At 39.8% G+C, this 123,175-nt stretch overlaps 3 protein-coding genes across 8 annotated transcripts; all 3 read right to left on the bottom strand.

The window, feature by feature from the left end:
• Window positions 1–9,223: 9,223 nt before the first annotated feature.
• LOC142401011 (high choriolytic enzyme 1-like) lies at window positions 9,224–10,048 on the bottom strand. 2 transcript variants are annotated; one of them, XM_075486243.1, is made up of 2 exons: window positions 9,973–10,048; window positions 9,224–9,927 (listed from the first exon to the last, which is right to left on the bottom strand). In XM_075486243.1, exons 1-2 carry the CDS (start codon window positions 10,046–10,048, stop codon window positions 9,224–9,226), a joined length of 780 nt encoding a protein of 259 aa, XP_075342358.1. The 2 variants fall into 2 exon arrangements, with proteins under 2 accessions (XP_075342358.1, XP_075342357.1); XM_075486242.1 differs by having other exon boundaries at window positions 9,224–10,048.
• An 18,984-nt stretch (window positions 10,049–29,032) lies between these two features.
• On the bottom strand, window positions 29,033–29,857 carry LOC142401010 (high choriolytic enzyme 1-like). 2 transcript variants are annotated; one of them, XM_075486241.1, is made up of 2 exons: window positions 29,782–29,857; window positions 29,033–29,736 (listed from the first exon to the last, which is right to left on the bottom strand). In XM_075486241.1, the coding sequence occupies exons 1-2, from the start codon at window positions 29,855–29,857 to the stop codon at window positions 29,033–29,035; spliced, it is 780 nt and encodes a 259-aa protein (XP_075342356.1). The 2 variants fall into 2 exon arrangements, with proteins under 2 accessions (XP_075342356.1, XP_075342355.1); XM_075486240.1 differs by having other exon boundaries at window positions 29,033–29,857.
• Window positions 29,858–46,226: 16,369 nt separating this feature from the next.
• LOC142400234 (calcium-activated potassium channel subunit beta-2-like) lies at window positions 46,227–87,629 on the bottom strand. Of its 4 annotated transcripts, none has more exons than XM_075484981.1 (6): window positions 87,543–87,629; window positions 81,214–81,406; window positions 52,443–52,550; window positions 52,115–52,285; window positions 51,786–51,981; window positions 46,228–49,883 (listed from the first exon to the last, which is right to left on the bottom strand). In XM_075484981.1, exons 3-6 carry the CDS (start codon window positions 52,490–52,492, stop codon window positions 49,599–49,601), a joined length of 702 nt encoding a protein of 233 aa, XP_075341096.1. In that variant the 5' UTR covers window positions 52,493–52,550; window positions 81,214–81,406; window positions 87,543–87,629; the 3' UTR covers window positions 46,228–49,598. The 4 variants fall into 4 exon arrangements, with proteins under 4 accessions (XP_075341098.1, XP_075341100.1, XP_075341096.1 ...); XM_075484982.1 differs by lacking the exon at window positions 87,543–87,629 and adding an exon at window positions 81,468–86,129; XM_075484983.1 differs by lacking the exon at window positions 81,214–81,406 and having other exon boundaries at window positions 46,227–49,883.
• Between the last annotated feature and the right edge of the window lie 35,546 nt (window positions 87,630–123,175).

Raw genomic sequence — 123,175 nt, 5'->3', positions numbered from 1 at the left:
GCATTTGAGGTTTATTTTGTGACAGATTCAAGCTATTCCAGTCTACAGCTAATCTGGTTATTGTGCCTTTAAGAGAATCTAGTGATTTTGAGTTTATTGTTAATCCTACACTGCCTTCTAGTGGCGTATGTTGGAAGCAAGAAGTGCGCTAAGTGGGAGCCAGAAAGGGCAGCAGAGTCCCCAAAACACGTCGCTCCTCGGTCGAGTCTGCCGTTTTCCTCACCTTTTGCGCTTGTCAAAGGCATAATCTGTAAGTTAAGTCATATATGCTTAATTAGGAATGTTTACTAGCTCTTTCATGTTGCGTTTGTGTTACTGAAGGCGGTACGCTCTTCACTCAGTAAAGCTAATGTTAGCATTTACCATTGTGGCTGCTATTCAAAGTGCGATGTATTGCTAATGTTAAGACCTCAGGTTGGTTATTGTACACACAGAAGTAAGTGTGAATGTATGTTTTTGCACTGAAACTGAACGTTGTTTATTGTGTTTCTTTTGTCACAGTTTTACAAGTAAAATGGATCAGTAAACTAAGAAATGCTCCACGAGTGGTTACTGAAGCCATATGTTTAGCTCGCTGCATAGGCTAAAGCTCTTAGCTGAGGGCAGAAGAGTAAAAAGATTGTCTACACATCAAGTGCATCGTCGGGGTGCTGAGACTCTCCACGCCAGTGAAAGCAGACATGTCTAACCACGGAGACACCCCACCGCTCTCCCAGCTAGAAGTCAGATCAAAGTGCAGCTCAGCTTCATCACGCCGGTCATCAGCCAGCCTTGCTGCAGCAAAAGCACGAGCCGACGCCGAAGCCGCCAGCACCAGAGCAGAGTACGCCAAGCGCCAAATAGACATGGAGGTCGAAACGGCAAGCATTGAGATGGAAAAGACTCGGCTGGTAGCTACTATGAACGCCCTGAAGCAAGAGGGAGAGGCTAAAGCAGCGCTCGCAGCAGCAAGGGTCCTTGAGGCTGCAGTTTCGGACCAAATCGAGTTGGAAGAGCCGCCAGAGGTTCCTGCTACAACAGCCATGGCTGCCAGCCGCACTCACGAATATGTAAACACTCACTTTCATAATGTTGCTAGTATGGAAGATGAGACAAAGCCTGATAAAGAACAAAAGTGGGACATAAATAACACCAACAATGTCGAGCCAAGCGGGCCAACAGTTGCATGTGAGTACACGCCCAGCTATCAACCTATCAGACAACCCAAGCCACCGCCATTCCATTCCCCCAGCTACATTGGAGCATATACTGTCCCATCTCCATCTTTGCGCCAACAAACTGATGTATCAGACCTCGCTGTGCTCCTCTCACGTCGTGACCTCCTGACAGCAGGACTCACAGTGTTTGATAACAAGCCAGAGACCTATGTAGCATGGAAATCAATGTTTCACAACGCCACTGTAGATTTGAACTTGAAGTGCTACGAAGAGCTTGATTTACTTACCAAATGGCTGAGTGGTGAGTCCCTCCAACGTGCTCTAAGGATTAGAGCCGTTCATGTTAGCAACCCCAGAGCAGGTCTTGAATGTTTATGGCAAAGGCTCGACAGAAATTATGGTTCACCAGAAGCGATCGAGGCTTCGCTGTTCAGTCGCCTGGAAAGTTTTCCCAAAGTTGGCTATAAAGACAGTCACCTCCTGCAAGAGCTTGCAGACCTTCTCCAAGAGCTTGAGTCTGCAAAAGATGAAGGGTATCTACCAGGCCTCAGCTTTCTCGATACTTCAAGAGGAATAAACCCTATTGTGGAAAAGCTCCCTGGTGGCCTGCAGGAGGCTTGGGTCAAAGTGGGATCAAGATATAAAAAAGATCACAAAGCTCACTATCCACCTTTCTCCTATTTTGTCCAGTTTGTCAACAACCACGCTGAAATGAGAACAGACCCCAGCTTCATCCTGCAAAGCTGCGGCCCTGCACACATGAAAGCAGAAAGGACACTAGTGAGACCAACACGGTTCAAAGTTCCCGTCACAACGAACAAAACACAGGTTGGCGCAGCCAACAATGAACCAAAAGCTCCCCCTCTCGACCCCAATAAACAGTGTCCAGTACACAAGAAACCACATTCTCTCGCCAAATGTAGAGGATTCAGAATGAAGACATTGGCTGAGAGGAGAGGTCTGCTTAAGGAGCTGTCAATCTGCTACAAGTGTCTGTCATCAACAGAACACAGGGCTAAAAACTGTAAATCTGTTATTCACTGTGTGGAGTGCAACAGTGATTCACACACTTCCGCCATGCATGCTGGGCCCCCCCCATGGACAGATATAGGCCCTGACACCCTACCATTGGCCCATGGCGGGGAGCCAGATACCCCAAGCCTCACAGTGACCACATCTAGCTGCACTGAGGTATGTGGACAAGGACTACAGGGAAAGTCATGTTCTAAAATTTGCCTGGTGAATGTGTACCCCTGCTCAGCCCCCAATGAGAAAAGGAAAATGTACGCGATCTTAGATGATCAGATTAATGTGTCATTAGCTCGGTCCCCCTTTTTTGACATGTTCAACCTGCATGGTGAGGCCCTCCCATACACAATGAAAACATGCTCAGGAACAGTGAACACACAAGGGCGCAGAGCCCATGGCTTTGCCATCGAGGGCATAAACAGAAAAGTGTCAATAACACTACCTATACTCACTGAATGTAACCAGATCCCAGACAACAGAAGTGAGATACCCACCCCTGAAGCTGCAGCCGCACAGCCTCACCTCTCTCACGTAGCCACACAAATACCGCCAATTGATCCATCAGCTGACATTCTTCTCCTGCTGGGCAGAGATGTGATTCAGGCTCACAAGGTTCGCCGCCAGATAAACGGCACAAACGAGGCTCCTTACGCCCAACAGCTTGATCTTGGGTGGGTAATTATTGGAGATGTCTGCCTCTAAGGAGCCCACAGACCCACAGTGAACTCTTACAAGACAAACATACTTGATAACGGCCGGCCCAGTTTCCTCTCTCCCTGTGAAAACAGAATCTACACAAAGGTAAAGTTCACAGAAGACAACCCCCTTTTCGAGAGCATGCAATCCAAAGATGAGCTGGGCAAACACATCTTTAAACAAACAGCAGATGATGACAAACTGGCACTCTCTGCAGAAGATGACTCGTTCCTGAATGTTATGCACCATGGCTTTGTTAAAGATGAGGCAAATAACTGGGTGGCTCCCCTCCCGTTTCGTCATCCCCGACTCCGCTTGCCTAACAATAGAGAGCAGGCACTCACCCGCCTCATGTCTCTACGTAAAACACTCAAGAGAAAGCCGGAAATGAAAGAACATTTTGTGGAGTTTATGAAAAGGACATTCAGCAAAGGACACACAGAAAAGGCCCCTCCTCTTAAACCCCACCAAGAATGTTGGTATCTCCTAAGCTTTGGCATTTACCACCCACAAAAGCCAGGTAAAATCAGAATTGTATTCGATTCAAGTGCCCAGTGTGGAAATGTGTCTCTTAATCAAGTGCTGCTTAAAGGCCCAGATCTTAACAACAGTCTTGTAGGTGCACTTCTCCGTTTCAGAGGTGAACCATACGCTGTGATGGCTGATGTGGAGCAGATGTTTCACAACTTTATGGTCAGGGAGGACCATCGTGATTACCTGCGCTTTCTCTGGTTCCGAAACCACGACCTGGATGGAGAAGTGGAAGAGTTTTGAATGACAGTTCACGTGTTTGGAAACTGTCCATCTCCCTCAGTCGCCATTTATGGACTCAAGAGAACCGCTATGGAGGGAGAGAGTGAGTACGGCAGTGATGTGAGGAAATTCATTGAGCACCATTTTTATGTAGATGACGGGCTAAAGTCATTCGCCTCTGAGGACGAGGCAATCGACATCCTCATCAGAGCACAAAAAATGCTGGCTCAGTCCAACATCCGTCTCCACAAGATATCGTCCAACAGTCCTGTAGTCACCAGTGCCTTCCCTGGTGAGGATCTCGCCACAGGTCTGCAGGGACTTGAGCTTGGACAGCATGCCCCGCCCATGCAACACAGCCTCGGACTGGGCTGGAACTTGTCCACAGACCAATTCTCCTTTCGAGTGGAGATCAATGATAAGCCCTTCACCAAGCGTGGCGTGTTATCAGTTATCAACAGTTTGTACGACCCGCTTGGGTTCGCTGTGCCAGTCAGCATTGAAGGACGCTCCATCTTGAGAGAGATCTCCAAAGACATCAGTGAATGGGATACTCCACTGCCTAAGGAGCAACAGGACAAGTGGCAGAAATGGAAAGACTCCCTAAAGCATCTGGGTCAGCTCAAGATCTCCCGTATGTATACATCCATCTCACTGTCCAAAGCACAGAGAAAGGGAATGCATGTGTTTTGTGATGCATCCACAAAGGCAGTCGGGGCTGTCGCCTACCTGAAACTCACCACTGCTGATGGACATAGTGACAGGGGCTTTATCCTCGGCAAAGCCAGGCTAGCTCAAAAACCAGACATCACCATTCCCAGGTTAGAGCTGTGTGCCGCAGTGCTGGCTGTCGAAGTAGCAGACATGGTCCAAGAAGAGCTCGACTTTACATTCGATGAAGTAAACTTCTACACAGATTCTAAAGTAGTGCTGGGCTACATTTTCAATGACAAGAGACGCTTTTATGTGTATGTACATAATCATGTAGAACGCATCAGGCGCTCCACTCAGGCCCACCAATGGCATTATGTGCCCACACATTTAAACCCAGCTGACCACGCCACACGTGGACTGCCTGCTGAGCATCTTTCCCACTCTACATGGCTCAGCGGGCCTCCCTTCCTGACTGACTCAAGCCAAGGTCAGACACAGGAAGTGCCCTTTGACCTCATTAATCCTGAACATGACACTGAACTGCGTCCAGAGGTTGTATCCTGTGCTACCTCCCTGTCAAAAGGCACGCTCGGAGCTGCAAGGTTTGAAAGATTCTCCAGCTGGAGTCGTCTGTTAAATACCATTGCCAGGCTGCTCCACATCGTCGCATGTTTTAAGGCTGCCACTGGGAGCAGATGCCATGGATGGCACAAGTGTGACAAGAACATCACTAAAGAACAGCTCCAGCAGGCCAAAGCCATCATCATTCGTGCAGTGCAAAGTGACGTGTATGCAGATGACATCAGACACGTGGAACGCGGTGAGTCTGTCCTCAAGCAAAGCCCACTTAGCAAACTGAACCCAGTCATGGACACTAACATGGTCCTCCGTGTTGGAGGTCGGCTGACAAAGGCTCAACTCACAGCAGACGAAACACACCCCATACTCCTCCCCAGTAAACACCACGTCACTCAGCTCATAATCAGACACTTTCATTCACAAGTACGCCACCAGGGCAGACACTTCTCTGAAGGTGCCATCAGAGCTGCGGGTTTCTGGATAGTGGGCGGGAAAAGAGCCGTAAGCAGTGTTGTCTTTAACTGTGTTACATGTCGCAGATTAAGAGGCAAACAACAAGAACAAATCATGTCAGACCTGCCAGAAGACAGAATGTGCACAGACCCTCCTTTTACATGTGTCGGCCTAGATGTTTTTGGCCCTTGGCCCGTCACAGTCAGGAAAACATGTGCAGGTCAGGCAAAAGCCAAGAGATGGGCGGTAATCTTCACATGCATGAGTACTCGTGCCATCCACATTGAAGTAATAGAGTCAATGGACACTTCGTCATTCATTAATGCACTGCGACGTTTCTTTGCCATCAGAGGTGCTGCCAAGCTGCTCAGATCAGACTGTGGTACAAATTTTGTGAGTGCTTGCAGAGAACTTCAAATTGACAAAAGAGGCTGTCACAACCAGGGGCGTCAGCTGACCCAATACTATACAGGGGCACAGAAATATGATGCGCGCGAGCAAAAATTTTTTTGCAGTTATTTCTTTGGAGGTCGGACAGCCGTTCTTGCCCACACTGGTTTCTAAGCCTGGTTTTCACAATCTTGAGCTTTGAGAAGGACCTCTCAACTTAAGGAGGCAGCTAAATTAGCTGCCTCCTTAAGTTGTCTCTCCCTCTTTTCCGTGGGCATTTCGAATTGTCTGCATTTTAACACAACATGCAGGTGAATAATTCGAATTGTGCTTTATTTCCATCATTCATCTTGCTTGATAAAACGAAATGTCATCAGCTGCCTGTAACTTAGTTTGGTAGCCTACCACAAAACAACCTGAGCCATGTAAAACGTTGACTGCAAGCTAGCTGGCTGTCGGTGTTTTTTTTGCTACCTAAACATTAGCTGACTGTCAGATTATTTATGGTCACTAAACGTCCTAAACTCGACATTGGATTCGAGTTGATTGTGATCATGTATTGTAGCCTAGGCACTGTGTACACATTTCAAGCTCACCTTTCCAGGCAATCAGGGCAGTCGCTCTACTCCCACAGTGTCTCTGTCGCCCGGTCGCGTGCGCGCTTGTTTTTTTTTTTTTCTAGTGAAGCGTGCTGCTTGCCCCCCGCAACGCCCGCGCCCCTCCCTTTTGCCTAAATCTCCAGGTGTCTGGTGAATCTGAATGATTGACTCTGAAGACTTTATTTTTGGAAACTTCAATCAAAATGACGAATTATACAGAAAATCATGTTGAAATATGAAATCATATTTGCCTATATTATTTTTTTCTCCTGTGCACGTCACTGATACCGGGGCACCTCAGATCTACAGGGGGGCACGTGCCCCCGTGAAAAGGGTCTCGCGACGCCAATGGTCACAACAGCAAAATCAACACTTATCTTGGAAATAGTGGTTGCGAGTAGCACTTTAATCCCCCACACGCCTCCCACATGGCTGGATCATGGGAGCGCATGATCGGCGTCAGTCGGCGGATTCTAGATGCAATGCTGCTGCAGCATGGAAAGGCCAAGCTCACACATGAAGTGCTGGTGACATTCATGTCGGAAGTGACTGCTATTGTTAATGCAAGGCCGCTTACAGCAGTTTCCACTGACCCGGAGCATCCTGAGATTCTCACTCCTGCCATGCTGCTCATGCAGAAAGCAGCCACACCTCCAGTCATCCCAGGCCACTTTGATGACCGTGACCTGTTCAGAGCACAATGGAGACGTGTACAGTATCTGGCCAATGTCTTCTGGGGGCGATGGAAGAGGGAATTCCTCAGTGGACTACAACATCGTCGCAAGTGGAGAACACCTAAACCCAACCTACAAGTAGCAGATGTCATCCTGCTCAAGGAGGGGCAAGAGCACAGGAACGACTGGCCTCTTGGTGTTGTTGCAAAGACCTTTCCTTGCCAGGATGAAAGGGTAAGGAAGATCCAGGTCAAGATAACCCGCAGCGGCCAACAGAGACTGTATTTGAGACCTATCAGTGAGGTCATCCTGCTCGTGCCGAGGAATCACGCCTAAAAGACTCCTCATATCCTTTGAAAACAGTGGGTGTGGGTTAGTATGACATCCTGCTGATGTCAGACGGGGAGTATTCTGTCTCTCAGTTTTGTTTTATTTGTTTATTATGCATTTGAGGTTTATTTTGTGACAGATTCAAGCTATTCCAGTCTACAGCTAATCTGGTTATTGTGCCTTTAAGAGAATCTAGTGATTTTGAGTTTATTGTTAATCCTACACTGCCCTCTAGTGGCGTATGTTGGAAGCAAGAAGTGCGCTAAGTGGGAGCCAGAAAGGGCAGCAGAGTCCCCAAAACACGTCGCTCCTCGGTCGAGTCTGCCGTTTTCCTCACCTTTTGTCAAAGGCATAATCTGTAAGTTAAGTCATATATGCTTAATTAGGAATGTTTACTAGCTCTTTCATGTTGCGTTTGTGTTACTGAAGGCGGTACGCTCTTCACTCAGTAAAGCTAATGTTAGCATTTACCATTGTGGCTGCTATTCAAAGTGCGATGTATTGCTAATGTTAAGACCTCAGGTTGGTTATTGTACACACAGAAGTAAGTGTGAATGTATGTTTTTGCACTGAAACTGAACGTTGTTTATTGTGTTTCTTTTGTCACAGTTTTACAAGTAAAATGGATCAGTAAACTAAGAAATGCTCCACGAGTGGTTACTGAAGCCATATGTTTAGCTCGCTCCATAGGCTAAAGCTCTTAGCTGAGGGCAGAAGAGTCCAAGTCTTTTTTTGATTTGGTCAAGCAAGTCTCAAGTCATCAAAATCGGGACTCGAGTCCAACTCAAGTCTCAAGTCTCGAGTCCAAGTCCCCACCTCTGCTGAGCACCTGTTTCATTGTGGAGCTAAAAACAGGCTGGTTCCTATGTCGCCCTAACAAAATTTACATCTCTTTACAAAACCAAATACAATGATAGAAACCAGTTCTGTTTCTTCTGGTTTACAGCATGAATGCGCATGCAAATAATTTTCAACTGGCACTAAAGACAATTAAAATTAGCTTTGCTGAAGACATTTCAGAATTGAGTAGATTACTGTATCATTTCTTTGATTTGAATATACTCTGCATATTGAACAATTACGAGGTTGACAGAAGCAAGGACATATTTCAATAAAACAATTTTATTTCATTACATATTTATTCATTTATTGCATCATTCGTTTTGGCTTCAATTCAATAAGGCAGTCTTTATATGACCGTGTTAATGTTTAAGGGATCGTTCGAATGTTCTTGGCTGGTATCAGATACATACTTTGCTCGGTATTAAAAGGAGTAAACCTTTATTTACCAAAACTTTTTTCATTTCATTTCTCAACTTTTCTCTAAAAAATGTGAAAAATATAACTACAGTCTCAAAGGAGTAGAGTTCCTGGGAGGTTAGATAATCAGACACTTGGTGAACACCAGTTTGCACCTTTCATGGCTCATCATTACATCTGTGTCACTGAAAAATTAAAGTGATCTTTCCAAGTGAGGAGGTCATTTAGAGATGAATCGGGAGAGGAGTGATGATAAAACCCAATCTGCTTGTAGGACGGTCATACAGTGAAACAGTAGCAGCAACATCTTCAGATGATGTTCTGACATCTTAAAAAAAAGGAATCAGATTCACAGCCATGCTTATCACCAAGAGACCTTTCTTGATTCAGTAGTGTAGCCCTTTTTTCAGAGAGATATAGTATGAGCTTGAGGTCTATTTCTAATCAAACTGTCTATTGGAGGGAACTTAGTTGAAGTACAGTTTTTCCTGGTAAACACATAAATAGAGAAGAATAACCAGACAGCTGTCAGTTTTGCATCATCTTTATTTTAGATATTTTAGGCCAGAGGGGTCATATCTTCTGTTGTCTGAGCATCTGAAGTAATATCATTCGATTCTGATATTTTTATCTGATTCCAACATTGTTGTTAGCAACTGTAGAGCAGGTTGATCCTTTTGATGTCCCAGTTGGACATACTTTCCCTTTGGCCGATGGGGACGTTGGGGTTGGGGATGGGGGTGATGGTCTCCTTTCCGTTCCCAATGGAGAAGGCCGTTTTTCCATAATGCATGATAGAGGAGTAGTCGTAGGGGGTGTTCAGATTGTTGGTGTCATGCTTTTGGAAGTTGTAGGCACTTTCCTGGATGATGTTCCCCCAGTTGATCCTGACGTAGTTGTCGCGGTCGCTCCTGGTCTGCTCGTGCTGGAAGCCCAGAGCGTGGATGAGCTCGTGCTGGATGATTCCGCCATACATGCAGCCTCCCCTGTTCAGAGAGAGCTCCTGTGTGCCTCCCTGTCTGCCCAAAGCAGAGTAACATCCTTGTTTGTTCTCAATGGTGATGAAGTCGTTCTCTCTCGTACGAGGGATGAATTTGATGCAGGTACGGCCTTCAAAGCCCTTCATGGCATTCTCGATCTTCTGCTTCTCGTGGCTGGGGAACTGAGGGCTCACCACATAGGGGATCATCACCTTGCCGTTGGAGGCTTTTGTCCACAGGCAGCTGTTGGACCAGCATTTCATGGCATTTCGTGTGGTTGGAGCCACCAGGTCTCCTTCCCACAGGAACCCGTCAGTGCCGTTATTGGTTGTCAGAATCCTGGTGGTGATGTCGACATCGTCTTGGGCTTCTTCTTGGTCTTCGTCTTGGGCTTCTTCTTGGGTTATTTCTTCCTGGCCAATTTCTTCCTTGAGAGGTTGAGCCTTGGAGAGGCCGAGCAGGAGCAGCAGCAGCAGGCCGGCAGAGGGAGTCATCTTCAGGGTCAGTGTGGAGCTTCTCTGGAGAGAATCCTTGAAGTTTGATGTCTGACTCAGTGAGTCCAGGGTCTTTATACTCTCCTGTGCAGGTGTGTCTGCAAGAGGATTATGGGTTGGGGTCCACTCTACAAGCTTTAGAATAAACCTCTGATGGGAGGATTCCACAGACAAACCTACTTTTTAAATATGGCTTGTTGTCTTTGTTCACTAAAAAGACAAACATAGCTTTACTGGCAGGGTGTTGATGAACTAAACACATAATAGTGTCTTCAACCGAAAACATTTTATGTACAAGTGATTCTGTATATTTACAATTTCAGGAATTTATTCTGTATTATTTGGATACATTCAACTTTCCTTCGATTATTCCCACAAAATAGTTAAACACTACCAGTACACTTATTTTATCATTATTACAAACATGATATTACCATGATGCTTTTTAAGAAAACAGTTGGGAAAATGCAATTCAAATTTAAATATGTCATTTGTTAATCCATTTAAACTTTTATTTAACCGACAAAAGTCCCAAAAAATGATATCAATGACTGGCTTCATCGTTTTGAAAAAAAATAGGAACGAAATCTGAAATTTGTTGCATGTTTACCATGGTGTTACATCATCCTTCCTTTTAATTACTGCTTGTATTCATCTGGGAACTGATCATACTGATTTATTTTATTACTGTTTACTGTTTATAAATTGCAAATTCTTTATTTCCACAATTGCATTCTTTTAGGTTTTTCTTTTACTCTGTACAGCATCTTCTGTCGCAACATCAGAATTTATATAATTGAAACATTTTTATTCTGTATCAAACAAAAATTAATTATTGTTATTGTATATGTTATTTTTTTGCAAGAGGAGACTTTGTCCATTCTTGCCAATTACTAGTGTTGTGACGTTCCCGAACGAGCCGGTTCTTTTGAACGGCTCTTTGATATGAATGCAGCACCCAGGGGACATCTAGTTGCGGATTCCCCCCACATAGAACAACTACGAGTATGGGGGGGTAGGGCGCAGGGAGCTTGCACGTGCCCTTCACATGAGCAGTGAGTGTCTGAGTGAGCACTGACACTTCTGTATGGGGGGAGGCCTTCGTGGCGCGAAAATAAGCGCCTCAGCGGCGCCACGCCGACAGCGCACACATAGAACGTGAGGGAAAAGTAATATAGGAATCTAGTCAGACAGTCAGTTACTCATTGCTCGCAGAAAGGGACAGAAAGGGAAGCAGCCAAATTTGTTTCCAAATGAGCCAGAGAAAGAGGAGCAATATTGGGACCACTTTTCAGCTGAGGGGGATACCAAAGCTAAATGTAACTTATGCATCTTATGTATGATTTCTGCCGCATTCCCAAATGTGTGCAGGACTTTGCGTTTGTGGAGTAACCAGAGACGGTCAAATAAGACTAAGAAAATCTTTTGAGTAACCATACGAGCGGACATGGCGGAAATTGATTATAAGCCTAAAATACTTAAAAAAAAAAAAAAAAAAAGAGCCAAACGAGACAGTTTTTTGAACGGCTCTTTGAAAGGAACGAGCCATAAAGAGCCGGATCAATGGAACCACTTATTTTTCACCCTTCGCAGATTTGGTTTTAAAGAAGAGTTCGTCGCTTGGGTCAAATTGCTTTATTCCTCCCCTCTAGCATCGGTAATTACTAATAATATACATTCTGCTTATTTTCCTCTTGGAAGGGGGACAAGACAGGGGTGTCCTCTGTCCCACCTCCTTTTTGCAATTTCAATTGAACCTCTAGCAATAGCACTGCGACTCTGCAGGAGTTTCAAAGGCATACAGCGGGACGGCTTAGAATTCAAAGTATCTTTATACGCCGATGACTTACTTCTATACGTCTCTGAACCACCCTCATCACTTCCCTCCATTCTAAACATTCTGAAACAATTTCGAAGATTCTCAGGATACAAGTTGAATTTGCAAAAGAGTGAAATGTTTTCCTTAATAGCTGAAACAGATGCTCCTCTCTCTAGCCCTCCCCCCTTTAAAATTACCAAAAATGGCTTTAAATACTTGGGAATTGAGATTACCCGCACTTTATCTACTACTTTTACAAAGAATTTCACTGCTCTCCTTAACAGTTGTAAACAGGACATGAATAGATGGACCTCTCTACCACTATCAATAGCTGGATGTGTTAACCTTATCAAAATGATAGTATTGCCTAAAATTCTATATCTCTTCCAAAACATCCCGATTTTGATCAAAAAATCTTTCTTTAAAACGCTTGATAAAATCATTATCTCTTTCATATGGGGTAGTAAACCCAGTCGTATCAGCAAGATCCACCTCCAAAGACCAAAACACTCAAGAGGGCTAGCATTACCAAATTTCCTTTTTTATTATTGGGCATGCAACTTTCAAAAATTAATCTACTGGATTGAAGATGAACCAATCACAGGAAGGGTGGACTGGGTGCAATTGGAACTCTCATCATACCGATATCACTTAGGTTCAGTAATTTGCGCAGCCTTGCCCCTCATCTGTAATAATTTGACTTCAAATACAATAGTTAACCATTCTATAAAAATTTGGGCTCAATTTATACAACATTTTCTATCCTCTAGGCCCTTCTATCCTCTCCCCTATTAAGTTGAACCACATGTTTACTCCCTCTTATACAGACCCTACATTTATCCAATTTTTCGATAAAGGGATCAAATCAATCTGTAACTTATACATAGAGGATACATTTGCATCTTTTTCGCAAATATCCCAAGCCTACAATCTACCTAAAAACGATTTCTTCCGTTATTTACAGGTTAGAAGCTTCGTACAAAAGATGTTCCACTCATTTCCAAATAAACCCATAAAATCCCATACAGACTGTATTCTAGGACTGAAATCAGACAGTAGAGGACTGATCGCCCAGATCTATGACCTCATTCAGAAAATTGACCCACACTCGACGGAAAACCTAAGGAAGGTCTGGGATTCTGACCTTGGAGTAGTTTTCAGAGATGATCAGTGGAAGTCCGTCTTAAATCTGATACATACATCATCTACATCTGCTAAACACGGCCTAATCCAACTGAAAGTCGTACTCAGAGTTCACTTTACCAGGGCTAGGTTGGCAAGGATTTATCCGAACCTTGACTCATTATGCCCTCGATGTAGGGGTCAACCTGCAGATTTAATGCACATGTTCTGGCTATGTCCGAACCTTTCTACCTTTTGGACAAGTATTTTTAAAGCCCTCAGTGAGATGTTTGGAACCCGATTAGATCCCGACCCGATTTGTGCCCTCTTTGGTGTAACATCTGAGGAATCTAGAGCTGCCCTACCGACTAAAGCTTGTGTTGTCATAGCTTTCACTACACTCCTTGCAAGACGCTTGATTCTTTTCAAATGGAAGCAACACACACCTCCATCCTTTTCTCACTGGGTCAAAGATACCATGTACTTCTTAAAGTTAGAAAAAATCAAGTACACACTTAAAGGATCTTCCCAATCATTTCTCAAGGTATGGAGGCCCTTTCTTGATTATTATGACTCATTACAAGAACCCCTTGATAATGAGTAGACTTGAACATATACATGACCTTTTGCATTGGTGGAATTTCCCCCCTTCTATTATTTCAAGTTTCTATGTATTTATTTCCCTTTTTTTCCCCTCCTGGTTGTCTTCTTTTATTTTTCTAGTTTTCATTTGGTTGCTTAAGTAAATTGAGTGTATTTAGGAACCTGTAGCCCTATGGGTGGGGGGTGGGGGTGGGAAGGTGGGGTATGAAGGACAGGGTGAACTCCAATGTAACTGATGAACATTGTACCCTGTGTTTTAGAAATGACTGTAAATGGATAGAACATGTGCATGTGCTGTATTCTTGTGGGTAAAAATTTCCAGATAAATCAATAAAACATATTCACAAAAAAAAAAAAAAAAAAAACAATCAATTCTTTGAAGCCTTGAATTGAAAAATATTTTCGGAACTTATTTATTCTTCTCTGACTGAGTTTGGCACAGAGTAGGAAGCTACAACTTATCCAGGCCTGTAAAGTTTGAATCTTTGGAGAATGCTCCTTTTATATCCAATCCAGGCACCCTCACCTGTCACTAATTCATCTGCTGATTGTAGGATCTTCCAGAACGCTGTTACTTTTATATTTTTTATTTATTGAAGAAAAATGTATATTGGTCAAGAGTAGGATACCTGGAGTTGTTGACAGGTAGACAAAGTTTATAACATGTTCCCATGTTTTCAGCTCACAGACAGTTTGAACAACAGGCAAAGCTGTCATTGTCATGTCTATGGGGTTTTCCCCATTTTTTTGAGTTCTTAGTTTTGTGTTTTATCATGTTTTAGTTTATTTCATGCCTTAGTTTTCTTAGTTCAGGTCTTGTATTTAGTTTTGCCATTGTTTTCCCCACAGTTTCTGTTTTCTCAGTCCCCATGTTCAGGTCATTAGTTCATTCACTTCGCCTGAAGCCACGCTGAAGCCACGCTGTTGGAAGTCATGCGATCACAGAGACTGTCCTGCTGAAATAACCACTTACCACCAAGGAAAAGATGGTCCTTTGATGGCATCATATGTCTCCTCAGAACTCCAAAATGCAACAATTGCTACCTACACACATGATAGGTCATTAAAGCCATGGACACTGATGCACCAGCATGCCATTGTCTGGCTTTTGTACTTTTTGTTGAAAACACTCTGGATCTTTCTCATCTTTGGCATGTAGAGCCATACAACTTTTTTTCTTTTCTTAAAAAGCAATTGAAAAGTGCACTTATTTAACCATATTAACGTTTCAGGTGTTGTTCTGGTCATGTTAGATGAGTTCCTTCTCACAGCATTTATGAATATTTGATATTTGTCTTCCTCCTTGAGTAATACAGTTTCAGGTCACGTGTCTTGGTTGCAGTGTTGCACCGTGTTTAGTGAAAATGGCTTTTCAAGGTATTCCTGAGCCCTTGTGGTTATAGTAATTACGATGGTAAGATATTTTGTCACGCAGTGCTCTCTGAGGGCTCTAAGATTACGTGCAGTCACCAGAATTTTCTGTCTTTGACCTTGACTCTCTAAGGTTCGTCCACACTCCCTGAATCCCATAAAGCACCCTAAACCATAAAACTAATCAATTCTTTGAAGCCTTGAATTGAAAAATATTTTACTTATTTATTCTTCTCTGACGGAGTTTGGCACAGAGTGGGAAGCTACAACTTATCCAGGCCTGTAAAGTTTGAATCTTTGGAGAATGCTCCTTTTATATCCAATCCAGGCACCCTCACCTGTCACTAATTCATCTGCTGATTGTAGGATCTTCCAGAACGCTGTTACTTTTATAATTTTTATTTATTGAAGAAAAATGTATATTGGTCAAGAGTAGGATACCTGGAGTTGTTGACAGGTAGACAAAGTTTATAACATGTTCCCATGTTTTCAGCTCACAGACAGTTTGAACAACAGGCAAAGCTGTCATTGTCATGTCTATGGGGTTTTCCCCATTTTTTTTGAGTTCTTAGTTTTGTGTTTTATCATGTTTTAGTTTATTTCATGCCTTAGTTTTCTTAGTTCAGGTCTTGTATTTAGTTTTGCCATTGTTTTCCCCACAGTTTCTGTTTTCTCAGTCCCCATGTTCAGGTCATTAGTTCATTCACTTCGCCTGTCCATTCTTCTTGCTGCATCCATTTACTCATCACTTCCCACAGTATTTAGTCTCTTTGGTTTCTCATAGTCATTGGGAGATCCTTGCACCTTCACCGTTCACCGCCTTCACGGCCTTCAAGTGATACTCCGGAGTAGATTCAACCTGGGGTCATTTGAACCGTGATATCCAGCCAAGTAGCCCACCCGCAGTTTTTTCGATATTGGCTGAACATCAGCTGAGTTACTGAGTTATCCCGAATAGCTTCGTACAAGGGTTAATGGATCCTGGTCCGTATCTCCAAAATTACCACACTAAAATCACATGCCATGACACCAAACTTCTACAGTAGTACAAATATGGTCTGTACTCACCAAACGATGCATTTGGAAGTTTGAAAATAGTCCAGGAGTTTATTATTATCAACACAAGCCTGATAGCTTCTCTGCAGCTAAAGCTGCGTCGACGTCACTTCAGAGAGCTGGGAGCTTCAAAGTAAGATGAGGGTTGATCTACTACTGTAGACAACAAAGTATATGCTATATTCTACATGTTTTTTTATGAATTTTTATGTTGTAGAGTTGTGAAGTTATTTTATCAATGGAGAAACTGAGCAGCCTTGCTTTGTTGTCTACAGTAGTAGATCAACCCTCATCTTATTTTGAAGCTCCCAGCTCTCTGAAGTGACGTCGACGCAGCTTTAGCTGCAGAGAAGCTATCAGGCTTGTGTTGATAATAATAAACTCCTGGACTATTTTCAAACTTCCAAATGCATCGTTTGGTGAGTACAGACCATATTTGTACTCCTGTAGAAGTTTGGTGTCATGGCATGTGATTTTAGTGTGGTAATTTTGGAGATACGGACCAGGATCCATTAACCCTTGTACGAAGCTATTCGGGATAACTCAGTAACTCAGCTGATATTCAGTCAATATCGAAAAAACTGCGGGTGGGCTACTTGGCTGGATGTCACGGTTCAAATGACCCCAGGTTGAATCTACTCCGGAGTATCACTTTCACGGCCTTCACGCCACGCCGAGCAAAGCCAAGCCAAGTTGAGTTAAGTCAAGTCTTTTGTTTTTCCGTGGACATGTTTTGTTTTACCACAGTTTAGTCTTGTTATCCGGCTCAGCAACGTTTTGCTTTAACCTTGTTTTTGACTAATTAATCAAGTCTTGTGTTTTTCGAAAGTCCGCATTCGTGTCCTTCCATGCCTCGCAACCCACGAATCGTAACAGTCATCGGTTATTTTACTTTGTACTTATTTCTTAAGTCTTTTGTTTTGTTCATTCTTTTATATCTTTCAGCCTACAATTGTTGGAAATCATTCAATCTGAGAAGATAAAATCATATTCAATTTAGAAAGCCGTTAGATCATAATAGATACATTACTTTAAATATTAGAATCAACAATGTCTTATAGATTGTCATTATTGTTATGCACAAGCTTTTCTCATGGACCACCGCTGTCACCTGACCTCAGCATAACTGAAAATAAAGAGCAGTACATGCAAGACGGCCAAAGAAATTAGGAGTGACTACTCAGTTTTACATACAACACTTTCCTCCATGATTAGTTTGGATTTTTTATGGCATTTATCTGTCTTAGATGTGGAGTTATAAACAGCCTTGTCTGATGTTGCGAGAAGCGATAGTTAGCAGGCAGACAGCTGAGGGGAGAGAAAACAGATGGGATGAACATGCAAAGTCTTCTTCTCACTGGGGTAAGTAAAGGGAAAGAATTAGCTCACAGCTCAAACAAGGTCCTTGAACCAAACAAAAACCTAAAGTCTGCATGTCATAAAAGGATGATATCCCAGGTTATATATGCCTTATATGTGAAACAGATATTTGTTGTCACTCACTCTAAAGCCGCAGATGAAGCCCCTCACCCTGCACCCTCACATCACACCCCCACTGGGCTACAGGATCTGAGCACCAGAGGTGGGAGAAAGTGTCAGCCAAAAGCCTTTTTTCAGTAATCTTTTGGACTTCAGTAAATGCCCAGGACACAGAAGAATCACAGGAATAGGTTTAAAATATATAACAATTTTATTAGGTAGATAAAAGTATAAATTGTCCTCTAAAATAGCCTAAGCTAATAAGAAAATGAAATAAAAGAAATTAAAACAGTCCAGTTTGTGGCGCGAGTGGCCTTCCGTAGGCACGCTAGTCGTGGAGGAGTGGGGAAGCCCGGCTGGTGACGTCCGCTCCGCCGGCCGAAGGCTGAGGTAATCCCTGATGACGTCAGTGGCTCGTCCAGGAAGCGGCCCAACCTCGGACAACAGAAGCAAGCGTCAGCCCGGAGCCAGCATACAGTGCAACCACGATAACAGAGGCAACAATAAAGGAGGTGTCTTACGTCCCTTTTTGTGGTTGTTAGCGAGCGTTGTATGGAAGACAGGTCGGCGTCGGGTCCTCCAGGTCTGGTCAAGGCTCCAGTTGGAAGTCAGCCGTGTCAGCCGCGTTGTACCACTGGTGCAGGCCACGGTCCTTCGGGCTCGCTCCTTCTGGTTTGGCTCGTTTCGTTTAGTTTCGTCCGGTCTCGTCCTGCTCTCCAGGTCTACCAGAGTCGGCTCGCCTCCGCCGTCCGATCCCCGCTGCCTTTTTTTTCCGTAGTAAGTCTGCAAACATCCCTTTTTACACCAAACCCTCTCAATGTTCAAGCAACTGGATAGGTGGAGTCCTAATTGTCTGTGTAGCAGATCAGGTGTTGGCAATCGAGTCATTAGTGAGCCGCAGAGGAGACGGTATGTGGGTGGCAGTCAATTCAGAACATACGGTGCACTCATCACACAGCAAACAGTAACACAGCAACCAGTATATAAAAACACAGCAAACAGTGAATAAACCAGCAAACAAAATACCCCACCTCCAGCAGGCTGACAATTCCCCCCCGCCTTGAGTATAGTCGACCCGACTATCACGGACAGAATCGTACTGGTTTTTTACCTTGGGTCGAGCGTGAAGAACGCCGCAGGGGCAACTGGTCCCCATTACCTTGAGGAGCAGGCGGGACTGGGGGGGTAGGCGACCCAGGCACACTGCTCACTGGCGGACCTTGCTCAGGACCATCCGTCTGGGTGGAGGGTCGTCCTGCGCCAGTTCTTGGGGGCCTTGACGGTGCATTCCTTCGAGCATAGAAGGTCCGGGGCCAGTAGGCCCTCCCTGGGCCTGGTAGGCCATGGTCCACATCCCGGTCCTGGTCTGGGGGCGATGGTTCAGCTGACTGGGTAGGTTCCTGAGGGAAGGTTACAGGGCATAGTCGCAGATTATTGCGGTGGGCAGTTCTCGTGGGGCCCTCTCTTCCCTCTGGCTGGATGACATACACTGGTCTGTCTGGGTGAATCTTCTCTACCACTGAGAATGGTGTAGGGAACCAGCGGGTTGCCTGTTTGCCCTGTGCCCTTCGGCGGAAGTGTCTAAGCAAAACACGCTCACCTGGGAGAAGATCAGTTGCTCTGGTCTGTCTATCATACCTCTTCTTGTCTCTTCCTTGCTGTTCCTGGGTATGCCTCTCAGCCAGCTGGTAGGCTCTCTGCAAGACCTGGTGCTGGTGACGAACCCAGCCATTGCTGATGTGGGCCTCTCCCTGCAGGGTCACTCCGTGGATCCAATCTACTGGCAAGCGGGCATGGCGACCGAAAACCAGGAACTGAGGGGTCAAGCCAGTTGTTCTGTGAGCTGTATTGTTGTAGACCTGGAGCAAGGCGGGCAACTTGGCCTGCCACTGTGCCTTTTCCTCTTCAAGAAGGGTCCCCAGCAAGCCCAAGAGCGTTTGGTTGAAGCATTCGCAGGCCCCATTGCCTTGGGGGTGGTAGGGCGTCGTCCGAATCCGCCGGCATCCATACAGCTTGCATAATTCTGCGAACAAAGCAGACTCAAAGGCACTGCCACGATCTGAGAGGATCTGTTCAGGGCAGCTAAAAACTTGAAACAGATGGGACCACACGGCCCGTGCAGTTGTGGTGGCTGACTGGTCCTTAGTAGGGACTGCTAGGGCATACTTTGAAAACAGGTCAGTCATGACTAGAATGTAGGAAGGACCATCTTCTGGTTGTCCTAGCGACAAGTAGTCTATGCCTACAATCTGAAAAGGGTATGTTGTCTTTATAGGCACCAGAGGTGCCTTTACCTCAGGTCCTGGTTTGTTGGTGATGCATTGGGGGCAGGCTCGATCCCAGTCCACTCCGTCTTTGGCCATACCTGGCCAGAAGTAGCGTTGGCGTAAGAGAGCTGTGGTCTTATCCGGGTTGGCGTGGCCTGCCTGACGATGGTATTCTTCCCACAGGGTTTGGGCCTCCTGTCGTGGCACCAGGATCTGCTGGCTGGGTTCGCCAGTTTCTTGAGGGACTCTTTTCCGGACCAACACGCCATTCCTGTCCTCCAGCTTGGACCACTCTCGTAACCAGCTTTGTAGGGCTGTGCTGAGGTCACTTTGCTCCGCACCTGTTGGGGGTGCCCCCCTTTCAATGAAGTCTGCCTATCGACCAAGGTCTGGATCTTGCCGTTCCGTCCAATCGTCCTCTTCTGTCTGAGCTCTACCATCAGCTTCAAGGATTCCCACGGCAGCTGTCTGTTCCCCTGGCAAACGGGACAGGACATCAGCATTCTGGTTGACCCTTCCAGGCCGATACTTGAGGGTGTAGTTGTAGTTGGCCAACTGGGAGACCCACCGCTGCTCTACAGCACCAAGCCGGGCCGAGTGCAAGTGGACAAGAGGATTGTTATCCGTAAACGCCTCAACAGTAGCACCCCAGAGGTAGTCCTTAAATTTTTCCGTGACGGCCCACTTCAAGGCTAGGAGCTCCAGCTTAAAGGAGCTGTAGTTCTGGTCGTTCTTTTCGGTGGGGTGTAGGCTGCGGCTTGCATATGCGATCACTCGCTCCTGGCCATCTTGGATCTGGGACAGGACAGCCCCTAGCCCCTCCAGACTAGCGTCGGTGTACAGACGGAAGGGGAGCTGGAAATCTGCATATGCCAGCACAGGCGCACGCACCAGAGAGCTCTTGAGCTGTTGGAAGGCTCGTTCGCAGTCTGCATTCCACACCACTGGGGTGTTCTTGCTGGCGTTCTTACCTCCCTGCAGGAGGCGGTGTAAGGGGGACGCAATCTTCGCGAAACCCTGAACAAACCGGCGGTAGTAGCTAGCGAATCCTAGGAAGGACCGCAGCTGGTGGATAGTCTTCGGCACCTCCTACTGCTCCACCACTGCGGTCTTGGCTGGATCCGTTGCCGCCCCTTCCTGGCTCACCACGTGACCAAGGTAAGTCACCTGCTTCTGGAAGAAACTGCACTTCTTTGGCTGCAGCTTCAGACCCATCTCCTGTAGTCGTTGGAACACACGTTCCAGGTCGTTCAGGTGGCTCTCAAAGTCGGGGGAGTAGACCACAACATCGTCCAAATAAATAAGTAGCGACTCATGAAGCATTCCACCCAGGCATCGTTGCATAAGCCGTTGGAATGTGGCTGGAGCGTTGCAAAGTCCAAACGGCATTCGATCAAACTCATACAACCCTATCGGTGTTGTGAAGGCAGTCTTCTCTCGGTCTGGTGGGGCAATCTCGACTTGCCAATATCCACAGGCTAGATCCAAGGTCGAGTACCAGGCAGCCTTCCGCAAGCAGGTCAGTGATTCTTCTATGCGGGGTAGAGGATACGCATCTTTATGGGTTGCCGAGTTCAGTTTCCTGTAATCCACGCAGAAACGCCAGGAGCCATCCTTCTTCTTCACAAGGACAATGGGTGCTGCCCATGGGCTAGCGCTCTCCCGTATCACCCCACTCTCCAGCATGCCCTTCAACAAGCTGCGAAGCTCTGGGTACAGGCTGGGCGATACTGGCCGGTACCGTTCTCGGCTAGGTGGTGCGGTCCCCGTCGGGATTTGGTGCTGGATGACTCCGGTGCGCCCAAAGTCCTCTTCGTGCCTGGCGAAAACTTCAGCCCATTTGTCCATCAAAGCAGCTGCCCGCTGCCGTTGGTCTGCGGATAGCTCCTCTCCTAGGGCAGGGGGAGGAAGGGTAGAGTTAAGTTGGGTGCAGTCAACACTGTTAACAGCAACTTCAACGGTACCGGTCCCTCCATCATGCAAGCGAAGCACTTGGTGAGCCTGGATGTCCTCTGCTGTCACCTCCTGGAGCCCCGCGTCGATGGTCCTGGGGGTAATATCAAGAGGGTAAGGATGAGGGTTGCATAAACGTACCAGTACATAGCCACCCCTAGTAGTCACTACAGCCCTGCCCACTTTCCATTCAACCTCAGGCTGGGGCAGCGGCTCCACCAGCAGGGTGCGACCAGAGGATGGAGCACTTTCACTCGTCCGCCCCCACACCAACATTTCGGACTCAGGTGGGATGGTTACAGTGTCTGCTTTTGGAAGTTGCACATGACCTTGATATTGGGGAGTGGGCTCCATACCGGTCTGTCGGCAAACAGCAAAGGCCTTCCCCCACTCTCGCTCGGCCCGTGGTGGCAGCTGGGACCGGAAAGCGGTCTCACCAGGATGGAGGCCGTGCATCAGTTCTTTCCAGCAGTCAGTAATGACATTCATCCCCAGGATAGCCCGTTCTGCTCCAAAACATTCATCCTTGACAATAAACACCCCTTTGTTAGGCAGTTGCACCCCACCCACTTTAAAGTCTAACAAAACATACCCAATGTAGGGAATTTTGAGTCCATTTGCAGCTTTCAACGTCAACCAGCGAGACCCCTCCCCAGATTCTAGGCCCACAGTTCCCAAATGTTGATGAAAGAGACTCTGGCTCAGTGTTACTTGCGAGCCAGTGTCTAAAAGGCAAGGTATGGTTTGGCCGTTGACTTCCACCTCTACACCCGGACAGTCGCCGATCAAAGCAGGCCGTAGGGAAGAATCAGAGGAGTCCTTCACCACCCCCACCGGCCGGCCCTCTGCGGTGGGGGGTTGTGAAAACCCCTTGCTGGTCGCCGTCGCATGGGGCAGTTCCTCTGTACGTGGCCTGCCTCTCCACAGTCCAGGCAGATGGGTCGGCCCTGTGAGTCCCACTGAAATCGGTTTGCAGGGCTGGGGTTTGCTGGAGCAGGGGGGTTTGAAGGAGATGATAGTGATGGTGCTCTGGAACTGTCCCTTGGTTGGCTCGTTGGGGTCAGTCGTCCCTGCAACTGTTCTACTAGCTGTGTGCCGAGGGTTTGCAATTGCTCCAACAACTCTTTCTTCAGCTCTTGGCGCAGCTCCTCTTTCCACTCTTCCATCTCTCTGCGAGGCCGCCCAGCTGTCTCCTCCACCTCTCTCTGGGGCCTGGCATGAGTCTCCTCAGTCCCCCTCCGGCCCCGGCCAGTAGTCTCTTCCGTCTCTCTCCTGGGCCAACCAGCTGCCTCGTCCTCCCTGTGTGCAGTGCGGGTGGGTCTTGCCCTCACGGCGCTGGCTATGGCCTCTGAGTCATCATCGTGTCCCAATTCCTCTTCTGTCGTCAGGTCTTGGAACCTCTGTCGTGGCTGTCGACGTAGGTGGCGTTGCAATTCAGTTCTGACAGGGCCCGTCTTCAACCCCAGGACAAACTGGTCTAAGAGTGCCTCGTCGTCTTCTCCAGCTTCTGCAGCCACGTCATCGAATTCACGCCATTTGGCATGGCACTCTCGCAACCGGAGGATGAAGTCTCCCACCTTCTCGTTCTGGCCTTGACGACACTTGAAGAAAGCAGAGCGTGCTTGGGCAGTGTTGATGGTTTCCCCATTTAGGTCTTTTAAGGCGTGCAATATTTTATTTCCGGTGTTGCGTCTTGTTTCATCTAACAGGGCCACTTCGCGTCGGGCGTCTCCTTCTAGGGCACTGAAGACAAAGTCTGCTTGCTGATCACCTGAGAGAGGTTGTGCGCGCAGCATAGCCTGCACCTGGGTCCGCCATTCCCCAAATCGCCGCCGCTCCCCGTTGAACTTTGGCAGCCATGGGGCACTATAAAACCAAGGCATGAACAAGGGTGAGGCTGGGGCATTAGATACATTAAGCCTACTTTTATCACCAACAGCATTTTGACTAGCATGGGTTTCTTCTGTGTCACTGGGCATCCTGCCGACAACGCCAGTTAGATGTCAGCCAAAAGCCTTTTTTCAGTAATCTTTTGGACTTCAGTAAATGCCCAGGACACAGAAGAATCACAGGAATAGGTTTAAAATATATAACAATTTTATTAGGTAGATAAAAGTATAAATTGTCCTCTAAAATAGCCTAAGCTAATAAGAAAATGAAATAAAAGAAATTAAAACAGTCCAGTTTGTGGCGCGAGTGGCCTTCCGTAGGCACGCTAGTCGTGGAGGAGTGGGGAAGCCCGGCTGGTGACGTCCGCTCCGCCGGCCAAAGGCTGAGGGAATCCCTGATGACGTCAGTGGCTCGTCCAGGAAGCGGCCCAACCTCGGACAACAGAAGCAAGCGTCAGCCCGGAGCCAGCATACAGTGCAACCACGATAACAGAGGCAACAATAAAGGAGGTGTCTTACGTCCCTTTTTGTGGTTGTTAGCAAGCGTTGTATGGCAGACAGGTCGGCATCGGGTCCTCCAGGTCTGGTCAAGGCTCCAGTTGGAAGTCAGCCGTGTCAGCCGCGTTGTACCACTCTGGTGCAGGCCACAGTCCTTCGGGCTCGCTCCTTCTGGTTTGGCTCGTTTCGTTTCGTTTCATTTCGTTTGGTTTGGTTTCGTTTCGTTTGGTTTCGTCCGGTCTTGTCCTGCTCTCCAGGTCTACCAGAGTCGGCTCGCCTCCGCCGTCCGATCCCCGCTGCCTTTTTTTCCGTAGTAAGTCTGCAAACATCCCTTTTTACACCAAACCCTCTCAATGTTCAAGCAACAGGATAGGTGGAGTCCTAATTGTCTGTGTAGCAGATCAGGTGTTGGCAATCGAGTCATTAGTGAGCCGCAGAGGAGACGGTATGTGGGTGGCAGTCAATTCAGAACATACGGTGCACTCATCACACAGCAAACAGTAACACAGCAACCAGTATATAAAAACACAGCAAACAGTGAATAAACCAGCAAACAAAATACCCCACCTCCAGCAGGCTGACAAAAGTCCCTATGTTGCAAGTCCAAGTAGAGTCTCAAGTCTTTGCTCTCAAGTCCAAGTCAAGTCCAAGTCCTAGGATTTTTGTTTTCGAGTCCCAACCAAGTCGTAACAAATTGATTATAATTAATGATACGGATCATGACCACGCCTCCATTAAGTTGTTTCTATTTTATTGTAAATGTTCTGCCACTTATTCATTTGTTTATTTTTATTAAAGGGATACAAGGCAGTTTAGCGGCAGTATAGCGATCTCTATTGGTCAAACTGAAATTCTACACTGTCGTAAAAATGCCCACCTGTACACACCCACTAACTAAACATCGTGGCGAATGCTGCCGTTGTGTTATTTAGTCAGTGCAGTTAGGTCATCTGATTCACAAGTGTAGACTGCCCACGTAAGATACTATTATCAGAGATTTTCTGAAGAGCGAACTCAAGATAATATGCTATAATACTGTTGCTAGAGGAAGTGGCCGCGGGGACAGCTCGTCTGGGTTTCTCTGCTCAGGCTGCTGCCCCCGCGACCCGATCCCCGGACAAGCGGAAGATAATGGATGTATGGATGGACTGTTGCTGATCTTGAATGGGATTCTTCCCTCATCATGGTGTATTCGTGGAGTGATTCGTTTGTATTAGCAGACACTTACAAAAGTTACATCTTAGACAGATGTGCGTAGGCACTACCAACATACACGCCGCAATAAACGCAGACTAGCTCTACACTATTCCGATTACAATCACAAATTAATCCATTTTCATTTGGAGATAACAATTCTTGTTCGGATCAAAACGCTATTCTTATTATAATCAGGTCAGTCCGTGTATTTCTGAAGCTAGGCTACGTCTCGAACTCAGGAGGAATTTGAGCACTGTCATCACCTGTCTCTTTGCGATCTAAAACGCAGGTCACTATGGTCAGTGTTCGAATTATCCACCGGGCTTCGGGGGGGTCGGACTATTTGCGGATCAATTGATGACGTCACCCCCCCCCCCCTCAAAAAAAAAAAAAAAAAAACTGTGAGTGCTACCGCTGCACAGTGGTGAATTTAGCTCAACTCGGCACACAGCACTGTCAAGTTCAACCACCTGGCCAAAGTTAACTGTCACACAGGTTGCTGCAAAAGAAATGTTTCCGCTTTCCAGTTAGCAACTGCACAACCAACACATGCAGAATGATACATAAATATTAAACCTAGCAACGACCCAACTTCAAACAGCTGTATGGCTTACCAAAAGCCCACTAGCAAACTAGCAACTAGCGTACATTATGTAGTGCCCACGAAACGCAATCAAGAAACGTCAAACAGCAAAGTGAACCCATTGACGCATACAGAATCAAGCTGTAAATGATCAGACTACAATTGCCAAATTCAACATAGCTTGTAATGTCCGCTGTAAACAGTGTGCGCTTTTCTTGAGATTGAAAAGTGCTATCAGACAGCCCCGTGGTGCTAGTCATGGTATACTGCTAGCTGCTATATGAAATAGCTTCAAACACAGTCAAAATTATAATTAATCCTATATTTGTCAAGGCGGACATATGTAAAGGAATCCCATTTTTCCTACCTACCTCTTTGTGGCCATGCTATCCTTTTTGCCTTCTTGCTAGACACAGCGATCCTTGCTTCTTGCTTGGTGGAGTCACCGTCACACACTGTCCATTTGCCTTCTTCTTACTTAGTTAAATGCTATTATTCCAATTGTGCTTTAAACACATGACAAGCCTTGTACTTTATTTTCTGACATCAAGTATGTTGGTTGGTGTATTCTGGATTAGAGCAGTCCGCCTCTGTCTTTGAACTGAGACTACTTGTGCATGTTGACTCGATGGAAATCTGATGTAGGCTATCTTTTTTTCTCATGGGAGAAAGGGAAGGGTGGTCGTCTTGAGTGTTTGTAAGTTCAGTGCTTTAAAGTTGAAATAATATTAGTTTGATTTGTTAGTTTCATTTAACAAATCACGGGAAACCTCCACCTTGACACCTTAAATCCACTCACTCACAGCTCAAACACATAACTTCAATGGGCATCAACAGCCTGCATCTCAGTGCTACCAATGTTTTGGACTATGCGCGAGCTGCCTGCGAAGATGCGAAACGTCCGCTGGTGGTACAGTCCATTGAAGGGGTGTTCCAAAACGCATTTTATTTGGTTATTCATAGTACACGTTGAAAAATACTAAGTAACAAGACATTTTCAACACATGATTTTAATAATAGATCATTTTTTCAGTACCCCCCAAAAGTGTAATTTAGTCCCATTTGGGGGGTATCAAGTCTCAATCGGGGGGGTCAGACCCCCCCGGTACCCCCCGTAATTCGAACACTGACTATGGTAGATGAACAAGATCACGCTTGGAGAAATTTCACAAAGATGGGAAGTGCCAATATCGAACGTTTCATATTCAGTCTGTGAAAGGCAGAATATGAAACGCTTGGTGTTGACTCTTCAACGCAAGCAAACACATAGCCTACAACTACAGCTAGCATACAGTACCTACCTAAGTGCCGTAAACACAAACGACTCTTCTCGCGCATCACGACACTTCAGAAGCGGGTCGCTCCTGCCGAAGTTACATATGGGATTTTCAGTATACTGACGCCTGTTGGGAGCGAGACAGGCTTCATTCGCTTACCATTGACTTGTTTAACCTTCGTTAAACTCCTGAAGGCTATAATTTTAGGTGAAAATGCTACCTAGTGCCCCTTTAATATTGTGTTTTAGATGCTTTGTCAACATAAGCACTGCCTTCTAGTGCCAATAAAACTATTTGAAATTGAAAAAATCGGGCGATATCCTTAGCATCTTTTTTTTTGTGTGTATTGGCATTAATTATCCAGCCAAGACTGATAACAGGAGTGCATTTGTAAATGAATAGACAATAGACTTTGGGAGGTATTTCTCCTTTTATTTCTACACAAACTTGCTGAAACTTGCACATAAAAACTTCAGGCGGCGTTCAGGTGTCACTGACAGCTGGGATTTCTGGCTAGTTGCTACAGTATTGATGCTTTTAAAAACTTTAAAAAAAATACTTTAAACAAAACACTTTTAAAAAATATTTTAATATTTGTGCTTGCTGCATGTGACTTAACTCGAGTGCAGAGGGTTAAGTCCAAGTAGAGTCTCAAGTCTTTGCTCTCAAGTCCAAGTAAAGTCCAAGTCTTTTTTTGATTTGGTCAAGCAAGTCTAAAGTCATCAAAATCGGGACTCGAGTCCAACTCAAGTCTCAAGTCTCGAGTCCAAGTCCCCACCTCTGCTGAGCACCTGTTTCATTGTGGAGCTAAAAACAGGCTGGTTCCTATGTCGCCCTAACAAAATTTACATCTCTTTACAAAACCAAATACAATGATAGAAACCAGTTCTGTTTCTTCTGGTTTACAGCATGAATGTGCATGCAAATAATTTTCAACTGGCACTAAAGACAATTAAAATTAGCTTTGCTGAAGACATTTCAGAATTGAGTAGATTACTGTATCATTTCTTTGATTTGAATATACTCTGCATATTGAACAATTACGAGGTTGACAGAAGCAAGGACATATTTCAATAAAAGAATTTTATTTCATTACATATTTATTCATTTATTGCATCATTCGTTTTGGCTTCAATTCAATAAGGCAGTCTTTATATGACCGTGTTAATGTTTAAGGGATCGTTCGAATGTTCTTGGCTGGTATCAGATACATACTTTGCTCGGTATTAAAAGGAGTAAACCTTTATTTACCAAAACCTTTTTCATTTCATTTCTCAACTTTTCTCTAAAAAATGTGAAAAATATAACTACAGTCTCAAAGGAGTAGAGTTCCTGGGAGATTAGATAATCAGACACTTGGTGAACACCAGTTTTCACCTTTCATGGCTCATCATTACATCTGCGTCACTGAAAAATTAAAGTGATCTTTCCAAGTGAGGAGGTCATTTAAAGATGAATCGGGAGAGGAGCGATGATAAAACCCAATCTGCTTGTAGGACGGTCATACAGTGAAACAGTAGCAGCAACATCTTCAGATGATGTTCTGACATCTTAAAAAAAGGAATCAGATTTACAGCCATGCTTATCACCAAGAGACCTTTCTTGATTCAGTAGTGTAGCCCTTTTTTCAGAGAGATATAGTATGGGCTTGAGGTCTATTTCTAATCAAACTGTCTATTGGAGGGAACTTAGTTGAAGTACAGTTTTTCCTGGTAAATGCATAAATAGAGAAGAATAACCAGACAGCTGTCAGTTTTGCATCATCTTTATTTTAGATATTTTAGGCCAGAGGGGTCATATCTTCTGTTGTCTGAGCATCTGAAGTAATATTATTCGATTCTGATATTTTTATCTGATTCCAACATTGTTGTTAGCAACTGTAGAGCAGGTTGATCCTTTTGATGTCCCAGTTGGACATTCTTTCCCTTTGGCCGATGGGGACGTTGGGGTTGGGGATGGGGGTGATGGTCTCCTTTCCGTTCCCAATGGAGAAGGCCGTTTTTCCATAATGCATGATAGAGGAGTAGTCGTAGGGGGTGTTCAAATTGTTGGTGTCATGCTTTTGGAAGTTGTAGGCACTTTCCTGGATGATGTTCCCCCAGTTGATCCTGACGTAGTTGTCGCGGTCGCTCCTGGTCTGCTCGTGCTGGAAGCCCAGAGCGTGGATGAGCTCGTGCTGGATGATTCCGCCATACATGCAGCCTCCCCTGTTCAGAGACAGCTCCTGTCTGCCTCCTTGTCTGCCCAAAGCAGAGTAACATCCTTGTTTGTTCTCAATGGTGATGAAGTCGTTCTCTCTCGTACGAGGGATGAATTTGATGCAGGTACGGCCTTCGAAGCCCTTCATGGCATTCTCGATCTTCTGCTTCTCGTGGCTGGGGAACTGAGGGCTCACCACATAGGGGATCATCACCTTGCCGTTGGAGGCTTTTGTCCACAGGCAGCTGTTGGACCAGCATTTCATGGCATTTCGTGTGGTTGGAGCCACCAGGTCTCCTTCCCACAGGAACCCGTCAGTGCCGTTATTGGTTGTCAGAATCCTGGTGGTGATGTCGACATCGTCTTGGTCTTCTTCTTCGTCTTCGTCTTGGGCTTCTTCTTGGGTTATTTCTTCCTGGCCAATTTCTTCCTTGAGAGGTTGAGCCTTGGAGAGGCCGAGCAGGAGCAGCAGCAGCAGGCCGGCAGAGGGAGTCATCTTCAGGGTCAGTGTGGAGCTTCTCTGGAGAGAATCCTTGAAGTTTGATGTCTGACTCAGTGAGTCCAGGGTCTTTATACTCTCCTGTGCAGGTGTGTCTGCAAGAGGATTATGGGTTGGGGTCCACTCTACAAGCTTTAGAATAAACCTCTGATGGGAGGATTCCACAGACAAACCTACTTTTTAAATATGGCTTGTTGTCTTTGTTCACTAAAAAGACAAACATAGCTTTACTGGCAGGGTGTTGATGAACTAAACACATAATAGTGTCTTCAACCGAAAACATTTTATGTACAAGTGATTCTGTATATTTACAATTTCAGGAATTTATTCTGTATTATTTGGATACATTCAACTTTCCTTCGATTATTCCCACAAAATAGTTAAACACTACCAGTACACTTATTTTATCATTATTACAAACATGATATCACCATGATGCTTTTTAAGAAAACAGTTGGGAAAATGCAATTCAAATTTAAATATGTCATTTGTTAATCCATTTAAACTTTTATTTAACCAACAAAAGTCCCAAAAATGATATTAGTGACTGGCTTCATCGTTTTGAAAAAAATAGGAACAAAATCTGAAATTTTTTGCATGTTTACCGTGGTGTTACATCATCCTTCCTTTTAATTACTGCTTGTATTCATCTGGGAACTGATCATACTGATTTCTTTTATTACTGTTTACCAGGGGCGGAGCTACAGGGGTGGCTACGGGGGCATTTGACCCCCTTGAAATCTGATTGGCTACCCCAAGTGCCCCCCCCCGATGATTGACATGTTACCGCACAGAAGGTTATGATAAACCTGACGGAGCGCTTCCATTTTCACCGGCGCAGCTTTTGCAGTCTTTACGGTAGCAGTTCAGCTGCTGTGATTAAACCTGACGAAGCGCTTCCATTTTCACCGGTGCAGCTTTTGCAGTCTTTACGGTAGCAGTTCAGCTGCTGTGATCAAACCTGACGGAGCGCTTCCATTTTCACCGGCGCAGCTTTTGTAGTCTTTACGGTAGCAGTTCAGCTGCTATGGAAACGCACAGACCAATCCCACGTGATACTACTCAGACAATCAAGTCTGTGCATTACAGGCGGTAAACATTGCGAATCTACAGTGCAGACAGAAAAGAGATTGGCCCTCATTTATCAAGCCGTCGTAGAAAGCATCGTAGATGTGAGCGGAGAACTCGTCGTACGCAGAGGCTCAAGTGAGATTTACAGAACATGCGTACCACACCAATCCCATCGTAACACCGATCGGCTGTTGATAAATCCGGCGGCTGAAATCCATCGTAATGATCCTAACCACGCCTTCTACAAAAGGGGGCTGAGAGGCCGCACCTCTAGAGTTTGCGACACTGGGAGGGCTGTCAATCACTGGGAGGGCTGTCAATCGCAGACCGGACAGGTCTGCGATTGACAGCCCTCCCAGCTGTCAACGCTGTTGGCAGCGTTTCTTTGCCGCCTTTCGTCTATCCGTGTCGCAAACTCTAGAGGTGCGGCCTCTCAGCCCCCTTTTGTAGAAGGCGTGGTTAGGATCATTACGATGGATTTCAGCCGCCGGATTTATCAACAGCCTGATGGGAGCTACGTCCTCATCAGGCGTGCCAGGGAAACTTGACACTGATGCGCCCATGCTAGAGCTCGAGAATGGTAAGAATGACTGCACACCCAAGACGTTTAAATAACACAGTTGCTTTAATTTTCAACACAAATGAGGTTCCTAATCAAACTAATATTTTTCATTCACAGATGAATCCGAAGTGGCATCCGGGCAACCTGACCCGCGCGACGAATACGCGGCCCCGTCAACATCCGAAGCGTCTGCCTCTGCCTCTGCCCCCCCGGTCTGCAGCATCACACCGGCCAGCCGTGTTAACCACAGAGGTCCTAGAAAGACAAACAGAGATCGTGAAGTGGATGATGGCTTTAACACACACCATGCAATCTATCGACAGTACATTGAAAGACATAAATGAAACACTGAAGTCACAGAATAAATGCTGAAAGAAATCGTTGTTCTCCTTTCTTTTTTCCTTGAATAACAGAATGCTTACCAAAAGTCAGAATCGCTGAATACGTTCCTCTCTCCTCCTGAGCGCTCTTGGCTGTGCAGGCTGGTGGTAGGGATCTCTGGGTACGGGGTCCTCTGGATGTACATCTGGAAATGGCACTCCATTTTTTTGGGCAATGTTATGGAGATCCCCGCATGCAATAATAATATTGCATACCTTTTCGGGCGTATAGGGTTCCCCCCGCAGCCGAGAGACAGATCCAGCTTTAGGAGCCCTATACACCTCTCCACAGTGGCATGCATGCGCGTATGCGCAGTGTTAAAGCGCCTCTCCTGTTCGGTGTGACGTTTGAATAATGAGCCATCACTCTTCCAATTACGGAGTTGTACTTGTTTAATTTATTTAATTTGCGTTTATGTTTATATTTATGTTGAAGTCAAATAAAACATGGACCTTCTTTGAAGAGATAAGTCTGTAATTTTAACCAATGGGTTTGTTGCGACTCCTGAGCACGCACTAGTGACGCTGCTGTATTGCAGTCACCGCAAGTCAAAATGGAAAAGTGCGTACACGGCCTCAGACCTGTCGTGGCGATTTCATCTTTGCTGCGTTCACGATGGATTTGATAAATGCCAACCTTTGCGCAGAAAAGAACGTACACACGTCCTACGCACGTTTGATAAATGAGGGCCATTGAGTCAAGTCACACATGAAAAGACGATAGATAGCATACAGTTAGAGAAAACAAAGGGAGATATACAGACGACTGACTTGAAGAAAGTTGAGAAACAGGAGTGAGACGGACAAAGGGAGAGGAACGGACGACGGAGCCAGAGAAAGGTAGAGAATTAAGGAACAAATGGCACTCTCCAAAAAAAGAAAAGTGGACAGCGAAAATAGAGCATTTAATCCGGAATGGACAGACTCGTTTCTGTTCATACTTCCCACTGGGAGCATTAAAACTAAAATTAAAGTGTGTCTCATATGTTCAGAGACTGTGGCACTTATAAAAGGTGCCAATGTGAAACGCCATGAGACAAAACATAAAGGTTTTGAACAAACATACCCACTCAAATCTGAAGTGAGATCACAGAAAATAAGTGGTCTCAGAGCCCAATATGACCAGTCCAGAAAGCGTTCTGTGAAGACCTGTTAGGTGTCACTCCCCTTCAGACCACTACAAGAGGAGAAGACATCTACCTGGCCATAAAGGAGATGTTAACAAAGAGAAGAATAGAGCCAAAACAAGTGGTTTCAATAACCACAGATGGAGCCCCTGCTATGATCGAGAACATTATACTTATCTGCAGTCATACATACATGTTCAGTTCTATGTTATGTGACAATAAATATTGTCAAAAAGTTTTTCAATTGTACTGAATTCATTTGATTTAACCGTCAGGTATTGATTACATGCAGATGTTGATACAACTACTTGGCTACTTAAATATATATCACACTAAATAGTTAGACATTATGATCTTCCGGACCTTTGCTTCGAGAAATTTTCTCTAACTGGACCTCTTTAAATTTTAGTTGAATACCCCTGCCATAGAAGGTAGAAGATCTATGCTTTGTTGAAGCTAAGATGGGTATTGTTTGTCTCTGGTTATGGCCATGCTCTGCACTGTGTCCTACTGACCTGTGTAGTATGTTTTGCTTAGTTAAAACCTTGTCAGTCTTTGTATGTCATGTCAAATTGTTGTCAGTTTACTTTTTTGTTTTTGCTTTGGGTTTTTTGTTTGTTTTTTTGCTGACAATTGAGGGACTGCTGACTGTGTGAACAACTGACTACCTGTGTGTGAGAGTAACTGTGTAACAGATCCAGTGTCTGAGTAACTGTGTGACTCAGTTATTATGTGCATTTTAGTTTCTGTCAATGGTATCAGGGTGTTGGTAAATGCACCATATTCATTTTGTACATAAATAAACTAAAAATTGCACTTAAAATGGCATCTTCTGTCTGCTTAATACGTGGCTACTTAAACATTATTGCAAATTGAAATTACTGTTTATAGGTTTATATAAGAAAGATCAATACACATTAATTAACTTGTAAAGGCACCAGAAATAATCACTTCACATCTTTCATCTGTAGTCCCTGGTAATTGTGTGTGTGTGTATTTATGTATATATATATATATATATATATAGTATAAGACAAAAATGATCACAACTCATGACATATCAAAGAAGAACACAAGACAAGAGAACAACATGCGTAAGTCCATATAGGAATAAATAATAATAATACAATAATAATAAACAGATATACATTACTCAATTACTAACAGATGGTTTGATGTTCTTCTGGTGCCACATCACTGTTAGCATATAAACTTATTTGTGTGTGGTGTAAACCATTGACCCCCTGAAAAACACTTGGCCACCCCATTGCTACCCCAAGAAAATAAGCCTAGTTCCGCCACTGCTGTTTACTGTTTATAAATTGCAAATTCTTTATTTCCAAAATTAAATTCGTTTAGGTTTTTCTTTTACTCTGTACAACATCTTCTGTCGCAACATCAGAATTTATATAATTGAAACATTTTTATTCTGTATCAAACAAAAATTAATTATTGTTATTGTATATGTTATTTTTTTGCAAGAGGAGTCTTTGTCCATTCTTGCCAATTACAAGATTTCAGTTCCTCAACAGTTAGTCTCATTGTCTGATTATCCTCTTTATCCGCTCCTGAAGCCACGCTGTTGGAAGTCATGCGATCTCAGAGACTGTCTTGCTGAAATAACCACTTACCACCAAGGAAAAGAAGGTCCTTTGATGGCATCATATGTCTCCTCAGAACTCCAAAATGCAACAATTGCTACCTACACACATGATAAGTCATTAAAGCCATGGACACTGATGCACCAGCATGCCATTGTCTGGCTTTTGTCCTTTTTGTTGAAAACACTCTGGATCTTTCTCATCTTTGGCATGTAGAGCCATACAACTTTTTTTCTTTTCTTAAAAAGCAATTGAAAAGTGCACTTATTTAACCATATTAACGTTTCAGGTGTTGTTCTGGTCATGTTAGATGAGTTCCTTCTCACAGCATTTATGAATATTTGATATTTGTCTTCCTCCTTGAGTAATACAGTTTCAGGTCACGTGTCTTGGTTGCAGTGTTGCACCGTGTTTAGTGAAAATGGCTTTTCAAGGTATTCCTGAGCCCTTGTGGTTATAGTAATTACGATGGTAAGATATTTTGTCACGCAGTGCTCTCTGAGGGCTCTAAGATTACGTGCAGTCACCAGAATTTTCTGTCTTTGACCTTGACTCTCTAAGGTTCGTCCACACTCCCTGAATCCCATAAAGCACCCTAAACCATAAAACTAATCAATTCTTTGAAGCCTTGAATTGAAAAATATTTTACTTATTTATTCTTCTCTGACGGAGTTTGAACTCACGCGCGGAGTCCATTGTAGTCCATATAATTGTAGTTCAACCGCAGCGGAAATGAACATGGCGACGGAAGAACGCTAGAACCAAACGATAAGCAAAAATATCGGTTATAGTGAAAAACGTTTCCATGTAACCAGGCCCTTAGTTAAACTGGAAAAAACATATTTGAACAGAGGAGGTGGACTCAGGTATCATCTTCCCAGGCAGTTTTACATCCATTCACACCTTGGATCCTTTGACCCTTTCGGGCAGGTAGACAATTCCATCCATCCATTATCTATACCGCTGAATCCGTCGGTCGGGTCACGGGGGGGGGGCTGGAGCCTATCCCAGCAGTCAATGGGCGAGAGGCGGGGTACACCCTGGACAGGCCACCAGTCCATCACAGGGCCACATAGAGACATACGAGACAAACAACCATGCACGCTCACACTCACTCCTAAGGACAATTTAGAGACACCAAGACCAGAAATGTTTATAAAATTCAACTGGGGATCCATCAGGTCCAGGTGATTGGTTATTTGACATTTTGTCTGGTGCTTTGTGGAGCTCACTATTAGTGAGTGGAGCATCGAACACTACTGCTTGTCCTTTTGTCTATGTGGGAGGGTCTTTTTTTTTTCTGATTGAACTTGATTATAATTAGATTAGTATAGTTCGATGTAGAAGGTTTTGAATATATAATTGATTTCTTGTGAGTTGTGAACAGTTTCTCCTGGGAAATTAAGAATTGAAAGGATAATTACTCTGATTTGCCAGATGTTTACCTGTTATATTGCAGTATTGGAAATGCTCAAATGTGAGTTGTTGAATAAGAAATTATGTCCTTTTATTATTCTTTCAAGTTTCAGTTTTTCAGTTTTCAGTTTATTTATATAGCGCCAAAAGTCCAGTGAAAACAACTTTCTTTCATACGAAGAAACAGAAACAGTCTTAATTCACTGGAACATTATTTGTCTCTTACAGATGCATATTTCAATAACTATATACTGTAAAGTTATATAAATTTTAAAGAATCAGGTTTTTTACTTTTGGCTAGTCTTTAGCGTTGTTATCGCATCGATAGTGCTCACTTAAATGCGCCATTTAGATATATATATTTATATATATATATATATATATATATATATATATATATATATATATATATTGTTTTACTTATTACAACATTATTTGTTTCTTACAGATCTATATTTCAATAACAACCGCCGGCACTACGCCCAAAATCGAACGCTGCACATCATGTTGCAAACTGTTTCACTGCCCTCTGTGCCTACAATTTAAACCAGCAAAATTGTCCAAGCTGCAGAGCCACTTAGAGGCACACACAAAAGATGGCATTTTATTTAAAGGTAAGCATAATGTATTCGTCTGTTTGTTTGTACTCATAAGTATTAGCCAACGCTACTAACTTCTGGCAGGTTGTGGTTTGGTTTGTAAAAGGGTGAAAGGAAAATGAAGGGAATGTAGGTTGCAGTGAAGAACATCTGACACCTCACTTTCTGTCTTTTAGAAACCTATACCAGTCACTAAATCCTGGCAACTGGACAGAGAAAACTGGACTACAAATTCAGGTAAGAGTATAAAGTATGTATTCAAATTTCAATTCAAATTCAAAAATACTTTAGTTATCCCAGAGGGAAATTAAATGTTGATGTAGCTCAATTAAATCAAGGAGTTATTATAGATGCTGATAGCTGTGGGCAGGAAAGATTTCCTGTAGCGGTCCGTTTTGCATCCAAACTGAAGAAGCCTTTGACTGAAGAGACTCTGTTTTCCGATTACAGTCTCATGGAGAGGATGTTCAGGGTTGTCCATAATTCTCTTGATTTTATGCAAAATCCTTCTTTGCATTATTATTAATAGTTGAGTACTTTAATACTGTGAAATAATAATTACATAACTGACTTCTTTCTGATATCTAGGGCTTTCCACGACAACCATATGAGATTGACTGTGGCTTCTTCATGCTGATGGTAGTAGACATCATTTGTTATTAATTATTTGTGTAATTCTGTTTGCATTAAAGATTTCAGCATTAAAATTAAAATAATTGTGCTTTATTCTTAGAATGCCCTTTACACCACACTGGATGCTCCCTATGACTTTTCTGTTGTAAGTTGATTCATGCAATCAAAGTAAGCTCAACATTACAACAACAAAACATTTATTATGACATAGTGTAAGGTTTTTTTTTGTTTTTTTTTTTGATAATTTTCCAGATGGACATGCCACTTTTACGACAGTGGTGGTGTATCATCCTCATGGAAAATTTTGACCTCGGAAGGTGAGACTGCAAAGATTTTGTTATTTGACTTGAAGTTGACAAGACGTTTTTATTTATTTATATTGTTTAATCATTTTTTGAGCTATGGAAAGCTGTTCGCCCACTAGACAGATGGATCAAATGCCCTTCTGCGAGGTTAGGTGCCACCAGTGTTTAGGCTGAAAAGGACGATTGGCTACATTACTGAGGTCAGATTGTTTTTTTTTTTTGGTTGAGTTCTGTCTGAATTTTTCTTTTGTTTCTGGTCAGAAACAATATTTTTTTGTACTGATATTGTGGGGTCACTAAAGAATATGCCATTCACAAGATAAGGTCAGACCTGGTGTCTGCAATTTATAAATAAAGTGTCTATTTAATGCGTGATTGGATTTTACATTTGTTGTGCTCTCCAATGGTTCTAGGTAGACCTATTAGAGGAGGGCAATGATGGGATCTTCACTCTTTTTCTTTTTTTTGTAGCTTGTGTTTTTAATATTAAAACTTATCATTTTGCTTATCTATATTTTCAGGAAGAAGAGCAGCAGGCAGAGGTCTCCAAGAGAGCCAGACTTGCTGATGTGGACACACCAGTGGAAGGCATAAGCTTTTGCACAGTATCTATTGGTCAGATACTGTTGGTGTTGCAGCTATAGTACAGACATCTTTCTTTCTGTCTTTTCCATAGGACTCGGTTGAAGATCGCATTCTTCAAAATTGCAGACATGCAGCAGAGTGGGCTGAGGCCAACAAATCACTGTTGTCTGCCAGAGTGGACCTGCCTGACGTTCTGGGCATGGGGGAAGAGGAACAGGCAGAGGCTGCTCTACAATATGGGAGGTTGTGGAACGAAGAACTGGACGAGGATGAAAGAGAAGCCATCCTGGAGCCTTTCAAAATGATAATTACAATATTAAAGCTGCAGTCTGCAGGATTTGTTGTTGTCATACGTAAAGTCCTAATTTTTGGCATTTTAAGAGTTTACATGATCTATCAGAACGCTTGAAGTTGAAAACGGTGACCTCCGTAGTCGCAAAAATGCGAGAAATGCTTATTTTTTAACCGAAAAATAAAGTTATTCAACTTCCTGTCCCGCCCCATCAAAACACATGAGAACTCGTGCACGTCTACGTGCACGCCAGATGCGCTTACACGACTCCTCATTCATCAACTCACCTGTCATTTGCGATCATGGAAGACACAGTAAGTAGACTAGCCCGTAATGAAGTTCAATAGTCCAGATAAATAAGCGTGGGGACGAGCCTACCTTGTATCGCGCGTGCACAATCGGTGATTGACAGGCAGCAGAGCCCAGCTCGTAAACTTGATTGGTTACCTTTTACCGGTCCGGTCTGCAATTTTGTAAACAAACCTGCTGGCTTTGGAGGGACCTAGCGGGACATATAGGGGACCTAGAGAACTCTTTTTTTTTTTTTTATTGGGGTATTTAATGTACTACTTTCAGAATCCCCGGACAGTTCCAGGCATTATGCTTGAAAAAGAGTTGCAGACTGCAGCTTTTACGACATGTTGATATTTTGTGAACAGGTAGTCGACAAAAACAAAGATTTTTTGTCATATTGTGAATGTTTGACTGAATAAACACTACAGAACATTTGATCATGTTGTGACTTCGTGTGTTTTTTATGTTTTCTCATTGATCCCTTAATAATTTGACTAAGATTATACTGTAGATATCAAGCGTTAGGGTACTATTTAGTGGTACTAAGGTGTTCCAGTAGCACAAGAACATAATTGGCATAGACATAGAACCAAACATGAAATTTATGGTGGTTAAGGATAAAAATACAGAATAATACAACAGAAAAACTAATTTAAACAAATATATACATATAAAGAGCAGTGCGATAAAGTCAAAATGAAATGATAATGAAATAGCAGTGACTTACTCTATAGTACACAATAAAATGTACAGTATAGGCCCATGGCATCTTATGAGATGTTGGCTTATGAATATGAGCCTAAGAGAAAATGTGTGCACTGACCAAACAAAAGTTTACAATAGAAATAAAAACAATATACAATAGACCGGGAATTGATAGATTTTATGTCGTACTGTTTACTAATTAATTTATTTGTGAGGAAAACGATTAAACCGGAAGTTCATTCGTGATTTTATTTTGAAATGTACGCCGTGCATTTCCGGGCCTGACAGTGGAGATGGGGACCTGACAGTGGAGGTCTGCAGCCAGGACCTCTTGAAAAATATAGCGTTTAAAAAGTTTAAAAATATGTGCTTCCGATACACACGCTTTTATTTTGAAAGGCTTCGGATCAACTTCCGGTCCTCGCAGTGCAGGTGACGGTCTGCAACGAAGGGTCCTGACAGTGCAGGTCTGGGTCCTGACAGTGCAGGTCTGGGTCCTGAGGGTCCCGACAGTGCAGGTCTGGGTCCTGACAGTGCAGGTCTGGGGTCCTGACAGTGCAGGTCTGGGTCCCGACAGTGCAGGTCTGGGTCCTGAGGGTCCCGACAGTGCAGGTCTGGGTCCTGACAGTGCAGGTCTGGGTCCTGACAGTGCAGGTCTGGGTCCCGACAGTGCAGGTCTGCAGCCAGACTCTCTTGGACATACTGGTTCAATGACTTAATATAATTTAAGGTATTGTATTTTATATCGTACTATTTCAATCTTAAAGTTTAAATATCTTTCTATCTTTAAGGTCATAACATGTAAAAATCAAAATGAAGGTGTTGTGAATGCTAGGATGCTTATGTACTTGTCCTTGAGGCAGGGAGGGGATTTCTTTTAAATATATCTTTATTCAAGAAAATGAGTAAAAATAATATGAATTAACTATCAATAAAGCGACCATGAGGACGATTTAAAATGTCTCTATTCACCTACCTGTGTATGTTCCTGGTGTAGTCCTATTTGTGGCCTCATTTTCATGCCTGGCTCTGTAATGCCTCAGCATTGAAGAGGGCTTTTATTAATGTAGGACAGTTCTGTCGAACCTTACCTTATTTGCCAATATAAGGTCAAAATGGTCCCACATGGCGGAAACTTATTTTTCTTTCTGGCTGCATTATGGCTTGTAGATAAGATGTCAGTTTGAAATGATTAATTATTTTTTTGGCAGAGATGCATCCTGTTGACACATTCGCCTCCTTTTAAATACAGTTTGACGCGCCGCGTGTCCAGCGTTACTTCAACTGTATTGGTCACGTGACTTTCTTGAACCGATACGCGCACCAACACAGGGTTTTACTCTTTGAGCTCGACACGTGCTGTAACCAGAATTAAAGAATTAATTCCATCATCCTTTTCTTCACTGCCATGTGCAAATATGACAGAGGACAGCTACCTAAACTTTACTCCAGCAACACTTGACTCTCTTGTTGACAGCACTATAGTTTCAATGCGTACAGCACTGGACAATGTTGCCCCTCTGAAAAGGAAGGTAATCAGTCAGAAGAGGTTGGCTCCTTGGTATAATTCACAGCTGCTTTAAAGCTGGAGAGACAGTGGCGTTCCTCTAATTTAGAAGAGTCTCAATAAGTCTGAAAAGATAGTTTAATAACGTATAAGAAAGCCCTTCGTAAAGCTAGAACTGCTTAATATTCATCATTGATAGAAGAGAATAAGAACAATCCCAGGTTTCTCTTCAGCACTGTAGCCAGTCTGACTAAGAGTCCGAGCTCTGCTGAGCCAGGTATTCCTTTAACTCTCAGCAGTGATTATTTCATGAGCTTCTTTATCAATAAAATTACTTCTATTAGAGAGAACATTGATGGAGTCCTTCCCACTATTATCAGTGATATATTGTCAAGTCCAGCAGCTTTAGAAGTATCTTTAGAACCTGATTTGTATTCAGACGGCTTCTGCCCAGTTGATCTCTCTGAGCTAACGACAGCAATAGTCTCTTCTAAACCATCAACTTGTATTTTAGACCCAATCCCAACCAGACTGTTCAAGGAGGTTTTCACCTTGATTGACATTTCCATATTGGATTTGATCAATCTGTCTTTTTTGACAGGATATGTACCTCAGCCTTTTAAGGTTGCTGTAATTAAACCTTTACTTTCTGGACTGCTCGTGCCACAAACCCAGAGCGTGCAGGAACTCATGCTCTACTGTTCCCAGGCGATCACAGTTTTTAATAACAATGGACAGACGCTGCTTCCCCATATGCTGGTTGCCAACTGATGAGAAGCATCTTCAGAGACGTAAATGAAGATCCACATAGGTCTGAATTATCTGAGCTGAAGCACTGAACACCCTGCTGCATTCTGCCGGCCTCAAGTAGTATTTCTCGTCTGCAGCGTTTATCTGTTAGTGTAGCTTTAAAATGGGTTTGGTTAAGTGTTACTTATATTCATATCATTAGCCATCACCAAGCCTAACTCCACTTAAAAGGAGCTTGACTCAGCCACTGCCTTTGAACACAGAGATGTAGTTCTGCTCTCCTTTCCACAGCGTGAAGTCAATGCAGGTCTTCAGTCAAATGCCTTCAGGATCACTCCTGACATGTGGACATGTGGACACTCCCTTGGCATTCATGTCCACATGTTTCAGAGGATATGATGACAAAATTCATGAAAAAGAAGCTTGATTTGTTAAACCTCCACGGTTATTGCTATCACTGCGAGTTCCATATCGTCTTACCCAGATTGTCCTCAGGGTAGTAGGGGAAAATAGTTGTTGGCCAGCGATACTCATCACCTTTGATGGAGTTTCTGTCGAGCACCTGATGGGAATGTGGATCACTGTTATGTTGTAGATAAAGAAATTGTTTGTTTGTATGTTATTTATTCTATTGTGATGGCAAGCGACACACGGTAAGAACCACACCCTTCCACAATTTGGTTTCTTTAACTTACTTTGTAATTATTACTTTGAATATTCTTTGATTATGTAATGTGTTGTAGTTTGTTACTTTATTGCCTTGCAGGGTTTGTATGGAGTGCACCCACTCCATATACACTGCAAGGTAAATTCAGTTTTAGGTTGTATTAATACTTTCTTTCTTTGTTTGAGTTACCTGGGTTTGGTGTTTGGGTTCCCCTTAACGATGGGCAAAAGGCGTGGCTACAGGCTGAGATGCATGAAGTACTGCTGATGGCCTGATTGGACTGAACCAATGCTTCATGTCAAGTGGGGGGGGACTGAAGGGGGTTGTGTTAGTATTTATGTGGCAGCCTTTTTGTTTTCCCTTATTGTGTGTGTGAATGGTTTAGTTGGATAGTATTTAAGGGCCCCTATGTGTCATTTCATTTGGTCAGTTTGTCTGTCTTTCTGAGTCCTGTCAGTGATGTTTCTTGACTTAGTATCTTGATTTGACCTCTTTTATTGGCATGCCGGTTCAGTTGTTTATTTTGTTAATCTTTTTTCATGTTTTGGGTAAATAAAAACCCACTTTTGAACTCAACACGTGTGTCCTCCCCTCTACTGTTTGGTATCCTGCACACTATGCAATGTATTGTTTTTTTTATCTTGGACTTTGAGTCTCTAATTAGGTTTTGAATGAACTGAAATGCATAGTTAGAGCTGTATATTGCGAACAAAACAGTTTGACATAGCTGTATATGAAATTCTTAACAGTTTTAATAATACAATAACACTAACAGTAAACTACATATATTCAACTAATAAAACTCATCCATCCCTCCATTTTCTATACCTGCTTAATCCAATTCAGGGTCACGGGGGGGCTGGAGCCTATCCCAGCGGTCATTGGGCGAGAGGCGGGGTACACCCTGGACAGGTTGCCAGTCCATCACAGGGCCACACAGAGTCAAACGAGACAAACAACCACACATGCTCACATTCACTCCTAGGGACAATTTAGAGTCAACAATGAACCTAACATACATGCTTTCAGATGGTGGGAGGAAGTCAGAGTACCTGGAAAGAAATCATGCATACACGGGGAGAACATGCAGACTCCACACAGAAAGGCACTAATAAAACCCTGAAAACAATACTATTATTTTGTATTCTCTAAACACCATCGTAGCATACCTTTTGATGGTGAAATATACAGTAGTTACCAAAATCACCTTCCCTAACAATGAACAACATATTTGTTGTATTTGTTATCTCCCTGGGTTAATGTTGCAGTTGTACTTCTCTAGGATACATGAAAATGAAGCACCTAAAGTGTTTTTCTTGCACAAAAAACAAACACACACACATATACACACATCTCAAAATGTACCACTGTACACACGTAGAAAGTGATCTAAAAAGAGACCTACTAGTGTCTGCACACGCTAACTTACGTTGTCTTGTTTGATGTCTCCTTCCTGCAGGTCCAGTCCTGCAGCTTCACACAATTGTTTTTTGTTCATGAATGCCTTTAAAACACACTCAATACAGAAAAGTGAAGCTAAAATACTGATGCCAACCAACCCTCATTGATGTTAAAGATGTCCTGACATCAGTCTCTGCAGGTGAAGAGTCAATGATAATGAGATGAATGTACTGTAAACTTTGATAACAGAATCTGAGGGAGAAATTATTTCACTTCACTACGTTTTGGGTGAATTCTAAAAATGATTTGTTTATCTGCATTACAGGTTTGTTCATACTAATATTACATCTCTTATATTCTGGAACATACAACCTGAGCAAAGGGTTCATGGAAAGCTCAGATTGGCTTTTTATGAGTCTGGTGATACACAAAAGAGGTCACCCTCATGGATAATAAGCTCAGTGCTATCTCTCAAGTAAATTGAGATAAAATTTAAAGTGAACTATGGGTTCTTTCCATTGGCTTAACAAATAAACTTTACATATAAAGGCAATTACTTTACATATAAAGTCAATGGAAAGAACCAAATAAAGGAACTTTTTCACCGTGTAAGATGGGTGGGTGTGAATACGTATCAATTTGTGCCAATAATTCCAGTGACACTTTGTCACGATAGCCTATCAGCACAGAGATAGTTCTGCGGTCAGTGGGAGTTCATAGATTAACTTATGCATTATCAAGCGTGATCTACTTAACAATGAAGGACAGCTTTAATGTAGCTGTTTTTGGAATCCCGAAGCCCTATGAATGCAGCTGTTGTCTACCAAGATAGGTTTGGTTGCAGGCAGCAGTACATATGACACTGAGTTATTGTAGACTGTCCTGTGGGCTGTATGTTTGCCTACTGAATAATGCTAATGATTCTTTTTATTTTGACAAATAGAGTTTAATTAGTTAAGATTAGTTAGTTAAGATTTAGTAACAAGATTAGTTTTAAAGCGATGTAATTATTAGTACAAGAGTAATAAGTTTAAAAAAGGGAATCAGCGCAAGTAAACATTTCATTAAAAAACACAGGTGTATGAAAAACCCTTTCCTAAGCCTTTGCTCTCTAAAAAAATTTTTTTGTCATAATTATCATTATTTTGCTTCCTACATTAATTGCTACAAATACCCAATTCAAGTTCAGCTGCATGTACCTTAACTACCGCAAGCAAATAACAACGAGCAGAAACTTATAACACAACTTCCTTACAAGGTGAGGCTGTTCTTGGTTCCTGCCTCAGTCTGAAAAGTTTTTTTTTTTTGTAATTTGTTTAGATCTGTATTACTGTTAGAAAAAAATCTCAAAGTGTATTATGTGACAGGTACAAGGCAGCTCGTTGTTAATAGTGGGGGAAAAAAACGTGGCTAAGGTACACAGAATCTGTGAGATAACCACCCTCCTTTCTGAGAGGCAAATATTAGCAAAGAGAAAAGCTGCAAAAACACTCCAGCAGCTGGACTCAATATGACTGCACCCCCCATGATAATGATAGTTACAGTAAAAAAAAGGGTTTTTAGGTAATTCTGTCACTGTTTGGCATTTAATCACTTTAATCTGTCCATCCCCTATTAATGAACATCAGGTGATTTTTTTTAAAGTAAAATACAGTGTAATGAGTTGTTATCAGTTGATCTTCCCTATAATAACTAGTCTGGTTAGTGGTTTGGGAGGTTTTCCAACATGATGCTGGGTTGCACTTAACTTTGATGTGACATAATTCCCAAACGTAAAAGGTGTGAAGAATAAAAGAGTACCCGAAACGAAAGAACAGAGCCTGAAGACTTGATTGCAACTTTAATGTTGAAAAAAAAGCGAAACAATTTGACCCACCTGTTTCACCTGTTAGCTTTGCTGCTCTCTGTAAAGTACATTAGAAAAGCACAGAAATAATTTTTAAATAAGGGTTCAATTTAATGGACATACATCCTGTCGACTTTGAGTCAATCGACACTGAAGATATAATGCTAAAGGTACCGCTTAGCAATCCCAGGCCAAAGAGCAGAATGATCCACCTGAGCGCCGTGGCTCAAGCTACAGACTGACACTCGCTGCAGACCTGCAGCTCAAGAAAAGTTGTTGCTTTTAATTTGGCCAGCAAAAGCGATCTATGACTCAGGGTCACAGAGATTACATAGTTATCATGGTAATTATTAATTCATTACCTGTGATTAGCTCTCTCAGTATAGTAGCCAAGCTACTAAAGATAAACTACAGTTCAAGCTCATGCATGTAGGCAGAGCTTAGGACTCAGATCTGTGAGCATTGTTACAGAAATTTAATCAAACTCAGGGGAGATAAAGTTGGACTGAAAATCCAACACTTGCATTCTGTGCATTTATTCAGACATGAAAGGACCTAATAACCTGCCCATTCGAGCTGTGAGGGGATGAGAAGTTAAAGACATGATAAAGATGTCACGGCTAGTGGACTAGCTGTCAAGAAAACAGAAACTGTACACGAGGGGTAAAGGTGAGATAAGAATTTATTGACAGGAACGCAAGTGGAGGGTCGAGAGCTGAATTCAGAAGGGCATGGAACTCTGTGGGGGGGGGTGCTGGCTGTGGTGTAAGCAGGCAGGCAGAGGAGCAGGCAGACGAACGGAATCAAACCAAGGATGATGATACAGGTACAAGGAAACAGGTACGAGTCGGCCGAAGTGAGACAATCTGACGAAGACCGGTTCCTCCTGCAGCTCCTATAAGGACTTCCTGATGAGGACCGATAGGAAGCAGGTGTGATAGCAGCAGCAAACCAGAGTCGGCTCAGGGCTCCCGGGAAGTCTGCCCAGCCCACCTAAGACTCAGAAACCAAAACAACAGCACAGCAAAGCATGATTGTGACTAAAGACAGTTTTATTAACCTTATTTATGAAATGCCTGGACATCACTAGAGCTTGTGACATGGTTTCCTTGGTTTCAGACAGTACAGAATCCATAACAAGATACAAAAGGAGGCAATATTAAAGGGGAGGTTCGTTTATTTTAAACCTGGACCTTATTTCTGGCATAAAATGTGTTCATCTACTCACCGATAACAGTTTGGTGAAAGTCGGCGTCCTTCGGAAGATATTTAGATCACTGGAGATCGGCGTATATCCATATAACGGGAGAGAACAGGGCAGAGACAACACAGCCTCTGAATAAGGCATTATCTGTCTTTATTTCACCAGTACTTTAAGATGAATGAATAATTGAACGTGGAACTATTGCACTGTTAGTTCAGAGCTGCCGTGTTGTTGTTATTGGGGGCTATCGGGGGGGCTTTCTACACATGCGTCTAGTGGTGTGGCGCGCCGATGACGTCATCCCACTAGACTAAAAAAACAAACTTCCCCTTTAAGATACGGTCAACTATTTGAGAGGCAAACAATACAACATAAATTTGAATGAAACATATCTGGAAGCACATTAAAATTTCAGATCTGATCAACATGAATATGATTTAAAATCACATCAGTCACATGCACAGTATGTGACTTTTCATAGTTGTTCATAGGACAGTGACATACAGAGACATAAAAACAAACAGACAAAAAGCTGACCAAAGCCTTTGTAGAACTCAAATGGCAACTTGTGAGCTTTGATGGCTTAGTCATAATACTAACTGAATACCAGAATAAGCACTGTTAGGACTTGACTGGCATTTTTTAGAATTTATTTAAAAATAATCAAAGCACATAACAGTCCTTCATGCAGACTATGATTCCGTCCATCCACCCTGACATGTAAATGAACACATTTTTTAAGCTGAGGTGTCTGCTAATAATTATGTGTCTGCTAAAACTGGTAAAATACACTTTTATTCCTTTTTATTTTATTAATTCATTTATTTTATCAGACTTTCGGGTAGCATTGACACAATTGTTTTCCTGCTGGGTGGTACTTACTACTTCAGCTGAAGATTGATTTTGTAGGTTTTCCAAGGAAAAACCTCCCATACCTTTCTCATGCCTTTTTGGGATATGCCGACATCTCCACCTGGAGCTAACACTGGCTTTTCCTGTTTCTGCTAAGCAATGACGATTTCTAATGCTCAAGTAATTTAGCCATACATTTATGTAGCCATTGTGTTATTTTTGTATGTTCAAAACAACCATTTAGAAATACAGAAAAGAAATTCAGCCTTAAACCAGACAGCAATTCCCTCCATTGTGGGATCAATAAAGTTTATCTTTATCTTTATCTTATATTAATGGTAATTAGCTTTCTATACTTTCAGCAACTGAGGTGCTGCAGGCTCCAGGAGATGGACTAACTCAGGGCTGGTAGCTATCCATGCACTCCCAGTGGAAGTTCCTGGGATTAGCTGCAGGAGTGCTCTGGGAGTGCTACTTTAGCCTGGGAACCAGGAAAGCTCGGCCGGGGAAAGCAAGCTTCTGGACAGCCCATAAAGTGCAGCAGCTTCTAGCTTGGCCTAGCTTTTGCTGTGTTTGTTCAACTCCTCAGTAAGCAAAAAAGGTAGCTACTGGCAGTCCTAAAAGTCGCTAAATGATGTCATCACCTAATTTGCATAATTTTCCATATGCATTTAAAAAAAATTACATTTACAGTTTAAGTGGGATCAACCAGCGGCGGCCTCACACATTCTTGATTAATTTGTAGTCTGGACACAAAGGGGTGACGATCTCCTGCTCTATCTGCAGCTGGGGGGTGCTGCTGCGCAAGGACTGGGCTGCCTGTGAGTACCTTGGGATGGTGGAGGGACCACGGCAGCACCTACTCCTCGTTGAGTATACATGACGCATGCTTTCAGTGACATCAGTGTCTCCAAAAGTCTAATAACACCACAAAAAAAGTGCTAGTTTTGTCGCTTGATTGCAAGTAAGCTTCTCGCTTGCTTCTCTATGATTTCTCTCTCGACCTTGCTTATCCTGTGTTTTCCATGTAGCCTTTACCAACTTGTCCTCAGCCTGCTAGTTTCTCATTTCAGCAAATTAGCTATACAGCCCCACCCCACAAGTGGTCAGGATTGGTTGGCACTGCTTCCACCAAATAGTCTATTTTGCACTTACAGACTGTTTGACCTCTCTGAGACTTTGGTTGGTGCTTTGAGGATTCAAAGTTATCTGAATTTGGATGTGATTTTTGTCCAGTCTGCTCTGATTTATTTTTTAGATTTAATCAGAGCAGTCTTGAAATGCTTTGATAGTGAATGCAATATAATACATATATTGTTAATGGATGTTTTCTCAGTCATAACTTCAGACTTTTTTGGGGATCTAACAAAAGAAACTAAAGAATGTAAATGAGCATTACTGGTAATTTGGCTGTATCAATAAACAGCATACTGAACACAGAAAAAAGGAGAGAAACAAATAGATAGTGTACACAAAGCAGAATGGAAATGCAAAGTAATGATGCCCACCCCCCCAAAATGTGCTAAAATGAAGTAAAAATTTGACAGCGCTGCATCTAATTCCCTGAATATGGTAAATAATGATGTAGTTAGTGTTTCCTTAAAAAAACAAGCAGCTTTGTAAATCCCTCGAAAAGCAAGAATAAATACTTCAAATAAGTAGGTGATACTTGTTCAAATCTTAAGAAGTTAATCAATTTAAGGATTGTTAGTAAGCTTAAACCACCAGCGGATCCTTTGGTAATTGAATGGATAATAAATTCAGATATTCTTCAAATGTTGTTTTTTTTGTGGTTGCTTTCATATTTTCGGTATGTCCTTGAGTCTCAAAGACCACATCTCAGCTGCCAGGCCTCTTTGTCTGCTTCTTGGCCCCACAAAACTTTTTCAGTTGTCCATGTAAACAACAGGTGATCCATTTGGCACATGGCCTTGCAACCCTTCACTTTTTGATACGGCTCAGTCTATCACTCATGATGGACAGGTACTGGGTAAGTTTCACCATGGCAATGATAATTGATCCGCCAATCAAAGTGCAGGTCGGCCACAGCAGGGAATGGAAGACAGCAACTTGACCATAAACCTGGGTTAGGATGGCACTGTGCATTCTATCTGTAGGGTCGATAAAACACTGAACAGTGTGCTGAGACCTGAGGCGCTCAGAAATGTTCTGAACCATGGCGTGTGTAGCAGCATAGTCCTTTCGACACTTTGGGATGTAGAAACACTAAAGAGGAGGACAGAAAAAAGAAAAAGTGAAAGTTTTTGTGTTTTTTTTTCCCGAGAATATTCAGTTTATATAGACCTTGTGGGTGTTGTAATAAGCACAGTATGGACATTATTAAGTTTTAAGTGTCCAACCTTACTTGGATTTAAGGCATTTTGACATTCGTGGTTATGAAAGTTCCTAAACACCTGCACATGACTTTATCAAGGCCTGATGTTACAGAATGATGAGAGTGCTATAATTAATTAAATCAAATACTTTTTCCCAAAGGGAAATAACATAGCCATAGACTATAAAGGAACATATATAAATATAATATGTAAATATTTCAGGAAATATTAAGAAGAATATAAAAAAAAAAACATAATCAAAAAATAATAAAATAGCATTTAAAAAAACACACACTGTAAACAAGTTCGACTTGGTGCCAAGAATGCGGACACAGCTCTTGCTTTGGTTATACAGGGACCGGATAGCTCATAAAAGCTCCGGTACCCCATACTCCCTCAGCACCCACCACAGAATCCCTCGGGGAAAGCCTTGTAAGCCTTATCCAAGTCTACAAAAGACATGTAGACTGGATGCTCAAACTCCCATCATCCTCTCAGTAACTCTGTAAGGGTAAAGATCTGGTCCACTGTTCCACGACCTCAGCGAAAGCCACACTGCTTCTCCTGAACCTGAGGTTTACCAATCGGCCGGAACTTCCTCTCCAACACCCTGGAGTAAACTTCCAGGGAGGCTGAGTAGTGCGATCCCCCTGTAGTTGGAACATACTCTCTTATTAAAAATGGCAACCACCATGGTGGTGATCTGTTGACAGCTCTGCTCCTTTCTTCAACCGAGTGTGCAAGACAAACGGCCACAGGTCTGATGACATGATTACAAAGTTGATCATCGATCTTTGGCCTTAGGTGGCCTGGTACCAAATACACTTATGAACCACCTTATGCTCAAACATGGTGTTTGTGATGGACAAACCATGGCTTGCACAGAAGTCCAAAAACAAGACACCACTTGGATTCAGATCAGGGAAGCCAACATGGGCATTGAAGTCTGCCAGAAGAACAATGGTATCCCCAGGTGACACCCTCTCCAGGACGCCACCCAGAGACTCCAAGAAGGCCGGGTCATCTGTACTGCTGTTTGGTGCATAGGCACAAACAACAGTCAGAACCTTCCTTCCTGCGACTTGCAGCCGCAATAAGACGACCCTCTCACTCACCGGGGAGAACTCTAACATGGTGGCGCCCAACCGGGGGCTTATGAGTATCCTCACACCCGCCTGACGCCTCTCTCCATGGGAAACTCCAGAGTACGAGAGAGTCCGGCCGTTCTCCAGGCGTTTGGTTCCAGACCCAACGCTGTCTGTGGAGGTAAGCCCAACTATATCTCATTGGTACCGCTCCACCTCACACACCAGCTCAGGCTCTTTCCCCACCAGCGAGGTGACATTCCATGTCCCTAGAGCCAGGGAGATGCCCTGGTGTCCAGTCTCCGGGTAGCCAATTTCCTCTGGTGCCACTCCATGGAGTTTTTTCGAATTACTCTTCGTCTGAGACCAATTTGCCATGGGAGACCCTACAAGGGGCTAATGCCCTCGACAACACAGCTCTCAAGATCATGGGAATACCCCTCCACCACGTTATGGTGACGATTATACGGAGGGATGTGAATTCCTTCTATGTACAAATTTTACATAAAAAGAGACATGTTTTAGATGTTTGCAGCTTACATGTAATACCCATTATTGGAACATTTTCAATAATAACAGTAATATACAACTGTATGAAACACTGGATCTGGTAAATTGCCCAAAACCAGAAAAATAGATATTTGTCACTCCAATCAAACCAAAGTTAAAATAAACTAAAGGAAGTAAAATCATTTGTGGTTAAGTACTTCAGAGTTGCTCTCCTGCGTGTCCTCGTTGTGCAGCAGTCGCACCACTTTTCCTGATGAGTTGAGGCTGACATAGACCTGGAGACATGGGTAACGGGATTTCTTCCAACACTCTGCTCCACAGCTGTATGAACAGTGTACATCCCAGATTATGGTGGCATTCACAATCGTGCAGGTATCCTCAAGAGTCCACATACTGTGCAGAAAGATAGCAATTTCCACTTGATGTGAGGATAGCTTTTTGTTATAGACTACTTTTTCAAGGTTATCTGCTTACAATTTTTGCATTTTACATTAAAATGTTGCAAGCGCGTGTGAGTGGTTATTACCTGTCAGAGTACGAGCGTAGTATGGTGATGCCCAGGACAAAATACATCATTACAGAGAGGATGACCATGCTGACACCCAGTAGGATGGCTCTATCCTCTCCCGCTCTCAGAGCTGTCACTGTCTTCCTTCGGTCCAGGACCTCATAGTCTCGGATCCTCTGATAAATGGATCTGAAAAAGGTCAACATGGAAGCTGCATCTTAGATTCTCCACAAAATGTTTTTTGGGGCCAAAATTATCAACACCGACAAAAATCGTTGGAATCAAATAACATTTTATCACATTAATGGCAAATCGATAACAGAAGCTAAACAAGATTAAATCTTACATGCGGTCACTTCTTCCATCCGTGGCTTTACTTCCAGCCCACAGAAACATTGCCTCAGAGGAATGAAGATAAAGTAGTATGCAGTTGCGGACAGAAGAGTTGCCCCACCTGCAAAAGATATAAAAAAAACACCTTTGAAGTGCCTTGAGATGCCATCTGTTGTAATTTGGCACTTTATCAATAAAATTGGATTGAATTGAATTCCAAAATCACAGATAACATGGGTGTGAATCATTATTTGGTGTGAATTTATTCTCCTAAACATGATAGCAAAGTCTGTCCTGACAGATTAACAAGATATTCAAAAATGTTTGACTATGATAAGAGTTTAAAATAAAATTACTCTGAAAACAGCCCCAAATCAGAAGGATTAAATGACAGAAGTTGATGACTTCGAATATTGGTCAAATGTTCATGTGAATCTTCTTTTCAAATCTGGACAATCTGATTTCAAGTATTTCTTTCTTTTTCGTGCAATAAGTTCCAAAGTCAAAATAAGTAGCTGAAATTGATAAAGGATAGAATAGAATAAATAATACTTTATTCATCCCTCATTGGGTGAAATTCAAAAATTGATGATTCACGATGATGCACCTGGTTACCAATTTCTCTAAATAATGCTTGACAATCCATGTGGTATTTTATAGCAGGCTCCAAAAACAACATTTTGATATGATAAAATACTGATTCTACCATAAATAACTAAACTCATTCTTAGCAGCTGAATTCCTGACTGGGTTTTATATTTTTCAGACCTCGTCTCAAACACCAGCACCGAATATATCAGCTGATGAACAGACTGCAGGTAACATCAAGAGGGGAAAGCCGCCCCAGTTGGTGTTTCGGATATTCTGCATGTTCATATGTCAACACAGAGCTGACCCACCATACCTCACTCTTTTTTACAACCTAAGCTTAACAAGTCTCTTTCATCAGTCATCACTAGGAGTTCTGTCTTCACCCTGAAAGGTTACCCAGTTGTGTATTCTGTGTTGTGCTGTGATATGCAGCTTTAAAGCTGCAACGTTTTTAGATGGTAAATTAGATAAAAAAGACAACTTCACTGATCAAGAGTTCCTTTCACCTGGAAATGTGTGGAGGAATTTACACCTTTTAAATACTTCATATCTTAGACTTAAACTTTCTTTTATTGTCATTGCACAAAAAACACAAGTGAGTTTTGACAACGAAATGTCGTTCCTCGACTACCGGTCAACGTCGCTAGATATCCAAGCTATACAGACTGTACAATATAAAACGGTGTGGAAGTGCTGTGTGCCAGCACTCAGAATAAAGAATATAAAAAATATATAGAAATAAATAAAATGCACTTAGTGCAAAAGTGTTACTAAAATATTGCACTCAGCCTAAGGGAAATTGCACAGACAGAAGTGTGTAAAGTAAAGTGCGAGTAATTGTCCATGTCAATTGGGGGGGACGGGTTGTTGTTATGTGGGGGAGATGGATGGATGTGCGTTGAGCAGTCTTATGGCCAGGGGGAAGATGCCGTTATCGAGCTGTGCTTTAGATTTTTATATATTCATTCTGGAGCTTCTTCTTTCATGTCTATTTGACAAATGAGTTAAATTTATGGAGGCAGTACGGATACAGCTGATTATTTTTTTCAGAATTACGTCTGTATTCTAACCAAATCTTTGACAGAATTGCAACAAATGTCTGTTGGAAAATTGGCTACATTGAGTGGTGAGAAAAGCAGTTCTTCAGTTTTGGCTGCATTTCAGTCTGAAAAGGCCATTTAAAGTGTCTCAATTACTGGAAGCAACTGTCTACACTCAGCTAATTTGATAATGATTTTATATTTACGACAAGAGTAACTTACAAATGAAACGATAAAGTTCAAAGGACACTTTGATCCTGCAAACGCTCAGCCATTTACAGCGACTCAGTGTATGTGTTCTATGGCATAGTTTTACTTGTATGTTAGGTTGAATTGTTCATGAAAGAGGAGGCAACAAAAAACAATCTTGCTTGAGGGATGGTATAGAGTTTAGTATAAATTATATCACACACACATATACAGCAACCTGCTACATTACAGGCTGCAGGTCCTTAACAACTTATGCACTACAGAACTTTGGACTTGGAGTGATATCAGAACTCCTCACAAGAACATTGAGTTTTGCTGGTATAGTATTTGAAATACATAAGAGTTTGTCAACACAGTATCTTTCTGTAAAAAAGAAGACACTTCCTAAATGCACGATTGTGTTACATGAATGCTGGTTCTATGGTTAGCATTTATCCAGTGAATTCTGAATGGCAGACTCACTCAGAAAGGATGGTGGACACTGGTGGATTGGTAAATTGGACATATTTTGTTGGATTTAAGAATGTGTTGCTTCTGTTTGTGCTTATATCAAAGCATAAAAACCTTTTTTGACTTTCTTCAACCTTGCTGCCTGGCAATAAAGTTGATAATGGTTTCTTTATGCAAAACCTATAATTACATGCAGCTATAATGTTTTCAATTTTTCCCATTCTGTAAAATGTGCAGGTGACATTAGACATAAACCAAGAGGTGTGAATTCATCCAGTGCAAGGATAGCCTTTTGTGCGCGAGCTTGCTCCTTTGGTTTTTAGCTAACTCTGCCTCTGGGGAATCATGTTGAGTGTGACAGCCTTCCATGCAGTCCACAACCTTTTTAATGTGGAAAAACATGCAACCTAAAATAAGTGTGGTGCTGACACTCTGAGAGAAGACTCATGCACACACACACACACACACACACGCACACAGAGTACATGTTGGTTTGATGAATGTATGAGTGTGTTGACTACATGCCTACAAAGACATGTCTTGGATGGTCTAAAGATGGTTATCTTTTGAACGAATGGAAAAAACTCCAATGACACATTCATGAGGTGGCATGTGGACATGCTGTCCACAGCTCATTGCTGTGATTCCTTTACAGTTAAAGATCAAATGGAAACCCCACTGTGTCATTAAAGCTGATGTTGTGAAGATCAATGAAACTAACTGCAACCAGGAAGGAAAGTAACCTAATGCTAAATACAGTGTTGTCTTGTGAAGTTATACTCCTGTATGAATATATAATTGAATGAATCATTGAACACAAGTATGTTAAGCTGTAAGTAACCAATTTCATAGAGCTAAGTTAAAACGAATATTTTCTTAGACACGGTAAAACTTGTTTCCAGTGTTAACCAGGCTCAGAACTTTTCCTTATTTAAACCTTGCTCGAATATTCAACTTTCAAATATTCTAGCTTTCAAACTCAGAACTTTTTTATAGAGAATGACTCAATTTTACTGACATAATCTTTAAAATAACTCGGCCGAAATAGTCAAGTTGCTAAGAGATTCTCTTTATGCATATCAGGTTGCTGCCATCCCGAGTTCAAGTGATTTATTTATGTTGCGCCAAATGTCATATCAAGGCACTTGAAACATTTGAAGTTAACAGATTTTAAAAACAAAGTCTTATTTGAAACATTAGATACGTTTCTGGGTGGTTTCGTGGCGTTTCGGACTTTCACATACTGAAAAACAGAGATCTGCTGCAGATCTTAGTAAAGAAGTTAGGAAGTGTTGCTTCTCCTGGCCCAGTGTATAATGCATGTGTGTGTGTGTGTGTGTTTGTTAGGTAGCCAAGTCAATTGAAACAGAAAAAAGCTGCTAGGGCACTAAAGTGACACGTAAACTGTTCCATACTTGGAACTGTGAAAATTAAAAGACAACAGTCTTTGTGCTGTGCTGCATTTTGGTAGAGGGGAACCTCAGAGAAGGGAAAGAACCTTAGGTCTGTTCTAAGAGAGAGATTCTGTAAGGGAGTTTGGAGGAGTCAGGGAGAAAACCTGCGTCTTCAAATGACAGGACCGAGGACAGGAGAAGATTGAATGATGATGAAAAAGGATTGAAACAACAGAGTCTGCCTCAATTATTAGTCTTGAAAATGTTTCTGTTTATTGGGAAAAATATTCTGAAAAATATTCTGAAAAAACGATATAGCTATAGTTGGGTTATGCTCCTTATTTGAGCAAGGGCAATTATCCAAGTATATGTGGCGGTGAGTAAATGGAATCATTGGCCCAAAGCGTGTCATACCCCGGTACGATAGGTGGCGCTGTACCCATTTCAACTGTTGCTAATAGAGCCACTTCCTGTTGACGTCTTCACCACCAACAACAACAACAAACTCAGGCATTGGAGAAAGATGGCGAATGAAGAGCAAGATGAAGCTACGTCCCTCTACATTTGGTCTGTGATGAGCTGCTTGTTGCACAAACGCGATGCACAACGGAGCATTCTCCATCGCGTTGTTTGTTTCTTTCTGACGGCGACAACAACAGTAATATCGTCTCCCTTGACTTCCGGGTCACGACCCCGGGAAGAAAATCTCGAGCATGTGCAGAACACAAAGTCTAATTCACCACGTGCTTCAGCGTCTACAAGCAGGTTTAGTGTGACTTTCAACCCAGTTATCTCGGGGTCTTAATCCGACTGCGAGTAACCCGATCAAGTCCAATTTTTAGTCAAATTAAGGTGTATACATGAACTTAATAACTCAGTCTTATTGTAATTTAGCCATTAATTTGATTATTTCAGTGCCATGTAACCTCACTGACTTATTCACTTCAACTATGTCCATCTTGTTTTTGCCACACAATCGATATCCAAGCGCCAAGTGTCAGCTTTATTATGAAGGTGTTAAGTTTTAAGAACTGTGGTTAGAATTTAATTCTTTTAAAGCTGCAGTCGGCAAGTTTTCAAAATTGCGAGTCTAAAGTCGGAAAATTCGAACTGATACAACTCTCAGGTCCCTCCCCCAACCTCTAACAAGCTCCGAATCGCCCCCCAAACCCCTCCCCCTCTGTGGACGAGGTTGTGCACGTGAGTTCACACCAGTGTGAGCGCACACAAGCTGGGGCAGACTCACGCTTAGCAGCGTGTGCTCAAGCTGTGATTGACAGGTAGGATTCCTCCACCCTAACTTGATTGGTTAAAAACAGCCGGGAGCGCTCGGTTTTTGCAAGCATGATTGCAGGCTTCAGAGGGAGCTACAGATTTCGTTATTTTTCCTAAACAGCCTATTTAATATTCTACTTCCAGAATAACCATGACAGTTCAAGTTAATATGACTAAAAAAAAGTTGCCGACTGCCGCTTTAACATATGGTGTTCAGAGTTCATTGAGAGCTTTCACTGTCATTGAAACTGGCTTTCCTGGCAGTATGAGCAGAAGTTAAGTAATTAGCCAAATAAAAGATCATAAACAAGCTAGAAAAGAGCAAACATCCGGAGTGGTCTCCTGTCAATGACCAAGATAAAACATTATGACAAAAGTCTCAGAAGATTCCCCACAGGATGCAGTGTTCTGGTAAGCCACAAAGGCATGCATCAATTATTATTATTTTTTTTTAAACTAATTGAGTTCTGGACTGAAGTTTTGTGATTTGAGAATACAAAAATGAAGCTCTATCATGATCCAAGGCCCCTTAACTCATATATTGCTATATTTGAATTGCAAAACGGACCGCTACAGGAAATCTTTCCTGCCCACAGCCATCAGCATCTATAATAACTCCTTGATTTAATTGAGTTACATCAACATTTAATTTCCCTCTGGGATAAATAAAGTATTTTTGAATTGAATTGAATTTGAATATCAAACATATGGGAGTTTCTCCTGTGGTTTTGGCATATGTAGCTGTCAGTGGAACAGTCACTCTGGCATTTTTAAATGAATTTACTGCTCACTGAGGCAGTGGTATGCAGAAGAGTTCTGCATGCTCACATTCAGCCTAATGCATCAACACTCACTGTATGACATGACAGTCAGCAGGACAATGTTCCTAAACATATGGCCGCCACAGCCAAAAGTTTTGTAGGGTGAAGAGGTGGAATATCATGAATGGCAGAGTAAGTCAGCTGATCCAAATTCAACTGAGCTGCATTCCACCCTCTTATGTTCAGCCAGGCCAAAGGCAAAGAGATAATAAAGGCAAGATATGGATGTTGCTGCACTGCAAGCGGGCAGAGCTTCACTATGGAGGATACCAAACATCTACTGAAGTCTGTTGGTCCAATACTTTAAGAGGCCCACACACACGCTCACACTCACTCCTAGACCAATTAACCTAACATGCATGTTTTTGAACTCCCGGCTGGGGCCTTTCTTTGTGGAGTTTGCAAAATTGTCCTTAGGAGTGAGTGTGAGCGTGTGTGTGATTGTTTGTCTCGTTTGTCTCTGTGTGGCCCTGGACAGGCCCTGGACTGTTGGCCTGTCCAGGGTGCACCCCGCCTCTCGCCCGACGACCGCTGGGATAGGCTCCAGCCCCCCCGTGACCCGACTGACGGATTAGGCGGGTATAGAAAATGGATGGATGCAAGTTTTTGGACAGTACCTGGAGAGAACCCACGCATACACGGGGAGAACATGCAAACTCCACACAGAAAGGCCCCAGCTGGGAGTTGAACCTAGAACCCTCTTGCTGTGAGGTGACAGTGCTAACCACCACACCACCGTGCACTTTAAGAGGCCTTGGGATGCAAAGAATTTCCCACCGAATATCAGATATGATGTTTTGTTTGACTAATGCAATATTTTTGCCATTTTATAGTTGTATATTTGATTTCAGATTGAATGTTTGAAATCACAGAGGATAATTAACCTTGTCTCGAGCTGACACTTTGCGGTAAGACGTATTGCTTCCCTTCCTGTTACTTTGTTAGTGTACTGTGGAATTTTGCTCCTCTTGGACTACTGATAATCACTTTATTTCTCCCTATAACAATATGCTGTGTAGACCGTGCAGACCGAAGTGCAGACCGAGCAGTCCCCTGCTTTCGAGCAGCAAACACCGTAACAGGTGCGGCTGTCGGCAGGCGGCAGCACGTAGTGATACGAAGGGAGAGAAAATAGCACCAAGCGATTGAGAGGTCTGACTTTTTCCTGGAGAACGATTTTGAGACGCAAATGTCTTACTCTTTTGAACTCATATTGTTTTGAGAAGCAAAACGCTTTATTTTTGTGGCTCCAGCCAACTAGCCGGACTACTTTCGTCAACGCCCGAACTCAGCTGGAACTCGGCACACAGGACGCAGCAGGGGGTAAGAAAATGTTCATAAATGATATTGCTAGTATGGGATGTCATACAGCTTCATGTGAAAAGAGCCGAACTATCCCTTTAACTCTCAGCAGTGATGATTTCATGAGATTGCTTCCTGTCTCTCTCCAACTGTCCTAACATTAAAGGCATAAAAAGCCCAAAAAATACTTAAAAAAAAAATACCTACTCTTGATTCAGAAGTGTTAGTTAATTATAGACCTATATCCAATTACCCTTTTTTTTCTATGGTTCTTGAAAAAATTGTTGCAGCTCAACTTTGTGATCATTTCCACAGCAATAATCTGTTTGAAGAGTTTCAGTCAGGATTCAGAGTGCATCATAGCACAGAAACAGCACTGCTGAAAGTTACCAATGATCTCCTCTTAGCCTCTGATAGCGGACTTGTGTCTGTGCTTGTCCTGTTGGATCTCAGTGCTGCATTTGATACGGTCGATCACAGTATCTTATTACAGAGACTTGAACATGTTATTGGGATTAAAGGAACTGCATTAGGCTGGTTTAAGTCATATTTATCTGAAAGATTTCAGTTTGTTCTTGTAAATGAAGAATCTTCCTCACACACCAGAGTAAGTCATGGGGTTCCTCAGGGTTCTGTGCTTGGACCCATTCTTTTCACTTTATGCATGCTTCCATTAGGTAACATTATTAGACAGCATAGCATAAATTTCCATTGCTATGCTGATGATACTCAGCTGTACTTATCTATAAAACCAGATGAACCCAATAGGTTGGTCAGACTACAAGCATGTCTTAACCCATTGAGGCCGGGAAAGCATTGCCGCATTTCTACTTTTAAAGCCGGGGGCGCTGTTGCGTTATTCTACCTTTAAGGCCGGGAAAGCGTACACGTCTTTTTTCATGTATAAGGTTGTTTTGCACCAATTATTGACCTCTGCGCCAATTAAATGCATTATAATAGACACGTGAGAGTGTCGTCATGTTCCTCGTGTCATTGTTTTGAAGTTAAGTTACATCGGAAAAAAAAAAAAAGTTAAGTTTCATCGAACGGAGGACTTTCAGTGGGAAGACATTTCAGACGGTAGCGATTGTGAGGAGTTTCTTGGCTTTGATGATGCTGAAGAACGTGCTGACCCAATTGATGAAGATTTATGGCTAGCACATATGTTTGAAGATGATTTTGAAGGGTTTGAATGTGAGTGGAAGACTGACAATTACCACCGTAATCGACGGAGAGATTTCAACCGCACACCAGGGGTGAAAGTAGGTTTACCTGCAGATGCCACACCATTGCAGGCATTTTAATCATATTTTTAGTGAGGAGCTTTGGGCGCATCTCGTTTCCGAGACGAATAGATACAGTGACCAGGTACTTCAGACTCCAGCTCGAGCAAAGATGGCAAGGTGGTCACACGTAACTGTGCCGGAGATGAAAACGTTTATTGGAATGTGTATGGGCATGGGGCTCCTTGTGCTGCCAGTACGAAGAGATTACTGGCGATAAAATTAATAGATAAATAAATAATTAAAATATAAAATTACATTTTATTTTATTACTGTTCTCTAATTGAAAATAGCGCTGTTCCTGCACTTGACTTTTTATTTTATTTCTGTTTTGTTTATTGAAAATAGTGCTGTTCCTGCACTTTACTTTTTACATTTTCTATTTTCGTGAAGGTGTATCTAAATAAACTCAATTTCCAAAGAAAGCCACAGGTGTTAGCTCTCAAATACTTTTTGAATTTTGTTTCTATCTGCTACAGAGGCTGAGAAATCAATCATTTAGTGGGTGTTGACACAATTGCTGAATTTCCAGAAAAACTTCAGGTTTTAGGGGGTCTTTCTGAAATCGCCCATAGGTTTTACAGGCATTCTTTTCCAGGCGTCTCAGGCCTAAATGGGTTAAAGACATAAAGACCTGGATGACTCAGAACTTTCTGCTTCCAAACTCAGACAAACTGAAGTTGTTATCTTTGGACCTGAGCGCTTCAGGGAGAAATTATCTATCTACATAGTTACTCCAGATGGTATTTCCTTGGCTTCTAGTCCTACAGTGAGGAACCTTGCAGAATTGAATTTGACTCGCATATAAAACAGGTTTCTAGGACTGCCTTCATTCACCTTCGTAATATTGTTCAAATCAGGAACATCCTGTCTCAGAGTGATGCAGAAAAGCTGCTCCATGCATTTGTTACTTCAAGATTGGACTGCTGTAATTCTTTATTATTGGGCTGTCCCACATATTCTCTGAAAAGCCTCCAGCCGATCCTAAATGCTGCAGCCAGAGTTCTGATGAGAACTAACAGCAGAGATCATATTTCTCCAGTTTTAGCTTCTCTTTGCTCCCAAACTGCAGGTTTACTTAAGGTTCCCAGAGTTTCTAAAAGTAGAATGGGAGGCAGAGCCTTCAGTTATCAGGCCCCTCTCTTGTGGAATAAGCTGCCAGTAAATGTCCGGGAAGCAGACACCCTTTCCACTTTTAAGACCAGGCTTAAAACTTTCCTTTTTGATAAAGCTTATAGTTAGGGATGGCTCAGGTGATCCTGAAACATCCCATAGTTAAGCTGCTATAGGCCCAGACTGCTGGGGGGCCTCATCTGTCACACCTTTCCTCACTTTACTCTCTTTTTCCCCCGTTTAATTTCTCAAATGACATTACATACATGTAATTTGGCACTTTATAAATAAACTGAATTGAAGAGAAAGAGCTTGCAACTATCCAAAATAAGTCTGGAGAGTAAATCAGTGGGTGTTTGACATTCAAAAAAATGCAAATAAACAGATCAACATCTTGAAGAAACTATTACCAGGCTACTAACACAGAGGCACTCAGCATGACAGCACTAAATATTGACTGAAAGCATACTTCCTGGCATATACATACACACAGAACCACAAAGTTTGTTCCATAAAATTAACAGGGCCATGCATGACCACTTGATGGGTGCCTGAGTCAATATTTACATATCCTGTATGTAGAAGCTGGTTGGCTGGTTCATGTGAACACTGTTTCAGAGCAGCCTTTTGACACAGCAGAGCTCTTAGCTGCAGCTTAGCAATAATTCAAGCTGACTGAAATCTACACCGCTGATAAGACAGTCGATGGTGGGAAATGTTAACACAAGTGGCAAGCAGTCACACTTTATAATTGAAATGTAAACCCTCTCTCCAACCAGGCTGATGTTTGAGGTGCCCCATTTTGTTCCCATTTGAACACTGATGCAAAACATTCTCAAAATGACGTGAAACACCTAATGCAATAAGGTGTGGCAACACTTTCTTGGCTTTATGGTGTAAAAATTGCAAAATACAGCATTCACTTGAACAACTAGTACATGTTTAAGGCTTGTAACGGTTTGGGCCATAGCTTGGATCAAAGAATCAGGATATTTCTTTATAGATAAGCTCCATAGAAAATTGCAAATAATTGCAAATCAATTTTTAAGTGCTAATTTGTGGGCCTAAGATTTAATTTAGAATGAAAGCTGTACTCAGGACCAGATAACTGATTTTGCATTGCTTATGATTAATATTTTTCACTGCCACTGATCCCAGCTCTCTGGGATGTGCGCTGGTTTGTATGCAAGTGTGAGGTCAGTACATTCAACAACCAAAGACACAAAGAACTATTAGATAGCAGTATATGTGTCCCAAGTTATACAACTTTAAGAGTGAATTCTATAATTGCTGTTACTTTCACTTTATATAAACTAAACAGAATAATCAACCATGGCTCTATTTAATCATAAATGGATATAAAACAAAACTGAGATTTTATAGATATCTCTTGCATTTTGTAAGCCAAATGAGAGCAGTGATGATGGAACAAAACTCACCTTAATTCTGATAGTGGTGTCGGATAAAGATCAACTGTTAGACTGCCATACTATTTGTCCCCTGACATGGCACCCTGCGCTTAAAAACACCCCCACCCATGGGCATGTTACTTAGCTTTACAAAATGATCGCTGCCCTTTAATGCACTTAGTGAAAGTGATTGCTGTTAAAGACAAAAGCTCTGCAGTCCTCCGTTTTCCTGGTAAACACAGAAGAAACTTGTGTTGACAGTTTCAATAAGTTCATAAGATAATCTGCCAGTGGATTCTTCCTAGCAGAAAAATGAGAGAAAACAAGAAATTTTCAATAATGATCCATCATCTCCCAATTTCTAACCAACACGTCTTTGTGACTGGGGTGAACCAAGCCTTGTGGCTCTGCTTTGACTGCTGGTCTGTCTGAAGTATCAGGTGTCTTTAACTGAGTTTACGTCAGCCTCATCCGTGTCTGTTAATGGTGATGTGGGAGGCGACTGGGTTGTGGAGGGTTGGGCTGTAGTTGAAGGTGAAGAGGAGGATTATATAAATTGAGCAAATACATTCTGCAGCTTTCTCAGCTCCAAAAGTCAGATGGTAAGATTTCCCTGCTAAAAAGAAGTAAGAAGTATATTTCACCTGAAACAGAGGTCGGCTACAGAACCAGCATTTTTTAAACTGACTTCTCTCCTCTGGATTAATAGGACAACTACAGTGTGGTTTAACATATAGAAAACATAGTAGTTATGGCATACAAGTTAGGAACAAGTCATTAAGTCTGATGGCATTAATACACATCCCAACAAGTCCCACAAAATTACCAAAGTGAGCATTTGTTTGATTAAATAAATTAGATTAAATAATGAATGAAAAATACTATATTTATATTATTTATACTATATACAGGCCCGCCGATAGGGGAGGACAAACGGGCCCAGGAATGGGGGGGGCCCAAAAAAAAAAAAAAAAAGGAATATGCGCATTAGTCCGCAAATATGTCCAAATGTTTCAGGCACGCACGCCAATCAGGCTGAATTGATTTGAGAATCAGTCAGCTGAATGACAGCCAGTGTAACGCGGCTCTGGTTAAACCTTATAAGCTGAATTAGTTATTGGACACAAAGTACAAGCTGTGCAAGACAGATGTCTCCCTGTGGATCTATAATCATTAGGACATGACATTTCATCTAATAATAATAATAATGCATTTTATTTACAGGCGCCTTTCATGGCACTCAAGGTCACATTACAAAAACAACAGCCAAAATAATTAAAATCACTAAGAGCAAAGACAGTCAGAGGGAGTAGACCTGTTTAAAAAGGTGGGTTTTGAGATGGGATTTGAAAGTGGAGAATGAGTCAATGTTCCTGATGCTGGGGGAGGGAGTTCCAGAGACGGGGGGGAGCGGCTAAAGGCTCTGGCCGTCATGGTGGTCAAACGGGCAAGAAGGCCAATGAGGCTGATAGAAGAGGTTGACCTAAGTGTCCGGGAAGGGGTGCTGATATGGAGGAGGTCAGAGAGGTATGAGGGAAAAAGGTTATGGATGGTCTTGAAGGTGTGGAGCAGAATTTTAAAGACCAGGCAGAATTTGACCGGAAGCCAGTGAAGCTGTTGGAGAACAGGTGTAATGTGATTGATGGATGGAATCCTGATGATGATGCGGGAGAGGCAGAGTTCTGGATCAATTGGAGCTTATGGATTGGCTCGTGGGGGAGACCAAACTTGTGGGTGAGACCAAAACCAGAGTGTGTACCAGGATGGCAGTGGAGTTGGGAGTAAGGGATGGACGGAGAAGGTTGATGTTGCGTAGATGGTAATAGGCTGACCGGGTAATGTTATTGATGTGGGTATGAAATGAGGGAGTACTGTCAAGAGACAACACCCAGACTCTTAAAGAATAAGACCGTTTTTTTTTACATTGGGCCCTTGATTTCACATTATAACATGATGTTCTACTCACTCCTGCTTGTTGTTGAACATTTGGAGCTGTTCCGAAGATATTCGAGAGGCGTCTGGCTGCTCTCTTGAGATATTCGGCCATGAAACGGTTTCCTATGGGCAAGCTTATACAGGCACAAACTATGCTGTTTATAATTTATTAATTACTCTACACTAGCACTGATAACGTGGAGGTGCGTCACTTACTTAAAAAAATCCGGGTTACTTATTTTGAATTTTAGCCGAATGAATAAATAGGCAGCAGGTCTGTGGGCTGTCTGTGGTAATAGCACCACAGGACGTCAGTAACACCCACTTTACGACAAAACAATCTAAATTACAGAAACCCGGATTTTTTTAAGTAAGGGTTACGAAAATGGTAACGGTACGGTACGGATCGGTATGCTTTCGTGGTAGTGGAAACACTGAAATAAGCGAACCGTTCCGACCCGACCCGTACCGGACTGCATAGTGGAAACACGCCTTAAGAGAGGATTTAGAACCAATGAAGAGAACCTCTGTTTTATCACTGTTGAGTGTCAGAAAATTAGAAGAGAACCAGGTTTTGATTTCTTGTAAGCAGTCACAGAGGGAGGAGGGTGGGAAAGTGGAGCTGGGTTTGGTAGAAAGGTAGAGCTGGGTGGCGTCCACGTAACAATGGAAGTGGATGTTGAATTTGCGGGAAAATCTTACCAAGGGGAAGGAGATAGATGATGAACAGGATAGGGTCGAGTACCGAGCCTTGGGGAACACCAGAGGAGAGGAGAGATGGTAGGGATTTGAAGGTTTTCAACTGGATGAACTGAGTGCGGCCAGAGGGATAAGATTTAAACCAGTCCAGGGGTGTGTTGGAAATGCCAATAGATGCTAATCTGTCAAGAAGGGTGGTATGGGAGATGGTGTCAAAGGCCGCACTCAGGTCGAGGAGGATGAGGATGGATAATAGTCCGGAGACAGGTGCCATCAGGAGGTCATTAGTGATTTTGAGGAGGGCTGTTTCTGTGCTGTGACATGGGCAGAATCCAGACTAGAACTGTTCGTAAAGGTTATTGTTATGAAGATGTGCGTGTACCTGTGAAGCCACTGCTTTTTCCAGAATCTTGGGAGAAATGGTAGGTTAGAGATTGGTCGTAGGTTGTTGAAGTCACTGGGGTCTGAACAAGGTTTCTTGAGTATAGGTGTAACAGCGGCAGATTTAAGAGTGGATGGTACAGAACCAGAGGTGAGAGAGGAGTGAATCATGGCAGTTATCAGGGGTAACAAGGAGGGGAGACAGGCCGTGACTAAGGGAGAAGGCAGGGGGTCAAGCTGACAGGTAGATGGTTTAGATTTCTGGATGAGGTCCGAGATGTCAGCAGCAGAGGGTAGTTCTCTCAAGCTAGAGACGCTTGAGAGAAGGGGGCATGGAAAACTGGAGGGGATAGAATGCAGAGGGTCTGCGGGGTCAGTTGCTGGTGAATCCTGAGTATTTTATCATAGAAGAATGACATTAGGGAATTGCAGTGATCTATGGAGTAGAAATGTGGAGGAAGTGAGGTCGGAGGGCGCTGTGTGTTGTTGAGCACTGAGTACAGGGCTCAAGTGTTTCCATCACCAGCCCTGATTAGACCTGCATAATATTGTGATTTAACTGAGGAGAGTGTGTCTTTGTAGAGAAGGATGTGGGTATGATACAATTGTTTGTGAACAGAGTCCGGTTTTTTTTGAAGAGCGCTAGATGGAATGCAGGGGCTCTAGTTGACAACAGGAGCAAGTGAATTCAACAGGAATGGAGGCCATTGTTGTAGTGGGTAACCAGTTGATCAGGAGTGGACGAGTAACTGAGACTGGGGAGGCTGTTAATGCCTGTGGTGAGAGCTGCTAAATTATTATTTTTGATGTTGCGAAAAGAAATGAGCCGTGATTGTTTGACTTTCTAAAGTGTTAAGCTGGCATTGAATGATATTTACATGTGATCAGACTTTAACATGAGTATTGACGCTTTCTGTAACTACTGGCTGCACAAAAATATAATAGATATTCTAAATAACCTCCTCTATTGCAAGGGAACTCAATGGTTTCTGCATGTCCTGATATTTTACTGCATGCACAGCTATTTCTAACTGTTCTTGTAGCTGTTGACAAGGTCATATTCAGCATGGTTGTGAAAACCACAAGATGATTGTTCTGTGATGTTGTCAAACAGTCTGTTGCATGCACATACTCTCACATACCTCCAAATTCCACACGCTACCCCCTAATGCATCCTTAGACGCCTGCACAGCCACATACCACCTTAACACACGCATTCCCTCACATACTTGTGCAGCTTCATCTTGAGCAGATCATGAGCAGAGCCACTCAGATCTTTCTAACACGTTAACCACACTGCATGCTTGGAAGGCAGGACCGTCAGGTGGCACGGTGTTGGCATAGTTGCTGCTGCTCTCTGTGACAAGGTTGGGCTCACAGACATACAGGCGTGCCTTTACAACAAGTCACAAACACTTAGTTTACCCTGACCCTACTGTTTGCCTATCCTTTACCTAACGTACCCCTAAAATATCATGATTTATGCTTTAAGGACTTTGATGACATTTCTATTTTTGTGAAAAACACGTAACAAAACATAACTGACTCACATAGACACGCAGTTAGGGTGCGTCTGAGCAGTGATGTCATGTTTCTGTTTCTGGAAGGTTATTTGGATGGCATTTGTTTTGTGTGTGTAGTGTGCAGTTGTATCCTTCTGACTGCTGACCACACAGTAAGAGTCTGATGCAGCTGCTGGGCTTTGTCTAGAATAAAAGTGCTGTAGTGCAGCTTATAAAATGAAGATAAAGATGCACGCACAGTGGTGAAGTGGTTAGCAGCGTCACCTCACAACAAAAGGGTTTCTTGTTCAAATCCCAGCTGTGGAGTTTGTATGTTCTCCCCCTGTATGTGTGGGTTCTCTCTGTTCCATTCAAAAACATGCATGTTAGGTTAATAGCTGCCTCCAATTTGAGTGTGAGCGTGCATGGTTCTTTGTCTCTGTGTGACCCTTTGAGGGTGTATCCTTCCTCTCGTCCAATGACAGCTGGGATAGGCTTGGCCCTAGTTTTTAAACGTGTAAATTTTTCCATTAATATGAAAATATGTCAGTTCGAAAAGTCAGATAATTGTGCTGTGTGTATTCATTTGAATAATTTATACATTTAATTTCATGAGGTTTGTCAGGCATTTTCCTTCTTGATAACCAAAGACTGGTCAAGGCTTTTAACTGCACAGTCAAGCGATGGTCCTGCAGTTACTACAGTACCCAAACACATTGCATTCTACATTTGGTAAAGGTCATGATTACCAACCAAGTGTGGCTGGGAAGTATTTTGCCTTTTTCACACTAGAAAAAAAAACTGCAAACACCTGTTAACATCTGGCCCTTGATTGTTTAATCAGCATTTAGACCCACGCCGAATGACTCTGCAATAGACAGGTTTTACTCGGCTCCAGCTGGGCTTATCTTCAATGGGATCACAAGATCTGGTTGCACATGCCATTGTTCGTGTAAGATCTATTTTATTCTCAAGGCTTTTCACGTATGCCTTTTCAAGCTGGGACTGATGCTCCTTTCTTACATTGTGTCATGTGTGAAAGTGTCTTTATACACATTATTGAGAAAATTATGATTCTATTGTATCACACGTATTGATTTTGTAGTATAGAATGTCAGTGAGTACTAATGGAAGAGAAGTGGAGACAGTTGGTATTAACAATAACAACCAGGTAATATTAATATAATAATCCAGAGTGCTCAGAAGTCATTCTTACACATGTAATTAGATTATCAGTGGAGCTGTAGTTTATAGTAGCTCTAGGTTAATTTAATCCAAATATTAATATTATTTCCAGATTGTGAAAAAGACAAAAAAAACTTCTATCTTTAAATTGCATCAATCTGAAAAATGTTTTTCTCTAGCACTATTAAATAATTACTTTACACAACAAAATGATTAATAATATAAACATAAACACATCCTTCTTTTCTTACCTACATGGTGTACCACCAACAAAATAATAATTCTCTAGTCTTAAAGTTATGTTATTATGTTAATACTTCAAATGACAGTTAAGCATTATATTTATCTGAAAACTACATTTACCAAATGCAAAGTGTAGAATTAATCAAATTGCGTACATGACAATATTTTTGAGGAATTTCTCCTCTTTTATAATACTACTCCACCACTCGGAAAAATACTGCACCTGAATCAACTACATTCACCTGGATATATGCAGTAGTTCCAAAATAATGTGTGTTGCTGGCATCACATTGAAACTGCTCATATTCTCATTTTTTATGTTCTGGTGATTTCAACATGGCAGTTATGCCTGTGTAAAACTGAATGTAATCCCACAGTTGTGTGCTCTGCAGACAAAGTAATAATGAGACACCAGTTTCTGTGACACCCCAATGCCACTGATGGTTTCAGCCTGGCCGCTCCTAAAAATTTTTAGGCCAGTTATTGATCGCATTCTGACCAAATGCAATGACTGGACAGCCTGCCAGCTTCTTTTACAGCTCTTCCTCCTTTTACCTCCCCCCTACCTCCAGTATACAGTTACACATCACCTGAGTCTACAGATCACTGCGTGGACAGGGGGTTAGAGCAGCTTGTAGACAACACCTTAATGGCAGAGAAAGTACAGCAACTCAAACGTTCCACATCAAGCAGTGCTCCAGGAGGCAAGAAAAAGAAGACTGCATTAGAAAAGACCACAACTAAAAAAACTTTTGGCTAAAGAAAGGGGTCAAAACAGGGTCAACAAGAGAATAGGTTTTCCAAGATGGTGAAGGCCCCTGCTACTACAGGCCAACAAACTGACTTCATGGTTGCTGTTTTTCTGCAGAACGTAGTGATTTGGTTTGTGGGGGATTTGTTGACAATATAGCTAGTGCAGCTATGTAGCTACACTTGGTGTTAGACAATGACTGTATTTACTGTATCACCATTTTTGGTGTTAGCCTTAGACTAAGGCTTGTGTATACTTCGCAGCAGTGTGTCGCAGTGAGCTTGTCGCAGACACGACGCAGTTATTTTTGATTTATGCCTTGAAGCGCTGTCTGCGCTATGTTAATCCCACGCCACAACGCAAGAGGGACAATCACGAACAAGCTAGGATTGTGGGTGTTACGGTTACGGAGGTCATTCAACAACAATGGCGACTGGACGAATGCGCACTTTGATTGAGATGCAGCTGATCGATCTAGAAATAGAAGAAATATTGCTACTACTGGAGCTGGCAGAGAGGCGAAAGAATCGTCACGGTTAGCACGGTTAGCGTCAGCCGGTTAGCAAACCGGAAATACGCATAGTGTAGAGCGGATGTAGAGTTGACCAATCAGAGGCCTCCTTTCTCTCCTCCCTGCGGCGATGTCTGCGGCACTGTCTGCGGTGAGTTACAGTTTTGAGGAGGTGCACCAGAGTGTCTGCGTAGTGTCTGCGTAGGGGGCGGGGGCATGTCTGCGTTAACTGCGACACACACGCAGACGACCTGGTTTCCGACCATAAATCAGGCTTAAAGCTGCAGTCGGCAGGTTTTCAAAATTGCGAGTCTAAAGTCGGAAAATTCGAACTGATACAACTTTCAGGTCCCTCCCCCAACCTCTAACAAGCTCCGAATTGCCCCCCAAACCCCTCCCCCTCTGTGGACGAGGTTGCGCACGTGAGTTCACACCAGTGTGAGCGCACACAAGCTGGGGCAGACTCACGCTCAGCAGCGTGTGCACAAGCTGTGATTGACAGGTAGGATTCCTCCACCCTTTATCTTCCCAGTCATTTGAGTGTAAGCAATTCATGCTTGCCTTACTGTGTACTTTTTGAGGAGCGACGTCGCCATCTAGTGGTCTCATGCAGATCGTTTTTCAATGTCTGCTTTCTTTCCCTGCAACTATGTTTATTTCTATATCCATTATTTTACTGGTTGTTCAAGGTATAATACCAATTTAATTCAGGGGCAGGTTTAATACTACATGATAAATCGGTTGTATGTTTACTATTTCTGGCTACTCGCCGCTCAGGCGGACGAGCATCAGATTTATTTTTTTGACTGTTATGCTTACTGTTGGAATTTTGGGGGTTTGTGGGTGGGGGGTGGGGGGTGGGGGGTAGGGTGAGGGTGGGTTTTTCCTTAGGCCAATTGTCTCTTTTTTGTCTAGTTGTCCAATTCTATTTGTTTTTCTGTTTTATTTTTTTCATTTTCCTCTTCATTTGTGTCACAGCCCTTCATTTAGTTTTAGAGTGTCCCAGGTATAGCTCCCATATGATTCACTTAGAAACTCATGATTTCAAAGTCCTGATATAGATGACAACTCCCTCTACAATGCAAGGTGGATCGAATAGGCACCCTGTTAAAATTGTAACCTGGAATGTACGTGGTTTAGGTGGGCCAATTAAACGGTGTAAAGTCCTCTCACACTTAAAGAGCCTCTCAACGGACATAGCGTTTTTACAGGAGACTCACTTACGAAGATCATGTGAGATTACGCAAACCATGGGTTGGTCAGATCTTCCACTCCAATTTTAATAGTAAATCCAGAGGCGTGGCTATTTTAATTCATAAAAGAATCCGTTTTTCTCCTGATCAGACATACTCTGATCCTTGTGGCCGCTATATTATAGTTTCTGGCTTGCTCTTTGGAATTCTGAGTGCGGCACCAAATTGGGATAGCCCAAATTTCATGTCCAATGTTTTCTCTCATTTACCAAATTTGGATACTCACAAATTAATTCTAGGTGGAGACCTTAATTTTGTCACTAACCCTGCTATTGACCGTTCTCAATCTAAAACGGTGATGCCATCAGCTATGTCCAAGACGTTAACAACCTTCATGGAACAAATTGGCTGTGTTGACCCCTGGCGTTTTTTACATCCTAGTGCTAAGGATTTCTCCTACTATTCTGCTGTCCATAAGGTCTAGTCACGTATTGATTACTTTTTTATTGATAAGACTTTTCTACCCTTTGTTCGCTCCACACAATACTCTGCTATTGTCATTTCTGACCACGCCCCCCACATATTAGACGTCTCTTTACCATCAAATTCCCACAGGCATCAAGGTGGATGGCGGCTTAACTCTAGCCTGCTTGCTAATTCAGATTTTTGTGATTATGTTTCCACAAACATTAAGGTTTTCTTAGAAATAAATAGATCTGAACAAGTATCTCCATCTCTCTTATGGGAAACATTAAAAGCATTTATTAGAGGTTGTATTATATCTTTTAGTACACACTTGGCTAAAAGTAGAAGATTGAAGCAACAAGAATTAACAGATGCCATTCTTAAAATAGATAGGCAACAGGCGGTGGCAATTCATCCTGATTTAGCTGCCAAACGCTTACAATTACAGACAGAGTTTGACTTATTATCCACTGGGAAAGCAGAATACTTATTGCAGCGTACAAGAGCAACGTATTATGAGCATGGGGATAGGGCTGGCCGCCTTTTAGCCTCACAGTTGAGACACCAATCTGCTTCACGTTTTATTTCACAAATTTATGATGCTTCCCATAACCTGACTACAGACCCCGCCTCCATAAATTCAGCATTTTCCTCCTTTTCTTCTACTTTATATCAATCAGAACCTCCTTCTGATAGTTTGTCCATGGACTCCTTTTTAGACAACTTAGAATTTCCAACTTTAAGTGAAGACATGTCAGGAAGTTTAGATGAACCCCTTAAGCTAGAAGAAATCACCTTCTGTATTTCCCAAATGCGGAGTCACAAAGCCCCTGGCCCAGACGGCTATCCAGTAGAGTTCTTTAAGAAGTTTTTTACTCAGCTAACCCCCTTACTACTGGATGTTTATAATGATTCATTGGAGCAGGGTGTTTTACCTCCAACTCTCAATCAGGCTTTGATTTCCCTTATATTAAAGAAAGACAAGGACCCAAATTTATGTGGCAGTTATAGACCCATCAGTCTACTTAACAATGATGTTAAAATTCTAGCAAAGGTGCTTGCACATAGACTTGAGACCTGTCTCCCCCAAATCATATCAGAAGACCAAACAGGTTTTATCCTTGGCCACCAACTATCATCCAGTGTACGTCGACTCTTGAATGTGGTTTTATCTCCTTCTGCCTCTCCAACTCCAGAGATGGTCATCTCCCTAGACGCAGAACGGGCGTTTGACCGTGTAGAATTTAAGTACTTATTTTCTGTATTGCATAAGTTTGGGTTTGGAACTAAATTGATTTCTTGGATTCGTCTTTTGTACTCTGCTCCCATGGCTAGTGTTAAAACTAACTCTGATACATCTCCTCCCTTCCCTTTGGCACGTGGAACTCGTCAGGGGTGCCCCTTGTCCCCATTATTATTCGCATTAGCCATAGAACCCCTTTCTATAGCCTTGAAAACTTCCCCACAATTCTCTGGTATAATTAGAGGAGGCCTTGAACATAGAGTCTCACTATATGCTGACGATTTATTGTTATATGTGCTTGACCCTCTAAACTCTGTTGATAAAATTGTAGATTTACTTAAGGTATTTGGAACTTTTTCAGGATATAAATTAAATATTGCTGAGAGTCTTTGTTTTCCTATCAATCAGTCTGCTAAATTAATCCCTCCAGGTACACTACCCTTTCAGTTTTCCCCCAATGGCTTTAAATATTTAGGCGTTAATGTCTCCCATTCACTCAGCTCTCTTCATAAAAACAATTTTATGAACCTTGTTGAGAATATAAAAGCAGACCTTCAGAGATGGCATGCTCTACCCCTCTCACTTGTTGGCCGAATTGAGACAATTAAAATGAACGAATTACCCCGTATCTTATTCCTGTTTCAGACACTCCCTATTTTTATACCTAAATCTTTTTTTAAATCATTGGATACCATTATATCCTCTTTCATTTGGACTGCCAAGATTCCTAGGATTCAGAAAAGAATGCTGGAAAGACCCAAGCTGGTGGGGGGTTTTGCTCTACCAAATATGTTGTTATACTACTGGGCAGCAAACATTCAAATGCTTAAAAAATGGTATCATGACCCAGACATCAACTGGTGTGTAATTGAAGCTAACTCTTGCATTACATCCTCCCTCCCTGCCTTACTTTTTGCTCCTTTCTCTACACGCCCTTCTCAACATACTAATAATCCTGTGGTTCTTTCCTCCCTAAAATTCTGGAAGCAGTTTAGGCATCACTTTGGTCTCAAATCTCCATCTGTTCTCCTTCCAATCTGCAACAATCACTTATTTTTACCTTCCAGCATAGATCAGACCTTTATGCTATGGAGAAGTGTGGGCTTGGTCTCTTTCAATGACCTTTATTCAGGTAACTCTTTTGTAAGCTTTGCTGACCTGGTCAAAGAAATTTGGTGTTTCAAATCATGGTCTTTTCAGATATTTTCAATTAAGAAACTTTGCTAAAGCTCAGTTCACTTCCTTTCCAACATTGCCGGAAAAAACTTTGATAGAAGACATAATGAGCTCCTCAGTTTTCAACACTCGCATTTCATCAATACACAATCTCCTCCTCTCATCCCAGTTGACTCCCCTTCTGGGACTTAAGGATACTTGGGAAAAGGAACTTGGTCTTTCGTTAGAGGAATTCTGGTGGATGGATGTTTTGGCCAGGATTAACACCACCTGCATATGTGTACGATTGAGTCTTATTCAGTTCAAAGTGGTTTTCAGACTTCATTATACTAGGGCCAGGCTGAAAAAACTGTTCCCTGATGCGGATGACCTCTGCATCAGGTGCTCTCACTCTCCAGCAGACCATACACATACTTTCTTCACCTGTTCCAAACTACATGCTTTCTGGTCATCTTTCTTCACCACTCTTTCTGATGTCCTGAATATTCCTATCTCCCCATCCCCTTTAATTGCAATTTTTGGTGTGTCCCCTGTTATAGGGAAATATAACAGTTACCAAGCGAATGTTATTGCATTTGCTGCACTGATAGCCAAACGCCAAATACTTCTTCACTGGAAGAGCCCTAAACCACCTGGTTCTTGTTCCTGGTTTGGAGAGCTTATGTCCTTCCTACACCTAGAGAAAATTAAGCATACAGTTAGAGGATCCTTGAAAACATTCTATAAAACTTGGGACCCCCTTCTTTCCTATAATCCACAAAATATCAACCAACAATCGGACACTGAAGATTAGTGACACTCCCCCCTTTTATAGATATAATTAAAATGTGTTTATGTATTTAATTTATTTTGTGTTTTATGTTTATTTAATTTTGTTTTTAATTGTATGCCGTTTCTTTTCAATATTTGTGTATATATCTTAATATGTTGTAATGTACCTGTATGTATTTTGTGTAGGCCGTCTTTATGAGGTGCCACCAGGGACATAAATCAGAATTAACTTCCATATACACATGTGAAATTAAACTCATCCACATACTATACTCAAAACCTTGCACAAACACTAGTGAAAAGCTCTCACATAAACTAGTGAAAACATTTACCTCTTATATAACCTACTCAAAAGCTTTCATATATACTAGTGAAAAGCTTTACCTTTCATATATACTAGTAAAAACCTCTCATACACATATGTCAAACCTCTCATACACATGTCAAACCTCTCATATACATATGTCAAACCTCTCATACACATGTCAAACCTCTCATACACATATGTCAAACCTCTCATACACATATGTCAAACCTCTCATACTCATATGTCAAACCTCTCATACACATATGTCAAACCTCTCATATACATATGTCAAACCTCTCATACACATATGTCAAACCTCTCATACTCATATGTCAAACCTCTCATACACATATGTCAAACCTCTCATACAAATATGTCAAACCTCTCATATACATATGTCAAACCTCTCATATACATATGTCAAACCTCTCATACACATATGTCAAACCTCTCATACAAATATGTCAAACCTCTCATATACATATGTCAAACCTCTCATACACATATGTCAAACCTCTCATACACATATGTCAAACCTCTCATACACATGTCAAACCTCTCATACACATATGTCAAACCTCTCATATACATATGTCAAACCTCTCATACACATATGTCAAACCTCTCATACACATATGTCAAACCTCTCATACACATATGTCAAACCTCTCAGACACATATGTCAAACCTCTCATACACATATGTCAAACCTCTCATACACATATGTCAAACCTCTCATACACATATGTCAAACCTCTCATACAAATATGTCAAACCTCTCATATACATATGTCAAACCTCTCATATACATATGTCAAACCTCTCATACACATATGTCAAACCTCTCATACAAATATGTCAAACCTCTCATATACATATGTCAAACCTCTCATACACATATGTCAAACCTCTCATACACATATGTCAAACCTCTCATACACATATGTCAAACCTCTCATACAAATATGTCAAACCTCTCATATACATATGTCAAACCTCTCATATACATATGTCAAACCTCTCATACACATATGTCAAACCTCTCATACAAATATGTCAAACCTCTCATATACATATGTCAAACCTCTCATACACATATGTCAAACCTCTCATACACATGTCAAACCTCTCATACACATATGTCAAACCTCTCATACACATATGTCAAACCTCTCATATACATATGTCAAACCTCTCATACACATATGTCAAACCTCTCATACACATATGTCAAACCTCTCAGACACATATGTCAAACCTCTCATACACATATGTCAAACCTCTCATACACATATGTCAAACCTCTCATACACATATGTCAAACCTCTCATACAAATATGTCAAACCTCTCATATACATATGTCAAACCTCTCATATACATATGTCAAACCTCTCATACACATATGTCAAACCTCTCATACAAATATGTCAAACCTCTCATATACATATGTCAAACCTCTCATACACATATGTCAAACCTCTCATACACATGTCAAACCTCTCATACACATATGTCAAACCTCTCATACACATATGTCAAACCTCTCATACACATATGTCAAACCTCTCATACACATATGTCAAACCTCTCATACACATATGTCAAACCTCTCAGACACATATGTCAAACCTCTCATACACATATGTCAAACCTCTCATACACATATGTCAAACCTCTCATACAAATATGTCAAACCTCTCATATACATATGTCAAACCTCTCATATACATATGTCAAACCTCTCATACACATATGTCAAACCTCTCATACAAATATGTCAAACCTCTCATATACATATGTCAAACCTCTCATACACATATGTCAAACCTCTCATACACATATGTCAAACCTCTCATACACATGTCAAACCTCTCATACACATATGTCAAACCTCTCATATACATATGTCAAACCTCTCATACACATATGTCAAACCTCTCATACACATATGTCAAACCTCTCATATACATATGTCAAACCACTCATACACATGTCAAACCTCTCATACTCATATGTCAAACCTCTCATACACATATGTCAAACCTCTCATACACATATGTCAAACCTCTCATACACATATGTCAAACCTCTCATAGACATATGTCAAACTCTCATACACATATGTCAAACCTCTCATACACACATGTCAAATATTTGTGGATTTCAGTTGAAACGGAAGGCATTTCAGTTGAAACGGAAGGCATTTCAGTTGAAACGGAAGGCATTTCAGTGAAACAGGAAGGTGTTTTATTAAACCGGGAGTTGTAGTTTTAAACAGAAGTCATTCTGGTTAGCTTCGTGCATTTTGTGCAATCTCCTGCCGGTATTTTATGAAATAAAATAAACGACAATTGCTCAGCCACCCGCTGAATACCTCACACAAACAGCGGCATTACTCAACTTTATTTTGGCTTCAACGGAGACCCTGCAGCTGGCAAAGGCATGCTGCACTGGCAGGACGGAAAAAGAGATGCTAAGCGACTATCCACCGAGTCCGGAGCTGGAGTTGAAGTGATCAGTTGCTGCCCAAGCCTTGTAGCATTTGACAGGGTCCTGATCGTCTCCGTTGTAGCATTTGACAGGGTCCTGATCGTCTCCGTTGTAGCATTTGACAGGGTCCTGATCGTCTCCGTTGTAGCATTTGACAGGGTCCTGATCGTCTCCGTTGTAGCATTTGACAGGGTCCTGATCGTCTCCGTTGAAGCTAAAATATTGTTGAGTAATGCCACTGCTTGTGTGAGGTGTACAGCGGACTGCGGTCACGCCATCTGCGCTTCGGAAAGGCACGGTCGTGCTATCTACACTTGAAAATCGAGCGCGCGTCTACAGTATTTTAGCTTCAACGGAGACGATCAGGACCCTGTCAAATGCTACAAGGCTTGGGCAGCAACTGATCACTTCAACTCCAGCTCCGGACTCGGTGGATAGCCACTTAGCATCTCTTTTTCCGTCCTGCCAGCGCAGCATGCCTTTGCCAGCTGCAGGGTCTCCGTTGAATCCAAAATAAAGTTGAGTAATGCCGCTGTTTGTGTGAGGTATTCAGCGGGTGGCTGAGCAATTGTCGTTTATTTTATTTCATAAAATACCGGCAGGAGATTGCACAAAATGCACGAAGCTGAATGACTTCTGTTCAAAACTACAACTCCCGGTTTAATAAAACACCTTCCTGTTTCACTGAAATGCCTTCCGTTTCAACTGAAATGCCTTCCGTTTCAACTGAAATCCACAAATATTTGACATATATATATGAGAGGTTTGACATATGTGTATGAGAGGTTTGACATATGTGTATGAGAGGTTTGACATATGTCTATGAGAGGTTTGACATATGTGTATGAGAGGTTTGACATATGAGTATGAGAGGTTTGACATGTGTATGAGTGGTTTGACATATGTATATGAGAGGTTTGACATATGTGTATGAGAGGTTTGACATATGAGTATGAGAGGTTTGACATATGAGTATGAGAGGTTTGACACGTGTGTATGAGAGGTTTGACATATGTATATGAGAGGTTTGACATATGTGTATGAGAGGTTTGACATATGTGTATGAGAGGTTTGACATGTGTATGAGTGGTTTGACATATGTATATGAGAGGTTTGACATATGAGTATGAGAGGTTTGACACGTGTGTATGAGAGGTTTGACATATGTATATGAGAGGTTTGACATATGTGTATGAGAGGTTTGACATATGTATATGAGAGGTTTTTACTAGTATATATGAAAGGTAAAGCTTTTCACTAGTATATATGAAAGCTTTTCAGTAGTGTGTATGAGAGCTTTTGAGTAGGTTATATAAGAGGTAAATGTGTTCACTAGTTTATGTGAGAGCTTTTCACTAGTGTTTGTGCAAGGTTTTGAGTATAGTATGTGGAAGAGTTTAATTGCACATGTGTATATGGAAGTTAATTCTGATTTATGTCTTTGGTGGCACCTCATACGTCTTGCCCTTCCCATATATTATATATTATAAAGTTACTTTCATGTCATGGGTGGAGTTGGGGTGGGGAGGGTGGGTGTTTTGGGTGTGTGGGTTAAGTTGTTTGGCAAAAAAAAAAAAAAACTATGGCTTGTAAATGTGTTATATATGTGACTTCTACTTTTGTGATTTGCCTAATAAACATATTATAAAAAAAAAAAAGGATTCCTCCACCCTAACTTGATTGGTTAAAAACAGCCGGGAGCGCTCGGTTTTTGTAAGCATGATTACAGGCTTCAGAGGGAGCTACAGATTTCGTTATTTTTCCTAAACAGCCTATTTAATATTCTACTTCCAGAATCCCATGACAGTTCAAGCTAATATGACTAAAAAAAAGTTGCCTACCGCAGCTTTAACCTGAGCAGGTAACTGTGTGGTGCGTCAGCACAGGTAATAGGGAAAATCAGTTGTTGATGTCCCATTATGGCTCAAGCTAAATTCAGCCAGTCAGCATTGCTGTTAGCTTTTTGGGGGAATGCATGTCTTTCCATCTGTGCTGAAAAACCTCTTCTGTTGTTCACTGAGACCAACAAAGATACTTCCATGCAAGTTCTAGACTTAACTAGAAACATAAACAAGCCGGAGTAATTTCAAACCCAACCACGTTAGAGAAAGGTTGAATGGGGCATTAATCCTTGTTCTGTGATGTGATATGTAGCCCAAAAAAATTGGTTGGGTCTGTAATGGCTCAGAACCTCCATGAAAGGCTCTCTGAAACAGCTATGCTACTATGCTGGATTTTGTTCAGAATCAGAATCAGAATTCGTTTTATTGCCATTGTTAGTGAACAGTGTTCACTAACTAGGAATTTGCTGCGGCGTAAGGTGCGAACATGTAACATAGGATATAATAATAAAAAAGAATAAAAATATATGAATATAAAATGTACAAGGTGTGTACAACAATACACAGTATCCAATATACAGAGCAACAACAGTGCAGCTTCATTAGTGCAATTTTAATGACGGTAAAGTGACTGGGGCAGGTTATGAGGTGATTATGAAGTGTTCATAAGTCCAACTGCAAGGGGGAAAAAACTGTTTTTGTGACGGGAGGTTCTGGTCAGCTGTGATCCGACCTGCTCGCCCCATAGTCCTGGAGACGTGCAGGTCATGGAAAGATGGGAGGCTGCAGCCGATCACCTTCTCAGCGGAGCGCACAGCTCGCTGCAGTCTGTCTGTCCCTGTCGGAACTGACCCTCTACTGAGCATTAAATTCCGACTGAAGCCTGCTCGGAATCGTGCAAGGTTTGTGAAACTGTACTCCGTGAAATGCGCAGAGCAAAGGAAAAGTCGGCGGTTGTATGTACTGGGGATGCTGTTAAAAATAAATAAAAGCCATTGATCGCGAACATTGCTTTCCTGTCATGGCTTAGCCCAAATGCAGAACACACACACACACAAGACCGATATAAATACTAAATGTTTATTGCAAATAAGACTGGATGGTCGGCAACTGAAGATCCTGGAACTGGATGAGCACTGTACAAGTGGATATTATCAGAGAGTTGTTTAAGGATACTGAAGGTGAAGTGGATGACGGCTTACTGGTGAGTGAACGAAATCCGCCAGGGAGGAGTAGTGAGGTTCTTGGAGAATCCGGAGATGGGCTGCGTTGGAGGGTGAACAGCGTTTGGTCAGATAAGCTTTCCAGAGGGTTGGCAGAAGGTTTCATGGATGGGGGTAATACTCTCAACTGAGTTCCTTGGCTTGATCCAAAAGCGAGAAGTTCTGGAAACACCTGGACAAGATACATGAGCAAGATTTGAGCATAGACTTGGTCGGGGTGGTAACAAACATACCATACATGTGGACACTCCAACAAGGAACTGCAGACAAGGTGGTTCCTTTAAGCCTCTCCTGATGAGTGGATAACAGGTTGCACCTGTTGCTGGTGCCTCCTGAAGTCAGACGCCACCTCCTGGAACAGAGCTGTAAGCAGCAGCCAAACACAACCAAGCCTCCAGAACCTGACATTTCCGGAAGAATATGTAACGACCCTAGTCCGCTTTCACAGCCTTGGAAGCCACACCTGTTCCTGTTTCTCGCCGAAGGGGCATGTCTGAAAGGGGGTGGCTGTGGATTTGGGTGTGGGGGGGGCGATTGCTGAAAAAGTGACATCACTTTTTCACAAAAACGGATTGGCACTTTTTCTGGGGGATATTCAAAAAAGGGGAGTACTTGAAACAGAGGTTCTGACGCTTGCTGGCACTTCGTGTGTACTCCCCACAGCGGGGAGACTCAGAACTAACACCAAAAACATGAAAAAGATGATTTTGATTCTCTATCCCCTTTAACTGGGTGAGTTAATTAGCTTTGAGACCTTCAATCTCAAATGATTTGTGGTCAATCAAACTTCCTTTGAAAGTGTGTTTTTGGTCTGACTAACACAATAATTAGTTTTTATTTAGTGTTAAACATCCTGATTGAGTTGACTCAACAAGTACAAACCGATCAGTGACACTTGACAGTTTGAGGACCTTGGTTCCTCATTAACTTGTTAGCAGCGATGACCGCAGTCGCTGTGACAGTAGCAGATGCAAACTGACACCTTAAACATAACCCAATGACACTTGGGTTTTAACAAAACAGTAGTATTTGATGTCTAAAGAATGATAATTAGTTGTATAACATAGCAATTTATTTTTTAGCCCTTCAATTTAATTTTAACATCGGATTTAGCTAAGACATAGTTGAATTACTGTAAAACTGCACAAATTGCCTCACAAAATCAGTGCTTTGAAATGTAATCATGGCCGGTTATCAGATGTCAGAATTTGTTGATTTGTTTTCATAGAAGTGATTGACAAATATAACTATTTCAACCAGAAAACAAGAGTCCAACTAATTGCGGGAACAACCTGATGCGAGCTTTGATGCTTGGTCATAGTCAGGTGACGCTCGTGACGCTTGTGACGCTTTGTGGCGCTTTGCTTTGCGGTAATACGTATTGCATCACTTCCTGTTACCTTGTTTGAGTACTGTGGAATTTCTTGCTCCTCTTGGACTACTGATAATCACTTTATTTCTACCTATAACTTACACAATTTTGCATAGTTAACTCTATAGCTTAACGTTCTGTTCTAAAACACTCCTACAGATTTATCACTGATGTATCATCAAGTCCAGCAGCTCTAGAAGTATCTTTGGAACTTGATTTGTATTCAGACGGCTTCTGCCCAGTTGATCTCTCTGAACTAACAACAGCAATAGTCTCTTCTAAACCATCAACTTGTGTTTTAGACCAGATCCCAACCAGACTGTTCAAGGAGGTTTTCCCCTTATTTGACACTTCCATATTGGATTTGATCAATCTGTCTTTGTTGACAGGATATGTACCTCAGCCTTTTAAGGTTGCTGTAATTTAACCTTTACTTTAAAAAACCTAGCACAGAAACAGCACTGGTGAAAGTTACCAATGATTTCCTCTTAGCTTCTGATAACGGACTTGTGTCTGTGCTTGTCCTGTTGGATCTCAGTGCTGCATTTGATACGGTCGATCACAGTATCTTATTAAAGAGACTTGAACATGTTACAGTATTAGGATTAAAGGAACTGCATTAGGCTTTTTTAAGTCATATTTATCTGATAGATTTCAGTTTGTTCTTGTAAATGAAGAATCTTCCTCACACACCAGAGTAAGTCATGGACAGTGGTTGCGCTAGACTTTTTCACTGTCCGTCATTTTGACGGACAGGGTCGTAAAAATTCCGTGATTGTCCATTTTTATCCGTCATTTTATTTTGGTTATATACATGCTTTTAAATGGTAGGCTAATATACAGGCTATATCCTAATGCTTATATTTAATAACTCGTGTTTTATTGACTTATTTTCATTTAAAAAATAATTCACAGAACAAGTGTGTATTATCTAATATTTTTTTATTTATGCATTTCTTCAGAGATTGACGTTCGGTCAGTTGTGAACTCGTTTTTTTCGTTGCTAAAAACATTGCGGCTGTTGGGCATATGAACATGTTATTTTATAACGTAGTCGAACGAAGAAAATTGTAGTGAAAATACGAACAGTCCACTTAGAACAATTGAAGTGAAATATGAACAGTCCACTTAGAATGGTTGCAGTGGTAATCTGCAATTGACCTGTTGTAGCTCAAACCTTCCTTCTGGCCCGCATTGATTTGAATAGGGAGCTCGCTCGTGTGAAATCGAACGCATCAATTGAGACTGCTGCCGAGGCGATTGTCATTAAATTTTGCGTCCTTGCCTCCGACAGACGACTTCTCATTGAGTTTTTAATTTTATTCTGAAGGCTGAACCCACGCTCAGCTGCGACGCTGGAGACTGGAATGACCAGCGCCACTTCAGCCAAAGCTCTGAAGTCGGGAAACACGTCTCCCAATGAAACGATAAGAAGCCGGCAAGAGCCTCTGAACGTGGGATTTCCCGACCCTTTCATTTTAAGGTAGAAATGTTACATAGCATTGCTTTAATATGCACGAGCTCGCCACCACCAGGTCGGGCGTGAGGTTACCGGTAGGCTACTTTTATGATTCATCATCTGTCAAAGTTACAGACGGGCGGCTATCAGAACACCCTCGCGCAGCTGGCTACAATGTATCGGCCCACTGAACACCAAAGCTGCGGCTCAGATTGAAAGTTGGTGACGGCAATGAAACTTATGTAGAGTAAGAAAAATGTCATAACTTGCCTATGATTTCAATTGTGTGTTTTATTGTTATTTTTTCATTATTGGTAATGGTAATGGTCAAATCCGTCAAAATGACGGACGGCCTTCAATTTTTTCCGTCATAGCTGAAAAAAATGCGTCAATGACGGACAATCAACTCGTCATGACCAGAGGTCGGTTAACGCGACCTCTGGTCATGGAGTTCCTCAGGGTTCTGTGCTTGGACCAATTCTTTTCACTTTATACATGCTTCCATTAGGTAACATTATTAGACAGCATGGCATAAATATCCATTGCTATGCTGATGATACTCAGCTGTACTTATCTATATAACCAGATGAACCCAATAGGTTGGTCAGACTACAAGCATGTCTTAAAGACATAAAGACCTGGATGACTCAGAACTTTCTGCTTTTAAATTCAGACAAACTGAAGTTGTTATCTTTGGACCTGAGCGCTTCAGGGAGAAATCATCTAGCTATATAGTTACTCTAGATGGTATTTCCTTGGCTTCTTGTTCTACAGTGAGGAACCTTGGAGTTATTTTTGACCAGAATTTATCATTTGACTCGCATATCAAACAGGTTTTAAGGACTGCCTTCTTTCACCTTCGTAATATTGTTAAAATCAGGAACATCCTGTCTCAGAGTGATGCAGAAAAACTGCTCCATGCATTTGTTACTTCAGGATTGGACTACTGTAATTCTTTATTATTGGGCTGTCCCACATATTCTCTGAAAAGCCTTCAGCTGATCCAAAATGCTGCAGCCAGAGTTCTGATGAGAACTAACAGCAGAGATCATATTTCTCCAGTTTTAGCTTCTCTTCATTGGCTCCCTGTTAAATTCAGAATAGAATTTAAGATTCTTCTCCTCACATATAAAGCTCTTAATGACCGAGCTCCATCATATCTTAAAGATCTCATTGTAAGATATTTTCCTAACAGAGCACTTCGTTCCCAAACTGCAGGTTTACTTGAGGTTCCCAGAGTTTCTAAAAGTAGAATGGGAGGCAGAGCCTTCAGTTATCAGGCCCCTCTATTGTGGAATAAGCTGCCAGTAAATGTCCGGGAAGCAGACACCCTTTCCACTTTTAAGACCAGGCTTAAAACTTTCCTTTGTGATAAAGCTTATAGTTAGGGATGGCTTTGAATGGTGTTACAGTGTTTGTTGTTCCCTCTTTTCTGTCCTCTCAAACCCCATCTGGTGGAGGCGGATGGCCACCCTTCCTGGTTCTGCCAGAGGTTTCTTCCTGTTCGTTTCTCTCCACAGTCGCCTCAGGCACGCTCAGGACGGGAGATTGGACTGAAGACAAGTTTCGGTGCAATCTGTTGGTTTCCTTAGCTAGGAAATAGTTTTTGAATTGGCTCTATATGAATGACTTGGATTATTTTGAAATTAATTATGATTACAATGAATTTAATTCCAATTGGCTTGAATTGGACTGTATTATGGAAGTGCCTTGAGATGACGTTTGTTGTAATTTGGCGCTATATAAATAAACTGAACTGAATTTAATTGAATAGTCCTAAACTCCCTCAACTGGGACATTTTGGAGTTAAGGACAACTGATCAAGGACCCTTGTGAGTATTATAATATCATCATAGTTTTTTTTTCATGTAGGCCTACTGATATTATCTAACTGCCTGAACTTACCCTCAAATGCAAGAGAAGTCAAAATCATTCTTCAGATGTTCATTTTCTATTTTGATTACATACCATAGTTAAGTAATGTCCTTTCGGATGAGCCAGAATACGATACTCTGTCAGGCATGGAGCAAAACTGGCAGCCCTCGGCATGCCTTCCATACCACAGAAAAACCACACTGCCTAACTCTGCTCACACACATAATCAGTGAGTGATAATAATTGTCAGAAGGATTTAGGAGTAGTGTTTGGAGAAAAGTAACAAGAGAGAATGAGAAAAGAGGTGAAAGACAGGGAAAGAAAAGAAAAACAGTGACTGGTGTTGACAAAAGAAAAAAAAAGATAACTAAACAACTACTCAATAACTATAATATAATAGCTAAAAATTCAAACATGATGTTCTTTATTCAAACTCAACTTGAAACAATTCATACAGAATGATCCATGTGACAAATTCTAAGGTAACTGAAACTACTGGGTGAAATCTGCTTTTAATTTCAAACCCATTCTTGAAAAGAGGTTTTCTAAAATCTAACAATAACTTCAATCCATTATGTGTTAATACCTTTGAACCTTTTATATAACAGACACCAGTAAGAAGTGATCATCAGTGAATTTGCTAACCAACTTCATTGCATATAGAAAATATAAACAAACGGAGGACGTGATGCCAGCAACACACATTATTTTGGAACTACTGCATATATCCAGGTGAATGTAGCTGATTCAGGTGCAGTATTTTTTTCTGAGTGGTGGAGTAGTATTATAAACAGGAGAAATTCCTCAAAAATATTGTCATGTACACAATTTGATTCATTCTACACTCTGCATTTGGTAAATGTAGTTTTCAGATAAATATAATGCTTAAAGAAGTTTCATAACTATGATTTTCTCCAAATGCTTTTGCAAAAAATGTTTTAATTTGCATGAAAAAAGTACAAATAACTAAGATTTTTTCTGAAATATAAATTGTTAAGATTGTAGACAGATACATATTATTGAATTAAAGGCTCAATATTTCTCTCTTGATTTTTTTAAATAAAAGCAAAGCAACATAAAATGGGCATCATTTCTCTACCTTTTCCATGAAACTGCCACATTTTATAGGCCATAAAGACAAAAATTTAGACTCTAAAAGTGGACTTTTATTCCATTCATATTAATCGTCATTTCTGAAAAATAAGTTGAATTTGAAATCCCTCTACTAAACAAGGGCAATTCGAAAATAAGAGATACTTGATCGATCCAAATTTGGATCTTGCAATATACTTGTGGTAAATATAAATGGTAATAATAATGACATGACATAACATGAAGTCATAATACAATTTTTCAGGTTCACGTATTACTAACTTTAATATATGACCATCAACCACACAGATTAACCTCTCTAATACAATGATACAAAGATAAAAAGAAGCATTATAGCACACATATAAGTTAAAGCCCATGCCCCTCTATTTATGCTACAATGAAATATGCCATATAGTCATTTACAGTATAAAGAGTCTAAAACCAGTTGATGAAAAGAATAATAAGAGCTGGTTTGGATTGAAAGGAGTAACAGATCTGAAGTCTCACCCTGAGGTGGAAGGGACGCCGTTTTTTTCCTCCTCTAGTACAGCATGCAGTTGTTGCTTTATTTATGTCTCATTGTCTAACTGTGACTGACTGAATGACTGACTCCCAGAGAGGACGGTCAACATTACACACACAGACGCAGGTCGACAGGATGGAGTGGAATCTAATAAGCAAACAGAGAGAGAATTGGAGGAAGGGGAGACTTTGCTTACTTTCCTGATGGCGAGATTTGAGCAACCATGACAACACACCAACTCCATTCTGTGAAGACAGAGGTTGGCAATAATACGATGCCCTTTTATGTTCAGGCACATTAGAAGGAAATCAACTCTGAATATCAAAATAAGTTCTTTATCACAGAAAGCCTTATCTCTCTCGCTTTACATAAAAGGCAATTATGCAGGGTCCACACTTCCAGTAACTCTCAGTTAACAATGATACTCCAATACAAAAACACGATACTTTAAATCCAAAAACTTAAAGGACGACATTAACACAGACTGTAGAAGAAGTGGTCGCTGGGTCACAGAATGGATCCACTGGACACAGGTCCTGGGGCCAAAGCAGCCAAAAAATGCGTTCAAAAGAGTAATACATTTGCATCACAAAATCGTTCTCTAGTAAAAAGTCAGACCGCACAATCGCTTGGCGCTATTTTCTCTCCCTTTGTATCACTCAGTGATTGCCACCTGCTGATAGCCGCGCCTGTTATGGTGTTTACTGCTCAGAAGCAGCGGACTCGGTCTGCAATTCGGTCTGCACGGCCTACACAGCACGCACAAAAAATGATCACACACAAATCGAGACAAAATCAAAAACAATCACAAAAAGACACAAAATGATCACACACAAATCGAGACAAAATCAAAAACAATCACAAAAAGACACAAAATGATCACACACAAATCAAGACAAATGATCAAAGACAGCCGCAAAAGACACAAAATGATCAGACACAAATCGAGACAAAATCAAAAACAATCACAAAAAGACACACAATGATCACACACAAATCAACACAAATGATCAAAAACAGCCGCAAAAGACACAAAATGATCAGACACAAATCAAGACAAATAATCAAAAACAACCACAAAAAGACAAAATGATCACACACAAATCAAGACAAATGATCAAAAACAGCCGCAAGACACAAAATGATCACACACAAATCAAGACAAATGATCAAAAACAACCACAAAAGGACATAATGAAAAAACACAAATCAAGACAAATGATCAAAAACAGCCACAAAAAGACAAAATGATCACACACAAATCAACACAAATGATAAAAAAAACAACCACAAAAAGACACAAAATGATCAGACACAAATCAAGACTAATGATCAAAAACAACCACAAAAGGACAAAATGATCACACACAAATCAAGACAAATGATCAAAAAGAGCCACAAAAAGACACAAAATGATCACACACAAACCAAGACAAATGATCAAAAAGAGCCACAAAAGGACACAAAATGATCACACACAAACCAAGACAAATGATCAAAAACAACCACAAAAGGACAAAATGATCACACACAAATCAAGACAAATGATCAAAAACAATCAAAAAAAAAAAAAAATTATCACACACAAACAGAGACACAAATCAAAAACAACGAAAACAAAAAACAAAATGATCACACACAAATCAAGACAAATTATCAAAAACAGCCGCAAAAGACATAAAATGATCACACACAAATCAAGACAAATGATCAAAAACAATCAAAAAAAAAAAAAATTGATCACACACAAACCAAGACACAAATCAAAAACAACGAAAACAAAAAACAAAATGATCACACACAAACCAAGACAAATGATCAAAAAGAGCCACAAAAGGACACAAAATGATCACACACAAATCAAGACAAATGATCAAAAACAATCAAAAAAAAAAAAAATTATCACACACAAACAGAGACACAAATCAAAAACAACGAAAACAAAAAACAAAATGATCACACACAAATCAAGACAAATGACCAAAAAGAGCCACAAAAAGACACAAAATGATCACACACAAATCAAGACAAATTATCAAAAACAGCCGCAAAAGACATAAAATGATCACACACAAATCAAGACAAATGATCAAAAACAATCAAAAAAAAAAAAATTGATCACACACAAACCAAGACACAAATCAAAAACAACGAAAACAAAAAACAAAATGATCACACACAAACCAAGACAAATGATCAAAAACAGCCGCAAAAGGACAAAATGATCACACACAAACCAAGACAAATGATCAAAAACAACCACAAAAGGACAAAATGATCACACACAAATCAAGACAAATGATCAAAAACAACCACAAAAGGACAAAATGATCACACACAAATCAAGACAAATGATCAAAAACAGCCGCAAAAGACACAAAATGATCACACAAATCAAGACAAATGATCAAAAACAGCCGCAAAAGACACAAAATGATCACACACAAACCAAGACAAATAATCAAAAATAACCACAAAAGGACAAAATGATCACACACAAATCAAGACAAATGATCAAAAACAGCCGCAAAAAACACAAAATGATCACACACAAACCAAGACAAATGATCAAAAAGAGCCACAAAAGGACACAAAATGATCACACACAAATCAAGACAAATGATCAAAAACAATCAAAAAAAAAAAAAAAATTATCACACACAAACAGAGACACAAATCAAAAACAACGAAAACAAAAAACAAAATGATCACACACAAATCAAGACAAATTATCAAAAACAGCCGCAAAAGACATAAAATGATCACACACAAATCAAGACAAATGATCAAAAACAATCAAAAAAAAAAAAAATTGATCACACACAAACCAAGACACAAATCAAAAACAACGAAAACAAAAAACAAAATGATCACACACAAACCAAGACAAATGATCAAAAAGAGCCACAAAAGGACACAAAATGATCACACACAAATCAAGACAAATGATCAAAAACAACCACAAAAGGACATAATGAAAAAACACAAATCAAGACAAATGATCAAAAACAGCCACAAAAAGACAAAATGATCACACACAAATCAACACAAATGATAAAAAAAACAACCACAAAAAGACACAAAATGATCAGACACAAATCAAGACTAATGATCAAAAAGAGCCACAAAAGGACACAAAATGATCACACACAAACCAAGACAAATGATCAAAAACAACCACAAAAGGACAAAATGATCACACACAAATCAAGACAAATGATCAAAAACAATCAAAAAAAAAAAAAAATTATCACACACAAACAGAGACACAAATCAAAAACAACGAAAACAAAAAACAAAATGATCACACACAAATCAAGACAAATTATCAAAAACAGCCGCAAAAGACATAAAATGATCACACACAAATCAAGACAAATGATCAAAAACAATCAAAAAAAAAAAAAATTGATCACACACAAACCAAGACACAAATCAAAAACAACGAAAACAAAAAACAAAATGATCACACACAAACCAAGACAAATGATCAAAAAGAGCCACAAAAGGACACAAAATGATCACACACAAATCAAGACAAATGATCAAAAACAATCAAAAAAAAAAAAAAATTATCACACACATACAGAGACACAAATCAAAAACAACGAAAACAAAAAACAAAATGATCACACACAAATCAAGACAAATGACCAAAAAGAGCCACAAAAAGACACAAAATGATCACACACAAATCAAGACAAATTATCAAAAACAGCCGCAAAAGACATAAAATGATCACACACAAATCAAGACAAATGATCAAAAACAATCAAAAAAAAAAAAATTGATCACACACAAACCAAGACACAAATCAAAAACAACGAAAACAAAAAACAAAATGATCACACACAAACCAAGACAAATGATCAAAAACAGCCGCAAAAGGACAAAATGATCACACACAAACCAAGACAAATGATCAAAAACAACCACAAAAGGACAAAATGATCACACACAAATCAAGACAAATGATCAAAAACAACCACAAAAGGACAAAATGATCACACACAAATCAAGACAAATGATCAAAAACAGCCGCAAAAGACACAAAATGATCACACAAATCAAGACAAATGATCAAAAACAGCCGCAAAAGACACAAAATGATCACACACAAACCAAGACAAATAATCAAAAATAACCACAAAAGGACAAAATGATCACACACAAATCAAGACAAATGATCAAAAACAGCCGCAAAAAACACAAAATGATCACACACAAACCAAGACAAATGATCAAAAAGAGCCACAAAAGGACACAAAATGATCACACACAAATCAAGACAAATGATCAAAAACAATCAAAAAAAAAAAAAAAATTATCACACACAAACAGAGACACAAATCAAAAACAACGAAAACAAAAAACAAAATGATCACACACAAATCAAGACAAATTATCAAAAACAGCCGCAAAAGACATAAAATGATCACACACAAATCAAGACAAATGATCAAAAACAATCAAAAAAAAAAAAAATTGATCACACACAAACCAAGACACAAATCAAAAACAACGAAAACAAAAAACAAAATGATCACACACAAACCAAGACAAATGATCAAAAAGAGCCACAAAAGGACACAAAATGATCACACACAAATCAAGACAAATGATCAAAAACAATCAAAAAAAAAAAAAATTATCACACACAAACAGAGACACAAATCAAAAACAACGAAAACAAAAAACAAAATGATCACACACAAATCAAGACAAATGACCAAAAAGAGCCACAAAAAGACACAAAATGATCACACACAAATCAAGACAAATTATCAAAAACAGCCGCAAAAGACATAAAATGATCACACACAAATCAAGACAAATGATCAAAAACAATCAAAAAAAAAAAAATTGATCACACACAAACCAAGACACAAATCAAAAACAACGAAAACAAAAAACAAAATGATCACACACAAACCAAGACAAATGATCAAAAACAGCCGCAAAAGGACAAAATGATCACACACAAACCAAGACAAATGATCAAAAACAACCACAAAAGGACAAAATGATCACACACAAATCAAGACAAATGATCAAAAACAACCACAAAAGGACAAAATGATCACACACAAATCAAGACAAATGATCAAAAACAGCCGCAAAAGACACAAAATGATCACACAAATCAAGACAAATGATCAAAAACAGCCGCAAAAGACACAAAATGATCACACACAAACCAAGACAAATAATCAAAAATAACCACAAAAGGACAAAATGATCACACACAAATCAAGACAAATGATCAAAAACAGCCGCAAAAAACACAAAATGATCACACACAAACCAAGACAAATGATCAAAAAGAGCCACAAAAGGACACAAAATGATCACACACAAATCAAGACAAATGATCAAAAACAATCAAAAAAAAAAAAAAATTATCACACACAAACAGAGACACAAATCAAGAACAACGAAAACAAAAAACAAAATGATCACACACAAATCAAGACAAATGACCAAAAAGAGCCACAAAAAGACACAAAATGATCACACACAAACCAAGACAAATGATCAAAAACAACCACAAAAGGACAAAATGATCACACACAAATCAAGACAAATGATCAAAAACAACCACAAAAGGACAAAATGATCACACACAAATCAAGACAAATGATAAAAAACAACCACAAAAGGACAAAATGATCACACACAAATCAAGACAAATGATCAAAAACAGCCGCAAAAGACACAAAATGATCACACACAAATCAAGACAAATGATCAAAAACAGCCGCAAAAGACACAAAATGATCACACACAAATCAAGACAAATGATCAAAAACAACCGCAAAAGACACAAAATGATCACACACAAACCAAGACAAATAATCAAAAATAACCACAAAAGGACAAAATGATCACACACAAATCAAGACAAATGATCACACACAAACCAAGACAAATAATCAAAAACAACCACAAAAGGACAAAATGATCAGACACAAATCAAGACTAATGATCAAAAACAACCACAAAAGGACAAAATGATCACACACAAATCAAGACAAATGATCAAAAACAGCCGCAAAAAACACAAAATGATCACACACAAACCAAGACAAATAATCAAAAACAACCACAAAAGGACAAAATGATCACACACAAATCAAGACAAATGATCACACACAAACCAAGACAAATAATCAAAAACAACCACAAAAGGACAAAATGATCAGACACAAATCAAGACTAATGATCAAAAACAACCACAAAAGGACAAAATGATCAGACACAAATCAAGACTAATGATCAAAAACAACCACAAAAGGACAAAATGATCACACACAAACCAAGACAAATGATCAAAAACAACCACAAAAGGACAAAATGATCACACACAAATCAAGACAAATGATCAAAAACAATCAAAAAAAAAAAAAAATTATCACACACAAACAGAGACACAAATCATGAACAACGAAAACAAAAAACAAAATGATCACACACAAATCAAGACAAATGACCAAAAAGAGCCACAAAAAGACATAAAATGATCACACACAAATCAAGACAAATGATCAAAAACAATCAAAAAAAAAAAAATTGATCACACACAAACCAAGACACAAATCAAAAACAACGAAAACAAAAAACAAAATGATCACACACAAATCAAGACAAATGATCAAAAACAACCGCAAAAGACACAAAATGATCACACACAAACCAAGACAAATTATCAAAAACAGCCGCAAAAGACACAAAATGATCACACACAAATCAAGACAAATGATCAAAAACAATCAAAAAAAAAAAATTGATCACACACAAACCAAGACACAAATCAAAAACAACGAAAACAAAAAACAAAATGATCACACACAAATCAAGACAAATGATCAAAAACAACCGCAAAAGACACAAAATGATCACACACAAACCAAGACAAATAATCAAAAACAACCACAAAAGGACAAAATGATCACACACAAATCAAGACAAATGATCACACACAAACCAAGACAAATAATCAAAAACAACCACAAAAGGACAAAATGATCACACAAAAATCAAGACAAATGATCAAAAACAGCCGCAAAAGGACAAAATGATCACACACAAACCAAGACAAATAATCAAAAACAACCACAAAAGGACAAAATGATCACACAAAAATCAAGACAAATGATCAAAAACAACCACAAAAGGACAAAATGATCACACACAAATCAAGACAAATGATCAAAAACAATCAAAAAAAAAAAAAAATTATCACACACAAACAGAGACACAAATCAAGAACAACGAAAACAAAAAACAAAATGATCACACACAAATCAAGACAAATGACCAAAAAGAGCCACAAAAAGACACAAAATGATCACACACAAACCAAGACAAATGATCAAAAACAACCACAAAAGGACAAAATGATCACACACAAATCAAGACAAATGATCAAAAACAACCACAAAAGGACAAAATGATCACACACAAATCAAGACAAATGATCAAAAACAACCACAAAAGGACAAAATGATCACACACAAATCAAGACAAATGATCAAAAACAGCCGCAAAAGACACAAAATGATCACACACAAATCAAGACAAATGATCAAAAACAGCCGCAAAAGACACAAAATGATCACACACAAATCAAGACAAATGATCAAAAACAACCGCAAAAGACACAAAATGATCACACACAAACCAAGACAAATAATCAAAAATAACCACAAAAGGACAAAATGATCACACACAAATCAAGACAAATGATCACACACAAACCAAGACAAATAATCAAAAACAACCACAAAAGGACAAAATGATCAGACACAAATCAAGACTAATGATCAAAAACAACCACAAAAGGACAAAATGATCACACACAAATCAAGACAAATGATCACACACAAACCAAGACAAATAATCAAAAACAACCACAAAAGGACAAAATGATCAGACACAAATCAAGACTAATGATCAAAAACAACCACAAAAGGACAAAATGATCAGACACAAATCAAGACTAATGATCAAAAACAACCACAAAAGGACAAAATGATCACACACAAACCAAGACAAATGATCAAAAACAACCACAAAAGGACAAAATGATCACACACAAATCAAGACAAATGATCAAAAACAATCAAAAAAAAAAAAAAATTATCACACACAAACAGAGACACAAATCAAGAACAACGAAAACAAAAAACAAAATGATCACACACAAATCAAGACAAATGACCAAAAAGAGCCACAAAAAGACATAAAATGATCACACACAAACCAAGACACAAATCAAAAACAACGAAAACAAAAAACAAAATGATCACACACAAATAAAGACAAATGATCAAAAACAACCGCAAAAGACACAAAATGATCACACACAAACCAAGACAAATTATCAAAAACAGCCGCAAAAGACACAAAATGATCACACACAAATCAAGACAAATGATCAAAAACAATCAAAAAAAAAAAAATTGATCACACACAAACCAAGACACAAATCAAAAACAACGAAAACAAAAAACAAAATGATCACACACAAATCAAGACAAATGATCAAAAACAACCGCAAAAGACACAAAATGATCACACACAAACCAAGACAAATAATCAAAAACAACCACAAAAGGACAAAATGATCACACACAAATCAAGACAAATGATCACACACAAACCAAGACAAATAATCAAAAACAACCACAAAAGGACAAAATGATCACACAAAAATCAAGACAAATGATCAAAAACAGCCGCAAAAGGACAAAATGATCACACACAAACCAAGACAAATAATCAAAAACAACCACAAAAGGACAAAATGATCACACAAAAATCAAGACAAATAATCAAAAACAACCACAAAAGGACAAAATGATCACACAAAAATCAAGACAAATGATCAAAAACAGCCGCAAAAAGACAAAATGATCACACACAAACCAAGACAAATGATCAAAAACAGCCGCAAAAGGACAAAATGATCACACACAAACCAAGACAAATAATCAAAAACAACCACAAAAGGACAAAATGATCACACTGTAGCGTTACCGGGTATTTATATACCTATTAAATATAAGGATTTATGAGATGTTCTTACAGTCTCAAATAAACCTTACCTCGAATTCAGGGCACCACCCACCTAGGTTTTAACTTAATTTAAGTCACAGTCAGGTAGGAAAACTGTTTGAAATCTTACGATCCTGGTGTTAAATTAATTAATAATTAATATTCAATTAATATTCAGTCTCATATCTCGCTACTTTCGTGAAGTTCTCGTTTGGTTGGACAGACATTACGTAAAGAAAGCATACGACACAATCTGTGATTATAACATATATATAGATATATGAGCTGTTTATTACAATGATATGATCTTAGACATGAACCTTTAAACAAACAGGAGATGCATTGAATATGGGTGATTATATAAAACACTTAGTGAATGGAAAATAAAATATGGGGAATGGGGAAATACTGGATGTATTCAAATAGTTTGGGTTGGCTGACTATTTGAAGCTAAATACTGACATTTCGGATTAATTTATCATTCTGTGAAAGCCTCGAGACATCCATCAAACCCACTTTAAGGTGAAAACGGGTCGGTCTTACTGTGCTTAGCCGGTTCGGACCACGGCAGCGGCCACGCGGGGTCCGAGGGGATTTCTCTTCCGCTCTCTGGGCCTTCCTGGCTGTGGTGGCTGACTTTAGCGGACTTCTCAGTTGCTTCTTTCACCGGGAAACCGAAACGATGGTGCCGAGGACTGTGGTTAGCTGATCGAATCTTTTGAGTGTCAGTGGGTCCGTTGCTTCTCTGATGAAGTGAACTTAAGTTCACAGAAGATTAATAAAAGGTTGCTTGGAGTTGGCTTTCTTCAAATCAAGAACAACGAAAACAAAAAACAAAATGATCACACACAAATCAAGACAAATGACCAAAAAGAGCCACAAAAAGACACAAAATGATCACACACAAACCAAGACAAATGATCAAAAACAACCACAAAAGGACAAAATGATCACACACAAATCAAGACAAATGATCAAAAACAACCACAAAAGGACAAAATGATCACACACAAATCAAGACAAATGATCAAAAACAACCACAAAAGGACAAAATGATCACACACAAATCAAGACAAATGATCAAAAACAGCCGCAAAAGACACAAAATGATCACACACAAATCAAGACAAATGATCAAAAACAGCCGCAAAAGACACAAAATGATCACACACAAATCAAGACAAATGATCAAAAACAACCGCAAAAGACACAAAATGATCACACACAAACCAAGACAAATAATCAAAAATAACCACAAAAGGACAAAATGATCAGACACAAATCAAGACTAATGATCACACACAAACCAAGACAAATAATCAAAAACAACCACAAAAGGACAAAATGATCAGACACAAATCAAGACTAATGATCAAAAACAACCACAAAAGGACAAAATGATCACACACAAATCAAGACAAATGATCACACACAAACCAAGACAAATAATCAAAAACAACCACAAAAGGACAAAATGATCAGACACAAATCAAGACTAATGATCAAAAACAGCCGCAAAAAACACAAAATGATCACACACAAACCAAGACAAATAATCAAAAACAACCACAAAAGGACAAAATGATCACACACAAATCAAGACAAATGATCACACACAAACCAAGACAAATAATCAAAAACAACCACAAAAGGACAAAATGATCAGACACAAATCAAGACTAATGATCAAAAACAACCACAAAAGGACAAAATGATCACACACAAACCAAGACAAATGATCAAAAACAACCACAAAAGGACAAAATGATCACACACAAATCAAGACAAATGATCAAAAACAATCAAAAAAAAAAAAAAATTATCACACACAAACAGAGACACAAATCAAGAACAACGAAAACAAAAAACAAAATGATCACACACAAATCAAGACAAATGACCAAAAAGAGCCACAAAAAGACATAAAATGATCACACACAAACCAAGACAAATAATCAAAAACAACCACAAAAGGACAAAATGATCACACAAAAATCAAGACAAATAATCAAAAACAACCACAAAAGGACAAAATGATCACACAAAAATCAAGACAAATGATCAAAAACAGCCGCAAAAAGACAAAATGATCACACACAAACCAAGACAAATGATCAAAAACAGCCGCAAAAGGACAAAATGATCACACACAAACCAAGACAAATAATCAAAAACAACCACAAAAGGACAAAATGATCACACTGTAGCGTTACCGGGTATTTATATACCTATTAAATATAAGGATTTATGAGATGTTCTGACAGTCTCAAATAAACCTTACCTCGAATTCAGGGCACCACCCACCTAGGTTTTAACTTAATTTAAGTCACAGTCAGGTAGGAAAACTGTTTGAAATCTTACGATCCTGGTGTTAAATTAATTAATAATTAATATTCAATTAATATTCAGTCTCATATCTCGCTACTTTCGTGAAGTTCTCGTTTGGTTGGACAGACATTACGTAAAGAAAGCATACGACACAATCTGTGATTATAACATATATATAGATATATGAGCTGTTTATTACAATGATATGATCTTAGACATGAACCTTTAAACAAACAGGAGATGCATTGAATATGGGTGATTATATAAAACACTTAGTGAATGGAAAATAAAATATGGGGAATGGGGAAATACTGGATGTATTCAAATAGTTTGGGTTGGCTGACTATTTGAAGCTAAATACTGACATTTCGGATTAATTTATCATTCTGTGAAAGCCTCGAGACATCCATCAAACCCACTTTAAGGTGAAAACGGGTCGGTCTTACTGTGCTTAGCCGGTTCGGACCACGGCAGCGGCCACGCGGGGTCCGAGGGGATTTCTCTTCCGCTCTCTGGGCCTTCCTGGCTGTGGTGGCTGACTTTAGCGGACTTCTCAGTTGCTTCTTTCACCGGGAAACCGAAACGATGGTGCCGAGGACTGTGGTTAGCTGATCGAATCTTTTGAGTGTCAGTGGGTCCGTTGCTTCTCTGATGAAGTGAACTTAAGTTCACAGAAGATTAATAAAAGGTTGCTTGGAGTTGGCTTTCTTCAAATCAAGAACAACGAAAACAAAAAACAAAATGATCACACACAAATCAAGACAAATGACCAAAAAGAGCCACAAAAAGACACAAAATGATCACACACAAACCAAGACAAATGATCAAAAACAACCACAAAAGGACAAAATGATCACACACAAATCAAGACAAATGATCAAAAACAACCACAAAAGGACAAAATGATCACACACAAATCAAGACAAATGATCAAAAACAACCACAAAAGGACAAAATGATCACACACAAATCAAGACAAATGATCAAAAACAGCCGCAAAAGACACAAAATGATCACACACAAATCAAGACAAATGATCAAAAACAGCCGCAAAAGACACAAAATGATCACACACAAATCAAGACAAATGATCAAAAACAACCGCAAAAGACACAAAATGATCACACACAAACCAAGACAAATAATCAAAAATAACCACAAAAGGACAAAATGATCAGACACAAATCAAGACTAATGATCACACACAAACCAAGACAAATAATCAAAAACAACCACAAAAGGACAAAATGATCAGACACAAATCAAGACTAATGATCAAAAACAACCACAAAAGGACAAAATGATCACACACAAATCAAGACAAATGATCACACACAAACCAAGACAAATAATCAAAAACAACCACAAAAGGACAAAATGATCAGACACAAATCAAGACTAATGATCAAAAACAACCACAAAAGGACAAAATGATCACACACAAATCAAGACAAATGATCAAAAACAGCCGCAAAAAACACAAAATGATCACACACAAACCAAGACAAATGATCAAAAACAACCACAAAAGGACAAAATGATCACACACAAATCAAGACAAATGATCAAAAACAACCACAAAAGGACAAAATGATCACACACAAATCAAGACAAATGATCAAAAACAACCACAAAAGGACAAAATGATCACACACAAATCAAGACAAATGATCAAAAACAGCCGCAAAAGACACAAAATGATCACACACAAATCAAGACAAATGATCAAAAACAGCCGCAAAAGACACAAAATGATCACACACAAATCAAGACAAATGATCAAAAACAACCGCAAAAGACACAAAATGATCACACACAAACCAAGACAAATAATCAAAAATAACCACAAAAGGACAAAATGATCAGACACAAATCAAGACTAATGATCACACACAAACCAAGACAAATAATCAAAAACAACCACAAAAGGACAAAATGATCAGACACAAATCAAGACAAATGATCACACACAAACCAAGACAAATAATCAAAAACAACCACAAAAGGACAAAATGATCAGACACAAATCAAGACTAATGATCAAAAACAACCACAAAAGGACAAAATGATCACACACAAATCAAGACAAATGATCAAAAACAGCCGCAAAAAACACAAAATGATCACACACAAACCAAGACAAATAATCAAAAACAACCACAAAAGGACAAAATGATCACACACAAATCAAGACAAATGATCACACACAAACCAAGACAAATAATCAAAAACAACCACAAAAGGACAAAATGATCAGACACAAATCAAGACTAATGATCAAAAACAACCACAAAAGGACAAAATGATCAGACACAAATCAAGACTAATGATCAAAAACAACCACAAAAGGACAAAATGATCACACACAAACCAAGACAAATGATCAAAAACAACCACAAAAGGACAAAATGATCACACACAAATCAAGACAAATGATCAAAAACAATCAAAAAAAAAAAAATTGATCACACACAAACCAAGACACAAATCAAAAACAACGAAAACAAAAAACAAAATGATCACACACAAATCAAGACAAATGATCAAAAACAACCGCAAAAGACACAAAATGATCACACACAAACCAAGACAAATTATCAAAAACAGCCGCAAAAGACACAAAATGATCACACACAAATCAAGACAAATGATCAAAAACAATCAAAAAAAAAATAATTGATCACACACAAACCAAGACACAAATCAAAAACAACGAAAACAAAAAACAAAATGATCACACACAAATCAAGACAAATGATCAAAAACAACCGCAAAAGACACAAAATGATCACACACAAACCAAGACAAATAATCAAAAACAACCACAAAAGGACAAAATGATCACACACAAATCAAGACAAATGATCACACACAAACCAAGACAAATAATCAAAAACAACCACAAAAGGACAAAATGATCACACACAAATCAAGACAAATGATCAAAAACAGCCGCAAAAGGACAAAATGATCACACACAAACCAAGACAAATAATCAAAAACAACCACAAAAGGACAAAATGATCACACAAAAATCAAGACAAATGATCAAAAACAGCCGCAAAAGGACAAAATGATCACACACAAACCAAGACAAATAATCAAAAACAACCACAAAAGGACAAAATGATCACACAAAAATCAAGACAAATAATCAAAAACAACCACAAAAGGACAAAATGATCACACAAAAATCAAGACAAATGATCAAAAACAGCCGCAAAAAGACAAAATGATCACACACAAACCAAGACAAATGATCAAAAACAGCCGCAAAAGGACAAAATGATCACACACAAACCAAGACAAATAATCAAAAACAACCACAAAAGGACAAAATGATCACACTGTAGCGTTACCGGGTATTTATATACCTATTAAATATAAGGATTTATGAGATGTTCTTACAGTCTCAAATAAACCTTACCTCGAATTCAGGGCACCACCCACCTAGGTTTTAACTTAATTTAAGTCACAGTCAGGTAGGAAAACTGTTTGAAATCTTACGATCCTGGTGTTAAATTAATTAATAATTAATATTCAATTAATATTCAGTCTCATATCTCGCTACTTTCGTGAAGTTCTCGTTTGGTTGGACAGACATTACGTAAAGAAAGCATACGACACAATCTGTGATTATAACATATATATAGATATATGAGCTGTTTATTACAATGATATGATCTTAGACATGAACCTTTAAACAAACAGGAGATGCATTGAATATGGGTGATTATATAAAACACTTAGTGAATGGAAAATAAAATATGGGGAATGGGGAAATACTGGATGTATTCAAATAGTTTGGGTTGGCTGACTATTTGAAGCTAAATACTGACATTTCGGATTAATTTATCATTCTGTGAAAGCCTCGAGACATCCATCAAACCCACTTTAAGGTGAAAACGGGTCGGTCTTACTGTGCTTAGCCGGTTCGGACCACGGCAGCGGCCACGCGGGGTCCGAGGGGATTTCTCTTCCGCTCTCTGGGCCTTCCTGGCTGTGGTGGCTGACTTTAGCGGACTTCTCAGTTGCTTCTTTCACCGGGAAACCGAAACGATGGTGCCGAGGACTGTGGTTAGCTGATCGAATCTTTTGAGTGTCAGTGGGTCCGTTGCTTCTCTGATGAAGTGAACTTAAGTTCACAGAAGATTAATAAAAGGTTGCTTGGAGTTGGCTTTCTTGGTAGGAAAAGGTGATGATGGCGTGAAACAGCGGAGGTTAGGACGTGCGACGTAGAAGGACGTGGATGGCGAGGGACGAACAAAAACACGTAAAACGTGCATCTTCAGAGTATTTCAATCTGTTTCTTTGTTCGGGTCTTCTTCGTCTTTCTTTGGGTCCTGCTCCGTCCTTCTCCTTCCTCCCCTCCGTCGTCTTCTCCACGGCTCATACTCTCATCTTTCCGTGCTCTTCAAATCTCTCTGAGCAACTCATCTGATCAATTCTCCATTGTTCTTCTCTGACCTGTTCTCCCTCTGAAAACAAGAGCGTGCTTCTGGAAAACAACAAGAGGCAAGAAACGAGAGAGGCAAGAAGGCAAGAGCGTGTGTTTTCCGCGGTTCCGGGTTTTGACTCTCGGAGGCGGGGCTTACACTACTTTTTCAGCCAATGACATGCTTGAACTGTGTGCATGTCTCTGTAAGGTGATCTGTGCTATAGGGGGATTTCTGGATGAGACAAAGAACTCTGTGTTTCTCCATTACTCCCATCTCATAGAACATTTGTCTCGGTGATTCTGAAAACACCACATCTTGTTAAGATATGCAGATTAAAGATATAACATAGACTTGTAATATAAAGACATCAAAATAACACACATGATAAAGACAATTATGACTTTCAAAATTCAGATGAATATCTATGAAATCGTGACGTATGAATAGTGAGTCACACAATGCTAATTCTAACAATGGGGACACCAAACAAATACCAAATAGATACCGAAGGGACATCGTTAAAAGTTAAATTGTTGCATATACATTGTCCATTTTACTGAGTCCTCTGGGATTTAAATGTTCAACTAATCAACACTGCAGACCACTAGGGGGCAATGTGGTTCCATCAGGCAGGTTGGGCATTTTCCACCAAAATCAGTTCTTTGTCAATATTTAAGCCAGAATCGTACAAATTGTCTCTATATGCGTCTTGTGATCAAGCTGGAAACCTGAAAGAAATTGTACACGGTTATCAAACACATTTAATATAGTTTTAAGATTTGACTAAAAGTGAGTCTTCTCAGTTCATGTGTAGCCATCTGGTCGGTTTGCTGGTGAAAAGCGGTGTTAAAGTGTCAACTTTCGAGTTATGGTCTAGATAAGATAGTAAGTGTCCCACTTTTCCAAGAGTGAGTTCGACTCCCCAAAAGCTCTTAAGGGTGTTGTAAATTAGGCAGTTTCTGTCTCTTTTTCCTTTGTGGAAAGAAAATGAAGATCTGGTTTATATCCACATACGTAAACATCCCCCACAGGAATGTTGGTTTTGTCAAAGTTTGAAAAACTCTTAATCCACACGGCACTGTGACTGCTACAACACACATATCAAGACAAATGATCACACACAAACCAAGACAAATAATCAAAAACAACCACAAAAGGACAAAATGATCACACACAAACCAAGACAAATAATCAAAAACAACCACAAAAGGACAAATTGATCACACACAAACCAAGACAAATGATGAAAAACAACCACAAAAGGACAAAATGATCACACACAAACCAAGACAAATGATCAAAAACAGCAGCAAAAGGACAAAATGATCACACATAAACCAAGACAAATAATCAAAAACAACCACAAAAGGACAAAATGATCACACACAAATCAAGACAAATGATCAAAAAGAGCCGCAAAAGGACAAAATGATCACACACAAATCAAGACAAATGATCAAAAACAACCACAAAAGGACAAAATGATCACACACAAACCAAGACAAATAATCAAAAACAACCACAAAAGGACAAAATGATCACACACAAATCAAGACAAATGATCACACACAAACCAAGACAAATAATCAAAAACAACCACAAAAGGACAAAATGATCACACACAAATCAAGACAAATGATCACACACAAACCAAGACAAATAATCAAAAACAACCACAAAAGGACAAAATGATCACACACAAACCAAGACAAATAATCAAAAACAACCACAAAAGGACAAATTGATCACACACAAACCAAGACAAATGATGAAAAACAACCACAAAAGGACAAAATGATCACACACAAACCAAGACAAATGATGAAAAACAACCACAAAAGGACAAATTGATCACACACAAACCAAGACAAATGATGAAAAACAACCACAAAAGGACAAAATGATCACACACAAATCAAGACAAATGATCAAAAACAGCCGCAAAAAACACAAAATGATCACACACAAACCAAGACAAATAATCAAAAATAACCACAAAAGGACAAAATGATCACACACAAATCAAGACAAATGATCAAAAAGAGCCACAAAAGACACAAAATGATCACACACAAATCAAGACAAATGATCAAAAACAGCCGCAAAAGGACAAAATGATCACACACAAACCAAGACAAATGATCAAAAACAGCCGCAAAAGACAAAAAATGATCACACACAAACCAAGACAAATAATCAAAAACAACCACAAAAGGACAAAATGATCACACACAAACCAAGACAAATAATCAAAAACAACCACAAAAGGACAAATTGATCACACACAAACCAAGACAAATAATCAAAAACAACCACAAAAGGACAAAATGATCACACACAAACCAAGACAAATGATCAAAAACAGCAGCAAAAGGTCAAAATGATCACACACAAACCAAGACAAATAATCAAAAACAACAACAAAAGGACAAAATGATCACACACAAATCAAGACAAATGATCAAAAAGAGCCGCAAAAGGACAAAATGATCACACACAAATCAAGACAAATGATCAAAAACAATCACAAAAGGACAAAATGATCACACACAAATCAAGACAAATAATCAAAAATAACCACAAAAGGACAAAATGATCACACACAAATCAAGACAAATGATCACACACAAACCAAGACAAATAATCAAAAACAACCACAAAAGGACAAAATGATCAGACACAAATCAAGACTAATGATCAAAAACAACCACAAAAGGACAAAATGATCACACACAAATCAAGACAAATGATCAAAAACAGCCGCAAAAAACACAAAATGATCACACACAAACCAAGACAAATAATCAAAAACAACCACAAAAGGACAAAATGATCACACACAAATCAAGACAAATGATCACACACAAACCAAGACAAATAATCAAAAACAACCACAAAAGGACAAAATGATCAGACACAAATCAAGACTAATGATCAAAAACAACCACAAAAGGACAAAATGATCAGACACAAATCAAGACTAATGATCAAAAACAACCACAAAAGGACAAAATGATCACACACAAACCAAGACAAATGATCAAAAACAACCACAAAAGGACAAAATGATCACACACAAATCAAGACAAATGATCAAAAACAATCAAAAAAAAAAAAAAATTATCACACACAAACAGAGACACAAATCAAGAACAACGAAAACAAAAAACAAAATGATCACACACAAATCAAGACAAATGATCAAAAACAATCAAAAAAAAAAATTTGATCACACACAAACCAAGACACAAATCAAAAACAACGAAAACAAAAAACAAAATGATCACACACAAATCAAGACAAATGATCAAAAACAACCGCAAAAGACACAAAATGATCACACACAAACCAAGACAAATAATCAAAAACAACCACAAAAGGACAAAATGATCACACACAAATCAAGACAAATGATCACACACAAACCAAGACAAATAATCAAAAACAACCACAAAAGGACAAAATGATCACACACAAATCAAGACAAATGATCAAAAACAGCCGCAAAAGGACAAAATGATCACACACAAACCAAGACAAATAATCAAAAACAACCACAAAAGGACAAAATGATCACACAAAAATCAAGACAAATAATCAAAAACAACCACAAAAGGACAAAATGATCACACAAAAATCAAGACAAATGATCAAAAACAGCCGCAAAAAGACAAAATGATCACACACAAACCAAGACAAATGATCAAAAACAGCCGCAAAAGGACAAATTGATCACACACAAACCAAGACAAATGATCAAAAACAGCAGCAAAAGGACAAAATGATCACACATAAACCAAGACAAATAATCAAAAACAACCACAAAAGGACAAAATGATCACACACAAATCAAGACAAATGATCAAAAAGAGCCGCAAAAGGACAAAATGATCACACACAAATCAAGACAAATGATCAAAAACAACCACAAAAGGACAAAATGATCACACACAAACCAAGACAAATAATCAAAAACAACCACAAAAGGACAAAATGATCACACACAAATCAAGACAAATGATCACACACAAACCAAGACAAATAATCAAAAACAACCACAAAAGGACAAAATGATCACACACAAACCAAGACAAATGATCAAAAACAACCACAAAAGGACAAAATGATCACACACAAATCAAGACAAATGATCAAAAACAACCACAAAAGGACAAAATGATCACACACAAATCAAGACAAATGATCAAAAACAGCCGCAAAAGACACAAAATGATCACACAAATCAAGACAAATGATCAAAAACAGCCGCAAAAGACACAAAATGATCACACACAAATCAAGACAAATGATCAAAAACAACCGCAAAAGACACAAAATGATCACACACAAACCAAGACAAATAATCAAAAATAACCACAAAAGGACAAAATGATCACACACAAATCAAGACAAATGATCACACACAAACCAAGACAAATAATCAAAAACAACCACAAAAGGACAAAATGATCACACACAAACCAAGACAAATGATCAAAAACAACCACAAAAGGACAAAATGATCACACACAAATCAAGACAAATGATCAAAAACAACCACAAAAGGACAAAATGATCACACACAAATCAAGACAAATGATCAAAAACAGCCGCAAAAGACACAAAATGATCACACAAATCAAGACAAATGATCAAAAACAGCCGCAAAAGACACAAAATGATCACACACAAATCAAGACAAATGATCAAAAACAACCACAAAAGGACAAAATGATCACACACAAACCAAGACAAATAATCAAAAACAACCACAAAAGGACAAAATGATCACACACAAATCAAGACAAATGATCACACACAAACCAAGACAAATAATCAAAAACAACCACAAAAGGACAAATTGATCAGACACAAATCAAGACAAATGATCAAAAACAACCACAAAAGGACAAAATGATCACACACAAACCAAGACAAATGATCAAAAACAGCAGCAAAAGGACAAAATGATCACACATAAACCAAGACAAATAATCAAAAACAACCACAAAAGCACAAAATGATCACACACAAATCAAGACAAATGATCAAAAAGAGCCGCAAAAGGACAAAATGATCACACACAAATCAAGACAAATGATCAAAAACAACCACAAAAGGACAAAATGATCACACACAAACCAAGACAAATAATCAAAAACAACCACAAAAGGACAAAATGATCACACACAAATCAAGACAAATGATCACACACAAACCAAGACAAATAATCAAAAACAACCACAAAAGGACAAAATGATCACACACAAACCAAGACAAATGATCAAAAACAACCACAAAAGGACAAAATGATCACACACAAATCAAGACAAATGATCAAAAACAACCACAAAAGGACAAAATGATCACACACAAATCAAGACAAATGATCAAAAACAGCCGCAAAAGACACAAAATGATCACACAAATCAAGACAAATGATCAAAAACAGCCGCAAAAGACACAAAATGATCACACACAAATCAAGACAAATGATCAAAAACAACCGCAAAAGACACAAAATGATCACACACAAACCAAGACAAATAATCAAAAATAACCACAAAAGGACAAAATGATCACACACAAATCAAGACAAATGATCACACACAAATCAAGAAAAATAATCAAAAACAACCACAAAAGGACAAAATTATCACACACAAACCAAGACAAATGATCAAAAACAACCACAAAAGGACAAAATGATCACACACAAATCAAGACAAATGATCAAAAACAACCACAAAAGGACAAAATGATCACACACAAATCAAGACAAATGATCAAAAACAGCCGCAAAAGACACAAAATGATCACACAAATCAAGACAAATGATCAAAAACAGCCGCAAAAGACACAAAATGATCACACACAAATCAAGACAAATGATCAAAAACAACCGCAAAAGACACAAAATGATCACACACAAACCAAGACAAATAATCAAAAATAACCACAAAAGGACAAAATGATCACACACAAATCAAGACAAATGATCACACACAAACCAAGACAAATAATCAAAAATAACCACAAAAGGACAAAATGATCACACACAAATCAAGACAAATGATCAAAAACAGCCGCAAAAAACACAAAATGATCACACACAAACCAAGACAAATGATCAAAAAGAGCCACAAAAGGACACAAAATGATCACACACAAATCAAGACAAATGATCAAAAACAATCAAAAAAAAAAAAAAAATTATCACACACAAACAGAGACACAAATCAAGAACAACGAAAACAAAAAACAAAATGATCACACACAAATCAAGACAAATGACCAAAAAGAGCCACAAAAAGACACAAAATGATCACACACAAACCAAGACAAATGATCAAAAACAACCACAAAAGGACAAAATGATCACACACAAATCAAGACAAATGATCAAAAACAACCACAAAAGGACAAAATGATCACACACAAATCAAGACAAATGATCAAAAACAACCACAAAAGGACAAAATGATCACACACAAATCAAGACAAATGATCAAAAACAGCCGCAAAAGACACAAAATGATCACACACAAATCAAGACAAATGATCAAAAACAGCCGCAAAAGACACAAAATGATCACACACAAACCAAGACAAATAATCAAAAATAACCACAAAAGGACAAAATGATCACACACAAATCAAGACAAATGATCACACACAAACCAAGACAAATAATCAAAAACAACCACAAAAGGACAAAATGATCAGACACAAATCAAGACTAATGATCAAAAACAACCACAAAAGGACAAAATGATCACACACAAATCAAGACAAATGATCAAAAACAGCCGCAAAAAACACAAAATGATCACACACAAACCAAGACAAATAATCAAAAACAACCACAAAAGGACAAAATGATCACACACAAATCAAGACAAATGATCACACACAAACCAAGACAAATAATCAAAAACAACCACAAAAGGACAAAATGATCAGACACAAATCAAGACTAATGATCAAAAACAACCACAAAAGGACAAAATGATCAGACACAAATCAAGACTAATGATCAAAAACAACCACAAAAGGACAAAATGATCACACACAAACCAAGACAAATGATCAAAAACAACCACAAAAGGACAAAATGATCACACACAAATCAAGACAAATGATCAAAAACAATCAAAAAAAAAAAAAATTATCACACACAAACAGAGACACAAATCAAGAACAACGAAAACAAAAAACAAAATGATCACACACAAATCAAGACAAATGACCAAAAAGAGCCACAAAAAGACATAAAATGATCACACACAAACCAAGACAAATAATCAAAAACAACCACAAAAGGACAAAATGATCACACAAAAATCAAGACAAATAATCAAAAACAACCACAAAAGGACAAAATGATCACACAAAAATCAAGACAAATGATCAAAAACAGCCGCAAAAAGACAAAATGATCACACACAAACCAAGACAAATGATCAAAAACAACCACAAAAGGACAAAATGATCACACACAAATCAAGACAAATGATCAAAAACAGCCGCAAAAGACACAAAATGATCACACAAATCAAGACAAATGATCAAAAACAGCCGCAAAAGACACAAAATGATCACACACAAATCAAGACAAATGATCAAAAACAACCGCAAAAGACACAAAATGATCACACACAAACCAAGACAAATAATCAAAAATAACCACAAAAGGACAAAATGATCACACACAAATCAAGACAAATGATCACACACAAATCAAGAAAAATAATCAAAAACAACCACAAAAGGACAAAATGATCACACACAAACCAAGACAAATGATCAAAAACAACCACAAAAGGACAAAATGATCACACACAAATCAAGACAAATGATCAAAAACAACCACAAAAGGACAAAATGATCACACACAAATCAAGACAAATGATCAAAAACAGCCGCAAAAGACACAAAATGATCACACAAATCAAGACAAATGATCAAAAACAGCCGCAAAAGACACAAAATGATCACACACAAATCAAGACAAATGATCAAAAACAACCGCAAAAGACACAAAATGATCACACACAAACCAAGACAAATAATCAAAAATAACCACAAAAGGACAAAATGATCACACACAAATCAAGACAAATGATCACACACAAACCAAGACAAATAATCAAAAATAACCACAAAAGGACAAAATGATCACACACAAATCAAGACAAATGATCAAAAACAGCCGCAAAAAACACAAAATGATCACACACAAACCAAGACAAATGATCAAAAAGAGCCACAAAAGGACACAAAATGATCACACACAAATCAAGACAAATGATCAAAAACAATCAAAAAAAAAAAAAAAATTATCACACACAAACAGAGACACAAATCAAGAACAACGAAAACAAAAAACAAAATGATCACACACAAATCAAGACAAATGACCAAAAAGAGCCACAAAAAGACACAAAATGATCACACACAAACCAAGACAAATGATCAAAAACAACCACAAAAGGACAAAATGATCACACACAAATCAAGACAAATGATCAAAAACAACCACAAAAGGACAAAATGATCACACACAAATCAAGACAAATGATCAAAAACAACCACAAAAGGACAAAATGATCACACACAAATCAAGACAAATGATCAAAAACAGCCGCAAAAGACACAAAATGATCACACACAAATCAAGACAAATGATCAAAAACAGCCGCAAAAGACACAAAATGATCACACACAAACCAAGACAAATAATCAAAAATAACCACAAAAGGACAAAATGATCACACACAAATCAAGACAAATGATCACACACAAACCAAGACAAATAATCAAAAACAACCACAAAAGGACAAAATGATCAGACACAAATCAAGACTAATGATCAAAAACAACCACAAAAGGACAAAATGATCACACACAAATCAAGACAAATGATCAAAAACAGCCGCAAAAAACACAAAATGATCACACACAAACCAAGACAAATAATCAAAAACAACCACAAAAGGACAAAATGATCACACACAAATCAAGACAAATGATCACACACAAACCAAGACAAATAATCAAAAACAACCACAAAAGGACAAAATGATCAGACACAAATCAAGACTAATGATCAAAAACAACCACAAAAGGACAAAATGATCACACACAAACCAAGACAAATGATCAAAAACAACCACAAAAGGACAAAATGATCACACACAAATCAAGACAAATGATCAAAAACAATCAAAAAAAAAAAAAAATTATCACACACAAACAGAGACACAAATCAAGAACAACGAAAACAAAAAACAAAATGATCACACACAAATCAAGACAAATGACCAAAAAGAGCCACAAAAAGACATAAAATGATCACACACAAACCAAGACAAATAATCAAAAACAACCACAAAAGGACAAAATGATCACACAAAAATCAAGACAAATAATCAAAAACAACCACAAAAGGACAAAATGATCACACAAAAATCAAGACAAATGATCAAAAACAGCCGCAAAAAGACAAAATGATCACACACAAACCAAGACAAATGATCAAAAACAGCCGCAAAAGGACAAAATGATCACACACAAACCAAGACAAATAATCAAAAACAACCACAAAAGGACAAAATGATCACACTGTAGCGTTACCGGGTATTTATATACCTATTAAATATAAGGATTTATGAGATGTTCTGACAGTCTCAAATAAACCTTACCTCGAATTCAGGGCACCACCCACCTAGGTTTTAACTTAATTTAAGTCACAGTCAGGTAGGAAAACTGTTTGAAATCTTACGATCCTGGTGTTAAATTAATTAATAATTAATATTCAATTAATATTCAGTCTCATATCTCGCTACTTTCGTGAAGTTCTCGTTTGGTTGGACAGACATTACGTAAAGAAAGCATACGACACAATCTGTGATTATAACATATATATAGATATATGAGCTGTTTATTACAATGATATGATCTTAGACATGAACCTTTAAACAAACAGGAGATGCATTGAATATGGGTGATTATATAAAACACTTAGTGAATGGAAAATAAAATATGGGGAATGGGGAAATACTGGATGTATTCAAATAGTTTGGGTTGGCTGACTATTTGAAGCTAAATACTGACATTTCGGATTAATTTATCATTCTGTGAAAGCCTCGAGACATCCATCAAACCCACTTTAAGGTGAAAACGGGTCGGTCTTACTGTGCTTAGCCGGTTCGGACCACGGCAGCGGCCACGCGGGGTCCGAGGGGATTTCTCTTCCGCTCTCTGGGCCTTCCTGGCTGTGGTGGCTGACTTTAGCGGACTTCTCAGTTGCTTCTTTCACCGGGAAACCGAAACGATGGTGCCGAGGACTGTGGTTAGCTGATCGAATCTTTTGAGTGTCAGTGGGTCCGTTGCTTCTCTGATGAAGTGAACTTAAGTTCACAGAAGATTAATAAAAGGTTGCTTGGAGTTGGCTTTCTTGGTAGGAAAAGGTGATGATGGCGTGAAACAGCGGAGGTTAGGACGTGCGACGTAGAAGGACGTGGATGGCGAGGGACGAACAAAAACACGTAAAACGTGCATCTTCAGAGTATTTCAATCTGTTTCTTTGTTCGGGTCTTCTTCGTCTTTCTTTGGGTCCTGCTCCGTCCTTCTCCTTCCTCCCCTCCGTCGTCTTCTCCACGGCTCATACTCTCATCTTTCCGTGCTCTTCAAATCTCTCTGAGCAACTCATCTGATCAATTCTCCATTGTTCTTCTCTGACCTGTTCTCCCTCTGAAAACAAGAGCGTGCTTCTGGAAAACAACAAGAGGCAAGAAACGAGAGAGGCAAGAAGGCAAGAGCGTGTGTTTTCCGCGGTTCCGGGTTTTGACTCTCGGAGGCGGGGCTTACACTACTTTTTCAGCCAATGACATGCTTGAACTGTGTGCATGTCTCTGTAAGGTGATCTGTGCTATAGGGGGATTTCTGGATGAGACAAAGAACTCTGTGTTTCTCCATTACTCCCATCTCATAGAACATTTGTCTCGGTGATTCTGAAAACACCACATCTTGTTAAGATATGCAGATTAAAGATATAACATAGACTTGTAATATAAAGACATCAAAATAACACACATGATAAAGACAATTATGACTTTCAAAATTCAGATGAATATCTATGAAATCGTGACGTATGAATAGTGAGTCACACAATGCTAATTCTAACAATGGGGACACCAAACAAATACCAAATAGATACCGAAGGGACATCGTTAAAAGTTAAATTGTTGCATATACATTGTCCATTTTACTGAGTCCTCTGGGATTTAAATGTTCAACTAATCAACACTGCAGACCACTAGGGGGCAATGTGGTTCCATCAGGCAGGTTGGGCATTTTCCACCAAAATCAGTTCTTTGTCAATATTTAAGCCAGAATCGTACAAATTGTCTCTATATGCGTCTTGTGATCAAGCTGGAAACCTGAAAGAAATTGTACACGGTTATCAAACACATTTAATATAGTTTTAAGATTTGACTAAAAGTGAGTCTTCTCAGTTCATGTGTAGCCATCTGGTCGGTTTGCTGGTGAAAAGCGGTGTTAAAGTGTCAACTTTCGAGTTATGGTCTAGATAAGATAGTAAGTGTCCCACTTTTCCAAGAGTGAGTTCGACTCCCCAAAAGCTCTTAAGGGTGTTGTAAATTAGGCAGTTTCTGTCTCTTTTTCCTTTGTGGAAAGAAAATGAAGATCTGGTTTATATCCACATACGTAAACATCCCCCACAGGAATGTTGGTTTTGTCAAAGTTTGAAAAACTCTTAATCCACACGGCACTGTGACTGCTACAACACACATATCAAGACAAATGATCACACACAAACCAAGACAAATAATCAAAAACAACCACAAAAGGACAAAATGATCACACACAAACCAAGACAAATAATCAAAAACAACCACAAAAGGACAAATTGATCACACACAAACCAAGACAAATGATGAAAAACAACCACAAAAGGACAAAATGATCACACACAAACCAAGACAAATGATCAAAAACAGCAGCAAAAGGACAAAATGATCACACATAAACCAAGACAAATAATCAAAAACAACCACAAAAGGACAAAATGATCACACACAAATCAAGACAAATGATCAAAAAGAGCCGCAAAAGGACAAAATGATCACACACAAATCAAGACAAATGATCAAAAACAACCACAAAAGGACAAAATGATCACACACAAACCAAGACAAATAATCAAAAACAACCACAAAAGGACAAAATGATCACACACAAATCAAGACAAATGATCACACACAAACCAAGACAAATAATCAAAAACAACCACAAAAGGACAAAATGATCACACACAAATCAAGACAAATGATCAAAAAGAGCCACAAAAGACACAAAATGATCACACACAAATCAAGACAAATGATCAAAAACAGCCGCAAAAGGACAAAATGATCACACACAAACCAAGACAAATGATCAAAAACAGCCGCAAAAGACAAAAAATGATCACACACAAACCAAGACAAATAATCAAAAACAACCACAAAAGGACAAAATGATCACACACAAATCAAGACAAATGATCACACACAAACCAAGACAAATAATCAAAAACAACCACAAAAGGACAAAATGATCACACACAAACCAAGACAAATAATCAAAAACAACCACAAAAGGACAAATTGATCACACACAAACCAAGACAAATGATGAAAAACAACCACAAAAGGACAAAATGATCACACACAAACCAAGACAAATGATGAAAAACAACCACAAAAGGACAAAATGATCACACACAAATCAAGACAAATGATCAAAAACAGCCGCAAAAAACACAAAATGATCACACACAAACCAAGACAAATGATCAAAAACAGCCGCAAAAGGACAAAATGATCACACACAAACCAAGACAAATGATCAAAAACAGCCGCAAAAGACACAAAATGATCACACACAAACCAAGACAAATAATCAAAAACAACCACAAAAGGACAAAATGATCACACACAAACCAAGACAAATAATCAAAAACAACCACAAAAGGACAAATTGATCACACACAAACCAAGACAAATGATGAAAAACAACCACAAAAGGACAAAATGATCACACACAAACCAAGACAAATGATCAAAAACAGCAGCAAAATGACAAAATGATCACACACAAACCAAGACAAATAATCAAAAACAACAACAAAAGGACAAAATGATCACACACAAATCAAGACAAATGATCAAAAAGAGCCGCAAAAGGACAAAATGATCACACACAAATCAAGACAAATGATCAAAAACAATCACAAAAGGACAAAATGATCACACACAAATCAAGACAAATAATCAAAAATAACCACAAAAGGACAAAATGATCACACACAAATCAAGACAAATGATCAAAAACAGCCGCAAAAAACACAAAATGATCACACACAAACCAAGACAAATAATAAAAAACAACCACAAAAGGACAAAATGATCACACACAAATCAAGACAAATGATCACACACAAACCAAGACAAATAATCAAAAACAACCACAAAAGGACAAAATGATCACACACAAATCAAGACAAATGATCAAAAACAGCCGCAAAAAACACAAAATGATCACACACAAACCAAGACAAATAATCAAAAATAACCACAAAAGGACAAAATGATCACACACAAATCAAGACAAATGATCACACACAAACCAAGACAAATAATCAAAAATAACCACAAAAGGACAAAATGATCAGACACAAATCAAGACAAATGATCAAAAACAGCCGCAAAAAACACAAAATGATCACACACTAACCAAGACAAATAATCAAAAATAACCACAAAAGGACAAAATGATCACACACAAATCAAGACAAATGATCACACACAAATCAAGACAAATGATCAAAAACAGCCGCAAAAGGACAAAATGATCACACACAAACCAAGACAAATAATCAAAAACAACCACAAAAGGACAAAATGATCACACACAAATCAAGACAAATGATCACACACAAACCAAGACAAATGATGAAAAACAACCACAAAAGGACAAAATGATCACACACAAACCAAGACAAATAATCAAAAACAACCACAAAAGGACAAAATGATCACACACAAATCAAGACAAATAATCAAAAACAACCACAAAAGGACAAAATGATCACACACAAATCAAGACAAATGATCAAAAAGAGCCGCAAAAGGACAAAATGATCACACACAAATCAAGACAAATGATCAAAAACAACCACAAAAGGACAAAATGATCACACACAAATCAAGACAAATGATCAAAAACAGCCGCAAAAGGACAAAATGATCACACACAAACCAAGACAAATAATCAAAAACAACCACAAAAGGACAAAATGATCACACACAAATCAAGACAAATGATCAAAAAGAGCCACAAAAGACACAAAATGATCACACACAAATCAAGACAAATGATCAAAAACAGCCGCAAAAGGACAAAATGATCACACACAAACCAAGACAAATGATCAAAAACAGCCGCAAAAGACAAAAAATGATCACACACAAACCAAGACAAATAATCAAAAACAACCACAAAAGGACAAAATGATCACACACAAATCAAGACAAATGATCACACACAAACCAAGACAAATAATCAAAAACAACCACAAAAGGACAAAATGATCACACACAAACCAAGACAAATAATCAAAAACAACCACAAAAGGACAAATTGATCACACACAAACCAAGACAAATGATGAAAAACAACCACAAAAGGACAAAATGATCACACACAAACCAAGACAAATGATCAAAAACAGCAGCAAAAGGACAAAATGATCACACACAAACCAAGACAAATAATCAAAAACAACACCAAAAGGACAAAATGATCACACACAAATCAACACAAATAATCAAAAACAACCACAAAAGGACAAAATGATCACACACAAACCAAGACAAATAATCAAAAACAACCACAAAAGGACAAATTGATCACACACAAACCAAGACAAATGATGAAAAACAACCACAAAAGGACAAAATGATCACACACAAACCAAGACAAATGATCAAAAACAGCAGCAAAAGGACAAAATGATCACACACAAACCAAGACAAATAATCAAAAACAACACCAAAAGGACAAATTGATCACACACAAATCAACACAAATAATCAAAAACAACCACAAAAGGACAAAATGATCACACACAAACCAAGACAAATAATCAAAAACAACCACAAAAGGACAAAATGATCACACACAAATCAAGACAAATGATCAAAAACAACCACAAAAAGACAAAATGATCACACACAAATCAAGACAAATAATCAAAAACAACCACAAAAGGACAAAATGATCACACACAAATCAAGACAAATGATCAAAAACAACCACAAAAAGACAAAATGATCACACACAAATCAAGATAAATGATCAAAAAGAGCCGCAAAAGACACAAAATGATCACACACAAACCAAGACAAATGATCAAAAAGAGCCACAAAAGACACAAAATGATCACACACAAATCAAGATAAATGATCAAAAAGAGCCGCAAAAGACACAAAATGATCACACACAAATCAGGATAAATGATCAAAAAGAGCCGCAAAAGACACAAAATGATCACACACAAATCAAGACAAATAATCAAAAACAACCACAAAAGGACAAAATGATCACACACAAATCAACACAAATGATCAAAAACAACCACAAAAGGACAAAATGATCACACACAAATCAAGACAAATGATCAAAAAGAGCCACAAAAGACACAAAATGATCACACACAAATCAAGACAAATAATCAAAAACAACCACAAAAGACACAAAATGATCACACACAAATCAAGATAAATGATCAAAAAGAGCCACAAAAAGACACAAAATGAATCACACACAAATCAAGACAAATAATCAAAAACAACCACAAAAGGACAAAATGATCACACACAAATCAAGACAAATGATCAAAAACAACCGCAAAAGGACAAAATGATCACACACATACCAAGACAAATGATCAAAAACAACCACAAAAGGACAAAATGATCACACACAAATCAAGACAAATAATCAAAAAGAGCCGCAAAAGACACAAAATGGTCACACACAAATCAAGACAAATGATCAAAAACAGCTGCAAAAAACACAAGATGATATTACATTACATTACGGTCATTTTGCAGACGCTTTTATCCAAAGCGACTTACAATAAGTGCGTTGTACATCGGTAGGCAAAAGAACTTCAGGTCACAAGAAATCATAAGTGCATCACACACAAACCAAGACAAATGATCAAAAACAACCACAAAAAGACAAAATGATCACACACAAACCAAGACAAATGATCAAAAACAACCACAAAAAGACAAAATGATCACACACAAACCAAGACAAATGATCAAAAACAACCACAAAAAGACAAAATGATCACACACAAACCAAGATAAATGATCAAAAAGAGCCACAAAAAGACACAAAATGAATCACACACAAATCAAGACAAATGATCAAAAACAACCACAAAAGGACAAAATGAACACACACAAATCAAGACAAATGATCAAAAACAGCCGCAAAAAACACAAGATGATATTACATTACATTACGGTCATTTTTTAGACGCTTTTATCCAAAGCGACTTACAATAAGTGCGTTGTACATCGGTAGGCAAAAGAACTTCAGGTCACAAGAAATCATAAGTGCACCACACACAAACCAAGACAAATGATCAAAAACAACCACAAAAAGACAAAATGATCACACACAAACCAAGACAAATGATCAAAAACAACCACAAAAAGACAAAATGATCACACACAAACCAAGACAAATGATCAAAAACAACCACAAAAAGACAAAATGATCACACACAAACCAAGACAAATAATCAAAAACAACCACAAAAAGACAAAATGATCACACACAAACCAAGACAAATGATCAAAAACAACCACAAAAAGAAAGATCGCAGAGCACAGAGGAATTTTGGAAAAAAATTAAGCAAATTTTCCTAGACTGCCTCTGTAAACGGGCAAACTCTAACTGAACCATACAAGTCATATAAGATACAACATTGTTTCGTTTTTTATTGGAAGGTCCCACAGAACACACATTTTGTTTTCATCCAATTACAGCAGACTTTCCACTCTAATGGGAGAAATGTTTATATACTACAACAGTGTCATTTAGGTGAGAAATGCCCTGATATTAAACATTTAAATGCTGTCGACAGGGAAACATGGTTGTAGTCTGAAACGAGGCTCAGCAGGGGTCACTGTGGAGTTATACATCTAAACAGGAGTGGGCTGCTTTAAATGCTGTTCATCCATAGGAGGCACTATATCCACACATCCTTCATCCATGCAGTGTTTTGGAGCAGAGTTCACTCAGGACTTAGATTGGCATTCTATTTTAGAACTCCACCCTTAAAAGATCTAAATGGACTGAGTGACTCCACCTCACCCCACTCCTGCCATGGGACTGTGTGTTTGTGTTTGCTGGGTTAGCATGTGTGTGGGTTTTCTTTTACTGTGTGTGAAGCTGGGGCGGACAAAATGACAGGGAGGTACTGAGGCATCAGAAGGGAATATAGGTCATGCTAGATAGAGCGGTGGGAGCAATGAAGTGAATGAAGATAGAGAGACTAGACAGTGGAGGACAGAGAACAGAACCTCTGGCCTCCCAGAATCCCTGATGGGGTCAGTGGCAAATGAACAGCAGGTCAAGAGGGACAGAAGAGAGATGAAGAAAGTCTCAGTCTCAATAGTACGCTGCTGCGTGTGTATGTATGGGTTTCGACCAATAAACAGCAACTATCACAGTGGGATGCACCTTCTCTCCTCCCATTCTCCTTCTACAAAGAGGTGACCTACTTACTAAATCTGCCAAACTGTTGGAGAAAAACTAAGAGCAACTGCTCCCTGACTGTGTGTGTGGGTGTGTGTGTGTGGGTGTGTTCGTGTGGTGATGTGGTTATGGTAAATGTTGCATCAGAAATGAAACTATAGTACTGCAGCTCAAATTCTTGCCTGTTGGCATAGCAACCACTGAGTCAGAATAGAATGCTTAAATAGAGCCTGAGTACCCAGTGTGTGTGTGTGTGCCTTTATGTGTTTTGTTCTGTTTTTCTTAATCATTTGTTTGGCTCAATATATTATCAAGTATGTAGAATATTATATGTCCCAGCGTACATGCATAGGAGAGGAATCAATTTATTTATGGAAGTATGTCCAATGCCGTGACATTGTGGACTGTGTGAGAAAATGTTAAAAGACATCCGTCTGCATCTAACTTTCTCCATAGATCATTGTAAAATTAGCTGAATTCACTGCACAGGTCACTGAGGTGAATTAATGCAAAGTCTCACTGGGCTGCTTTTCAGTACCAATTTCTGAGGTGTTTAACTGTTTAATAAATTAATCAAAAATACTTGAATGAGAACTGCTTCAGTTGTATTAAATACAGTAAAACAACAAAAAGATGCATGCAATCCCTTTTGGTTACTCTTTGTTGTTATTGGCTTCGTCTTCCGTTTACTGGACAGAAACTGTGGAACATGCGCAGAGCTCCTAAACCAAGTTGAGAGTATAGATGCAGGATAAATTTGACTCCTGACTGCAAGATCTGAGTGTGTTAGTTCAGCTTTGAGAATGTCCATTTTCTACAATTTTGGTGTATGTTTACATACATTGTAAAAGTCTGTTTTTTGTTGGACTAACACAATAATACATTCTGACAAGTGTCATTCAAATGTACTTGCAGTCAGTGAAAAAAATGTAACATGTTGGAGCCACACTTCTAATTCAGGTAACACAGCATTAACAAACTCAACAAATGTCAAACTTAGATTTTAAACTCTGTAGTTGAATGTCGCTTTTTAATACTTGATATTTCAATCCAGCTCCTTTGAGTTAGAGACATTTACAGAGCTAAAGCCCAGCTAGCCACTGGCTAACAAGCAGCTGTTAGCTAACATTCTTGCAACTGAAAATAACTTAATAACTTTTTTCTAACCAGAGAAAAGCTAAAGCTAAGGCTTAGCTAAAGGACCATGGTGTCTCTCCCACTTTGTTACACAGTTACACTTTGTGAGCCACTTGCAGGGTTTTGAAAGGTTGAAGCAGCAGTACACCAAAACAAGATTCTTTCTTAATCCTAGCTTAGTAGTTTGGTTTGCTTACAGCTAATGAAGAAGATATATCTGTCAAAGGGTGTTATCTTTGGCATTTTTCCTAGATGCAGCTCAAGACATGGAAACAAAATATGTTAAGTCAAGTCGAGTCACCTTTATTTATAAAGCACATTTAAAAACAACCGAGGTAGAATAAAAATACGTCAACCATAAAAACAAAAATAGATGATCCATCATTTTTAAATATGCTGGGATGATAGAAATCCTTAACTTGAGAGGAAGACTGAGAAAAAGAGATGTGGCATTGATTTGAATTACTCAACACTGAATTAATCACACCGTCTAGGTTGTTTATTTTATATGCACAGTTTTGTTTTATGATGTTTTATTGTGTTTATTTTAATGTGCAGCACTTTGGTAACCTTTGTGTTTATTTAAAATGTGCTTTATCAATACATTGATTGATTGATTGATTGATTGATTGATTGATTGATTGATTGATTGATTGATTGATTGATTGATTGATTGATTGATTGATTGAACACTGGGAGCTGGTCTATTATAGAGAGTTTCATTTTTATAAGGGCAGTTGCTGCAAAAGCTCAATCACCTTTTGTTTTTAGCCTGGTTCTCAGCACAGAGCAGTTGGTTAGCTGACCACAGA

Source organism: Odontesthes bonariensis, chromosome 15 (genome assembly GCF_027942865.1).
Source record: "Odontesthes bonariensis isolate fOdoBon6 chromosome 15, fOdoBon6.hap1, whole genome shotgun sequence".
Lineage (NCBI taxonomy): Eukaryota > Metazoa > Chordata > Actinopteri > Atheriniformes > Atherinopsidae > Odontesthes > Odontesthes bonariensis.
Note: the sequence above shows the minus strand (reverse complement) of the source record. Positions and strands in the feature narration are given on the sequence as shown.

Excerpts from the sequence above, each read along its gene's own strand:
- LOC142400234 (XM_075484983.1), bottom strand. The coding sequence starts at position 52,492 with ATGTTTCTGTGGGCTGGAAGTAAAGCCACGGATGGAAGAAGTGACCGC. Across the intron at positions 52,286-52,442 it reads GATGGAAGAAGTGACCGCAT|ATCCATTTATCAGAGGATCC; the intron begins GTAAGATTTAAT and ends GACCTTTTTCAG. Across the intron at positions 49,884-51,785 it reads CGCAGGAGAGCAACTCTGAA|TGTTTCTACATCCCAAAGTG; the intron begins GTACTTAACCAC and ends CCTCCTCTTTAG.
- LOC142401010 (XM_075486240.1), bottom strand. The coding sequence starts at position 29,857 with ATGACTCCCTCTGCCGGCCTGCTGCTGCTGCTCCTGCTCGGCCTCTCC.
- LOC142401011 (XM_075486242.1), bottom strand. The coding sequence starts at position 10,048 with ATGACTCCCTCTGCCGGCCTGCTGCTGCTGCTCCTGCTCGGCCTCTCC.